The sequence below is a fragment of the Cricetulus griseus genome (assembly GCF_003668045.3).
Source record: "Cricetulus griseus strain 17A/GY chromosome 1 unlocalized genomic scaffold, alternate assembly CriGri-PICRH-1.0 chr1_1, whole genome shotgun sequence".
Taxonomy (NCBI): domain Eukaryota; kingdom Metazoa; phylum Chordata; class Mammalia; order Rodentia; family Cricetidae; genus Cricetulus; species Cricetulus griseus.
Window position 1 is genome coordinate 89,331,716 of NW_023276807.1, and position 144,179 is coordinate 89,475,894.

At 41.7% G+C, this 144,179-nt stretch overlaps 1 protein-coding gene across 4 annotated transcripts; it reads right to left on the minus strand.

Annotated features, from left to right (window-relative positions):
- Positions 1 to 22,714: 22,714 nt before the first annotated feature.
- Egfr (epidermal growth factor receptor) lies at positions 22,715 to 78,885 on the minus strand. 4 transcript variants are annotated; one of them, XM_035453304.1, is made up of 28 exons: positions 78,790 to 78,885; positions 77,985 to 78,168; positions 74,572 to 74,706; positions 71,095 to 71,163; positions 70,185 to 70,303; positions 69,036 to 69,177; positions 66,838 to 66,954; positions 66,195 to 66,321; positions 66,022 to 66,095; positions 64,966 to 65,056; positions 62,190 to 62,389; positions 60,298 to 60,430; positions 57,730 to 57,820; positions 55,515 to 55,672; positions 51,819 to 51,854; positions 48,604 to 48,745; positions 47,329 to 47,451; positions 45,583 to 45,681; positions 41,818 to 42,003; positions 32,390 to 32,545; positions 31,415 to 31,490; positions 29,971 to 30,117; positions 28,021 to 28,118; positions 27,130 to 27,297; positions 26,761 to 26,808; positions 26,721 to 26,723; positions 25,788 to 25,893; positions 22,715 to 25,174 (listed from the first exon to the last, which is right to left on the minus strand). In XM_035453304.1, exons 1-28 carry the CDS (start codon positions 78,868 to 78,870, stop codon positions 24,813 to 24,815), a joined length of 3,471 nt encoding a protein of 1,156 aa, XP_035309195.1. In that variant the 5' UTR covers positions 78,871 to 78,885; the 3' UTR covers positions 22,715 to 24,812. The 4 variants fall into 4 exon arrangements, with proteins under 4 accessions (XP_035309195.1, XP_035309196.1, XP_035309197.1 ...); XM_035453305.1 differs by lacking the exon at positions 26,721 to 26,723 and adding an exon at positions 51,658 to 51,663 and having other exon boundaries at positions 25,788 to 25,890; XM_035453306.1 differs by lacking the exon at positions 74,572 to 74,706.
- Positions 78,886 to 144,179: the final 65,294 nt, after the last annotated feature.

A 144,179-nucleotide genomic window follows, 5' to 3' on the forward strand; every position in this document is an offset into this window, starting at 1 on the left:
CCAAACACCAAACAACCCAATTAAAAAGTGGGGTACAGAACTAAATAGACAATTCTCAATAGAAGAATCTAAAATGGCTGAAAGACACATGAGAAAGTGTTCAACATCCTTAGCCATCAGGGAAATGCAAATCAAAACAACTTTGAGATACCATCTTACTCCTGTCAGAATGGCTAAAATCAAAAATACCAATGACAATTTATGCTGGAGAGTATTCAGAGAAAGAGGAACACTCTTCTACTGCTGGTGGGAGTGCCAACTTGTACAGCCACTGTGGAAATCAGTATGGTGACTCCTCAAGAAAATGGGAATCAGTCTACCAAAAGATCCAGCAATTCCACTCCTAGGCATATACCCAAAAGAAGCACATTCATATAACAAAGACATCTGTTCAACCATGTTCATAGCAGCATTATTTGTAATAGCCAGAAACTGGAAGCAGCCTAGATGCCCCACAACCGAAGAATGGATCGAGAAATTGTGGTACATTTACACAATGGAGTACTACTCAGCAGAAAAAACAATGGAATCTTGTAATTTGCAGGAAAATGGATGGAACTCAAAGAAACCATTCTGAGTGAGGTAACCCAATCACAAAAAGACAAGCATGATATGTACTCACTCATATGTGGACCTGCTTTATGATACATAGTAGTGACCATGCTTTATCAGAGCTCTTTTTAATGATGTTGCTCAGAATGGTTTCCTTCCAGATGATGACTGAGAAACTAATTAAAATGGTGCCTATATTCAATAGCATATATATGCTAATTGAAACTCGAATATGTGATGAATCCAAGGTGTTTCAGTGAGTGCTCACCTGTGCATGCAAATTTGATTTCATCTTTAGTAAGTAGTAAAGTTATATGCTTGCCAAAAAAACAATAAGTGACACACTGGAAGACAAATGTCACACAATTTCAATTTTATGTGTAACCTAGAAATGATGAACTTATGGAAACAGACAGCAGAATTGTGGCTATTAGGCTTCAATGGGGGTCTTTTAACAATGGGGAAACAATTAGTTTAAGGATATAAAACTGCAGTTAGACAAGAGGCATGGACTCTCTGAAGTCTTGAGGTCTATTGAGAGCATGATAAATATGGTTGATAACCATATGCTATATTTTAAAAGTTGTGAGACAGTATACTCTAAGTGTTCTCAAAACAAAAATGATGAATATGTGTGATATAACATGTTAATTGGTTTAATTTAGCCATGCCATTGTGAACATACTGTATTCCATATCATAATTGTGCATGACTTTATTTATGAACTAAATAAATGAATGGAAAAAAATCAAACCAAAAAAGTACTCAAAAAGATAAAAAAATGACAATGCTCTGGCATATGTCTCCACAAAAATGGAAAAAAAAAGAGAGAGACTAAATGCACAAACTTAGTGGTTATATCTGAGAGGATTGGAAGTAGTTTAGATAGAAAAGATGCACGGAATTGGTGATGTCCTTATTTGCAAATTGGGTGAGGGGTTAAAAAAGTGAGGGAGAAGTAAGATGTCAAGCCAACTCCTAGATAAACTTTTCAATTGTGTAGTGGTCTTACTGACTTTTAAAGGAAAATACATTAACTTAAGATACTTTACTAGTAATGAGGTATTCTTAGTTCTATATTATATAGGTAAGAAAATAACCAAATTAATGAGGCTACACATTATAGTGCCTTATTTCTCCTTGTTGTGCAATAATTTGTAACTATACACCGTAATATTCTGTTAGACAGAGTAAGTTGGGAAACTGAACAGGGATCAGAAACTGAGCTTCAGCTTGTGATAGATGGAAACATGTAAATGTCTTTCTTGAAGATAGCAGAATAAACAATTAAAGAGCTTGATATCCCTCCTGATGTAAAGGTGGCTTCTGCACCCCCAGGAAAATAGAATTCTAAGAGAGAAGAAGAGGGCATAAAATAGTAAAACCATTTATACCTCAGTAGCTATGTGGGACTTGCTCTACAAAATATGGGACTTAGATGTCTTTCATTTGTAGATGATAGCTTTGAATCTCCAAATATGTATGTTGTAACATGAATAAGAAAAAACCCAGAGACAGATATTGGGTTTTAAGCTGAAGATCAGAGAAGCAAAGCAGCCAGCCACTAGCTCTTACCTCTACCAAGCTGAAATAGCAATCCTGTCTCCACGAGGGAATATGCAGTCTACACTGCTCTCCACTAAGCCTCAGACTGCAATCCTCTGAGTTCATGTCTCTTCCTGCCTCATATTCCTGTCTGTCCAGCCATATCACTCTAGTCTCCACCTCCCTAGTGCTGGGATTAAAGGTTTAGACTGGATCAATTTCATACAGCTTAGTGTGGCCTTGAACTAACAGAGGTCCATCTGCTTCTGTCTCCCAAGTCCTGGGATTAAAGGTGTGTACCACTATCACCTAACTCTGTGGCTGTGGCCAGCTTTGCATTTTGATCTCCAATGGCTTTATCAGATCATAAGCAATACATCACCATACTATGTGTCATCTCAAATACCCAAAGAAGTAAGGAAATAAGTAAGGTCGATGGGGATGGGTTTCAAAGGAAAGGAGATAGAATGCAGAGGTATAGAGGGTTAAAGAGGAATTGTGGAATAGGAAACGTTAATGTTAATTTGGTTTTTTGGGTGGGTGGGCAGATTAAAGGTGGGAGGGATGAATAATACTAAATTCCTTTAAGAAAATTCATAATTCCAGGCAGTGGTGGTGCACTTCTTTAATTCTGGCACTTGGGAGGCAGAGGCAAGTGGAGTTTGTGAGTTTGAGACCAGCTTGGTCTACAGAAGTAGTTCCAAGACAGCTAGGGCTGTTACATAGAGAAACCCCGTCTTGAAAAACAAATCTCCTTTCTAATCCTATAGATGAAATCACTCATCTGGGCCCAGATGCTCTGTACCAGGTTTCCACTCTCCTCTCCTTGGGTTAAACTATTTGTCTCTGATACCTCTCTAGGGTTTTGTTCTACTCTGGGAAGAGCTTGAAGTTAAACTAGAATTTCAACATCCCTGGCATCCCCGGGCAGTCCAGAGACACAGTCCACCCCACCTGCAACTTTAGCCCAGTTGCAGATACTGCTCCCTTCTGAAACCTCTTGAGCTAACTTTCCATCAGTCCATTACTTTCTTTTTTTATTGTTTCCATTTTTTTAGTTTTTTATTTTTTATATATTTGAATTACAAACAAGATTGAATTACATGACAATCCCAAATCCCTTCTTCCTCCCCTCCTCCCCTACCACCCACCCAACTAAAATCCTACCTAGCATATGCCCTTTCTTCTAATCTATACCTGACTCAACCTTTCTGCTTCCTTATGATCTCTGCATCCTTCCTTTTCTTCCCTTCTCATTCTCGTAGCTCCCTCCCCCCTCTTCCCATGTTCTCAATTTGCTCAGGGGATGGTGACCCTTTCCCCTTCTCCAGGGGACCATGTTTGTCTCTTTTAGGGTCCTCCTTGTTTACTAGTTTCTCTGGCAATGTGGATTGTAGGATGGTATTCCCTTACTCTATGTCTATAATCTATGAGTGAGTACATATCATGTTTGTCTTTTTGCGATTGGGTTACATCACTCAAAATGATTTCTTCTAGTTCTATCCATTTTCCTGCAAATTTCAAGATTCCATTTTTTTTTCTGCTGAGTAGTACTCCATTGTGTAAATGTACCACAATTTCTCTATCCATTCTTCGGTTGTGGGACATCTAGGCTGCTTCCAGTTTCTGGCTATTACAAATAGTGCTGCTATGAACATCATTGAACAGATGTCTTTGTTGTATGAATGTGCTTCTTTTGGGTATATGCCTAGGAGTGGAATTGCTGGATCTTGTGGTAGACTGATTCCCATTTTCTTGAGGAGTCGCCATACTGATTTCCAAAGTGGCTGTACCAGTTGGCACCCCCACCAGCAGTGGAGTTCCTCTTTCTCCACATCCTCTCCAGCATAAACTGTTACTGGTGTTTTTTATTTTAGCCATTCTGACAGGAGTAAGATGGTATCTCAGAGTTGTTTTGATTTGCATTTCCCTGATGGCTAAGTATGTTGAATACTTTCTTATGTGTCTCTTAGCCATTTTTGATTCTCTATTGAGAATTGTCTATTTAGTTCTGTAACCCACACACCTATGAACACCTGATTTTTGACAAACAATCCAAATATATACACTGCAACCAAGAGAACATCTTCAAAAAATGGTGCTGGCATAATTGGATGCAAACATGTAGAAGACGACAGATAGACCCAAGCCTTTCGCCCTGCAGAAAACTTAAGTCAAAATGGATCAAAGACTTCAACATAAACCCAGCCATACTGAACCTATTAGAAGACAAAGTGGGAAATACCCTTGAATTAATTGGTACAGGAGACCGATTCCTGAACATAACACCAGTAGCACAGGCACTGAGATCAACAATTAATAAATGGGACCTCCTGAAACTGAGAAGCTTCTGTAAGGCAAACGACACAGTCAGCAAGACAAAATGTCAGCCCACAGACTGGGAAAATATATTCACCAACCCCACATCTGAAAGAGGGCTGATCTCCAAAATATATAAAGAACTCAAGAAGCTAGTCTCCAAAACACCAAACAATCTAATTAAAAAATGGGGTACAGTCCATTACTTTCAGCCCTATTGTTTTCCAGGCTCTTACTAGAATGGCTGGCTGGTCACCAATGCTTACAACATTCAACTGATTTACTAATGCAAAGTTCTGAAGTCTTCCACCTTCCTCAAAACAACAACAACAAACACCAACATCATCAGATTCTTCAGAGCAACACCCTACTCTCTGGCACCTTCTTTTGTATTAGTTCCCTTTCTGTTGCTATGTTAAAATACCACAACCAAGGCAGCTTATCGATGAAACAGTTTATTTTGGCTTACCCTTCCAGAGGGATAAGAGGATATGAGGGTGGGGGAGGCATGACAGCAGGCACCTGGAGAAGGAAGCTATGTAATCACATCTCAACTACAGACAGGAGTAGAGAACAAAAACTGGAAGTACCATGAGTCTATGACCTCTCAAAGCCCACCCCTGATGAGGTACTTCCTCAGCAACTGAGGTGAGGTTTAAGACTATAACACCATTCTAAATAGTGCCATCAACTGATAACCATGTGTTCAAATACCCTACGCTCCAACCATCATGGTGGAGGCTGTGGTAAGAATACACAGAAATACTTTTCTTTTCTTGAAACAAAAGCAGTAGTGTAATGCTGTCCCAACAGTGAAGAAGTGTAGGCATTCCCAGGTACTAGGGCATTGTAGGAACCTTTTTCTGGCCATGAGTGACAAGGAACAATGTCTATGTGGGTGATTTCTTCCCATTTTGGCAGTTAATGGCGTTGTGAGAACTCCTCTTTAAAAGTTTGTCTAGTGTGAGAGACCTGCCAAGATTTCTTGGCTCCTCTCACACCACCCACGCTAACTCCTGCCAGGAAACAGCAGAGATACCTATAAAGGCTGTCCAGGGATCACTGGGACTTCCTATCAGCTAAGCCACAAGCCTGGTCCTCAGGTTTCAGCCTCTGTGGGTGGTGGCAGGGGTGGCTTTTTGTTTTGTTGTTTTCTGCAGCATCCCTGAAGTCAGCTCTGGAAAACTGAAAACAGTGGTGCATTCAGAATGTTTCACTGGATTTATTTTCTCACAGACAACTGGAACCTTGGGAGCCAAAGGAGATTGTGGAGGGGATGTGAGCAGATGGCCATTGAGGATAGCTGACCGGGTGGGCTGGAATGAAGGCCAGGAACTGCCACCTGGGGATTGTTCTTGGGATGTCCACATGATGCGTGAGCAGACACACAGGGAGCCCTGTTTTGAAAATCATTAAGTTGAAAATGAAAAGAGATAAAGACATAAACACAGAAGGGTATTTGTCTTTGGTGAAAAGGGCAGCTTTTAAAATTTATTTCATTTTTTTATTATGTGTATGAGTATGCACATGTAAGTTCAAGGTCAGAGGCGTCAGTTGGGAGTGGAATTACAGGCAGTTGGGAGCTGTCCCACATACTCTTCTATCTAATGTTCTCTGTAAGAGCGGAGTGCACTCTTGTCAGCAGAGCTCTCTCTCCAGCTCAAGTAGGACTTTGAAAAACAAGATGGATGGAGCCTCGAAAAAAATTGATGTGATATTTTAAAAGCTAGTTCTTCTTCACTATAGACACTAGGAATAATATTTACAATGTATATAATGCATGCGATTATAAAATTAGATGTGACAATATTAAATTTATAATGAACTATTATAAGTCAGATAAAAGACATGGGCAGCCCCTATAGGAAAAGGCCAATAAAGTAACTAAAATGGGGTGGTGGTGAAAGTGTATATTCTATTTTTTACAATTGTTGTGTTGTATATAAAATAGCCAGTTTTATATAAAAAATGAAAGGTGTTTATTTTCACTAATGTATAAACCAAGGCAAAGCAAAGAAGCTCCATTGAACTAGCACTATTTTAAAATTTGGTAACAACAATTGGCAAGGAGTTGAAGAAATGCTGCCCCTATATTCTTCTGGCAATCTGACAAAAGCTTGTTAAGTTATTACACTCCCACAACATTTTCCAAAGCCAGCCCTCATCATAGAATCCCTGGGGTAACAAGAGATTCTAATTGTAATGTTGTTCATAGTATTGGAAGTATGGGAACAAACTATCAGCAAGGAAACTGTTGCTTTAGAGTAAGTTATGCACACTATGGAGCATTATGCAATGTTTAGAAAGCATTATCTAGGGTTTTGTGCTTTTTTGTTGTTGTGGTTTATTGAGACAGGTTTCTCCATGTAGTCCTGGCTGTCCCGGAACTCACTTTGTAGACCAAGCTGGTCTTGAACTCACAGAGATCCACTTGCCTCTGCTGGGATTAAAGGTGTGCATGACCCCATGCCTGGTCAGGTTTTGTGCTTTAATAGAGTTTTCCAAGATGTTTTGCTGAGGGAGAAGAGTAAAATAATTATAAACAGAGTAACTATTTTGGTTACTAAACAACTGTTTTTGTTACTAAACTTTCTGTAATGCTTTACTTTTAAAAACCAAGATGTATTAATGTATAATTATATTGCATGGATCTAGATATTAAGTAAGGACTTTACATAAATACTTTGACACTTAAGAAAAAAAACTAGAAGTGGGGAGAAATAAGAGTCATTGCAATGTGGAGGGGATGGGGTGAGTGAGTGAGTGAGTGAGGCACTCCTGACACACGGTACTCACCTGAGACACACAGTAGAACCTCTCTTGGAAAGAGTACCCAGTGGGGTGCTGTTGGTCCTTTCAATCTGCAGAGACACGTCTCTTTGGTCATTGACAAGTTAATTTCATAATGAAAGAGAAAATCACTCTAAGTGCTATCTCATCCTGGATCTAAGTGGAAGGACTGGCTGCTGAGGAAACAGGAATGGGACAGCAGGGGTATACTGGAGTTTGTATGTCCTCGGCTCTTTCCCTTAGCCTTTATTAACACTGACTATGTACCGATTACTGCTCTAGGCACCAGAAACATGATGACTAATGTGGTATAATCCTTGATTCTAAGGTGCCTTTCATTACAGGGGAAAATCCATATAAATAAAATTTCAATATTAATGCACACATGGGCATAAGAGTACAGTTATGGAAACTTTGTAAAGGGCCAGTATTCACTACACCCTATCAGACTGAGGGAGCCTTCAAAGTAAAGAGGAAGGTGGGACATGGTTAGCTTTGTTCCAGTGAAATCTCTAGACTCTACCATAATTCTGAGTCATCACAGGTACTCAGTAATATGTGTGGAGAGAAATAATAATGGACTAATGGATGAAAGCCTCCCAGGAACAAGATGGAACAGAGTTTTATCTTGGCTGAATTCTGAGGGAATATTGTAGAAAATGAAACAAAACAAAACAAAACAAAACAGAATGGACATTTAAAAGCTATATTTGGGGAACAAAGAATTGCCATTTGTGGATTGGCACAAAACTTAATAAGTCACCCCCTGAACAACCTCCCCACAGGTTTGCTCTGGAGATAAAGGTAATGCAGAAATAAGATGATCTGGGGCAGCAGAGTGAAGGGCTTGTAAGCAGTTTTGCCATAGGACCTAAAGGAGTGCAACCTGCAAAGTACAGGCTTTAGTTCATACCTCTGCATCAGCACAGAGACTGGGGTGGGCTTCTGTGAACCTGTTTCTACATCTTACACCAAGGATGGGTAGAATTCTGTCTTGAAAAGAATGATTCGTGTGGCATATTTCACATGTCATTTCCTTCATTGTCTATCAGACTAAGTGGCATGGACCTGCCCAACTCTTGTATGGCAAGAAGGGCAAGGTAGGTTGGAGCTCTAGAAGTATCTACTGGCAGTACATATCTTTTGCTTAAAATATACCCTTTTCCTTAAGGATATTAAAAACACCTTTGTTAGATACAGAAAAATGGAAAGGAAAGCACAGAGATGCCCCATGTACCCGTTTCCTTACACAGGCATAGACTTCTTGACTATCAACATTTCCATCAGAGACATGAATCTTTTGTCAAGTGCCTGAGCAGCATAGACACATAATCATCACCCAGGTCCCTGAGCTGACACCAGGGTTCATTCCTCAGACTGTAGGTCTCTGTGTTTGGACAAAGCTATAATGGTGGGCATTCATGATTGCATGAAGCATAGCTATACTGCACTCACAATTCTTTGTGCTCTAGCTACATATCCATTCCTCCCACTGACATGATAATGACATGATAATGGGTTGAGGATGGTTTCAGGACATGATATTTGCAATACATTTAGGGAAAGGTCCTCAAAATTCTTCTGCTCAATTCACTTTTAAAAACAAATTGCAGGGGCTAGAGAGTTGCCTCAGTGGTTAAGAGCACTTGTTGCTCTTGCAGAGGACCCAGGCTTTGTTTTCAGCACCTGAATGTCAGCTCACAATTATCCGTAACTCCAGATACACGTCATCTGATGCCTTCTGGATGGGCATCAGTGGCCTACATGGTACACATACATACACATTAGGTAAAACACTTTCACATAAAAATAAATTAAAAATTCCAAATCTCAATAATGGTGGTGGTCTGTAGCAAGTACACTTAAATTTTATTTCCTAACTTTTAAAGTGTGGTGCTCAGAAACTTTGAGTCCCAATAGCTAAGACTGAGATTAGTATTCTATTCAAAGAAACAAGATCTAAACAGAAATTCTATGCTATGTTTGGCTGTCATAAATAATAGAGTATACATGCTCTTTTAAAACATCCCTTAATTTCTTGCACATAAATTTTAAAAAAATGCCCATCTACATAGACTGAATATTTGTGTCTTTCCAAAATACATGTGATGAAGTAATAACATCTCAAGCAACAATAAGTGAGAACAAAACTTTTGTGATTTAGGTAAGGTCATGATGGGATTAGTGTCTTTGTAACAGGAGACAACAGAGAACATCTGTTCTCGCTCTCTTTTTCTAAGTCTGCACACACACAAAAGCTCTTGCCTACAGAGGAAGGGAATGTTCACCACTCACCTTAATTTTGGATGTTCGCCCCAGCACTGTGAGAAAAATATCTGCTGTGAGAACTATCTAGTTGTTAAGGCAGCCCAGGCTGACTATGACATTCTCACGTTCCAGGGTCTTGGTCATCTTATGTCTACATGTATATTTTTGCTCATCTCAAGAACTTGGGCATTATGCTTTCTACCCTCCTGATCCTTTTCCATAGGATTCTTCTCCAGTGGTGTATTAGTGTTAGAGACACTGCCCCTTAGAGCTTCATTCTTAGGAGAGAGATCAGAAGAGAAGATTAAACAAGAAATCCTTGCACATGTAGTTTTGATGAATGAAGGGGAAAGGACATTCAAGTGACATATATTAAATGTTGTCCAATCACAATTGCAAAAAATAGTACATGTTACAAAAATTGAACCAACTAGACATATACAAAATAAAGGGTAAAGTCATCTTGTCACCTCATTATAGCACATTTTACTCTTATTAGAGTTCTTACCTATTAATGATTGATTAACATCAATAGTTTCAGATGGTCCCCAGATTGTGTGTGCATGCATACATGTTGGCAAGTATATATACAGGTAGGAATAAGCTTTTTACATGATTAAAAAAATTAAGATAAGACAGAGTAAACTTTTATTTTTCAAAGTATAAGTTCTGTAGATGATCTTATCAAACCAGGGGAGATCTCTGATGGGAAGTGGGGAAAGATGTTGAGATTCAGAGATTTCTCCACTGCAGCCTTCCCACTTGACAAATAGAACTGCTTGGAAGAACTTGGCAGGAACATCAATGAGTATAAGCATCTAGGGGGCCACTATGAAAGGACTCACAAGTCTGAACAGTTCTCCTTTGCCCCTCTAAACACAGATTCACCTACAGCTGGTAAGAGTCAGAGGGATCTGAGGACTTCACCTGTCACCTACACAATGAATGTGACCACACCCAGGTCTGACATCAGCACTGCAAATGTGTCAACTGAAACCATATAGTGGATAATGATGTAAATCAAGCAAAGCTATAACACCAGTTGCATAAATCCCAAAGGAGTAACAGAAGAAACACAAAAACAAGATAAGTAACTCCTCCAAAAAATATGAATCCTACTGTGATGGCATCTAGTGAGAATGAATTAGGTGAAATCCCAGAGAAATTAAAAAAAAAAAAAAAACAGGCAATGAAACCAAAGAAGTGTGTTGAAAGAAAGCAAAGTACATCCAAAGTACATACACAAAGGGATGAAATAAGGAAAGTGGTGCAAGAGATAAAAGAGGACTTCAGTAAAGAGACAGAAGTGCTCAATGTAAACAAATCTAAAATACAAAAAGTGAACATAATGGGTCAAGTAAATAAGCTCTGTGGGAAGTCTCATCAATAAGGAACTCAAGGAGATGATAGACTATCTGAGCTTGTAGGTGGAGGAAATGGAACAATTAAGCAAGTACAAAGATAAAATAATAAGGAAGTGCAAGTGGAAATTATAAGAAATAAGCACCACACTGAGAAATCAAATCTATGGATAACAAGCATAGAAGAAGGAGAAGAATTTATTTCTAAAGGCAAAGAAAGCATTTTTTTTTCAAACAAACATAGGAGAAAAAATTTCAGAGGATGAAAAGAAATGTCACTTAGATACATGAGGCATTCAGGACACCAAACAGACAAGACTAGAAAATCAAGACACTACATCATATTATATTTAAGGCAGTGAATATAGAGGGCATATAAAGTCAACTAAAAGCAGAAAGAAAGAACGAGATAGATAGATAGATAGATAGATAGATAGATAGATAGATTATGCTTTTATAAAGGCAGGCCCATCAAAACAACAGTGGATTATTCAACTGAAACTTCAACCAGGAGGCTGGACAGACATGCTTCAGTTTCTGAAAGGCAACAATTGCAAACTCAGACTACTATACCCAGCAAAACTGAAAATTTCTCATGATAACAACAAGCTAAAGAAATTTATGATTCCTTAGCTAAACCAGCTCTAAACCAGCTAAAGCAGCGCTGTAGATAGTACTTGAAGGAATCTTTTAGGGTGAAGAGAAAAATAAATCCATTTATGAGGCCACACAAAACCATAAACTATACTAGAATGATAGGTAAACAAAAAACGAAGAGGAAAAAACCAGATAGTACAAAATCAACAATGTGGCAGGAATCAATATATACCTTCCAATAATTACTCTGAATACTAAGGATCTCAGTTCTCCAGTGAAAAGGCACAGGCTAGTATACTGGATAAAAGAGCAGCAGCTATCTATTTGTTGCCTCCAAGAAACGTGCTTCACCACAAAAGATAAATACTATTCATGATGAAATGATAGAAAACATATTTTTAAAAAATGAATGTTGGAAGCAAGCAGGAGTTACTGTCCTAATATATGACAAAATAGACTTCAAACCCAAACTACAGAGAAAAGATAAAAGGGTCATTATGCTGATTAAGGGAACAATGTCAGAAAAGGACATCACCAGTCTAAACATACGTTCCTAACACAGGTGCATTGAATTTTATTTTTGAAAATACTACTAGATGTAAAGCCATAAATTAATGCCAGCATAATTGCAGTAGGAGATTTAAATATCCCACCAACAAAAGAAATAAAAAGAGAAATATGCAAATTAAATGATATCACAGATCAAATAGATTTAACACAAATCTATAGGGCGTAATCCATCCAAATACACATTCTTCTCAGCACCTCACTGAATTTTCTTCAAAGTGTGTGGCAAAAAGACATTATCATTTTGTTTTGGGTGGCATTTTGATTGCTAGTAAGGTTGAACATACATCATCAGCATATTTTCCACTATAAATCGAAACTTTTAGTTGGTGATGTTTGAACTTTTTTTATAGGCTCATTGGAATTCTTCACATTTTAGGATATTAGTTGTTCATATCTCAAAGTTTTTCTCCTCATTCATATTTTAACTTTTCTACTGTGTTTAGTCATTTTTGTTTTTTAGAAACTACATAATTAGAAGGGCATGTTGTTAATCTTTTTTTTTTTAATGACTTAGGCGTTTGCTGTTAGCCGTTTAGAGCAAGTTTCTATCTTAAGATTAAAAACAAGACCATGAATATTTTACCCAATACTTCCTTTTGCTTTTTTTTTAGATATTAAGTCTATCTAGAATTTGTTTTTGAATAACCTATGAAGTAGATTTCTACACTTTAAATGTGTAGAAAATTTATCCAAAGCCACTTTTAGACAATCTCTAATATCTGAAAATTTTTGTTATATGCTACATTTCCACATACATGTGTCAATTTCACAATTTGTATTTCTCTATTCATTATTTTTGACTACATTTGCATTATATAACTTTAATTATTAGTTGTATGATGTATTTTTATAGCATTGCTATTTGTATTCAATTGTTTTCCAAATATTGTTGGCTATTCTGGTAAATTTTCTGTTTTTGATTCCAAGTTCTAAAACTCATGTTTCCCAAAATAACTATTGAAATTTCCTCTTAAATAGCATTGGTATTTAAATAGCAAATATTTAGGGATAATTGGCATCTTTATAACATTCTTTCACTTATGAATGCAATATATCTTTTCAAGTTTCTTTTATGCCTGATCAAAGTTTTATAGCTTTTTATATTGTATTCTTGAAGTTTATGTGTATATTTTAAATTTTTTATCTTAATTTTATTTTTGGGTATGAGTTCTTTGCCTGAATGTATGTCCACAGCATATATGTGTATGGTGCACACAGAAGCCAGAAGAGGGCTTTGCATCTCCTTGAACTGGGGCTACAGGTGGGTATGAACTGCCTTATATATGCTAGAAATAAAATCCAGTTCCCTGTGGAGGAGCAAAAGTGCTCTTAACCACTGAGCCATCTCTCCAGACTCTGCACATTTTTGTTTATCCTATCAACTTGGTCTTTTAATTCTTATTTTATTTTTTTAAAAAGATTTATCTGTATGTATAAGGATAACTATGTAGAATACATTAGAAATTATATTTGTTTAGGAAAATGTCATTAGTGGGTTCTCCTTAGGGTCCATGACCTTTCTATACCAGGCATGACTTACCTCCTATTGAGTGGGACTTAAATCCAACTACATGGCTGTGGATAGTTTACCATCCTGACCATTATTGCGGTTTGTAGGTGTGACAACCACAATTACTGTGAAAGCTATTCCTCAGGGAGAAGCCTTCCAGGTCATTTCTAGCTCAACTCTTACAAGTCTAGTGTCTGAAGTATGTGGTATCTTCAGTAACAAGGCCTTTCTGTCAAGTTCTGGGAGGCATTACAGGCTTACACCTCATGTAAGAAACCCCTTTTGCAGCACATGGAGGCCATTATAAGAGACCATTGGTCAAAACGCAGAGAACAACTAACCATGGCATGCCCAACTCCAAATGATTCATCCACAACATAATTCTTACACTTAAGTCTTAAGGGAAAATTGCAAAAGCAGAGGTGGAAAGATTTCAAGAGCCAGAGGACCACCAGCACATTTGCTATGAGGCAGTGCCTCCAAGATATGACAGGGAAGCTGCATCCATGAAATATCAACAATATGTTTGCTACAAGACCTGCATAAATGATATCACCTACTAACAGGCCATGGGGATGAAAACATTTCTCAAGTCCCCACTTGTAGAAGGCAATTAATGGCTTCTGAGAGAGAGAGAACTAGTTTCTACAGTGTAGATCAAAGTTTCTGCCCTGCCCTGTCCTGCAACTGTTCATTCTTAAATAAACACACAGAGGCTTATATTGATTATAAACTGTTTGGCCTATTATTCAGTCTTATTACTAACAAACTCTTACAACTTAAATTAACTGATAATCTTTATCTATGTTTAGCCACATGGCTTGCTACCTTTTCTTGGTAAGGCATCCTCATCTTGCTTCCTCTGCATCTGGATGGCAACTGTTTCTTTGCCTTTCCTCTTCCCAGAATTCTCCTGGTTTGGTAGCCACACCTATACTTCCTGCCTGGCTACTGGCAAATCAGCATTTTATTAAATCAATAAGAGTGACAAATCTTTACAGTGAACAAGAACATTATCCACATCACTTCAGGCCAAGCCCCCAACAGGTTATCATTGCTAAGTGGTTATCTATTGACACACACACACACACACACACACACACACACACACACGTAACAAAAATCACTGAAGAAGGAGAGGTCATGAATTTGAGAGGAAGTGAGTAAAGGCATGTGAAGAGTTGAAGAGGGAAGAAGGAATGGTTGTAAATGACGTAAATCCAATAGTTATATGTTAAATTCTCAAAATAATAAAAATGAAGTAAAAAGGAAGGTATTTATTTTTATGTCTTTCATTATATGTATGTGTGTGGCTAAGTGCACGCAAGTGCAAGTACATGTGGAGGCTAGAGGCCGCAGATCGCCGTAGACCTAGAGCCATAGGTGATTAGGAGTAACCCAGTGGAGGTGCTGGGAACCAAAGTTAGGTCCTTTCCATCTGTGCTTTTAACTGGCAAGTCACCTCTTCAGTTTCTAATTACTATTTGCAATGGAATTCTTTCCCACTATATTGTTTAGAATTATCATTATCTAAATAATGTTTGGCTCTTCTTTTTTTTTTTTGTTTTCTTTTTCTTTCTTTTTTGTTTTTCGTGACAGGGTTGCTCTGTGTAGCTTTGGAGCCTATCCTGGCACTCGCTCTGGAGACCAGGTTGGCCTCGAACTCACTGAGATCTGCCTGCATCTGCCTCCCAAGTGCTGGGATTAAAGGCGTGTGCCACCAACACCCGGCATATCTAAATAACGTAGGGAAAGCTGTTGATTACATTTGCATGTGCTAGCCCTAGTGATTTTCTTACATTTTTGTTTTAGCAAGTTCTTTTGGGGTGAGCAATCTTTTCCTGTGAAGGGCCCAGATGGGAAATAGTTTGGACTTTTGGAGTCATAGGACCTCTTTTTCAGTTACTGAACTTTGCTATTGTAGTTTAAAAAGCAGCATAGTCAATAAAACTATTTATACAACTAGGCCGCTGTCTGGATTCTGCCATAGATATAGTTTTTGCTCACTATATTCTAAAGGTGCAAATACGTTATGTTTTTGTGTGTTTTTCTTGTTGCCATAGTTTAGCTTATCTATCATGTGGTGTAAAGTGCCTGTTAGACTTAGTGTCTAGGGTGCTGTGATTGGGAGGGAGGACCCAGTGGGGGCAGAGTACATCTTTTTAGGATGATTATGCTCCCCTTCTTTCTCCCTCTTACTCCTTTTTCTTACCCCATTTTCATTCCATCTTCCTCCTTTTACTCTCCTTCCCTCCCCCTTCTCCTTTATCCTTCCACACTTATCTTCTTTTACCCTCCAGGCTAGGAACTGAGCTGAGCACTTTAGCTCCGCCCTCCAGCTCTGCCCCCATTGTACTACCTCATCACAGGCCCACAGCAATCAGGCCAGCTTCTCATGGTCCAAAATGTCTAAAACCACAAGCCAAAATAGTACTGTTCTTTCTCCAAGTAATTTACCTTGGGCACTTTTATTTTTTAAATGGAGACAGAAAGCTAAGCTACTTGTTTTCAGAACAGTGAATATCTGAACAGTTTCAAGTAGTAGAAGGTAATGGATCCTGTCTGATTCCTATACAAGGTATCAGATTCTTTGGCAGACATATTTATCTACTTAAAGATGCTGTTGCCCATTCCTAAGTTATCGAGTCATTGAGTGTGATTGTGTTTTATGGACTGATTTGTGAGCATCTGCCAGTACTTCCCTTATCAACTGCCTTCTGTAAATAAGCAAAATGCCTGTGTTCAGCTACCCTAAGTTTCTGGAATAAATGATTCAACTTCCTGTATCTCATTTAGAAAACATCTTATTCTCAAATGGATCTTTTTTTTTATCATCTTTCTTCCTTTATCTCTCTTCCTTTCTTTCCTTCTTTTTTCTTTCTTTGTGCTAAATTTTTGTACCATTCTTTATGTAGATTGAATTGGGAAAAAAAATCCTCATCTTTTTCTATGTTAGAAAACTCTTCAATAATATTATTTGAAACTTTACCAGATCACCGAAAAGATATTTGGAGGGTTTAGTAGGCAAGCTCTCTTTCTGTGAAAATATAAGGACTGGAGTTCAAATCATTAGCACCCATGTAAAAAGCCAGGTATGATCACATGCTTGTTGCTCAGTGCTGTGGAATGATGGAGACAAAAGAATTGTTGTGTTCAGTAATCCAGTTTTAGTAAGAGACATTATCTCAAGGAAATAAAACAGATAGTAATAGAGCAGGAGATCCAGTGGTGCCCTTTGGTCTCTTCACTCACATATGTGTATACTACACACATACACACACACACACACACACACACACACACACACACACACACACACCAAAATACTTTCAAATAGTAGTGAAAATTTCTATCTAGTAGATATTTCCAGTGGGCCATTAAAGTCCCACCTACTTTCCCAATTTCCCTCATTTTGTTCTTGACTGTTAGAGCCCATCTTGGGCTCTTACATTTCTTACATTTGCTCATGTGGGAGCTGTTCAGCTGAGTGAGAATATAAGGGCATAGGAAGCTCTGTCACAGTTGAAATTATTCTTGTTGGCCCTTCATTCCTCTCCTTGGATTCAGTGAAGGGTTTACACAGTGAAAGTAGACCAGGGAGGGGGTTCTGGGAACATGGAAACCTTTAAGATAGTGACCTCCACCAAAGTAAAAGCAGCAGTTAAGGAGTGGCCTCATCCAGCCTTGGAGAAGCAGAAGGATGGCTATTCTTTCCTCAGAGACTACCTCCACTTAGACCTTACTGCCTCACTGCTCCAGGAAAGCTGTTGAGTGTGTTCTGGAGACTTTATAATCAGTGACAGGCACCTTGGGCTGTACCACATTCAGTCCAAGTAATTGGGACCTTTTTGTTCTCTACATGGCCTCTCCCACCCATCAGCTGCATCCTTCTCTCTGATTGGGATGCTGGAATAAAGAGCCAACCATGTGGCACCTGCACTTACTATGTGCTTCTCTCTCCAAGTTCTTCTGGTGTTCATTTTTGCAAGGGACAGAAAGGCTTTGGTGATTAGGTGGGGGCGAGGACATCGTGAAACCCTGATCATGAGGAGCACCAATGGCAAATCAGCCAGGCAAGCTGTTCCTCTCCCCTATACTTTCCTATTTGGGAATCTTTTCTTGCAAAGAGACTTAAAGGTAAGGGATTATTGCCCCAAAGGCCAACTCTCTTTAGGCTGAAACCTTGTCTACACTTTGGCTGCAGGGAGATTTTGGTAACAGAGATTTTGGCCAGAGAGAAATCCCAGGCCCTAGAATATTCCTACTCTTAGATTGATTGTTTGCTGTAAGCTGTTCTCTTTGGAGGTGCTGAACTCAACTGAAGGCTTTGATTCTAACACAAACAAATGTTCTCTGGAGGCTTCCAGAGCTTTCTTTCCCAGGGACCCACATGCGGAGGATGGGGATACAGCCAATCAGTAGGTCAGGAAGCAGGGAGAGTGGGAAACTCCCACATTGGATGCTAGGCCCCCCGAGCAAAGTCTGGGAAGCTCCTCATTTGTTTATTGTACATGGATCTAGCGGTCCTGAGACTGCCTTCTTCATTGACAAAACCCACACTTGTAAATGACCGATAGTGCCTTGAATGAAAAATACAGAGATAAATCAGTGGCTTCCCTGTAAATGATTCAGAGCCAGCCCTGTTGGAGGGCTGTTGGAGCCTGCAGAGCCCAGCTTCCTGTGTAAAAGAAACAAGGTAGAGCATTGTGTGGCAACAGCTGGTGGAGGGAAAGCTGTGGAATGAAGAGCTTGGCTTATTCTCTGGAATCAACCTACTGGAGAGCCAAGAACTTAAAGCTGCATAGACCACTCATTAGGCTGGACTCATTGACTTTGCAACCCTCCCCAGCCAGCTGATGAGTGAGCCTCCCCTTCATGCCCACTGTGCTTGGCAACCTAGGTCCTCAGTGCTGCTCACTCCTTGGGTTTCTGTAAGTTGTTCTCTCCCATGGCACAATGTGCTTCACCAGTAGGATGCCTTTCCTTTGTTTTTGTGGTATGTCTGCCTGTCTATCAAGAATATGAAAATCTGGAAAGGATCACATGGTATCTGAAGAGTGGAAGCAGAAAGCAGAATCTAGGAAACAGAGTCCAGTTAATGCAAGGGAAGTCTCTGAAGTGGCTTGTAGGTTTTTTTCTACAAGCAAGTACAGTAAGGGTGGGTATAATGGAGAGGGTGTTTAGGAGTATGGGGGGGGGATAAGGAAATTTCTTTTCTATTTTGCTAGGATTCTAAATCCTCTCTGAAAATAAGATTTATTAACTTTTAAAAAGTTTTTAGTTGGGTGGGGAATACAGCTCATTGGTCCACACAGCACCACAAAATCAGCAAGTTAAATTAAAATAAATTTGAAAACAAGAAAAATTGAGAAAGAATGTCTATCGTCAGGTATGAATAATAACAGAAGCCAACACTGCACTGTTAAGAAAGTATGCAAAATTATTATGTTCTTAGGAGTAGCAAACAATGAAGAACACACACCTAATTTTTTAATGCTGAAGATACAATCAACACGTGCTAATGAACAGTATGTAAAAGAGATCCTGCTTTGCATTTGTACAGATGCTGCTTTCATCATTGCAAAGTTAAATTGTACCATATAAGAAGCTGTAAGGCGATTGCTTGGATGAAACTGACATGAAACTATTGCTGTCTGGTGTTAATCAGTCATGCCATCACTTTTAGAAGCAGTCATGATGTCCTGGGTTGTCTTATTTCTGGGCCATTGTGTTATATAGCAACCATACTTTGTATCCAAATCAAGAGAATGGGGAATTAAAATTTCAAAATAAAAAATGTATCTAGGAAATACAAACAAATTCTTTCTTAAACTTTTTGCTGTTGTTGCGGGTAATGACTCCTGGCAATTTTGTTGGTAATTCAGGCAAGACAGGCTTAGGCCACAGAGGATCACTATGTATATGTACATGGTAGAAAAGTCTGGATTAGCTGCTTGTGTGTGTGTGTGTGTGTGTGTGTGTGTGTGTGTGTGTGTGTGTGTGTGTGCATGCGTGCATGTACTTGTGTTTGTTTGTGTTTCTTAATGCAAAATTCCTGTTCTTGAGGCTTTATTCCTACAAAAGCCACCAGAGTATTTGCCAATTGTCTTGAAGTTTGCCTTTTGCAGTAAAAATAGTAGGTCAAGATTTTCATTTTGGGAAATAGAGGTTAGTGGGTTGCCAATGATGTTGGAGGCATAAGCAGCATAGTACCTTTACTTTAATACCTCCATTTCTTAGCAGAGTTTGCTTAGGCAATACAAAAATGGTGGTGGTGGTGTCTGTGTTACATACACTTCCTTTGCTTCTTGCCCATTGGCTAGACATTCAACCCTCTAATGCCTGCACAGCTGCCATGGGAATCCTGACTAGGTTCCTGGCATGGTACCCCAACTCCCAGAAAGATGCCTGACAAGCAGGCTTAGGGTTCTCCAGGTCTGAACATCATTTGCATCTGCAGAGTCACCTGATAGTCCAGGGCTAATCCCTGAGCTTGTGAATTTTAACCTTCTCTATACAGTAGAAGGTACTTAGGACATTTTTAAAAAGTAAGAATTCCCAGATTTTACCCCACGGAGATTCATATTGAATTATTCTTGGGTATGGCTGGATTTCAACAGTTTTAAAACCAACCTTGGCGATTTTATGCTGCATGCATGGCTGACAAAGTCTTCTCTAGAGTGACCATGTTTGCACTTGACAGACTTCAGGGATATATCGATTAACCCAAACAGCATGAATATTATTATGGCTTTCCAGACATTTCTAGTACATAGTAGTAAGTCAATGACATTTGTAAATATAAAAACAAAAAAACTGGCATTAATGCCATATTAGCATCTGTAAACCAACCAAGTGTTGTGTTATCGAATCTATTACATTTACAAGGTCATATTGGTAGATGACCTGAGAATGACAGGTGTTTAAATTCTTCTAGTAGTGATGAGCAGGCAGTAAGTTCTATGTTAACAGTGACCCAGAATGCACAGCTCCTGCTCAGACCAGCACGAAGCATGTGTGCCGCCCATCTTTTCTGACTGTAAGGATGCCATAATGACCCTCCTCCCAGGACTTGCCTAACTTAGCTCCGCAATGAGGCTGTACACTCACCTCAGAGAAAAGAGACGTCACCCCCCCCACCTCTGCTGAACCATTTTTAAGCAAAGATTTCAATTTCAAATTTTGATTCCATTGCAGTTTTCTAAAGCATACAGTTCTTTTTTTTTAGTTAAAAAATGAATTTCCTAAAAAAATATACTTTACAAAGTTCAGTGCTACATAAAGAGGACAATATACTGAAAAAAGTTACAAAAATACATTTACATTTACAAATTCCATCTAAACGTGGCTTTAACAGTACAAAGATGTTTGTCTCTGGAATGGCAGGTGTGGCTGGGAAAAGGAGGAAGGGTTTCTGCTCAGTTAAGGTTTTACAGCCCCCAAGCAAGGAAATGTAAACAGATCATTATGCGATAATACAAATACATGATTATCAAAAGAAAGTAGAGATTAAGCAAATTTTAACATCTGCTTCCTAAGTGGGAACAGCTCATTCAATGTGGGGGGTGGAAGGAGGTCGGTTTTATGACTTGCTTCTCAGATAACACAAAATGTCCCAGTACTTTAGCAAGATGTCCCAGAACTTTAGCAAGGCTCAGATTTTTAGATATTTACCATTTTCAGGATAAAGGTTGTGCTGGGGAAAAAAGGGGTGGGATAGGTGGGCATAGATTTTGGAAAGGCCACACTTGTGGCCAAGGAGCAGGTATAGTGGTGACTGCAGATTTTGCCTTCCATGTGTCAGGGAGTCTCTTCCTCTACCCAGTCTCTTCCTCAACAGTGACTGTGGACAGGGTAGACAGTGGCAGGCCTGTACAAGTGATGAATATGGAGCAGATGGGGACTTCATCCCAGATTGTCTATTAGAATCAAATCTGGAGTGCATCTCTGTGACTGGATTAGACTATAGGATCTGGGGAAATCTTTCTAAGCTCTCCAGGGAAGTCTCACTGGCAGTCAAGGTACCAGCTTTGTCTTAGACAGTTGTAATCAGAGGACCAAAAGGAGTGACTGCAGATTAGCAGTGAGTGCCAAGGGTCCCTTTCTCAAGTCTTTTCATTTGTTTTTCTCTCCAACAGTGGCTCTTGAAACTTTAGTATTTATTGGGATATCTGGGGGTACTCTGGAAAGTCTGTGGGCTTAAGAAGAATCAGGCTGAAACTCTACTGGCTGGAAATGTCTCATGGTAGCCTAGCCCAAGACACAGTCCTTTAGTGCGTATGCAGTTCAAAGCTCTTTCATGTCCACAGTTTGGGGATGGGGTGGGATTCTAAAGCACAAAACAAAGCCTGTTCAACAAATGCTTAAACTGTGTATTTGTTAGGTAGGAGGCGATTTGGTGCCTCCCCAGGTCTTTTATCTATAAAATTCATGGCAGCAGGACTCAGAGAATATTTAGGATTTAAGAGATGATCATTTCCCATCATGAGGTAAAAAGTAATTTTCATAGGGTATAATGATAGGGGCTCCTTGTAGGGCATACGTATAATGTTTATGTCCATTGTAAGTGTTAGCCCCCCCCTACGTTTATATTATATTATATTTATTTTCCCCTAAATTGCCCAAGAGCCAGGGTGGGGCCAGGGCATAGGAAAAGTTCATCTGAGATTAGATTGAGAGACAATTAGTGGAAAGATGTCCTTCGAGGTATCTGGTTCTGGCTATCTAGTGGAAAAGTGAAGCTGAGGACTGCCAGGGATGTAAGGAATGGTGGTTCCAGGATGGTGCTTCCCCTCTCTATGCTTATTTTATACCAGTGGCTACTAAGGTCCCTTTAAAACATGGTTCTCAACCTTCCTGATGCTGTGACCCTTAGTACAGTTCTTCATGTTGTGATGACGCCCCCACCATAAAATCATTTTCATTGCTACCTCATATCTGTAGTTTTGCTACTGTTATGAATTGCAATGTAAATATCTGTGTTTTCTGATGGTCTTAGGTAACCCCTGTGAAAGGGTCATTTGATCCTCAAAAAGGTCGTGACCCACAGGTTGAGAACCACCGCTCTAAAGGGCTGCGTTGCAGCTCTCCCGCCCCATGTATCTCTGCACACAGTGAGGACAGGCTGGCACCCTGACAACAACTAAACTTTATGCAGAATATTTAAATAAGAAGAAAAGCAAGTTTGAATAATTTTTGCTACTTTATTTTGTTATAAGAAAAGTGTTTCAAAGTACAAAAATACTAAGGTTTCATTGCTACAATTTGACTGGCTTTCTACAGCTTTCCCTCACCAATCACCTGCCCTGATAAGTAAGTAACAGGGTCATTTTGAACAAAACACCTGCCTAAATGCTTCCTCTGCTTTCTTGGTGGATAATTAACCAATGTGGCATTTCCTGGCAATGGCATGGGATTTCAATCTCTAGCAATGTTGCTTAATTTCTAACTATTTATTTTCCTAGATGACAGCCTGACATTGCCAGGAGTGGACAACAGTTAGGAAACTCAGAGGAGGCTGCAAGCTTCATTCCCAGGCTTGAGGGGCAGCACTGACTTGGCCTCGCACCTGACTTACTACGGAGCTCTCCCGTCATTGCTCTCTTCATTGAATTCTCTAAGGAAACATACTTTCCATTTCCCTTGGGGTTTAAGACTTTTTTTTTTTTATCTCAGTGGATAATGGGCATTATTATCTCTTGTGTGAAATTTCTAGATCTCCTCATACAGAATGTGTCCTCCTTGCTCTGTGCTCTTGGCGCCTGGCTGATATGAGTTGTCTGGCCTTCATCAATTTGCTTTATGGTTAGTGTTTACAAGTCCATTTCTATCTATCCCTTGATAAATGGGAAGGGACAGATACCGAGAGTATTAAAATATTGTTTACCAAAGACAGCTATTAACTAACTGGGCTGCAAGGATGAGAAAAGTAAGAACAAACATTGAGACTGTGAGTAGCTGGATGCACCAATAGCAGTTGGGTGCATTCCTTAGGGATGAATTTCTTCCCAAAAGCATCCATGGAAGCCTTGCTGTCACTGTCAAACTCATATTGCATGCTTGCCACTGGAGTTCCACTCGATTCTTAATGTTCTTCTTGGAAGCTTCCATGACCTTACCATGGGCTGTCACTTATTATATAGTAGCCTTGATAATGTTTCTCAGGGGGCAAGAAAAATTCAGTGGCAGCTTACCAGAGAGAAAAACACATCTCCAGTAAACACTTACTTACAAAAACGAAAAAAAACAAACAAACAAACACTATTCTCCATGTGTGGTTTATGCTAATTTTAGGGTGCAGAGGGGTGCAGGCAAAGTGGATGTGAAGAGCAGCATCATTTTTGTGGTCTCATGACATGTGCTTCAGCAGACATGATGCTGAGACTAAAATTTTGGGTTATATTCCTCTATGAACTTTTGCATCATCACACATCTTAATTAAAAGCTTTTGGTTAGAACACTGATGGTTCAAATGTGGAATCATGATTGTTCTTTGATAATACTGGTTTTTTTGTTGGCTTCATGAAATCACGATGGGAAAGCATATTACAACTCAAAACAATGAAACGGAAAACATACGAGGAAGTCTAACAGTCAGAAAACACTGGTAAACTAGTGTGGCTTAAGTACCAGGGACATATTTATACAAAAGTAAGTCTGAGGGAAAATTCTACCCCTTCATCCTTCTTCTTCCAGCCCCAGTAAGTAACAAAGTGGCTTATCCTATTGTACCTGCCATGATTTAATGCTGTACAAGTGTGGCCTGCTCAGGGCATGCAGGACATCTTGTGAATTCAGTTGTCTTGCCACAGAAGTGTCTTGAAGCAGAGCTGGTGGAATCAATTGTCTGGTCACAGTTGGCCCCTGGCAACTCTGTGTAATACATACCACAAGCAAGCTTCTTCCTTCTTGGAAGAGCCCATGAATCAAATCATATAAAGAAAATAAAAACCCAAAGGTCCCTATGTGGCAAATCTCCATATGTATGTGTTTCCCATGCACCTCACCATGAGGTAAACTTCTGTTTCGATGGGCAACAGTCTTGACCGGTGCCTTTTTTAGAATCTTCACAGTTTGAAGATCAAAAGATGTACCTTCACCTTCCCAAAGTGTATCATGGGAGGGACCCACTTCTTGGCTCAAAGACAAAGCCCATTGTAGTTACAGTTTAAAATCAGTCTGAAGGTTTGGCATTGGGCACAAGATGGGCATAGCTGTCAGGAGTGGAGGCACTGCCATAATTTGGTCCTGGGCTTCTGAAAAGTCTGGAAATTTTATAGCTGGTATGATGCCCTTCCATGTCAGGCTCCAATAAACTCACTGCTTGTAGGTGCTACCCTTAGGTATTCTGCATTTTCAGCTGTGGGACCCTTATAGATGCCATTTGGCTTGGCTTCCTGGGGAAAGAAGTCCTGCTGGTAATCAGGGTTGTCCAGGTTCATATGGTGGCTGCCTTTTGGAGCCCAGAGGGCAGGGCTGTCAAACGCACTGCTGACACAGGTAGGCTGGGCAGTGTTGAGATACTCAGGGTTGCTCACTGCGTTGCTATGGGGATTTTGATAATGCAGATCTCTGCCAGCAGCTGGATGCAGGGGCTGATTGTGATAAACAGGGTTCTGCACAGAGCCTGCTGGCCTTTTGGGGACAGACTGGTTTATATATTCTGAAATGAAAAAGAAAGCATGTAAGTTAGTAAAGCTTCATCCTAAGATTCCCAAAGCAGAATTTCATGGCTCTGAAATAGCTGAGAACTCTGCAGACATCTTCAGGGAGACAACTAACATCAGAGGGCAAGGAAGTTCTGGGAATACTATGGAGACTGCATAATAAACCGTGATACTTTCTGTCTACTCAAAGCAATGAACATGTGTGGCTTTTTGCAAATTTAAAGAATGATATGTAGTGTGTGTGTGTGTGTGTGTGTGTGTGTGTGTGTGTGTGTGTGTGTGAGAGAGAGAGAGAGAGAGAGAGAGAGAGAGAGAGAGAGAGAGAGAATCATATATCCATCTTTTATATGTAGATAGATACACAGAATAAACATACATACATGGACACTTTTGCTACATGCTTCCAACCCAAAACATCTGCAGAAAACCCAGTTGCAACTTGCATTTGACACAGGCCTCCCAGCATGCTCAGTTGCCTCTGTTTCTTGTTTTCCCCTTCACCACATATACAGATTTTCCAGTCTCCACCTCTGGATGACTTGGAAAGGAACAAGTAACTTGTGTTTGAGAGCAGATACCAAGGCAATGTTTCCTGAGCAAGCTACTCACCAGGCACAGGGAGAAACGTGTCATCCATACTGTCCTCCATTAAGGCACCAGTGGGGTCGGAGCTGTACCGCTGCAAGAAGCCATCTTCCTTGATACGACAGCTCTGCTGGAGAGAGAATTCAGTAAGGTTAGTCCAGTTAGAACTACTCAAACTTTGCTATAGATTAGCTTCACCTGTGGTCTCATTAAAAAGCATTTTCAAGCCAGATATGATGGCACATGCTTGTGAATTCAGAGCTCTAGAGGCTGAGACATGAGGGCTGTGAGTTTAAGGCCTGCTGGGCTACATAGTCAGACTCCATCACAAAACCAAAGTAGACTCAGTGGAGTCTGAGTCTGGGAAAGCAGATTTCCTAGAAGCTCCAAAGTGACACCTGCTCCAGTGGGCAAGAGGCAGACAATGTCTTGGTCAGTACCTCTAACAGAATGTCCTGAAGGGATGGAGATGCCTTGTAATCTGTGTTCTATCATAAGGCAGTCACACGCAACACACATGTGGCTACTGAACACTTGGAATGTGTGATGAGTTGAATTTTATATTTTGCTTCAATGTTATTTAAAATTTGATTAGTGGTGTCATGGCTTCAGAGCAGCATAGCGCAAGCACATAGGGCAGACACATAGCTCAGGCACAGTCTGAAGCAATGCACTTGGTCACATTCAGTTTGACTGGAAGGGTGGTGCTCACAACTGTGGCACACCCACAGATTCTGCTAGTAGGTCTCCTGGAGATCTGAACATCTTCATTCCTAACAGCTGCCAGGTGATGCTGATGCTGTCTGCCTATGAACCATACTTCCTGTGGTCATGTGATAAGTGATCGCTAATTGCTGGTCTTAGGATTCCAGTCAAAGAAGCCATGGTGTGGAAAAGGATGTTCAGGAAGGAAAGTCAGTACAATGTGGGGATAAATGGGCACTTGCCATGTGTAACCAGCTTATTCGATTCTAGCTTATACCACATTCATACATACCCCATTTCTATTGATGCAAGCCACAGTGGAATTGTTGCTGGTTGCACTCTGGAAAAAAAATAAAAGCAGTGTTGTTCAGGGTACACCGGTATATTCTCATCTATTTACAGTGGATGTAGGAAGTACGTCTCACAGAGTTGAAATATTTCAAGGTGTTTAAAGCTTTGGATGGAAGCAAATTTTTTTGGGGGAGAAGAATTTTTGTCTGGAATTATAGAGAAACCAGGCAACTAAATAACTAAATAACTGTCAATCATGATGCTAGGTTCCATTTTGTTAAAATTTACTCCTTTTTCTCCAAATATAATCTAGAAAATGGAAACTAAATCAATTTAAATCAGATGACAGAGATGAGAGGGGAGCACATACCAGAGAACTCAAGAGAGGAGTCCGAGATGTGGACGGGCTGTTGAAGAAGCCTTGCTGTGGGATGAGGTATTCGTCAGCATCAACTACGTCTTCCATGTCCTCTTCATCCATCAGGGCTCGGTAAAAATTGGAGTCTGTAGGGCTCGGCAAATGCATTCTTTCATCTCCCTGGTATAGAGATTTTGAAACCATTAGAAAGGGCAATGGAGCTGCTCTTCTGCTTCCTGGCTACAGGAATAAGGGTCTTTATCAACAGGTGCTTGCAGGCTTGTCAGTTTAGTTATAGTGAGATCTCTGGGGTTCTCAGACACTTTGCAATGTAATAAAAAACATACATATCCTGATTCCAACAACCTGCCTCTGAAAAACTGCTGAGGAGAGAGGAGGGAAAAAGCAATGGGAACATTTCCCATCCCCTACACAATGTTATACATTGTGTTTTGCTTATATTATTTTACTGAAGCTTAAAATCCACAAAGTCAAATGATCTTGGTTTTGTTATTTCAGAATTAGAAGAGGAAACAGGCTGATTGGTTGTACAAGGTGGCACAGGGATGAATACAGAGTCAGGGACAGAAGCCATATAGGTTGACAGTGAAGTATTGCTTCTCTGTTTAGCAAAGCCGGGGCTCTATTAGGGGCAAAATGTAAGAAGACTGACAAGTGAATCCAAGGAACACATTGGGTTCAGGTAGGACTGCTCAAATGGAGCATGGTGACTTGGAGTTGAGTGGAACCCACCACTTATCCCTATGTAGTTCAGAATCATTGTGTTGTAACTGAAGTAGCTCCAATACACAAAAGGGTTTATTAACAAGAAAATGCCCCACAGTGGCATTTGGAGGCATTGGAGGGATTTTGACAATGGAAATGCAAACTGTGGCCTGGTACCTGGATAACAAGGTAACGCTGGGGGTCCCGGGCCATTTTGGAGAATTCAACAATCAACTCTCGGAACTTTGGGCGGCTATCTGCATCTATCATCCAGCCTGAGAAAGAAATGAAGAACAGCAGAGCAATTAGCACCCTGGAAGAAATGATGAAGAGGGCATTGCTTAAAGCACTTATGCTGTGATCTTTCTAGGCAAATGAATGGTGAAGTATATAATCTTTGGGACTGACTTTTCAACCTTGGCACATAAGCTGACACTGGTTGGTTCTCAAAGTCCATGAGAAATTGTTGTTGCATTAGGGGTAGAACCCAGGGACTTGTCATCCATCCCCAGACCTATGGCAATATTTTTAAGTCAAAGTAACAATAACATGCTGATATTTCTACATTTGTCTCCCTTAGTCATCATTCTTACATTATGATCTTCAGTGAGCACAGAGCATCGCTATGCAGTCACGGCTACTGAACTACTCTGGTTTTGGCATGCCTTTGGGCGTTCACTGTCCCTACTCCATAGCCTCCCAGACTGGACACCAGACTAAATTTAGAGAAATATCAAGACTTTCTACAATTAGTTACCATTCATACATATGAGAAGGCTCGATCCATTTCCTGCTATTTATTTTGCCGTGCCGGGGACTGAACCTAGGGCTGAATAAAGCTACTACTTTCTGTGTGAAGCTCTATGTAATAGCCACACTGGTGCATTGGATTACACAATGATCTAAATATAGATCCAGTGATGGGGATGAAAAACTGTGGACTAGAAATCCCTGTGCCTCTTGGGGATTCACTTTATTTTTTTCAACTGGATGTCAAACTATTTTAGGCCAAATTGCTATGTGACCTTAGACAAATCATGTAACCTTTTTGGACCTCAGCTTCCTCAACCCAAACCAAAGCAGTGAAAACAGATCAACTCTCTGGTCTAAAGTTCAGAGATACATTTTGTTTATATTAACCCGGTTGTGCTGTTTAGATTTTGTCAATTTGAAATAAGCTAGAGTCATTTAGGAAGAGGAAACTTCAAGTGAGGAAATGCCTCCATTAGATTGGCCTGTCAGCAAGTCTATGGGGGCATTTTCTTGATTAATGAATGATGTGGGAGGGTCCAGTCTACTGTGCATGGTGCCACCCCTAGGCTGGTAGTTTTTAGTTGTGTAAGAAAGCAGGCTGAGTGAACCAGGGAGAGCAAGCCAGTGAGTAGCATTCCTCCACAGTCTCTGCTTCAGTACCTACCTCCAGGTTCCTGATTTGAGCTCTTGCCCTGGCTTTCCTTGACAATGGACAGTAGGCTGCAGGCCAAATTGCTTTGGGTCAGTGTTTTATCACAACAGTGGAAAGCAGCAGAGGTAATGACTCTGTCATATTCCTGTGATACACTTTTATGACAATGTTATCATATGTGTAATATTATTTTCAGAGCTGAACACACTTGCAGGGTGTGTGGAATAATAGCACTGATCCAAATGCACACTCCTATTGGGATTAAAATGATTAACTGCTATACTTCAGGAGAGCTCACGTAAATCCACTGTTTGAAAGGTTTAAGCCAGAGTCAAAATGTTGATTCTATCAAATTCCCATGGTTACTCATTGTTAGGCATTTAAAAATATTAAGTCTCTCTGGTAACAGGTCTCAAAATGTAAGGCAACTTTGTAAGGTCATTGAGCAACCCAGGGAGTAGAATATTTTGGAATAATGGCTTATGAAAGACTTTAGTTTATTTGCTTGCAAATATGGGAAAATATGAGGTCAGAATGAGTCAATCAAGTGATTCCTAAAGAATGTTTGCAGGAGGTGTTTATGATGTTTCTGGAATTGTGTGCCTGCCTGAAAGACTGATGGTGTTTCTTCAGGGAAATGAAAGCCTTGGATACTGGTTAAGAGTAGTTATGTCCTTCCAGGCCCATCTACAAGAGTGTGGATGGTCACCCCATTCACTCACACTTGACCATGATCATGTAGACATCGATGGTGCAGATAGGTGGCTGTGGAAGGCGTTCTCCTTTTTCTAGGATGGAAGAGATCTCACTGGCAGGGATTCCATCATAAGGCTTGGACCCAAAGGTCATCAGTTCCCACACAGTGACTCCTGAGTAGACAAAGCAGGCAAAGAAAGTTACTGCTTCATGATATTTAGTCATTCGTGTTGCTAAGTCTTTAAAAACTCATGTTTCTATAGCCCTGAGCCATTGGTTTGAATACTGATGCCTTTGGTTTGCCTATCAAGTAGGATAATAGCATCTGTTTCATTAACTTGATTTCAAGGATCTAGTAAGATCTCATATGTAAAATGTTTAGCCTAATGTGAGGCATACAGTTGCTGACTAATAAGTGAAATACTTCTGTAATAACTTTAAAGATAAGGATAACTGTGGAGTATGAGTTTGCCACAGAACAAGGTCCATCCACTTACCAAGCTGCCCTGAGTGCCTTTATACTCACAGTAGTAGAAATAAGCACTGTATGCATACAGTTGTAAACTGCAAAGCATTTTATATATAATGTCCTGTAGCTAATACAATCTGATAGATCTGCTTCTGTGGTAGATGTTCAGGGCAGCCTGAATTTGTGCTTTTTGGTGATGACCACCCATGTCTGGTTCAGAATAAACTCTCCCTTATTCCCTTCAAGGTGAGAGTTGTATTTCATAATGACAGGGTTTTCCAACCTTTCCATGAATTGTTGTGGGGCAAATTCAAGGATCAAGTGCCTGACGGAGCAACCAAGGGCATTACTGGTGAGGCCACAAGTAAAAGGGAGGACATGCAAGGCAGGCTTGCCAAGAGTGGTCACCCTGTGCAGACGAAGCATAGTCCTGTGCATGGCTTTGCTCTATTTAGAAGAATTGGGCCCTGGTGAGGTAGTTGTTTCTTTTGTACAAACAATAATTGTTTTCCTGTTCTTATCTACTTCCTACAGTTATCCTTATGGTTTACCCTTGTCAAGCTACTCTCTTTGGCACAGAGATAATAAATCAAGTACCACTTGAAATAATAGTCTTGCCCATTTCATGAGAAAACATCATTTCTCTATCAGAAATACTTCATTTGTTGTCTTCCTTTGGTTCCCTTTAAGTTCAAAGCAAGAGCTTACATTTGTTTGACTTCTACAGGCATAGGCTTAACCCACATTCTGGTCCTCTTCCCCCTATGACCTTCCTTGCGACCTGAGTTCATAGATGTCTCTAGTGATCCTTGGTGTGGTAGTTAAACATCATTTCCTTTGCTATATTCTCTTAGTACAGTAGATAGACAGCAACTCCATTATTAATGCTCACTGTCTTAGAAGGTAACACTTGCATGTCAGAGCATATAATGTCATTTAACAAATAATAAGAACCAGCTTAGCTTTAGTACAAATTCATTAGTGTCAGAGTTTTGACTTACCATAGCTCCAGACATCACTTTGGTGTGTATAAATCCGGTGTAAAATTGATTCCAAAGCCATCCACTTGATAGGCACCTTGGAACAATGTGAGTAAAGCAGCAAGAAAATGATTAGCTTACAGCTGAAAAAAATCTAGTCACTCTTGGTATAATTGCAAATGACTAATGTGAAAACCCAGGTGACCTCTCTGCCAGGCTGTTCCCTCTCAGTAGGTGGTTTTTAAATATATCAGAGAACAGGTGGGTTCCAGACCCATTTCATGAAAGCTGTAGCTGAGAGCATTTGGGGCATTGGACAATTAAGATGAATTAAGGCTGTGTTATTTCCTTGAAGCACTAGCTCCCAGAGTTTGAGTATGTTTTCAGTAACCAAGTTCACGTGGTTGACAGTGCTATTGGAGCAATGTTGTCAGCAGGGTAAGAGGGCTGTAGCTAGAGAGGGCTGGTGGTCATCTGGGGGGTCTGGTAGGGCTGTGCACCCCCTCCCCCATTGCTGTGGCAAGCCCTTGAAGTAACTAAAAACAATACATAGGGAAGATAGCCAGCCCTCTTACTGCCAGTCCCTAGCATGAGTCACATGGACTCACCGGAACTCCCAGAACAACGCAGCTTATTGAATATGAGTCTCAAGAGAGGGTACTACTAAATTAGCTGTGATATTTCCCAGCTGGTCTTTTGAAGGGTGTTTTCCTCCTGGAGGGGGGAGTTGAACTCAACAGTTGTTAATACGTCACCTAGAGATGGGAGGTTGCTCTCTTTGACCTCTGGGGGTGGGGGTGGGGTCTCCCTCTTCACTACCTCTCCTACCAAACTCCATTTACAAAGTAGAGGATGACCCTGACTAGACCCCATGTCATAGTGGCAGCTGCTGGGACCTCACTCGTAATGTTTGGCAAATGCTGTCCACAGCTGACAAGTAGGGGGATGGGTCTGGTTGTCAGAGAAATGCTTCCCCATCTACTATTAGGTCCTTACTTTGCCTCCCTCTGCATGGTATTCTTTCTCCTCAGCACCAAGCAGTTTGGCCAGCCCAAAGTCTGTGATCTTGACATGCTGTGGTGTCTTCACCAGTACATTCCTGGCTGCCAAGTCACGATGCACCAAGCGCCGATCTTCCAGATAGTTCATGCCCTGAAACACAGAGTGCCCTTTGATGAGGGAGTGAACTATCCAGAGGATCTCTAGTGTCATGGGAAGGTGATGTTTGTGCCCCTGAAATCAAGGTGAAGTCCATAAGAATCCCTGGGCTGCTCCACACTAGGGAATATATTGTGAGCCTTCATTCTTTGCAACTTGCTGTTGGTTAACATTAGTGATTATCTTGAATGAATGACAAGTGAAGGGAGCTATAACCACATGTGATCAGGAACTTTTCTCCAGCCAGATACTCAAGGTACAAGCAGAAGAGGCCAGAGGTAGAGTAAGATCCAACTGTTGGGTACAGACCTAAGGTGTCTGCATCCACTATAGCTTGCTACCTGGAGACCTTTGGAGGCCTCATGAATTAGCTCTTTCCTTAATTTAAGAGTGCTAATGCAAATCTCACTAGACTATGGCAAAACAGGGCTCCTTTGTGGAATTCAGGCATAATTTTGTCATTTTCCTTGGGCTGCCTTCTGGGAATCACTGCCAACAGAGAGAACTTTGCCCAGCTTTACTTTCTAGTCATTTTTTTCTTCTAAAAGGACAGGGGTGTTGAATATGTTTTACCAGACACCATCCTTTACCACCTCCTTGGCTGCTCAATATTCTGCTGCAATTAAAATTACCAATATAATAGCAACAAAGAAATAATGCTTGAGATGTAGCTAGCAGGTTGATGCACAACTAATTCTCAGAAACACCCCATTGGAACCACTGTCTTTGCTCAAACCTTCTGGTGTCCCTGTCACAGGCAGTTTTCCTTCCTGCTGGCTGATGGGCATCACTTTTGGCCTCTACTCCTTCTCTGGGGTGGGCTCAGCTGAGCTGGGCTCCCCTGGAGTTTACCTTGATGTGGTCTTCTGATACTAGCTTACCAGCAAGGCCTTTTCTATGCAGAGGCAGGCTGTCAGGAGGGGCGGGCTAGGAGTCAAGTGTGCTGAAGTCTTGTATATTTTGTTCCACACTCTCTTCTCTATTCCCAAATACACCTCTCTCTGCTGGCCAGGATAGTAGGCCCCATCTCCCACTTCCTATCAGACTGATGCTGTATAAACTCTCCTGCACAGAGCTGATCTAGAGCGGCACCTGCTGAGGATGCCCTGAAAATAAGTGAGCCTTTAACTGATTCCTCTAGTCAGTGTGTTCGTGAAGGTAGGCGCACCTCTGCTCCAGTACATCATCAGGGTATACCTATCATCTCCTAAAATTCCAGGCAAACTCTCTGCTTGTTTTTGCACAGATTCTCACATAAAAGATTACTGTTGACTTAGCGTATCAGAATGAAATCATGCTCTTTTTGAGGGCAGAACCAGCCATCTTAAGAAAGTAGATGCTATCAAAACACTTAGCTTTGAGTTCTAGTTTGGAAACCCTTGATGTCCTTTTTCTTTGGAAAATACAATCACTGTTCATGTCTCTTGTGAACAAGAACTATCCCCCACTCTATCGTATTATTTAGGAAGTTCTTACTTGTTTTAGATGCTGGTCAGTTTATGTGTTTCTGTTTTGAAGATTTGCAAGTGCAAAGAAATAGGAATGAGGAGTCCTCGTGTCTACCCAAGAGGAAACTGGAAGAGTCTTTTCTGGATTAACTCTTCCAAGTTAGGAATCAGTGGGAGGGATGGGGCTGAAAGGACAGGAAGGGGCAGAAGCCAGAGAAACATTTCCAAACACACAACTCACTTTATCTGCCCCTTTCTCTTGTTTGATTGTGCTTCAGAGACTGTCTCCTTCCTCAGCTCTAGCCACAGCTCTGATTTATGGAACTGTAACTGCCTTTGGTGCCCCTGTGTCTTATAAGAGTAAGGACTCGATATACTAAATATGATGAACTTTTCCCCACTAGAAAAGGAGTGATAACACTTGGCCTTCTGCTGGGTAAAATGTCCTCTCTTTCCCCTCTTGCCTTCCCTGTGCCTTTCTCTTCTCACCTCTCCTCCGTCCTTACCCTCTCTTACCTTTGCTGTCTTCTATTCTTTTCTATCATGTCTCCCACTCCTTCTTCACACCAGAAACTACTGTGGGGATGTTGCACAGGCTTAAAGTGATGAGTCACATACTAGTCTCTATGCCGAGGACCAGTCATCTGTTCTCTTCCTCCGCCTCTGTCTAAAGCTTCTTGTCTTTTGTCCATTTATTAAACTCACAAGGAGAACTTGAGAGGGTATTTCAAAGTCCACACAACTACCCGTATTGACTTTTATTTTGCTGCTTTAAATGATTAATAGAAACCCAGATATGGTGCTGCATTCCTTAGTCAGCACTTCATGGGTAGTGCCAGGAGGATCAGGGGTTCAAGGGTACCCTTGAATCCAAGGTCAGTCTGGGCAGTATGAGACTCTGAAACAACAGTAAAATGCTTAACTTGTATTTGGTTCATGGGACACATTTTGAGCACGTGTTAATGAATGACAACAGCAGTGCCAAGTACTGAGGATGCACCAGCTACCACCATAGTACAGCAGCCTCTCTGTTTAAGTACCTACAGGGCCACTGGCTAGAGATCTAGAGCACCCTGCTTCTCAGACAAGTTCCCAGTCTCCAGACACCATGGAGATTGGTTCTAATTTCCCCTGCTGTGGCCCTTGAATGAAACTTGCTGGTTGGGCCAAAGCTGCTCGTACTATCAAAATCAAAACAACAAAAATCTAATACTTGGTGGTGTGTCAAGAACTCCCTGTCATTGTGTGAGTGATAAAGTCATGGAGCCCTGCTGGCTCATCACACCCACAGGCTCAGGGCTTTAAAGGAGCATCATGGCTTAACTGTAAACACAGATTTCCTCAGAAGAGTCTTGGAAAAGCCAGAGGAGAGTGCCCACACACTCTGAGATACACAGCTCAGCAAGGGTCTTAAGTCAAGTAAACTGGGGACAGAGAGATTAGATCCATTGGAACATAGAGACAAGTCCATCCACTTTGCTCTGGCCCACACTTTCCAGGCAGCTTGAGAGGCCATCTCCGAACCTAACAAGGTTATATTTTAACAGGTCACTGACGACAAGAGCTTATTGCTTATGAACTCTCAGAATCTAAATAGTAATATCAGCCCTGGCTCCTATGGGGCCTCCCGGGAGGACCATTTCCTGATTCTTTTTACTTAATTGATTTTAGCATACTTATTTTTGTTTAATTGCTACAGGACAGAGAGAATGGTTTTTAAAAGCTAAAGTTAAAAAAAAAAGAACTTGAAGAGCCACAGTGGAACTTCAGCTTATTAGGTTTGGCCTAGTTTTGTGCTTCATAGGGATATCAAAGGTCTCTGTGGCACATGGCCCTGCAGAACAATAAAGCACTGGGAGTAGACAGTGACATTTAAAGACCAATTTCCCAAGGGTTGTACATCCCACATGTCTTGGGCAAAGTTCAGAGAGGCTAGAGAAGGATCCATTTCTGTTCTGCCTTAGAAATCATGATAAGGATAATCCCAGGCTTAGTGGCCCCCACACTTTCCTGTGCAAGGAAGGAGCAGAGCTGGGAGACAGCTGGGCAGTGTTTCTGTGCTTTTAGCATCAAGTACAGGAAAGAATGTGAACACGTGAGCAAGTGTGCATGCTGCCAAAAGCTCCTTCTGTTACTTGCTGGATTTTGGTTAATATGCTTTTCACATTTATACTGTAAAGGGATCAGTTTATGTTGATGGCTTAAGTTTAATTATATTGTCTTATGATGAAGGATGAAAGACAAAATTTAACATAATTAAAATAAAGCAAATATTTGGTCCTTTTAGCATGGGTATTGTTGTATTGTGTCGTCATTTATGAGGTGTGTGTGTGTGTTTTGAAGGCAAATGGATCTTATAAGCCCTTCTTTCTGTGGGCAGGAGCAGTGGGTGCATTGAATCACTGTTCAGTTTGGTGTTGTCAGTCACGGAGATGGGAGGTCCACCCCCAATGCTAATGCACAATCCTGCCCTGAAGCCTGCAGAAGCCATGGTAGAGGGAGCAGATCTGAATGCTAAAGACCTGAGTCCAATGGGCACAGGAGTAGGAAGCTGCATATTTGATGGTATTCGGAGCAAGTCAGAGCCTCTCTTCTACCACCCGTGTCTACATAGACAGTAGCTCCGGGTTGAACTCGTATCCACTCTCCTTTTCATTCTTTCCTGTCCCCACTCCTCTACTATGATAGAGCCACATTGCTATAGCTTTCCTTATAGGAGTTTCAGCTTCCTAGGCTTCCATTAGTTACCCAAGATAAACTACACTCCAAAAATATTACTTCACAACTCCAGAAATAAACAATCTTGTATGAGTTAAGGGTGCGGACAGTAGTGGTGTTTGCCAAGCTGAATTGATATTTCATGACCTTATTTTTGTAATTTTGGGTTTAACAGTTGCTTTATATTCCAAGAAGAATATACACACTTAAGCAACTCATTCCAGTAAGTGGAAACTTGCAGTAAACTTTGGAGTGAAGAGCTTGAGAGACTCCCTAATTCTTTCTAACTTATTCTCCTGGGGCTCCACAGGTTCTATGTAGAGAAGAGAATCAACTTTTGTCATCAATGGTAAGGAGAGTATAATTTTCTTACAGTCTTTCAATTCTATATTGGTTTCTTCCCTAACTGCCTCCTCTTTCTCTCTCTTTTTCCCTCCCTCACATCCTCTCTTTTAAAGCTTCTTGGCAGTTTAGCTCAGACAATGAACTTGTATAACCACCAATATCTAGAAAACTTTTGAAGCTGCTCAATGCTTCTGTGGGTCAATGAAGAGTTTTTGTGAGTCAATAGATCAGACTTTGAAATGTTAGGACTTTAGCTTGTGCTCAGCCACTGAATGTCTCTGTGAAGTTTTCCTTCACTCTTGTAAAAGGAAAATTGTTTAACACTGAGATGTGTTACCACTAATGGCACTCATCACTCAGGAAAACACTATGATCCTCCCCTTCAGGGGTGTATGCTTCACTACTTGGTTAGTACAATATGACACAGTAAGGAATCCTTATGAATTCCTAAGCAGGAGTACCACAGGCCATGAGTGAACTGCCCTAAACATTGGAAGACTTCCAATCAGAATAATATAAACAAAGTACAGGAGCCCAACAGTGGCTTTAAATATCAGGCTGAAATTATGATTAATATAATATAGAGGAGAAACTAGGAAACAAGGAGGACCCTAAGAGAGACATACAGGGTTCTCCAGAGAAGGGCAAAGGGACAAGATCTCCTCAACAAACTGGGAGCAGGAGAGGAGGAGAGAGGGAGTTAGGAGAAAGAGAAGGGGAGAAGAGGAGGGGAGAGAAGGACATGAGGGAGCAGGAAGATTGAGTTGGGGGAAGAATAGAGGAGAGAAAAAAAGAGATACCCTAATAGAGTGAGCCATTATAGGTTTAAAGAGAGATCTGGCACTAGGGACATGTCCAGAGATCTACAAGAATGACCCGAACTAGCAATCTAGGCAATACTGGAGAGGTTACCTTAAATACCCTTCTCCTATAATGAGATTGATGACTACCTTATATGCCATCCTAGAGCCTTCATCCAGTAGACAATGAAAGTGGAAGCAAAGACCCGAGGCCAAGCATTGAGCTGAACTCCTGGAATCCAGTTACAGAGAGGGAGGAGTGATGAGTGAAGGGGTCGAGACCAGGCTGGAGAAACACACAGAAACAGCTGACCTGAACAAGGCAGAGTTCATGGACCCCAGACTGACAGCTGGGAAACCAGTATAGGACTGAACCAGGCCCCCTGAATGTGGGTGTCAGTAGGGGGACCTGGGCAGTTTATTGGTGGGGCCTCTGGCAAAGGAACCAGTATTTATCCCTTGTATATGAATGAGCTTTGGGAGCCCATTCCCTATGGAGGGATACTCTTTCAGCCTAGATACATGGGGGAGGGCCTAGGCCCTGCCCCAATGATGTGTCAGACTTTGATGATCCCCCATGGGAGGCCTCACCCTCCCTGGGGAGCAAAAGGAGGATGGGATGGGGGTTGGTGGGGGACATGGGAGGATGGGAGAGGAAACTGGTATTGATATGTAAAATAAGATTGTTTCTAGTTTAAATAAAAAATGAAAAAAAGAGAAAACTATCTTAAGAGCCAGTGGAACCTCAGAAACTTTGGCAGGTCATGCTTAAATGGTACCCATGCTATGTAGAATTGCTGTCTGTGATAGGCTCTGTCATGCTTTTAGAAGGTGGTTTAGAAGTCACTCAAACTTCCCATGTGAATGTGAAGGTTTGGAGAGAGGGAGGAATACTCAGAATCAGAGACAGGAAAATGTGGGCCAGAAGATGCTACTTTCAAATAAAGTCAAATTAATAGACATTTGGTGCAAACAACATGCCAGGTTATAGTTAGACTGATTTTAGCCACTGCTGCCCTTGTTTAGCCAGAGGGAAAAGAGAAAAAAAGAAGGAGCATTCAGTGAGCTGCAGATGTGCACTGGAACCCAGGGCAGGTGACAGACTGGCTGTTCTCTGTCCTACCATATAAAAAGATGGGTGGCAGAACACAGCAGCACTCAGCAGCTGAAGAAGACTGAGCAGCTTGCCCAGCTTACCCAACTCATGAATGCCAGAATCAAGGATTTATAGTTTACTGAAGTGGTAAGCCTCTTTTCGTTTGGGCAAAGCTCATAGAGACTCTGTTTGTCATGGTATCATTACAGTCTGATTGATCCATCTGCCAACATGGAGGATCTCTCTCTCTCTCTCTCCCTCCCTCCCTCTCTCTCTCTCTCTCTCTCTCTCTCTCTCTCTCTCTCTCTCTCTCTCTCTCTCTGTGTGTGTGTGTGTGTGTGTAATGGAATCCAGGGTCTTGCACATGTTAGGCAGGAATTCTATACTGAGCTATGCCCATCCTTAAGAAGACCACTTTTGTGGAGCTTGCAATGCTAAATCTCCAGGAACCTATGATGAACTGGGCATCAGTAGTCATGCAAGAGAAGCTGGCCCCAGGGAGAATAGAATTCTGGTAGCCCTACCCCATTCTGGAGATGCATCTGGGGAAAGTGGTCACAAACTCAAGAATAAACCACATCTTCCCAGTGATCAGCATGTCGAAATAAAGGAAGCAGAGTAAATAAAGAGGCTGCTTGACAAAAGAATGCATCATGTCTTGCCTCAGGGAATCTTGGAGGAAAATGTAAGACAGAGAATTCCAGGGTTCAGGAGTGAGGACTTGGGCAGGTCTTCAGAAACCACTCTACATCTAGTGAAAGCTGTTCTGGGTTAGGTGGAGCTCAGCTACTGAGGTAGAGATTGAATGGTGTCCCCCAAATTTCACCTCTTTCTAGAACTATAGAATGGATCTTTATTCGGAAACAGAATTTTGAAAATATAATTACTTAAAAATGTTGAGCTGCAACAACCTGGATTTAGGATGAGTCCTAAGTCCAATGATTGGCACCTGTTCTGTCCAGTGACTGCATCTATATGTGAAAATAAAGGGGCCGGTGGATGGAGGCGGAACGGCCACCAGCTTGGTCCCCTGGAGAAGGGGAAAGGGTCACGATCCCCTGAGCAAACTGAGAGCACCGGAAGAAGGGGAAGGGAGCTATGAGAATGAGAAGGGAAGAAAAGGAAGGATGCAGAGGTCATGAGGGAGCAGAAAGGTTGAGTCAGGGGAAGAATAGAAGAAACGATATATGATAGGTAGGGTTTTAGTTGGGGGGATGATAGGGGAAGACAGGAGGGAGAAGGGAACTGGGATTGGCATGCAAAACAATCTTGTTTCTAATTCAAATGAAAAAATCTAAAAAATATTGAAAAAAAAAGAAAAAAAGAAAATAAAGAGGCATCTGAACACAGATAGGAAAAAAGCCAGATGTAGACAGGAGCAGAGAGTGCGGTGAAGCTGACACAGGCTAAGGTGTGCTGGGGACACCAGAGGCTCAGAGAAGCAACTACCAGCCTCCCAAGAGTCTTTAAAGCCAGTGCCTCTCGGAAATCCTGAGGTTGGACTGCTGGCCTCCAAAAATATGAGGGGATAAGCTTTTGCTATGATACGACACCAAATCTGTAGGACTTTATCATGGTAATACAAAGAAACAACCACTCACAAGTAACAAGTGTTTGGCAGCAACAGGAATCCACAGCTACTCAGGCACATAGGACCCTACTATAGAACTATTCTCTAATAGTCATCACTTCTTTATTCTGCTCAGAGCACTATAGAGTGGGCAATGGCAGCAACCAAAGCCTATGATCATCCTAGCTGGAGAGGAATGGGTGGTCCAGACTTTCCATATTGTGTCTGAGATATCTCAGATGGCACAGGAATATAAAAGACATATTGCATTCTGGATCAATAGGGAGGGGCTTAATGTTTTTCCATCATGACTCAGAGTTTCATACCAAGGAGTAGGCCTCATCCTATGCCACAGCTTTCAGAAAGAGTAGGTCTTGTCATGTCACATGTTCATGAACCTATGTGTCCATAGATGGGTGAGGCACGTTCAGCACATACATTCCTATATACCAGGAGCAACTGCCGTCTTGAGCATGGACCGTAGACAATAAGAAATGGCCCAGATCTGGGAGCCTATGTGCCTCTGCTCTGTGGTCCCTTGCACATCCTTCAACAACTACTCAGCTGTCTGAAGAGGATGGGGGTGGTGACATATACTCAGAGACTAGACTTTACCACAAATTCCTTTAATTCAACCAAGTAAAAATGTGCTATTACTGCTAGAAAACAAACCAAACTTTCCAAGTTTGGTGCCAAAATGACACAGGGCTGAGGTTAAGATGGGAGAAATTTGTGATGAAAGTTTGAATCCTTTAGAGGCCCATGGAGAGTTAAATATTTGGTCTGTTTCTCTGTGCTCATCTTCAGTCCACAGGGGTGGAGGGGATGTGTGCTCCCTCAGCCACTCTCTGGCTTTGGAGTATGCCTGTGATGGGGAAGGCTGAAGTAGCCTTCCCACTGGTCTCTTCAGACATACATACCAGTTGCCTGCCCACCTGTCCACATTTCCAAACCATCTCCATTTTTGTTGTTGCTATTTAGAGATGGATTTCTTTGCAAAACAGCCATGGCTGTCCTGGAACTTGCTCTGTAGACCAGGCTGGACTAGAACTCACTGAGATCTGCATGCCTCTGCCTCCTAAGTTCTGGGATTAAAGGCACGTGCCACCACAGAAAGCCAGAGTACCTTTCTGTGTGCTGCTAATAATGATACTGTCACTCCTGGAAGACCAGGGCAGAGTACAGCAAGTCAAGGTGCTTTGTATTATATGGAAACATTGATCCAGCTTCCTTAAGCCTGCCACTGGCTCCTCATCTATCCCAGTAGGCAGAGCTCCCCTAGTGCTTACCTTTGCAATCTGCACACACCAGTTGAGTAGGTACTGGGAGCCAATGTTGTCCTTGTGCTCTCGTACATAGTCCAGGAGGCAGCCATAGGGCATCAGCTGTGTGATGAGCTGGACAGTGGAGGTCAGGCAGATGCCCAGGAGGCGGCATACATGAGGGTTGTCCACACTGGCCATCACGTAGGCTTCCTATAAGGCAAAGACAATGGATGTATTACAATTGCTCCCTGGCAGTGGCTGACAGGAGAGGCACATGGATCCCTTTCCAGATAAAAAGGGATGACTTTGTTTTCAGTTTCAAACTATGCACTCTGTACACACCAGTGTCAGGGACATGTATGTGATACCATGAAATGCCACTATACTGAGGGAGGCAGACTCTCTCTAGGTGTTGCATGTTGGAGGTCTGATTGACAAGGAAAGACCCAAATGGAATTTGCTGTTAACAAAAGCATTGAAGAAAAGGAATCTGAGTCACCCTGCTACGTCAGAGTTTAGCAAACGCTAGCAGCTTCCTTGAGATGACCCTCCACTCTACACCTTGAGGCTAATGATGCTGTTTGGGCTTTGTGGGGTCCAAGCTTGAATCCCAGTATGTCCTGGACAATGACTTGCTCATTTCATCAGCAGCCCTGGTCACAGGTATTGTAGAGACCCTATTTTGCAGAGGACATCCCCGAGCCAGAAGGCAGTCTAAAGGAAGTTCTCCTCTCTCAACACAGCAGACTTGACTCAGACTAAATGGTGGGAAAGCATTTGGGTCAGGAAATCTGCCCACCACACCCCTACAAAGATCAACTGGAGAAACGCTTTCAGTGTACCAGTTCCAGCCTCTGAAATGGATATTCATGCGTCCGAGATGCTCATATACACATCCACATATGCTTACTTACTTACACTCACATACATACTCACACACACATACCCCAACACACTCACTCACGTATGCTACAGTATATAAATCTGTTTTACATTCCCTTTCCATTGCCTGGCCTAAATTTAAACTGGAAAGAATATGGAAAAATTATTAGGCCGTGGGATTGCCAGAAAAGCACGAATCACATCTCTCCTCTGGGTCTGGGAAGCTGTACAATCATAACAGTCAGAAACCCTCTGGCTGTGCCTATTTTCTCAAGATGTGTTTGAGATTTGGGCACATATTGTATTCATTTTAGAGGGGGAGAAAAACATCTGCAAAGTGGAGAAGTTTGAGAAGCTCAACTGCCATAGGCTGACCATGACTGGGACAGAAACAGAGCAGGGGGCGTGGGTGTCAGGCCACACAGAGTCTGGAGCCCTGCCAGTTGGTCCTGCTAAAATGTGATAGACAAACAGAACTGGGCTGTCACTTCCTGCCCACACCCAGCACAATGGGAGTGTTGTGTAGTCGTGTGTGCACGTTAAAGTGAGCTTTGTTCTTCTGTTTACGTTGGAAGTCGGGAAGGTGCATTGTGACCGCAGCAAATATGCCTGGTATCCCACAACAGTCTCTGAACCAGCTGCAAGCAGGCAGCACTCACAGGGGAGATCCTGATGGCTTCTGTCCCAGTCTCACTGCAGGGTGGTGGGTCTGTCCCTGAGGCTTCGGTGACCCTGAAAAGCCATTGTTTGTCTCTATTGCTGATATGAAATTTTGATCCTTCCTTGCTGTCTCACTCATCTCTGAATTATTTGTGTTATGAACGAGGGCAAAGGGTTCCATGAGATGCTACATTCCTTGAGAAGCATAAGTCTGAAGTTAAAAATGAATGGTAGCGGGTCTTCGAGATGGTTCAGCATGTAATCGTGCTAGCTGTGGAACCCTGATGCCCCAAGTATGGTTCCTGGAGGCCATGGCCTGTGTAGAGACACAAGGAGAGAACCAACTACACAAGTCATCCTCTGATCTCTGCACACGTGCCGTGAAACATACATCTCAGGGCATTCCCATATCATGTTCACATGTATATGAGCTCATGAGTGTGCATGCGTGTGCTCATGCATATACATACTCACATACACACAACTGTTTTTAAGAAAAGGGAAAGGGTAGGGAACTCCTGACATTTAGAAATCTTTACCATTTGATTATATTATTAAAAACCCTATGGCACGGGAGCTAGAACCAACAGAGTGTGGAGTAACTGGAACCATTTCTAAGTGCATGTCAGTCTTTAAAAAGTACATTTACTGTGGGCTGTTGCTGTGGAAATGCTGACTGATGTTATGCTTAGAGCCCTGTTGAAATTGGCCTTCGAACTGCAGGCCTTGCTTCTTTCAGCAGAAACCAGTTTCTCAGTGCCCTCTCCCTCACTGTGCCATCCAGCAACAGCACGTGGGCCTGCACAGAAGACATTCTGAGTGTCTGGCAGATGCAACCTCATGACAAGCAACCCAGAAGGCCTCAAGGTCATCATGTACTAGCTGCCACAGCCACAACAGCTGGCACACAAGGAGAAGATCTAGAGTGACAAAAACGAAGATGCAAAGGTAAGGGCAGAAGCACATGAGAGAGGGGTCAAGGAGCAGGAGTGGAGCAGGGGCCTGCAGATGAGGGGTGCACTTGACTTTTATGCCTGCACCACATTCACCTCCAAGTCCCCCCACGCTCAAGAAGATCTTCTGTCTCCTTTGTGGACCATAGCTGTCATTCAGAATATTTCCAAAGTGTAAACAGTCCGTATATTCTTACCTATAAACACTGCTCAAATCCAAATTATTGGTGTAGTTTATTAGTACATCCATAATGAATTAAAGCACTAGCTAAGGAACCAAGGTTGACTAAATGATTTTCTTTTTAACAAGTGTAAGTGATAGACTGTAAGTAAAAAGCCTTTTCAAGTTGCTGTCTGCTTGTCCTCATGGTTATATGAATAAGACTTGGCACTGATCCATAAGCTTTAAAATGAAAGATGATTTTGCTTGACAGGTGTGCTGCCAGCATGCATGATTTTCTATGACACTGCATTCATGTATCATCTTTCACAGAAATGGGCAGCGTGGGTTTCCCTAAGCTTCCCTCTCCTCTTTTCAACCTTCTGTCTCAGGATAAGAGTCTTTTTCAACACCCTATTGGAAGCTCTAACAGTGCTGAAGTGGCCTCTGTCCAATTCCAAGATGGTTTCTTTTTGTTAGCCCCTTTACAGTTGGGTTCAACCCTATCATGAGCTAAGAAGGATAGGAGAAGTGGGGGGAAATTTGGTAGAATTCAAAGCAAGAAGATGCTCTCATCGAACGTCCTAAAGTCTCCAGAAAGTGACGGTCAGCAACAAGGGAGACAATGTTTAAATTAGTTGGAAGAGGGCTCAGAAGGTGGAGCAACAGTCTAGTAGGCTTCCCATTGTTGATCTCTGGCATCTTTATAAAAAGTCGTTGCAAAGACAAGCTGACTCAGCAAAGGAAAGTGAATGCTCCTTTCAGATATGCTCACTTCAGATCTCAGCCATAGGAATCTGAGAAGTCTATGCCTCCATTTCCTCATCTGTAAAACCTGTGTTGTGGGTGCATCCTGCAGTTACTATGGTAACACATGCTAAGACATTAGCATCAAGACTGGCCCTGGGAGAAGTATGGTAATTCCGAGCTTTCATTATTAGGGGTGTAGGGGTAAGGTGAGGCTTAGAGAGAACTGTATTTTCTGTATCAGGAGGATGAGAAGAGATGAAACCTGAATGTTTATGATGTGGTGATTAAAACCATTTAAAATCTAGCATTGTGGTGGCAGGAAGCAGAACAGACACTTTCTGAGATCCAGAAAGTGTGGGCAGCTTGACATAAAAAGGAACTCACATCAAGGATTTCCTTGTTGGCTTTTGGAGATGTGGCTTCTCTTAACTCCTTGATGGCTACAGGAATTTTCACTTTCTCCCCTTCTGGAATCCAGAGACCCTGAGATGAAGAAGACGGCTGATGTTAACCAGAAATCATTATGCCAGGCAACATGTTATCTTGTGAGCTACCTGAGTTTTTATTAATGACTCCAATCCTCAAGGGCTCCTGCATTGCAAACTCAACAGTGCTGGGATTCATAATATCTTAGAGACTCTTAGCTACCCGACCCTAAGAATTTGAATAATTTTTTAGATTAAAACTAACAAATACTACTTCATATTAGAGAAGTCTTTCTTTACAGCAAATGGAGACCATCACAGAAAACCATAACTGGACACAAGGCAGAAATCAATCGGGAATATATAAAGGGAGGCATCAGGAAGATTGTTAAAAGTCAGAATACCAGATAATCTGATGTGAAATATTTTCTAGAAATGGCTACATAAAAAAGACGGGAATATAGAAATATTAATGGATATGCTAAGCATGAAAATTTCATGGGATCCCATGCCCAGAAAAAGAACGATAGACTTCTGAGAGAAGGAGAATTAGCTTCTCCCAGATATGAGCCCTGTTATTGGTTGTCCAATGCAGAGAGACCAGCCCTGAAGCCATATACACACAAACAACAAAAATGTACTTAGCTGGTTGTATTTATACATGTGTGTATACACATATATATGCATATTTAACAATAATAATGGAAAAGGAACTATCAACTTGAGAGTAAGAGTCAGGGAGAAAGAAGAGGAAGGGTACCTTGGAGGGGCAGAGGAAGAAATGGGAGGGGAGAAAGTGATGTTATTATATTCCAGTTATTTAAAACAAACATTCATATAAAACTTCCAAAGGCTTTAATGGCTCACATCTGTAATCCCAGCATTTGACACCATCGCAAGATGATTGAATTTAAGCTCTACCTGGGATACATAGTAAGAGCCTGTCTGAAAAAAATAAGGACAGAGCAAAAGGAAATCTCTGCATGAGATGGTTTGAATGAGGAATGCCCTCCGTGGTCTTGAATATTTGAATAGTTGGTTCCCTGCTGATGCCACTGTTTGTGGAATTGTGAGTATGGCAAGCACACCACTGCAGGTGTAACATGAGGTTAAAATTCTAACACCATTTCCAGTTTGTTCTCAGTGCTTTGTGCTTGCATTTGGAAGATGTGAGTGTTCATCTCCTTGCTTCTGCCACCAGGCCTGCAGCCTGCGGCCATGCTTCCCTGCCGTTATGGACTTTAACCCTCTGGAACTGCAAGCTAAACTCTTCTGTAAGTTGCCTTGGTCATGGTGTTTTATCATAGCAATAGAGAAGCTAAACAGCTAGTTATAAAGACAGTGTGGACCGTTCAGAATTCTAACTGGCATGAGACATTGTGAACCTAGAAAAAGCAGATTGAGATATTTGTTATATGGCCTATTCTGACAGTTTGAAAAATGCAGCCACTAAGTCTCTATCCATTCCACTCCCTATCTGTGCCTCTATAGTGGGCAATGACATCTATGAACATGCTTTTGATCTCACAGTGCTAACAAAATAAATTCCTTTCAATAACCTGCAATTCCTACATCTTCAGCAAAACAGACGAATGTTGATAAAATCACCAAACTGCTGAGGAATCTGATTTACCCACACAGGGCTGAAGAGCATGGCAAACACTAGTTCCCAGGGCTAGCGCAGACCTGTCTCCAAGGATGTTACCTTATACACTGTGCCAAATGCTCCGGAACCCAAAACTTTGATCTTTTTGAATTCTGTTTCCTTTAAGATCCTCAAGAGGGCTTGGTTGGGAGCTTCTCCGCTGGGTGTGAGAGGTTCCACAAGCTGCAAAGGAGAAGGGAGCAGAGCTGAGCTGCTAGCTTTATACTATAATATGTGACATGCCTTCAGAGCAAGAGTGGTCAGCAGCTAACAGTATGTGGCCATGCCTTAATACAAATCACTTAACACACACGTTCAGAAGGAGACATGTACACCTTTTCCTCAGATATTAGTAACGTACAGGAGAAACCCAGGTCCTCTGATATAGGTGTTTAACAAAACAGGTATGTTTGAGGACTGTATGTTCCATATCTGTTTCTATGTCAATCAGTTTTAATTGAAATATAGTAGCAAGAAAAATGTTAAACCATAACTGTTTGAGTCATGTCTGGAGCTCATAACAGCACTATGCTTATGAAGGACAATGGCTTCTAATGTAGTGCTGGACACAGGTGTTGGCTAATGACTTAACACCCATTCCATAGACAAGTCACACAGAAGTAGCCGCTTGTGTGGATAGTGGCATTCCCCCCCAAACAACATCTCAGTCGTAGGATCGACATAAGATTTCAATGTCTCTCTTCTTGATTACTTTCCTATATACACATACAGGAGCTACCCTTTAGGCAGGCCTTCACTCGGCTTTGAATTTTGAAAGACAATGCCTAAAACATGCATGTTTTGTTGAATGGATATACCAAAATATAACTAATTGGGTATAGTTGGACATTTTTCAGGCTCTTCCTTCACAACAAATAATTCATAATGACAAGTATGTATCTCCTATGGTTTGGGCAAGTGTCTTTAAAAAAAATCATGTGTTAAAAATGGGCTACAATGCCATTAGGAAGTAGTGGGGTCTTCATGAATGGGGTCTGCAGGGATACAGAAGGGACAGAGGGGCACTAGTTCCCTCTCCCTGGAATATGGTGATTTAATGTGCTCCACCATGCATTCCCACCCCAGGCCCATTTCGAACCTGAATTTCTTAAAATCATGAGCCAAATTAACCTCTTCTTTTTATATGGATTATTGTGAGCTCTTGTTACAATGATTGAAAGCTAAAACAAGTCTAATACATAAAATTCCACACTGTAAGTTCTCAGAGGAAGCTCTTTTCTCCTTTGCAGCAGTCAAGGGTCATGAAGGTCATAGAGGTCATGGGGGACATGAGGATGTTACTGATCCCAAGGCAGCCAGGCCTCCCTTGCTCACCTCTCTCTCCTGAAGCAGGCGGCGGAGTGTACGTTTTCGGACAATGTGGCGCCTTCGCATGAACAGGCCAATCCCCAGGGCCACCACCACTATGAAGAGGAGACCACCCACGATCCCAGTGGCAATGGAAGGGATCCTAGGCCTGGAATGAGGTTGAGAGACAAGAGAAGGTAAGATTGGTATTTCACAGATGTCCTGCACCTTTTGATACATAGATAACATTACAAATTATCTCAGAAACTGGGATGCTCTGTGGCTTCCAGAGGAGAAAGGAGTGGGGGTTAAATTCCAAGACAAGGTTTCCAACATTCTTAGTTTCTTTGCCCCAAGTCAGCTCCCCTTTTTGCATTAAAAAGAATTGAGGTCTCCACAGGACCAGGTGTTGGTGGCACATGCCTTTAAAACCATCACTCAAGACAGAGGCAGGAAGATTTCTGTGAGTTTGAGGTGTGCTTGGTCTGCATGGAGAATTCCAGGACAGCCAGGGCTATCTACATCGTGAGGCCCTTTTGCAAAAAAACAAAACAAAACAAAAAATTGAGGCCTCATCTGAACTTCTCTCATTATGATAATTGTTTTTATAATCTATTAATGAAGAAAATATATTGCCTATTATATAAAGCATATAAAATAGAACTGAAAAAATCCAGACATCAATACCACTTTTTAATATTTATTTTGTGAGAATTTCATACATAAATACTGTATTTGCATCATCACTAATCCTTCCATTTCTCCAACTCCCTCTATATCCCTCCATTCCCTCTCAAATTCATTAGGAAGTAGTGGGGTCTTCATGAATGGGGTCTGCAGGGATACAGAAGGGACAGAGGGGCACTAGTTCCCTCTCCCTGGAATATGGTGATTTAATGTGCTCTCTTCTTTAATCATACACACACACACACACACACACACACACACACACACACACACACACACACAGTACAACCAAGAATCCATTTAGTATTTCTCATATGTTCATGTGTATTTGTGTTTAGGATGACCACAGAAATTGGATGACCTATCAGGGGGCTTGTCTCTAGAGAAAACGGATTCCTCCTCTTTCAGCAGCCATTAGTTGCCTTTAGCTTTTTTTCTAGGGGTGGGCTTTATGAAATTCTACATCCATGTTGGCATGTCAGCAGGTACTGTCATTGTGTAGGTTTTGTTGAGACAGTTGTATTTTGAGAGTGCTGCTTTCTTTCATATACAGAAGACAGCAGATACCCTGGTCCTCTGGTTCTTACAATCTTTCCTCCTCCTTTCCATGATGTTTCCTGGACTTGAGGTGTAGGTTTGTGTTTTAGAAGTAAATACCACTTTTTATATGAATTTGTATCTTGTTCTTTCTAAGAGAGCATACATACAATTGGAAAAAACAGATATTTTCCCATGACCATGTTGGGAAATCTTCCAGACACTGAGATCTCTCAAAGGGCCCTCTACTTTCATTGCTATCCTCATGTGAATGAACTCAATGGAAGTAAAAACTGATATGATTTAGATATAAAAAGCATCATCCTTGCTGTAAGTGTTGCCCCAATGTATCCTCAAACTCCAGAATGCATTCACTTCTCTGCTTTACCAAGGTCAAGTCTAATTTCAGAAAGATGAAAAATCAGAAGTCCTGTCTACAAACTCACTAAGGACTATCTGAATTAATATTCCTAGCTCCGAACTAAGAAAAAAAATTTTAAGTAGTATTTAATGTCAACAATTCTTTTTTATTTAAACTAGAAAAAAATCTCATTTTACATATAAATCCCAGTTCCCCTCCCTCCCATCCTCCTATGCACCGCACAACCCCCCTCACCTATCCCACTCCCCATCTACTCTCCAGGGAGAGTGAGGCCTTATATGCGGGATCATCAAAGTCACTGAACTAAGAAATTTTAAGGATTATTTTCATTTCTTTTATGGTGGTGCTAGGCTGAAAGTTTATTATCCTTAAGAATCTACCTCTATTTGAGTTCCTGATACATTTATTTTTATTTCCAGGTAGAAATGTTAGCGAATAGCAAAGATTTGTTATCAGTGGTATTTACATATAGATAAGGTACCAAAGTCCTCAAAGACCTGTCTTAATTGAATCATTCGTACATCATGAGATAGAATACATTTCCTTCTCAGGGAGTACAAGTCATCTCTGAAGCTATAGACCAACACCCCCACAATTAATAAAATTAATGAGTTTTCACCAATAAAAGTTTAAGTTGGGATATACCAGGTTTAATTTGTTTCAGAGGATGTGTTAAATGAGAAGCCACAGTAGCAAAGGCAGGTAACCAGTTCAGAAGAAAAAAAAAACAGTTAATAAAGAAATGATTACAAAGAATGGTCATTGACTATTTTCAAGGCAGGGATTGTATGGCAAACCATATAAGAATGTCACGGAAGTTGCCTAGGAAGGCAGGGGCAGCTCTGCTAATACAGTAACCTTGGAAGCTCGGAGAGAAGATGGGATTCAGAAGGGTCTCATGACTGAGACAAAGATTATTTTATTTTATTGTTTCATTTGATGGCAGAAGGGGCCAACCACTATAGAAAGAAGTTATGGAAGAGATGGTAAGGGAAGGGATATTTGTAGTCACGTCCACAACTGAGAGATAAGCTTGACCATCAAACAGGTATTTTGTAGCCACTCTCGATTCTTTACTGGATACTGTTGGCTGATGATATCACTTTTGTACAATAGGTCTGAACAGAAATACATAATTCCACTATTCTCAGGACACCATCCCTGTCAAAAGTGGCAACAGATCAGAAACAAAATGTTGAAGGAAGTTCATTGTCTTTGCTGGACAATGTTTCAAGAAGGAAGAAAAGGGAAAATGCCCACAGTTAGACCTTTGTCATTTGACAAAAAAAGTTATTCACACCATGTTTGTGGCACAACCACCTGGGCTACTTAGAAGAAAAGAGGAGACCTTTAGAAGAGACAAGACTTAAGTGAAGCTGCTATATCTGCAAAGCTAGAAACAGATATGTAGAATGGGTTGGTCCACAGTGTCAACTTCTTAGGGAGCTGTCCCTAGCATGGTCCATCATATATGCCCTTCACTGATCAACCAAATGGACACAGGGGTAGAGGCATAACCAGAGACCTGTGACTGGCCCAGTGGATTTGAAAGAAACTGAAAGGCTAGTGGGAAATTAGAAATGGCTTCTGGTTGTAGATCCAAAAGGTCTACCAGATTCAAAGTCATGGTACATACCTTGATCCACATCCTTGAAGACCTGGCCCAATACATCTGTAGGGAAAAAAAAGACACATATCTTTTTCATTTTACTTCATTGGCATTCAATCATTTTCCACATTGTCATAAAGCAATTGTGATAAATTACTCTTTTATAGCTGTAATCACAGTGATCTCAAAATTGGGCAGTTACTAACACATTTTAATACATTAATTCAATTGTATATAATAATTAATAAATTTGTTCATTTAGGCAGAAAATATTCTTGAGTGCTTCATTAAAGCAGCCAGGTCATTAACGTAACACCATAAATAGTTGCCATACAGCTGGCACCAGATGATGTCTGGATGGACAGGGAACAATACGACAAAGACTGGAGACTGCACCCTAAACATTCTGTTTGTATTACTCAAGACAAGAAATGGTTCTAATGGCTCTACCTTCTGCATTTCTTGGATTCTGAGGGATTTTCCCTCTGACTTCTCTTTGCTGTAAGATAAAGTTGTGTGCAATGCCTTTGGCCCTGCATTCATAAACCAAACTTGCTGGCATTCCATCTATAAGCAGTGGGCTACACCAGGGGGTCTGGTTGTTTCATTCTAGATACACAAAAGATAGTCAAAGAAAGATAGGAAGCCTTCTCTCGTGTCAGTTAGACTCTCCTTCAAATAGGATGTCTGGTGGTCTGTTTATTGTTGAATTTAAAACACCAGGAACCCATGCCTGCTGAGGGGATTGACAGTTTGGACAAGCTGCTTGATTTCATGCAGCCCTTGAAAGCTACACTGGACAATTGCCATTGATTGTCAACAGGAAGCTGTGATCAGTGAGCTCAGAGGGAAAGATAAACCATTTCCCATGTAACAGGATGACCAATGGGGACAGTGACAGCACAGATGCTGCAGAAGGGAAGGAATGGGGCATCACAAGATTAAGGAACCAGTGGGGAAGCTGACAATGCACTCTCTTGTCTTTTGCCTCTTGGTGGAAAGTCAAAGAGGTCATATCATCTACTTCTGTCATAGTCTGTCTCCCACTCCTTTCCTTCTTTCATTGAAAGAAGTTTATAATTACAATTACAGCCAATGCATTGGGAAGTGCAACTAAAACGAGCAAATTTTTGTGGAACCCTGGTTAATTTATCTGGGTAAAAATATCTAGAAATTACTCCTTTTTTGTTTAATATGAAATAAGGCTCAATTTAAAGATATATGTCCCTGAAAATGCTAAGGTGGCCACAGCTGTGGCTCTTGGAGTCATGTAGGGTCCTTAAGTATAACCTAGCTCTTAACACAAGTGGTTCTTAAATTGTGAGGATTGCTGAGTTCCATAAACTATTTCCTTCTCCATGAAAACAGGAAAAGCACTAGCCATTATCCTCTCTTTGAAAATTAGAGTGGCAGTGTGCTAGGTAATGTACTCACAAATATTTACCTAGAGAAAGTTATCCTCATTTTCACTTGTCCTCATCAACACTTTATCATAATTTTTAAGTAAATCCATTTCAATCAATCAAACTTCTGTATAGTTAATTATTTTGAGATAAAATACAGGTCATAAGTGCAAAACTGTTTAAAAATATATGAATTAAAAAATTCATCTGACATAGAATTAGGAAAAAATAGAAAAAAAATCTGACCAACTGACGAATACAAAATTTTAATGTACATTATGAACAAATTTCATCTTTCTGTATTTGAAAACTATCGGTTATTCAAGATGCATACTGACAATTGCTCCTGCTTGGTGATTTCTGGGGTTCCCTTGGGGCCAATAGTACACATTCACAGAGACAAGAATACACATACATTTATTTCCAAAGCAGAGAAAAGGGAGATGTTCATTTATTGTATTCTGCTAATGCAGCAATGTTTTAGAGAATCTGCTTCAAAATTGCTTGTGCAAAAAAAAAATGGGCTAAGTTCAAAAGGAGCAAAGTGTAATTCTTAAGGCTCTGAAGATGTTATAAACTGTACAATATAATCAGCGTGGTGATACACATACAGGGTAAATTGCACAATGTTAAATTAGTACCAAAGAAACGGTAAATTCCAAAACCCACACCTGATTTTTAGAACTACAATTTTAAAAGTGCAGATGACTCTCCCTAGCAAGATAAATAGAATTTCAGACAAAGGCTATCCCTAACGCTGAAACTCATCACCATCAGATGTCAAATGTTGGCTTCCATTATTATTGTTTTTGATATTCTGGAAACTCTGGACCCTTTATACAATCTGAGACTTTTGGACAGGAAATTAAAATAAAATATTAAAAGGTAGTATGCTTGTTTTCCTAGAAAACTAATTGTCCTAACATTCACAATCCTAATTGCCAGTGTAACCACCACCACCACCACCACCACCACCACCACCAATGTCCTCACTGTCCCCACCACCACTCTCTGTATCACCACCATCTTACCACTATTACCGCTATCCACATCACTACCACCACTTTCCATATCACCACCACTACCACATCATCACCATCATCCACATCATCAGCACCATTTACATCACCATCATCACCACTCTCCACATCACCGCCATCACCACTATCCTTACCACCACTCTCACCATTAACGTTCATTGTTCATTAGTGCTCACCCTGCCGTAGTCACTATTTTAAGTATATTGCAGATATTAACTCATGATTACAAAATCCTGTAATCTATGCTGAATTATTTATCATTGCATTTTACAGAAGAATATAGTTAGATACATAACACCTCATAGCCATATAGTTGGTATTGGAGAGATCCGGAAAAAGAATGAGAAATAGATCTGAGTAAGGGTGAATACTTTAAGAAATACAATGAGATATGTAATACACATATGAATACTCTGATTCTGTTCTGGTTACTGAGTGCAATCTGATCCAAATGTTAATTTATAGTATTCCAGTAAATCAAATGAATAGAATCAGAACAATTCTATTCTAGCAGATTTTTTCAATTATTCTAGCAGATTTTTTAAAAGGTGCTTTGGAGCAACATCTCAGGAAGAGATACTCTGTGTGTGTGTGTGTGTGTGTGTGTGTGTGTGTGTGTGTGTGTGTGTGTGTGTGTGTGTGTTGTGTGTGTATGGTGTGAAGTCTAGAAGTCAACATCAGATATTCTTCAAACACAATTGTTCCTTTTAAACTTTTTTTTTGACTCAGGATCTCTCACTGAACTGAAGTCCACCAACATTTTGGCTAGAATAGATAGCCAGAGAGCCCATGGGGATCTTTTTGCCTTTGCCTTTCCAGTACTGGGGTTACAGGTGTGTACTGTGATTACTCCTGGCTTTTTCTATGTGGGTGCTGGGATCAAACTAAGGTTCACATGACTGAATGAAAAGCTTGTTACTGATTGAGCCATATCCCCAAACCCTTCCCCACCCTGCCCCACCACACCATCCCCATTCAAACCTTGTGTATACAGAGGGCAAAAAGATGACAACTTGGCAGTTGTACCCATCACTCTCTCCTATTGGCACATGTAGTGCCAAGGAACCAAGACTACCTGAGACAAACATCCTGAGAGGCAGAGTGATATTCTTACCAGTCTAAGATGTACCCATCAGAACATCACTCTGCCACTACAACCACACAGTTGAAGCTTATTATGGACCTGGCTAAAATACAAACCAATATAACCTACTGTCTAAAATTTTATAGACATTTCCAGACATTTCACACACTATTATAGGTGATTGTGCTACACTTACCCGTAGGTACAGTTTGGATGGCAGAGGTGGCAGACATTATTGGCATCTGCATACTTCCAAACCAGGGTGTTGTTCTCCCCCATGATTCCAGCTGGGCAAGTCTTGACACAGTGTGGGCCGTCAATGTAGTGGGCACATTTGATGCAGTTGTCTGGTCCCTGAACCAAGGTACAGAAAAACTTATAGATCTTTTCTTTCTTTTTTAAAATGGAAATAACTTTCTATTCATAATATTTACTGTGAGAAATCAAAAGCCATTACTACTACTACTGTTATTATTATTATTATTATTATTATTATTATATGTGCATGCATGTCTGTGTACTACTTGTATGCCTGGTGCTCATAGATGACAGAAGAGGGCATCAAATCTCTTGAAACTGGAGTTACAGGTGGCTGTGAGCTGCCATGTTGGTGCTGAGAATCAAACCTGGGTCCCCTAGAAGAGCTGTCAGTGCACTTAACCACTGAGCCATCAGTCTGGCCCCAGTTCAGAAGTTCTTAAAATATATGACAAGTTCTGTGATATGCCCACTATGCCCATGATAAGATGTGTTTTCCTGACATTCCTGAAACAGATTTATTTTCTTTTAATATGTTTTAAATTAATTAGTTAATTATGTATTTATGTATGTGTGTGGATGAAACTGTGGAGGTGAGCAGACAGCTTGTGAGAGTTAGCACTTTCCTTCCACCATGTGAGTCTCAGAGATGGAGCTAAAGTCACCAAGTTTGGCAGCAAGTCCCTTTACCATCTTGCTGGCCCTCAGATATACTTTCTGCTAACTATACAAATCAATTTGATTTGTATGCTGTAATCTGCTAAGAAAGGATAGTTGTTAGTTTGTTTCCTACTCTCAGCCACTCTAGTACAGCAAAAGTTGTATAAAGTACATAAAGATATTCATAGAAAAAGCAAATGCATTTATTTTACCCAAACATAAACTACATTCTTCACTGTATTTTAGCATTATTTTAAGATATTGTAGGCATAGTACTTGTCAAAGTCATCTTGATTGGTCTAGATGTATTTTATATCCTTATCTTTCTTGCATGTCACATTTGAAGTGAAAAGAAAGTACTGAGGGAGGCCAGACATTGACTTGCTGAGGCACATGAAGGAAAAACCCTCTTTTGTATTTCTCCAGGGAAAAGAAGGTGGCACATGGCCGTGCTGGCTGCAGAATGGACTGTGAATGTGTAGCGTTAGACCCTGTCTGTAAAACTTGGAATGTCCTTGTAAAACCCTGAGAAATGAAGGCAGGGGACTGCCTGGGCTGTATGCTTCACACTTCACAAGAGGACTGAAATAAAGCTGTTAGGAAAGGCTTTTTTCCCTTGGCTCGGGGAACCGTTCAGCTTTGTCTGCACAGAGGCTGAACACACTCAAAGCCAGAGCAGCTGGAACCCAAAGCAAAAGCAGCAACTATTTCACTGTAGCAATGAAAATTCAATCCAATGTCATGTAAGCCTGCAGACCAAGGGCTTACTTTGTAACCAGTCATGCTGACAGTCTAGATTTCCTAACTCAGTTCTGTTACACTCTGCTTGATTGATGGACAACCTCTGAAACATGTTTCGATGAGATATAGATTTTGCTTCTGGAACTCACACTGAAACAGAGCCCCAACAGAGCCTAGTATCAGGTATGAACAGCATATTCATGTCAGAGAAATGTGAATTCTCACTCACACACCTTAGGAGTTTGCTAGAGTGTGTGTAAATAGCCAAAAATTTTTTAAAAATTGCTGGGATTTCTTTTAAAATAGTGTAACTTTAATTTATTTAACAATACTTTGGTGGTGTTAGTTTAAAATGAGGAGATTATGGCAGATGACAGAAGCTTGGAAAGCTGCCTGGCAGTGTTCAAGGCTAACACAGGATGGCCTGTGGTACAGTGGTGGGGGGATGGTGGCCATGGTGAAATGGTTGTGGGATACTGGACAAAGCAGGTGTGAGGCACCTTTAGCTACTTTATGGATCAGATCCTGAGCACCTCTTCCGTGGAAAAGGGTTTGCATAGCCATCTTTCCTATTAGGGTTGGCTTGGATCCTGCGCATCTTTTCCCTGGAAAGGGTTTGCAGAGCCACCTTTCCTACTGTGGGTGGCTTGGATTATTGCTGTTCCTTCTGTGGCTGCTGCTGCTGCTACGGCTGCTGCTTCTGTGAAGGCTTTCCCACAAAGCAGGGTAGACGACAGAGTAGAGTTCCTTACCCGGCCTGTGCAGGTGATGTTCATGTCCTGGGGCAGACATTCTGGATGGCACTGGATGCACTCGGAATTCTCCACAAACTCCCTTGGCTCCCTGGTAGAAGAACACAGTGAACTGAGCATGCCATACCCTGAGTGGCTGTAACTATTTCAAGTAACACAAATGACCTATGCCAGAAATACAAAAGCACCTTAAGGGCAAAGGGTCAGAATTCTGGGACTGACCTGAAATATAATATGCTGAGGTCACCAACAGAGCCTTAGGTCACCTCACAGACAGCTTCATTTATAATCAGAGTACTTTGCTGACATTTTCCTACAGGCTTAGTTTTTGAATGTCAGGCAAGAAAGCCAAATATGAAAAACATCTTTGCGAGCCATCCCTTCCCTCTAAGACCAAACTCATGGATATTTAAGCTGGAAAGAAATGGTTACTAAGACTAAGGAACAGGAAAGGGACATTCAAGTTTGTTCATTTCCAGAGCCTCTGAAAAACACCTTCCTGTGTGCTGCCTCTCTTGGTATTGCAACATTAGATACACTAATCCAACCACAGACTCCTCCCAGGCAGCCTTTCCTTTGACTGCTTTTAGGGAGTTCAAGCTGAGCTGGCAGCATGTAGATAGAAGCAGCAGGGACAGAAAGAGGGATGCAAGGGGCTGCGGAGCAGCAGGAATAGCAAGCAGTCATCAGGCTGAGCTGCAGAAGTAGCACTTGGCCGGCTGCTTGGCGGGTAAAAAGGAGGAGGCTGGGCAGCTTGAGAGGGGCCGAAGATGGTGTGAAGAGGATGGTGAACTGAGTTTGAAGGATACACTACTGAAAAGAGCAGGAAAAAAGAAACAGCAGGTCCTGGTTGCTGAAAGAATTCCAAAGTACTGCCAAGATTCTAGAGCCAAGGGGTCTCAGACATCCAGAGCTCAAGAATTTTTAACAGTTATCACCTCAAAGGATACTGACGTCCTTCTTGAAGCTGCACCAACTGCTACTATGGGCTAGAGAATCCCAGTGTGCTAGGCCTAAGCACATACTATAACACTTAAGGGTCCCACACCACAGACTACATAAGGACTCTAAAATATTTGTGAAGCTCAGGGTCTTACTAATCAAGTAATGAACAAGGCTTGTAACAGTTAAGGGTGTCATGTGCACCTGTCCCTGCCTGCCTGTTTGCCACTATGCAGTGCTGTCAAACTGTGAAGTGTACAAAGAAAGACAATGACTAGCATTGGATTGTTTTCCCCTTGTCATTTCACTGTTCCTATGTTAACAGAACAAAGGGACCACAGCTTACTGACTAGTCGTGAAAAAACCCACAGTGTCGATTTTCTGAGCTTTGTCTTTGTGTTACCTCCTGTGGAAGGGCCCAGGTTTGAAGAGTGATGCGGAGCTGCAGGCCATCAGGCATCTCACACTAAGAGCCCAGGGCCTCTGGGTATGATGAGGAGATTAGAAAGCTGAAACTATGAATGCCTGTTTATAGCTGGAGGTTTTTTTTTTTTTTTTTTTTTTTGGTTTTTCGAAACAGTGTTTCTCTGTGTAGCTTTGGAGCCTATCCTGCTATCCTGGCACTTGCTCTGGAGACCAGGCTAGCCTCGAATTCACAGAGATCTGCCTGCCTCTGCCTCCCAAGTGCTGGGATTAAAGGCGTGCACCACCAATGCCTGGCTTTGTGTGTGTGTGTGTGTGTGTGTGTGTGTGTGTGTGTGTGTGTGTGTGTGTGTGCTGGTGCTTCTTAAATGATGTTCAAACAGCAGTTTGAACAGCTGTTTGCCCTAAGCCCATGAAGAAATTCTTACCCAATCAAAATTGTCTTTCCATCCAGCTCTGGAATATTTCTGGGTAGAAACTGTGGTCCACACCCTGTTAGTGAAACAGGATGGAAGCTTCCCCAGCACTGCCTGAAACTCACAAGTCTCCTCTCCACCATAGTTTTCCTTATTACCTTAAATTTAAAAAAATTGCCCCTTCTATCCTTCAATTTAATTTTCCAAGTACTTTATTTTAGTCATTACCAGTATTCATGTAAAACTTTACCCTAATATTGAAATTCTCATTGCATACAAACATTGTCCGATTAATTGATTACTATTAAATTAAGCAAATATATGAATTACTTTTTTGTCCCTAGTTGTATTAAAAATAATTTGCACCACTCAATGATCAGTCTGTGTGAGGGGTACATAAAACTAAAATTGATCAGGAAATATTCTGTGTTGATATATCTTAATACAACGGAAACAGTGGACTGGAGAGAAAAGGCCAAATGTCCACACTTTCTTGGTTATATTAACCACTGTGTCTGTTCTATCTTGAGAAATTACTGTACAATGAAAATTTAAAGTATTTTCAGGAAAAGAGATATGGCAGATTATCAGGTACATTGAAGAATAATGAAAAACTTACTTTCTAATGTGATGAACACGTTTCCAAAACAATGAACATAGAATAAACAAAGATAATATCAAGAACAAGAGAGAAAGAAAAGAATTAACTTGAATAAGTACAAAGCTGTAAAAACAGTGTGGTAGCTTATTTCTTAGCTAGACAAAGGCTGAAAGAACAGTGTCTCACCCCTCCAGGACGTTACACTTCTCCACACACTCTCTGCCTCTGCTGACATTCTGGCAGGAGACACAGTCCCTGGGCGAAGGGCCCCAGCAGCCTTCCGGGGAGCATAGAGAATTACACACATGGCCTGTGGCCTCTGAGAAGACACAGTGAGTCACAGGTCACTTATAGAATAGTAACAGGAGGAGTCAGAAGAGGTGACACATTTCTGAGTGGCTGTGTGCTCTTCACAGACACCCTGGGGTTCTGAAGAGAGTAGGGTACCATGGCCTTTGTTCTCTGTGGTGTTCAGAGCAGCTTGACCCTGACTCTGGGGAGGTTTTGATGATAGATGCCACAGCTGACAGAAATGGCAGGCAAGGTTGTAGCTGCTTGCTGTGTATTGGGTACCATGCCAAGAGCTTCACATACAGGAAGGATTTGGTGTCACTGAGGAACACCATGGTACTGGAACCATCACCACGTGTGAATGAGGAAGCCAAAGTCAAAGGTGATTAAAATAAACCGGGCAAGTTCTCAAAGCCCAGCTGGGCCAGAGGATCTCTGCTACTCAGCATTACCTTTGCCAGTGTTTAGAGTCTTGCCACGAATCTAGGAGCATTTGTCAGCTTCAAAAGCTTATTTAACTTAGTGTTTTAAACTAGAGCTGGGAATATACCTGTGAAATGTCATACATTCTTTGATGTGTATCTGTGGACACCTGTGTGCAAGTGTATTTGGCTACAGTGGTCAAAGACTGAAGTAATACAGAGCTCTTTGGTTAAAATTTAACATAACGGAGAGCACATTTTGTTCTTTAAATTACAGATGTTTAGGATTGTGGATCTCAGCGCATATATTACATGACTCATTGATATGAGCACATATCTAACAAGAAACAACTGAAGAGGGGAAGGGTTTACTTTGGCTAACAGTTTAAGAAGGAAATACTGTCCATCATAGTGGCAGAAGCACGAGGCCAAGTGTTCAAACACACAAGCCTTATGGGAACATACTCAAGCCACATCATCCCCCCACTTCTCACCCTTGCTCCCAGATCACAGAAGATTATGAACATATTATAATGCAAAATGTGTTCATTACATCTTCTTAAGTCTTTAAAAAACTACATTATCATTTCATTTTATGTAGGGGATGTGTATGCCACCGTGTGTGTGTGTGTGTGTGTGTGTGTGTGTGTGTGTGTGTGTGCGAAAAATATCCCACTTTGGCCTGCTCTATTCCAAGACTGCCGCTTCTCCCCCCGGCAGACATCCTATTCTGACGACATCTCTGAAATCCTGGAGTTTCCACTGTAATTTAAGCTTAATCTTTATGGGTTCGAATGGGTGGCCTCTCCAGGCCTCCTTTAAGGGACTTCAATCCTGCCACATACTGGCTGGCTTGACTGGTTTCTTGTAGCTTTGGCACAAGCTTCCTTGGCCCCTTCAGTCTTGAATCTTTCATGTGTACAAAGCCAGTACCATGTGCATGACGCTGCCTATTTCAGTGGCTAAAGATGTAGCCTGGCCTCTGGAATCAGGAAATCTCTTCAGCAGGATTCTCCATTTCGACTCTCTTCTTTCAAAAGGATGACTATCCCTTTGGCTGGTGGGGCATGCCCTCAGGGCCCTTTTTCTTATTGTCCCAGTGTAGAGTACAGGACTTCTCTTTAAGGGTTCATCTCTTTGCAGTTTTGATTGTATTCTCAGCATCTGACTTACTTGCAACTTTAAATTCTGCCCTTTCCCCTACTGAACTACACATTTTTCATATCCCATGTCCACTTTTCCCTCCAGCACACTGTAGACCTGGATAAGAACAGTGAGCAGGAGCCACGGACCTCTTTGGCATTCTTTCTACAACAAATTACTTGAGGAACCGTCTGCACAGGTGAGACAGGACCAGCTACTTACTGCAGTCATTCGGGGCTCTGTTGTTCATGATTTTGGTTTTCTGATTAGAAGTCCCAAAGAGTTTTTTCCAGTTTATTGTATTTGCGTAGCACAAATTTCGGTTTCCAGAAATGACCACATCTCCATCACTTATTTCCTTGAGGGAACGCAATCCCAATGATGTTATGTTTAGGCCAACGACCGCAAGAGAAAATTGACCACTAAATGGGGGAGAAGAAAAATTGCATTGTACATGATAGTGAAAACAACATGCCACCCTCAAATTTTGTTTTTCTGGGCCACTTAGGTTTCCTGAAAACCATGTTACAATTATTACTAATAATTCTGTGAAAAATATGAATCACAACTTTTAAAAAATGCAAGTGCTTTTTAAGTTTCTTCAAGGAAAAGCCGGTTTCTCATCCATTTATTATCTTTAACATTGGGTAAACTGGAGGACTGAGTCATTGGCCTCATGTCATTTCATTTACTGTATTTAGAGTTTTCCTAGAAATCAGGAACACCTAAATGTTCTTTAAGTAAGTTTGTTTGTCTGTCCATCTATCCAGTGTTATCCGGTCATGTTTATTGAGTGAATATCTGTCATACCACTGCACTATATGGTACCATGGTACTACAAATACTATATAAGTTAAATATGTGTCTTTTATAGAGGCAGAGGTTTTTGTTTATTTTTGAATCCCTACCTTAATTCTCCTACCTCCTCTCCTCCAAATCCCCTTTCCCCATCCGCTCTTTCTCGTTTGTTTCTCTTCAGAAAAGGGCAGGCCTCCCATGGATATCAGCCAGCCATGGTATATCAAGTTATAGTGAGACTAGGCAACTCCCCTCATATTAAGGCTAGATGAAGTGATCCGATCCCATAGGAGGAAAGGGTCCCTAAAGCAGGCAACAGAGTCAGAGACAGCCCCTGCTCCCAATGCTAGGAGTCCGACAAGAAGACCAAGCTACACAGCTGTAACATACATGCCTAAGTCAGTACCCTGCAGGATCCCTGGCTGTTGGTTCAGTATCTGTGAGCCTCTATGAGCCCAGGTTAGCTGATTGCAGGCAGAGTTTTTTGAGGTCAGAAAAATGAATGCAGTTTATAGAGCATTGTTGGTCAAGCATGGACACTTAAGTAGCTCCATGGATGAATGGCATAGAAGGATGACTTTCTCCAAGCCCTGATGTCTCATATCTGAGACCTGGAGAGCAGAGCCAAGTGAGATTCTCCAAGGTATGTTCCCATTGAATGACTGGATTAAAGTTAGCAAGACAAAAGGCAATGAATCCCAAAGCCCTAGGAAGAGGACTTCAGGATATCTGCAGGTAGGGAGGGCTGGAAGACATGCCCTGGGGATGGAGGGTGAAGTCAGAGCACAGGTTTATGCCCCTACTGGAGGAGCTTGGGTTGTCACAGTCACATAGAAGCAGTGTGCATTCGTAGGAAGATTCTTTGACACCCACCTCAGAAATGGGTCGGTTGAGACAGGACAAAGGCAAGAGAATGAAAGTTAAGAGATTAAAAGCCAAAGGTTTAAAGCATTATTTTGTAGCCCCCTCTTCCTGTTTATGCTTCTTTCCATTTTCCCCACAGCCTATTTCCAGAGAAGTGACAGTCCTAGGTAGGAGATCCACAACCACCATTTCCTGGGAATTCCCCCCAGCATGAACTCGGAGAAGCCAAGGAGTCAGGGTCTGGCTGGGATTTTTTTTTGCAGGTCAAGCCCCAGCTTTTTGTGAGTCACACCAGGACCTAGTGGTCATCCAGTGGTTTAAACCCTTAAAACGAAGCAGAAGGCTGCAATGCAGTCACTTGAAATCCTGAGCCAAAGCTCATCCCTGGCCTATGCAAAGACATCTCTGAGAGTTAGTATCACAAGTGTCTGACTAACAGAGTTTATGGAAGCAATGTATATTGTGTATATGTGATTATGGTGCTTTGACGTATTAAACAGTTCATGGTATGTGAAGTTAATGGTGGTAAATTCCAGAAAAGGCCATCATAATCAGAAAGTTTTCAAGGCAGTTTGAGCTACAGATTTCCAAATTTCTCTTCCTCACCACAAATCTTAGGATTTCTCTGTTAAAGATCTCCCTCCCTTCCTCCATTTTCCCCTACCTTCTTCCCTCCCTCCCACCGTCCCTCCCTCCCTCCCTTCCTCCCTCCATCAACCTTTTTGTTTCTTTCTCTGTCTGTCTGTCTGTCTGTCTGTCTGTCTGTCTGTCTGTCTGTCTGTTTCTCTGTGCGTGTATGCATGTGTATATCTTTTTCTCTCTGTGCACACATTTCCTTGTTGTGGCTGGAAAAATGTTCGTTATAGGTCCCCAAAGCATGTAGTGTTAAAACATTGCTTAGGTCCCCTTGTGTGATATGTTATATATCTTCATCTGTATCATTAGCAAATATTAGCCAAGAATAAATAAGGAGACAGTCTATAAAACACCTGGTCACATTTTCCCAGAATGTCAAGACAGTGAAAATGGGCAAAGACATAGGAGTGAGGGAAGTTTGAAGGGGACTGAGAAGATATTAGAAGTCAATGCAATGTGGGATTCTTGAGAGGACAGAGAAAGAACAAACATATTCCTGGACAATCTGGTGAACTCAGAATAAAGTACATGGTTGAGTGAACATCTATCTTAATCCGAATATCCACTCACGTAGGTTGTTCACACTGGGGGAAGCTGAGTGAAAGAGCATCTTTGTACTATTTCTGTAACCCTCCTTTCAGGCCAATTTCAAAATAAAGAGCAAGAATAATCTATCAGCCTTTGGTTATGGCTGACTTACTGTTGCTTTGTTCTGCCACGTATTATTTCTAGGTTCTCAAAAGCATGGAGGTCAGTCCAGTTTTCAGGCCAAGCTTGAATCAGCAAAAACCCTAGAGGGAGGAAGAAAGGCTTATACACACAGTGCTAGAAATGTCTTTGTTTTGTAGGAAACATATTCTAGGACTCATGGTGTATGGACAGCGGCAGTGGATTCTCCCAGCCTCGCTGTGACTAAGGATGACTAAGGATGTCCAAGGACGACAGTCCAGGAGATATTTAAAAAAACATTGAAATCCTGCTCCCTCCATGGAACTTTGAATCCCTGATTGCACCTCTTGCAACCCTCAGGCCAATGCCCACCTTACAGGCTGACCATGTACTCTTATATCTATGGAGGATATCAGATCACACACCAGGTTCCTTCTCTGACTGTTTTCATGTTGCTGGTTATTTAGGGTCTCGTCTTAAATACTTTCTTCACTTAGCGCTGATCTCCGCATCAGTCCAGTTTTCCAGATCAAATTATTCCTTTTCTTTCTTTTGGTTTTTTTGAGACAGGGTTTCTCTGTGTAGCTTTGGAGCCTATCCTGGCACTTGCTCTGGAGACCAGGCTGGCCTCGAACTCACAGAGAACCGCCTGTCTCTGCCTTCCCAGTGCTGGGATTAAAGGCGTGCACTGCACGCCCGCCAAATTATCCCTTTTCAAAGATGAAGAAAATGGACTGCAGGTGGCAGTCATGGATCCAAGACTCCCCAGGGGACAATCGTTTGAAATCTGGTTTATGAAATCTGAGACTCTGCACCTCCCCTCCTCCTTCTCTCTGGGGTTTGTGGTCTGTGAGGGTGACTGCCTGTCTGAGCTGTGTCCACATGAAGCCCAGCATGGTCGCAGCCTTGGCTTAAGTGATTTCAACTTGCACAAAGGGACACTAGAGTTTCATAAAGTCTCAAAGAGCTAATCATAATGGTAGAACTTCAGACACCATATTCTTATGTTAGGGAAGAAGGGGGGATGTTTGATGGTTTCTATAAAATTTAATTTCCCGCATATGCTCACAGATACACCAGCACGAACCTGTTATTTCCTTTACGGTTTTTAGAATATCTAGTTCCCGAGGGTCTAGAGGAGGAGTACGTGTGAAGCTATCCCTGAAACAAACAGCAACATGATTATTGATCATTTCCCATGATTTTTTAAAAAAAGTAGATTTTGGTGTTCTCTGTCCAGATCACTGAGCTGTTACTTACCCTTTAAAGGCCACTGGCAGGATGTGAAGGTCCCCACTGATGGAAGTGCAGTATTTGAAGTGTTTGATGTTTGTAGCATTTATGGAGAGTGTGTCTTTAAATTCACCAATGCCTATGCCATTACAAACTGTTAAGAGAAATATTTGTTCCATTTACCTTTGCTGAATTAAGGCACACCTACCCAGGCAGAAGCGTGAACCCCTGCACCAAGAATTGTTAACTCATCCCTCTATGAGGGTCCCTCCAGGTGGCAGGACCCTGCTCGGCTTTGGTGTTCTGGTCACAGGAGTGGGGCTTGGGGCTAAGCTTGTCACAGACCTCTGTTGGCTTTGAATTCTCCCTGTTGTTTTCTGCCGGTACTGAATCTAGCCACTCATAAAGGCATTGGCTCCTCCTCTTTCCGTCCGGGACAGTTCACCTACCTGGGCTGCAGGTGGCGCCTCTGTACCTGGTTCAGGAGAACGCCCCCTCCCCACCTCCTCCACCTTGTAATTGGCTTTGCAAGTAACTTGGCTTCTATTTTACAGACAAAAACGCACACTTTTTAAATTAAGAGAGTAAGGTGTGTTTGTTTGGAGATGGACATAAGAATTAGCATAAAGGTCGAGAAAAAGACTCTTGTCTCTACCTGTAGGCCCCTTACCTTTGCGACAGGGCCCATCACACTTTTTACACTTTCGGACACCATCTTCTTCCACTTCGTAGTAGTCTGGACCACAGGCCCGGACACAGGAGCCATGATCTGTCACCACATAGTTTCCTGAGGAAGAGGCAATGAAAAGAAGGTGTTGAAGGCCACGGCAGGTGCTCCTAACCTTCCACAAACTTCCTCATGTCTGCCGAACAGATCCCTAATAGTTTGGTTGACTTTACTTTTGAGGGGAGAGAGACACGTTTTCACTAGAAAAGGAATCAAGCCTGCGTGCAATGATTTTTCTGACAGTCGTGTGGAGGAGCATAGACATTTGATCACAGGCGTGAAACAGCAGTGGGGGGGGGGGACACACTCGCTGACTGAAAACCTTTGAGCATCAGTTTCCTTGCTCAGATCTGTGTTTAGAACTTACAGGTAAACCTTGACATTGTGTGAGACTCCCGTTAATGCTTAGCAAACAGATCATGTCCCACTGAGGTGACTACAGTTTCCTCTGTTTCTGACACTCTGCTCTTTCCCACCTGCCATGTGGTTCTTGTTGGAGCAGTGAGGGGACCAGTTTGCTCCGCTTCCCAGTCAGGCACCCTAATCTATGCTCTCTACTATCTCATTTAATGTTTATAATTATAGTATGTGTTAGAAACTCTACGCACTCATTTAGAGTTTCCCAAATAGATCCTTAGAAATGTGATCATGTGCTCTTCTCATCTTAGGTTTTGAGTGTTTTCTGTGGCTTTTAAGGCTCTATTTACTGAGTTCTTACACAGAAGGTCCATCTGTGGCATGACTATGGCGAGTTTTCTTTCATTTAGTTTTCATTTACTTTGCAGTGACTTATTATTCTGTTTGTGTTCTTTTTCTTTCTCTCTCGTTTTTTTCTAAATAGACTTTCATCATCTAAATCTAGGTAGGCAAAAATCTCAACCTCATAGTTAGTTTCTCTTTCACTTTTTTTTTTTTTTTTGGTCTCAGTTTTCTTTGGAGAGGGTTTGGTTTTTTGTTTGTTTGTTTGTTTTGTTTTTGTTATTTTTGAGACAGGGTTTCTCTGTGTAGTCCTGACTGTCTTGGAACTTGCTCTGTAGACCAGGCTGGCCTCGAACGCAGACATCCATCTGCCTCTGCCTCCCAGTGCTGGGATTAAAGGCACATCTGTCCCTGCCCAGCATCAGGATTGGATCTTAAGGCTCTTTATTCATTGCTTTACTTCTCTGTTTGACACTGATCTGTGTTGGCATTTCCCTAGAGGTCCCAGGAGAGTATAATCATACAAAAAAACAAAGCCTGAACCCAAAGGAGTAAATCAAAGCAAAACTAAAACTGCAATTCTCCAAGATCCCAACCAGAGTTTTTTTTCTATTCAAGATGGTGGATATGTTATTTTTTTCTAATTTAGGTCTGTTAAATACCAGCAGAGTACAGAGTCAAACAATGATTAGTCCAGAAGGTTGTGATTTTGTGTTAGTCAGTGCCAGGACACCTCAAGTTACTATAGTTGTCCTCAGACTTGGGGTGAAACAACAGGCATCTTTTGTTACAAAGTCTGGTCACCAACTGTAGGATCAGTGCAGATGAAGCCACCCTTGGAGGCCAGGTGCCCTAGCTGCTGCAGGTTGCCTCTGCCTCTGTCGCTCAGCACTGAGCTGGCTCCTCACTTTTTGAAAAAAATTAATTAAAATTTTTCCTTTATTTTACATACCAACCAAAGTGTCCTCTCCCTCCTCTCCTCCTATTGCCTCCCATCTACCCCCTTTCCCCATCCACCCACTCCTCTTCTGTCTCCATCCAGAAAGAGGCAGGTGTCTCATGGGCTTGAACAAAGCATGGGGCATCAAGTCAAGGTAGGACTGAGATCCTCCCTCTGCATAAAGGCTGGACTAGGTAATCCAGCATGGAGTACAGGTTCCCATAGGGCAGCTAAGCCCCAGGGAAATGATCTCACTGCTAGGAGCCTTACAAACAGACCAAAGTATACAACAGTCACATACCCACAGAGGGTCTAGGTCAGTCCCATGCAGGCTCCCTAGCTGTTGGTCCAGAGTCCTTGTGTCCTCACCTTTGTATCTAGCTGGGCATGTGCTAACCTACCTGACAACAAGGCAAGCACAAGGGGCCCCAAACTACCCAAGACTCCAGCATAAGACAAAAGAGGACATGGATGACAGGAAAGTCAACAGTGGACAACTCACGTGGGCATTTCTTCACACAGGTGGCGCCAAAGCTGTACTTTCCCTCAGGGTTGACATCCATCTGATATGTGGTGGGGTTGTACAGCATCAGTGGTGGGCAGGTGTCTTTGCATGTGGCTTCATCCCGGAACTTATGACAGACCTGTCATAGGAGGGACAACATGCCTGCTCAAGATATTGCATCCAAATGAAAGAAGCACAGGGCCAGGCAGCCTGCAGGTCAGGCCAATGGCAGCTCTCAGTGCTCAGGAGTTCAGTGAGAGGGAAAAGAATCCAGTCAGCTTTTCAGGGTAGTCAGAAACATTGCCCTCTTGTAAGTAACAAGTACTATTTTTAAGTATACTGACTGCTGCAGTTGCTATAACGTAGGGTTTTTGATTAGAAAAAATACATCTCTATTGATTACAGGTGACAAAGAAAGGTAACCACGGCCAGGTAAATATGGTGTGACATCATTTTTAAACCCAGTTTATACTGGGTTTCTCTTATAAAGAGTGCTTTGGAAGACATTTTAGAATTTATCGTCAAAGGGCTGGCATCTTAACAGGAAGCTTCCATTCAGAAAGGGCGAGATCAAAGGTCTTAGCTCTTACTAAAAACTACATGGACGGTCATTCTCCTGTGCTGCTCTTAGGTCCAGCCCAGACTGTCCAAGTGTTAACATCCGGGGCTAGCTCTGGTTTGGGATTTAAGAATCTTCTGTTTGCAGAAACCATACGATATTCTAGACTCTAGCTTAGGATGGACTTCCTCTTCTGGAGCCCAACAGGGCCTTGCTCAGCTTTGTGCTAACCCCAGGAATCACATTCACTAGCCCGTGCATTCACAAGCTCTTTCACCAGAGCTTCGGTAGTGTCAGGGGAAAAAAGACACCATGGGATGGCATAGGGTAGGGGAGCAGCCAAGAGGCATTGAAAGATGGTGGGCAAAGTGGAATGGAGGGGACAATTCCAATGTCATACTGTGCAAGGTCTGTGTAACTGGACACATCTCAAGGGGTCTTACAGAAGCAGCTCTAGACATTTGTCATAATGCTGTTGCTGCTGTTGGCCAAGACAATACTTATTTACACTGTGCCCCACAGGAAGGCCCCATCACAGTCAGTGTGTAAAGCTCTGAGGCCTGCCTCCCCAGTGCCTACAGTCTTACCAGACAGTCACTCTCTCGGGGTCCTGTACAACCAGCGGCACACTGGTTGTGGCAGCAGTCACTGGGGGACCTGCCACGGCAACGCCGGGAACATTGCTGGGCACAGATGATTTTGGTCACTGAAAAAGAAAGATCACCAATGAGCTGCATCTAGGTGGCAGCTTATCTTCCAGGGGCCTGGAGGAACACTTGCATGCAGTAGAAAGAAACAGATGGGAAGATGGATGGATTTCCTGACTGTGGAACAGGCTTTTAGGCATTCACATTCAGCCAAACTGAGTATCATCACAACCTTCCCCTCAGTATATCTCTTATCATTTATTTCAAATCACTTAGGAGACGTGATTAAAGCAAGTCTGTCTGATCAGATCTTTTGAATGAGTAGATAGTAGCTAGAGAATTCTTGGTGGTACAGAAAGCACACAAGCCAGAAGAGCACCTGACTGGACATGGTGTTTAAAAGAATGGATAGTTATGTCACAAAGGCAATGAACTGTGGTCAGTTTTGAGGCTGATACATTCCTGGGTTCTTTAATTAACTCCAGCAACCATGCTGGAGTTAATTAAACTTTTTAAAAAGTAGGATTCACACATATGCTCCCTGGAGAAACCCTTGGTACTAAGAAAGGGGGAGTAGGAGCAGAAACAGGGCATCCTACATAACTTAGGCACTTGGGTAGCTGGCTTTTAGGCATTTTATGATGGTCTGAAGTATCCCAAATAGTTAGCCTTTGATGGCTGTGTGCAGTTGGGTTGGCAAGACCAACACTCATGAAATAGTTAACACTGGGTCCATTGCCAAGTTCCTGTACTCGTCCTGTTACCAAAGTGTAGGAGAGGTGGGCCACACACTGTGTGGACTCCACTCACAAGGGCATGTTTCTCAGGCCCCAGAGCTGTGCTGACTTACATTTCTGGCAGTTCTCTTCTCCTCCTCCCCAGCAACTTCCGTTCGGACAGCTCGGATCGCATTTTTGGCCTGAAATAAAAATCTATTAGTTAAATGCATACTTCAATAAAAGTGAACAAATGACATGAAACCAATGATGCCTCTCCCAAGGCCCTAGAGAATGTTCTAGAAACAAGGAACAGTTTGGAAACTTCGTATTCATAGTTGGCTTGGATGCTTTGTAGGGTAAACTAAAAGACTCTCGTGCAAGAAAGGAAAACTGTGAGCCATGGACTGCTTTTGTTTGCACTTTAGCTTTGGAAACTGAGAGAGAGAATACCTACTGACTTGTCACAGGCACACAAATGACAAATCTAAATGAGTCCAGGGTCCGAGAATTGCCACCTGCTTTGGTTTCTCTTGACAGATTGACTCTGCGTAAATTCATTCAACTTGCTATATCCAATCTTGACTGACTTGGGGGTAGAGTGGGGCAGGCAATCATCACTGAGTTTAGGGATGTTAAATCATGGCTGGTAAAAGCACCCTTCTCCTCCAAGTCATGGAGTAGCACAGAAAATGCCACAGGAAGTCAACATTCTTATTCTGTGAATCACTTGGCCAATTACCTAAAACTTCAGTTAATAGTTGGCACGCTACTGTCTGGAAATCTTTGTAATTAATAAGTTTTTGTGTTTTTGTATTTGGCCCATATCAAATTGCAGCTACAAAGATTTTTTTTAATATCTTGAGTTCTGTTCTGCAATTAATCACACTGAAAAATGTGGAGATCAAAGTGTTAGCGAACAAGTTTGTTGAAAAGTTCTACAGAACAGATTTGTCCTTCTTTCCTTTGCTTTTTGTGGTTCAGCATACTTAACATTTCCATTAGGCTTTTAAAGACCACTCTGTCTAGTTTTAAAACCTTCTTTGGGGCAATCAGATATCATATAATGTAACTTTGTTTCACATGGAAGCTTATTTGGTGGTGTTTAAATTTGGCTTTTCAACTTAACATTCATCCTTACTTTCCTTTCTAGTACTTAAATGTATATTAATATTTTATTACATATGCTTAATACATATTTGGAATTCATATTGAACCATGGAGTAACTGCTGAATTTATTTATTTTCTTTCATGTAAAGCTATTTTCTTATAGCCTCAAATTCTAAGCTTCATCAACAATAATATACACTGGTCACAGTGGGCCATTCTTCTGAATCTCAGACATCTCACCTATGTTACAGTGAAATTCACCTCATAATACTGTGTTTGTCATTGTTAAAGATGGAATGCAAACTTCTCAAAAGGCTTGTGTGTTTGCAAACCACTGGTCAGTGGAGGAGAGGAGAAGATAGGAGACACCAGAGACAGATTTCCTATCTTCTAGTATGGATAACTCTCATGTCCTTACTTGATTTTTAAAAACTCTGCTATGGCTTTGACACTTTGGCCATTTGTCTCTTAGTCTTTGTTATTACAGAACAATTTATCAAATGAATTCTTACTTGAAATTCCACTTATTTATGCAATTTTGTTTCAGTTAGGCTTATTCTCAAGACTAGTGTTATAGTTTGGATATACAAGGACTCCTAGAGGCTCATGTGTTAACAGCTTTATGTCACAGAAAGATGGCAGAAACTTGAAGAGGTAGAACTATTGATCACCCTCGCAAGATGTGCCCATGGTTGCAATAGTGGCATGAACATTATGAGGGGAAACTAACCATTCTCTAGTTGCACTTAACATCTATCCTGCAGAAAGAAACATGTGCCTCTACCGTAAATCTGGTCAATAACTCAAGGCTGGGAGCTCCTAAGCCTTAGGGGAGAGCTTACTACTATTATTTTGCTAAACAGATATAGCATCAAAGTGCTTTCAAAACACTTAAATCTGGACCATAGATTAGAGAGCAGTCCTCATAAGAGAAGCTTTCTCGTGTAGTAAAAGATAATTACTACAAAGACTTGTGCTGGTCAAAGTGCAGAGAATAAGTGTCTGTGGAGTGCTCAGCTGTACACAGGATGTCTGTATCACAGTCCTCACTCCTAAGGCTCTAAGATCATCACAGAAAAGAGGGCAGAAAGATTATAAGGGCCAGAGAGTTCAGGGAAAACTGCTGTGAAGCAGCATCTTCTGGACATAACAGGGCTGCTGTACTCACGACCTCACAGCAGCTGTGGCTGCCTGCCCAAGACCTGCAGAAGACCAAGCCAATCCACATTCCAGCACGGGTGGGGGAAGGGACCATGAGAGCCTACCCCTGGCTGCTGGAGGAGGGAGAGCCATTTGTTCAGGGGTGTGGCCCCTGTTTGGTTAAGCGTGCTGCAGTGGATATCCCACAGCCATGCACGTATGTGCAGCACTAATTGTACTCAGTGGGTTATTAAAAAGATATGAAAGTGGGAGGAAGGCATTAGAGCAGAGGAGTTGGAAGGACGGTAAGGATGTCAAATATGATGACAATTCATTGTATACATGTATGCAATTGTCAAGTAAGAAAAACACTGTATGAAAACAGAGGTGGAAGTATTGGAAGCCCAGTCGTTGAAGGCAGTGTCTTTGACGGGACAGGAGGATCCTGATCCCTTCTCTCTTTTATCTTTTACTTATGGTGCCACAAGGTGAGCATGGATGGTGGTTATGGCTGCACAACAATATGGACATATAATGACTAAGATGACAGATTTCCTAAGTTTTAACTCCAACTATTTTAATTAATAAATCAATAAAAATAAAGCAACTAAGCAAAAAATAAGAGTTTTAGTTGGATTCATGTAGACGATGCTGGAGGTCCAAACCAAATTAGTATGAAGCATAGTTGCAGGAACAGAAGAATAGGAAACGGGCCCCGTGCCTTATCCTGCACCATGAAAAGATCAGCACTATTGGGAAGAACAGACTTGGTGGAGTTTGGTAAGTGGAAACATGCCATTTCAGAGCTTCCTACACAGTTTTAGTGAAGGTCACAGATTGAGTCCCCAAGCTTAGTTCTGGTCCTTTGCTTGCAAGGCCTTCAGTTGCAAGGGGCTGCCAGAGGAGTGAGGCATGGATGAGCTGAGAACATATAGGAAAACATGGACAAATCTCCTCTCTGTGGTTTTGTGTTAGTGTTTACCCTGGTCAGCTGATGAACAGAACCCACAGGATCAGAAAGCACATGTGACTTATCAACACCCATGAAGTAGAAGGGCACATGCCCTGTACCATGACTGCCATTGCAACCTGTGTCCCTGAGGAAGGTCTCTCTGCTCAGTGGTCTCGCAAAGGCTCTGTCACCTTAGGAGTGATGGGTGTTGCCTTGGATGATGAAAATTTTCTTATATTACTGCTTGAATAAAACATCTCTAATGGAAAGATCATTTGTTTTCTTATTATTTTTTGTTGTGTTTTGATTAATCTGATCTAAAGTTAACGTTCTCTCTCCCACCCCAACACTGTCCACTTCAACCACTCAGAGGATTTGAAGCAAGCAGAAGGTGAATGGCACACTTACAGCTGCTTGGTTGGTTCTGTAAGTCCATTGACATGTTGCTCAGAAAGTCATTGTGGACGATGTCCTTCCACTGGATAGTCTCCATGTTGCAGAGGATGGGGTTGTTGCTAAATCGCACAGCACCAATCAGGATTTCTGCAAGAATGGAACCATAGTAACCAAACTCTTTGGCTCCTATTAACTTAGAAAATACATGCACTAATTTCTTTATATTTATAATGGTCTACTTAAAGTTTCCAGTATGGTAATCTGAAGTCCCCGAGATTGTCCCTACAGAAGATCTGCTGGGGCTATATGAAGATACACTTTATGATAATGACAGGAAAAACCTAGGAGTTTTTAAGGGTTAGGTTGTGGATTTTAGAAATACAATGGGGAGAAAGAAAAAGACCCATTCAATATCTACAGCATGAAGGAAAGGCATAGGGTCACTGGGGTTATATCAGACAGACTGGAATGATTGGATGATATGGAGGAGCAGTCAGGGCAGAAGGACAAGGTAGAAATCATAAGCATTTGGACTCAGAAGACCAGGAATGTCACAAGGCGATTGTCAAGAGGCGAACTCTCAGGTGCCACTGGAGGATTTCTACTGAAGAAGGAAAGAGTGTGAGTGTGATATGAAATAATAACTTTATGTATGAAGAAGACTCAAATAAACACCAGTGTTGTAAAGTCACATAAGGCTATACAGTCTTTTGAAAGTGGAAATGAGAGGACTTTGCAAAGTCAGGGTTGAGAAAAAGTCTCACTTGTAAAAAGGGAGAGGGCTACATTAATAACATTAGACACAAACATGGATGGAATGATTTATGTATAGATAATCCATTGATGCCCTGGTCTGCAAAGATGAACCTGACTTGTGGGCTTCTCTCTGAGAACTGAAATGCACAGAGAGACAGGTATATCGCAGCTATGTCCAGAGGAGACAGGACTGAGAATTGGGTTAGTTGATGTGTAGGTATTACCTCACCAAGACCCAAAGACTATCATTGAGATATGGGGAAAAGCCTGGAGAGATGACATACGCTGCCCTACTAGGGGACCTGGGTTTGATTCCTAGCACCTATATTGGGTGGTTCACAATTGCCTGTAACTTCAGTGCCAGTTCATCCAATGTTTCTGGCCTCCATGGGCACCCACACTCACATGCACACCCCACTTCCACACATATGTATATAATTAAAGTGGAAATAAAAAGCATAAATGTGGGGAAACTCAACTATAGACACAAAAGTGGCTGCCCGACTGCACCCGCAGGGAATGGAAGCACCTGTCTGTACAGTGTGCTGACATGGAAAAGGAGGATTTCTCTGGGAAATCTTGCAGAGACTGCTGGCTGACAAGCAGAGATGATTTGCATGTGTTCAGGGGCAGCATTTAGAGGAAAGGGAAGTTGGAGGTGCTGAAGGCTTCCAGCAGACAGAGACACAAAGCACAACTGTAGATCTGGGGCAGGTGACAGTTTTCTTAACAGATGCCAGGGGATAAAAGAACTTCAGAAGGAAGGTGGGCAAGTCAGAAAGAGCCAAGATGTGGAGCTCTACCTGGAAAATAGAGATGACAGCAGTATGATAGAAACAAGAGGAGACAGAAGTATAGGGTCAAACTTAGCAAAAGAAGACAGGCACATCAAGGTTGCAGTGACAACCAAGAGAAGAGACAAGGAGGCACAGGGAGGTGGGAGAGCCAACAATAGGTAACTGATAATTGGCCGGGGGCAGGATTCACTAGTCTCCTCCTTCTAACTGAATAGAGAAAGGCAATGAGTAGAAAGTCAAATCTTTTGTTTTTATTTCAACATTTGGGAAATGCTCAGTTGTGGCAGTAGTCCTATATTAAATAACTGGGACCAATAAAACTATAACCTTGCTTTAATTAGAAAATAGGGGTAGTTCAGTTAGAGCATGCACACACAGACACACATATAGACAACAACAGCAAAGTAGGAACTCAATAGCTGAGGCATGCTTTGTCTGTAGTAATACAGTTGATTTTTGTCAACACAGAGGGAACACATTAACAAATATGTGTACTACATTTTGGACGTGAGGGCACTGAGATACAGAGAAAAACACAGGTGAAGGAATATCTGCAAAGTCGTTTGACTGACGGGTGATGGAGTTGGGGCTGGAACACAGACAGCCTGGCTCCAGGATCTAGACTCACACCCGCTGGCTTCCTCACATGTATGAGGCAAGATAGGCAGAACAAGGCATGCCGAAAGTACCAAACAGGCCATTTCATGCAATGTGTGTACAGGAGAGATGAATGCTAGCAAAAATTCAGAAACATGCGTGGGTGCTCAGAGCAGTTAAAGTGGTGGGTGGGAATTCTGGAGGCAGTTTATGGGATGGTGAACCAGGGAGCTGAGGAAGGAAGTGTCTGGCTGGCTGTGTGGCCACATCCTAGCTCAACACACCAATAGGGTCCCATTCTCTCTACTTTTTCTTCCACCGCATCCCCTTCCCAGTCCAAATGGCTTCCCCATCAGAACTGCAGGGCACACAGGGATGAAAGAACCAGGCATGGGGTACAGGAAGAGTTATCTTAATGCCATGCCTTTATCTGTAAAATGACAGAGTACAACACCTGCTTTTATGGAAGGCTGTGGCATTAAGTGGAGTTACTGACTTGAGAAACAGTCCAGGAAATGGAGGAAGAATTGTTGTTTCTCATCATTTCAGCCACCCTTTCCATTTTCCTCTTCAACTCCAAAATCTTCCTTCCTCTTCCCAACTTACACCTGAGTTTCCATGTAACAATATTAACCTTGAAACCTATTCCTCAAACAGGACAGATTTTAAATACATTAGATCCCTTTCCCATGAGTGGTTTTGGGGTCCAACTGCTGTTGGTCCACTTTGGGAGAAACATCAAGTGACCAAATTCACAAGCATTTGGTGAAGCACACTAATTGTTCTGTTATTTTTCATTGCTGTTGTTAATGTTTTGCTATACCTAATCAATGAACTGAATGATGAGAGCCATATAGATTCAGGAAAGGCATGGCATGTATGGTTTTGGACACCTAATGTTTCAGACATCCAGTTTTGCCTAGGAATGCTTCCCTGCAATATGAGGGAGTGACTGCATGTCCTTTCTGCCTCTGGCCCAAGTTTATTTCCTATTAACACAAACTCTCACTCACCGAGGTTGACCGGAGAACTTGGTCATTTATTTCCATCTCTGGATGTTATTCCTCATCCATGGAAGAACTGGTTTCTACCTGGCTGAAATCTCTTTCCATCTCATTACCTATCATCTTTGTAACTGCCACCCACTGAATCCTGCAAACAGCACTCAGTACATGTGTTTCACAAACATGTCTTCTCTGAGTTAGGATTAACTGAAATGACAGATTTGCCACATGCCATCAGAATCCCTCTTGGCCTTGATGTCCCACCTCTTACCCTGTAGGTTCCGCATGGGCAGTTCTCTAAGCCCGGTTCTGTTTGTCCCATAGTTGGACAGGACAGCTAAGGCATAGGTGTTTTCATACAGAGTGTTCCCCCTGATGATCTGCAGGTTCTCCAGAGGGATCTTCTCCACAGTGTTGAGGGCAATGAGCACATAGCCAGCAACCTCCTGGATGGTCTGAGAGGGAAAACAAAGCCTATTAAAGTGGGCCCAGGAGCCCCATTTAACTTCACAATGACACATTCATGTGGCAGATAAATCTAAGACACATAGACAATCACATGTGGGTAAAGGTTGTGGCAGGATTTGCAATGATTTCTTTCACGTTTCATTTGAAGGTTACATTAAAGAACAGCTGATTGATATGTTGTGATTCCCACTTTAACTCAAATAAATGGAAGTGAAAATAACTATTTTGAATTCATCTCTCATGATTTCTTGTGGAAGGAAGAAGTGAGGGAGAAGGGGAAGAAAAAATGAAAAAGAAATAAAGGCAAAGTAAACCCAGCTGAAGTCCAAGTGTTTGCATAGCAGATTTTGAAGCCTTCAGAGTTGGCTCCTAATGGCTCACTAGGAATATTTAGGACTGTGGAACATCAGAAGGGTTTCTCTCCCATTTTCCCCCACAAGCAACTTGACTTTAGCTGGAAGAGTGGACTTCTCATAACACTCTCCTATAGTCCCTTGGATTTGTGGCTTCCATAAGATGAAGTATCCATGCCTCAAGTCAGATTCTACTGAGTGTTCATATTTCATTTGATAGTGTTTGAATAGGACAACCACATTAAACGAACTAACCTTTAAGAAGGAAAGGTCATAACCCCTTTGCACGTAGGTAATTTCCAAGTTCCCAAGGACCACTTCACAGTTGTTGAACATCCTCTGCAGGCTCAGAAAGTGGTCTTCAAAAGTGCCGAGTTGAGTGAGCCTGTTACTTGTGCCTTGGCAAACTAGAATAAAAGGGAAAGAGGTCTGTCAGAAGATGCCGAGTAAGGTAGCAAACCACAACAAAACAATACTCATCAGCTTTCTGAGCCACAGTGACTAACAATCATCTTTGATCAAAGCCACCACAATGCTGATGTGGTAAGAGATGTTTAAGTTTACACAGCTGTAATTCATCGTGAGACAGAACTCATCCCTGTGATGCAGGCAATCATGTGATATTAAGGACACAGAGAAAACAAAGCATTAAAAGTGGAAGGCGGGGGAGATGTAAATTGTATAGAGGATTGTATTAGTTACTTATTTTGTTTCTGTGGCAAATCACCAGACAAAATCCACTTAGTGAGGGAAGGGTTTATTTCAGCTTACAGTTCTAGGGAAGACAGTCAACTATGGCAGAAAAGGAATGGCAACCAAAATGTGGAACATCTGGTCACATTGCATTCACAGTCAGGAAGAAGAGAGAGGTAAGTACCTCTCAGCTCTCTTTCTCCATTTTAATTAGTTTGAGGACCCCAACCATGGAATGGTTCTGGCCACCTTTAGGGTAGAAATTCCCAAATCAATTAACCTCATCTAGAAAACTGTTCACAGATATGCCCAGATGTCTATTTCTATAGTGATTCTAAATCTTGTCATGTTGACAATCAAGTTTAACTGCAGAAGTCTCTAAAATAGAAAGATAGCAATTAAATTTCTGTGGATGACACAATTGCAAAATGAGTTAATAACAATGCAATGAACATTTTACTTCACAAAAATATGTGTGCTACATTGTTGTGTACACAAAGGGTCTCCAAAACCACAAGACACAATCGGCAATGTTTTCTAACCCCAATTCTATATACCTAAAAATCAATGAAAACAATGGAATTTTAAAAGTCAGCTGTTAGAAATTAAAAATACTCCTCAGAATCATTCAAGGACAAATCAAAGTTCTGATTATAGAATACCCAGAATTCTTTTTTAAACTGAAAAATAACGCTTTAAAGCCATAGGCTAGTAAGAACCCAACATGTCCTTCTGTCTTTTTTCACATTGTGTTATTCCAACTAACACAGGTATCCATGTTTGTCTTGCATCCCCGCCAATATACAGCCTGTCAAGACACAGACTTAATCCGAGAAAACATGCGAAATTAGGGGCCAAAGTTATACCACAGAAATGCACTCAGTAGTCTGCATTTAGAAGCAGAGGAAAGGATAGTAATAAAATGGTATTCACAACTTGGCTTTTGGGGAGACATGTTTAGGCAAGCAAAACAAAACAAAGAGGCTTGGAGCTTTTGAAGCAGGGAGCTTGTTAAAGGATATACTTTGAACCAAAATTATCCTAAGAGTGAAGAAATATGGCCTCTGGGTTTAGACATTACATTTGGAACTGGCCAGATCCTTCTGTGTTGGCAAAGTTTCTCCCTTGACAGTCACAGTAACGAGGGGACAGAGCACAAAATAAGGCCAATGTCAACACAGTGTTACTTTCTTCAGGTACCTTTACAGTATGTATTACTGTTTTATAGGCTTCTTTGTTCCCTCCCCTTGGGTTGTTCTAAGAGCATCATCTGTCTGGCCTGGCATGATGGAGCCACAGTAAGCAACCGGCACATGTTCAGACACCACATAATCAACCCAAGGCATTTACAGACACTATGAAGCAATCTTCTCATCCTCTTTAACTCTATGGGAATCTCCCTAGCCCTCTTCCATTTTCTCTAATTCAGCAGAAGTAAGGGCTGTCACATAGAAACTGTGAAAGTTGACAGGTTTGGCTCCCTATCTCCCACCTGTAAAGACAGGGTAACTTCATAATTCTTCCAAATATGACTTTGACTTGACCCAATATGTCTGGTCTGCTTTTATCTAAGAGAATGAGCTGCTCTGATGTTTGCCTCCACTAGGAACAACTGTTTAAGTCTTCTGTGCATACAGATGCTTAGGATGCCGCTATAAATGTATCTTTAGGGGTTTGGCAATAATAGGTCACCTTCCCAAAGTAACATTGTTGATTGGCAGCTACCTTTCCAATTAATAGGCAGTAGCTTTTGATTTTAATTCTTACTGATCAATCATGGCCCCAGTCACCACAGGTGACTTGTTCTCCATATCAGAATTGTATGCAGAACCCTCTATAGATGGGACCCATTCAGAAGGCATTCTTCAGCACATTTAATTATATTCAGAAATACATTTAATTATATTTAATAAAAAAATAAATAACCAAACACTTCAGCTTGCCAGTTTCTTTAAGTTGACATTAAGATTTTTCTTCGTTATTAAGCTAATTAGAAAGTTTTGTCAAACAAAAGTCAAAATATGGCCATTTGAGATTAGTGAGTTACAGAAAAAGAAAGAAAATGTATTTGTCTTTCAGTCATCTATTCAAAATGCTAAACAAGCAATTGAAGTATTTATGAATATTATCAGGAGCTTCATTATCTGTAGTTAGGATAAGTTACTTTCATATTAAGATAAAAAGATATGTTTGGGAGACACTAGCACTATTACTCATTATTTGTATGAATTATTAATTCACAAAACACAACTGAACAACTTGTGTAAACAAATAATTCCACTTTGGAAAAACCAATTCTTAGGAAAAATCTAAATTTTGAAACATTTTTTTTGTTATTGTTGTTCGAGACAGGGTTTCTCTGTGGCTTTGGAGGCTGTCCTGGAACTAAAAAATTTGAAACTTTCATGCACAAAGTTTATTACTTTTAAAATATGGTACATAAGATTGCAAAGAAACCTAAATGCTCCTTGTCACACCCAAAACTGTGTTGAGAATAAAGAAGAAGTTGATATTCTATGTGATTTGATAAAGTCAAGTCTATGTTGATATATAAAGGGTCAACTGCTTTTTTCAAAAGAAATAATTAATGATTCTGTTTATTCTGAGGCCTACCCTCTATGTACCAAAGAGAAGACAACATATAAATAGAATTTAGGTTGAAGATAAAAATAAATTGATATAGGGGCAGGAAGTCTATCTCAGTAGAAAGACACATGTCTCTGGTTCAATGACAAACAGAGAGAGAGAGAGAGAGAGAGAGAGAGAGAGAGAGAGAGAGAGAGAGAGAGAGAAGCCATGTAAGTCTTTGATCTAGGTGTCCTAATTGAAATGTACTATTTTGGCTCCATCTTTAGACCAAATTCTCTTTAAAAGAATTACTTTTTGAGAAGTGGTCTCACCATGTAGCACTGGTTAGCCCAAAACTCGTTATGTAGACCAGGTTGGCCTCAAATTTAAAGAAACCCATCTACCTCTGCCTAATGAGTGCATCTTAAATTTTCAACCTATGATGAAAAGCAAATGGGAAGTCAATGACACAAATAAAATTCCCTAACAACTACAGGTTTACCAATATTTTGGAGTTCGATAACTGAACTCCAGTATTCCAAGCACTCTACCACTGAGCCTCTCCAAGCTCTAGCAAGAAGGATCTCTGTGTTTGTTTTATTAAACCAGATGAAAGTACTTGTGTCACCTCCTCCTCGATGTATGTCCTTGAACTGTTCCCTTGAATCCTCTAAGTCTCAGAGAAGAAAAAAAGTGGTAAAAATAATATTGTCCTCCCATTATTGCTTTGAAGATGGAGAGAAAAGTAAGAGCCTTCAGTTCTATTTCACTGAAAGGATTATAGTCCTGTCACTAATGATAATGTGAGTGAAGTGTGATATCAACTGCATCTAGGCAGATGGCAGGTCCTTGACTACTGTACACCAACCACCCTGTGCAGCCACAGCATACCCTCCTGCCCTGTGCAGCCACTGCACACAGCCCTGCCCTGTGCAGCCACTGCACACAGCCCTGCCCTGTGCAGCCACTGCACACAGCCCTGCCCTGTGCAGCCACAGCACACCCTCCTGCCCTGTGCAGCCACTGCACACAGCCCTGCCCTGTGCAGCCACTGCACACAGCCCTGCCCTGTGCAGCCACTGCACACAGCCCTGCCCTGTACAGACACTGCACACAGCCCTGCCCTGTGCAGCCACTGCACACAGCCCTGCCCTGTGCAGCCACTGCACCCTACCCTTCACTGGAGCTTCAGGTCTGTACAGTCACAATTCAGATGTCAGATACTGAGCACAGCTACTTTGTAGAATATTTATCAGATCGAAGTATCAAAAGGAAAGCCAATGGAATAACTTGTGCTTTAAGAATTCCATAAAGCACACAGTTTTGGATTGGATATTTAAGCTATTTATTCAGAGAACTTTCGTATTATGCTTGGACTGTCTATGTGAAAACTAGACAATCAGAAGCTTTTCAAGCTCCATAAAGAATCTAGGAATTTGGCTTCCCTCTTGCAAACCCAGGCAAGTGCCACTAATCAAGAACAAAGATTGTGGGACAGCACAGGAAGATTTGGTGGACTTGGTGGAGCCCCGGTTGGGGGCCCTACCCTGCCTGGGGAGTGGTGGGTGGATGGGGTGGGGGGTAGGTTGGAGGTGGGGGAGAAGGAATGGGGGTAAGGGGAGGGAGAGGGAGAGGGAGAGGGGAATTACATGTGAAACAAGCCTGTTCCCTAACTTGAATTAATAATAATAAAAAGAGAGAAATAAATAAATAAATAAATAAAATAAATAAAAGATTGTGGGACGTGGGTCCTCAAAGCACTTAGCTTCCAGACCCACTGCATTAGAAGAATTTATAAATGTATGTAAAAACAGAAGGAATTACAATATTAGCATCCTCATGTCACCACTTTACCATACTCTATCACATTTCTACTCAGATCCATCTGGTCCTTGTATATATTTTAAAGTAAGGGGGAGATGTCAGTCAATTTCACCTTGACTCACAGCTGTATACTTGGCACAGTTTATTGTGTTTACAGCTGTTTTTGAAGAATCCTGCATTAACTAGAAGATGAATACAGCAAGTGCACACACTGAGACGATCTAAACTTCTGCCATGATAGGAAATGTCACTGTCTTCCTGAACCTTCCTTCCCAGGAAGGCTTGGCTCACACCAGACACAATCAGACTCAGGATTTTCACTGCAGTGTGGTCTTGCCTACACTGGAGCTTCATAACGATGGGACTCATGAAATGCTGCCCTTTAAGTTGGGTTCATTTCACAGCCCAGAATTTTGGGGATTAATCTTTGCTTTTCTGACAGATTCCAGGCAAGCCTATTAAGAGAAATTATTTGTGCACTTTCTTAAGGCACAGAGGGCTGGTTTGATGCCTGGTTATTCTCTTAAGGAAACTTCCACTTAACTGAAACTAAGAAAAATCTGCCTCCCTCATGCAATGGTCCTGGGTTTACAGTATAGGCTCTGGCACGTCTATGCTAATATTGCATATACAACTCTTCTTGTCCACTGTACTAATTACCATACAACATAAGACAAGCTTCTCCAGAGTTTCTCCAAGTTCACTCGCATACTTTTAGAAGGGCCCATGTAAATTCATACTTGTTTTTAACTTACTGTTATTCTCAGCTACACAGTAGGGGCTGCCAAAGTTATGAGGTACTTGGAAATGTCTCCCCATCACCTCTGAAATTGTCTCTGCTTCTTTCTTTGCCCTATTTCCTACAGTACATCTTACTTTAAAGCAGAGATCACATCACACAAAGCCTGAGTCCAAGCCAATGGAATGTTTCCTGGTGTAATTACAATAAGTGCAAGCTTCTTTCTGTGTCCACGGGCTTTGTAATTCTGCCTCATTAGCCACTTTCCTACTGGCTCTTTGGTTCAAGCACTCACCTTTAATTTCTCCCAAACTCACATAGCTCTTGCTGATCAGGTTGCCCTAAGCCCAGCGCTGGACATCTTGGTCTTCTTTTTAGCACTGACATGGTGATTCAGCAAGCATCCTTCAGAAGACCCAGTTCTAACTCACTGCTACTTCCTGACATGCCATGCAAGCTTCTTTTCTTCCTATATTTAAAATACTTAAAACGATTGCTTATGCATTTATTATATAAACCACATAATCAAAGCCAGAAAAATAAAACTGCAATTGCATGGACTGTGGACATTTTCTTATCCTTACTTTGAAAAATAAAATAGTGATGTTTTCTACAGCATTTACACTGCAGTAGGTTTGATGAGAACTAAGTAATTTTGGGATTACAATATATAGATGGGAGGATGTTCAAAGGTTATATATAAATACCACTTTTAATAAGGTAACTGCATCCAGGGAGGTCCTGGAACTTATCATCCCCAGGTACTACGGGATGAAAAAATATACAGGGACACTCTTTGCACTGACAGGAATGCTGTGCAAATGCGGGTTGGTATTATATTTCTACTTTTGTTGTCAAAACAATGACTGACCATGTGACCAAAGTCTCAGATAACACACATGGGTTTTTATGATTTTCATTTCCTTATGTCGGATGAGGGAGGGGCCAGAGGATAAAGGATTCATTTGTAAAGTGACAATCATTGGACTTTTCCAGTCCATTGATGTAAAATCTTCCTAGCCCAGACAACACATTTCACTAACCTAAAAGCTAGGGAACCATTCTCATAGTGTCATTACTGAGAAGTTTAAGGCAATTGCAGATGAAATTGTATTTAAATAAATAATGGTTTAAGGAATTGTCTTAGAGAACTGCCTGAGATGCCATCCCGTTAGGGTGGGAATACTGTACTCGGTGATAACATCTCTTTACATGAGAACAGTCAAAGAGGACCCAAACTGCAGTTTTCCTTATGTGCAAGTAAATTTTAATGTTGTTTCTTAGGGAAAACAATAGAAAATTTCTCTATAAGGACAATATTATCAGGCTAGTTTATGAAAGTTGAAATTAGTGGAAAATAAAAAAATCTTTGATTTGAGCCATAAAGAAATAATTAGAAAATAGGAGCATTGGTATTTACTGTGTGCCAGATCAGAGGTTTTATGCAATGGGAAAGTCTCATGATTATCAAAATTCATCTTGACTTTACAAAGTGATCTTCCTCAGAGGTTCTCTTAGCTGTTTTCTCCTTTACTACAACTGGGAAATAGTTTCTAGTTTGTAGGCATGTAGACATTTGTGTCAGGCTGCATCTATATTGCAGCTTAGAGATAAGGAGGATGCAATTCTCAGGGAGCAGAGTTCTCTTATGCTTTTGATAATTTGCTTACTGCGTTATAATAAATGTGTGGAGCTAACCATAGCAAGTTGTTGCATGATCACACAGTTGCAAATCCAATTATGGTAACAAGCAAAGCACATTAGAATAACATTTCTTATATTCTGAACTGGGAAAGCTAACATCAAAACTAGTTGACTTCTATACCCATGGTGCTCCTCCATTGCCTCTAAATAATTCTAAAACAAAGTTAGGATTTCTAAAACCACACCAATTAGAGTTAGAATCCCTTTGTTCATTTTGTCCCACTTTCTTGGGAGGTAGGTGAAATTTCTGAGTTCCAGGAAGAGACAGTTTTATGAGGGACAGAAAAATATATTTCTGATGACATCATCAAATACCTTTCTATTAGCAAGACTACCTTAGTATCAACCCCAGCCCGTTAGCTCCTCTTAATATGCTAGCCAGGTAAAATGAGACCAGTTTTACCTATTTGACAGGGCGATTGTGAGTGTGGCAAGATTGTGAACAGGGGTTAGAGAGGTGGCTCAGTGGTCAAGAGCAAATGCTGTTCTTCTAGAGGACTCTAGATTGCTTCCCAGCAGCAGCATGGGAAGGCTTACAACTGTCTGCAATTTCAGCTCCTGGGAACTTGATGCTCTCTTCCGGCAATGTTAGGTACTGCAGTTGTGTGCACAAGCCTCCACAGAGATACATACACACATACATGCATGTATATTTTAGTTGAATTTTAACCTTTAAAAAGAATGTGAATGAAAAAGTGCTTTACAAATCATATCCCTCTCTAAATGTGTGCAATGTGCCTCACTGAGGCTTCACCATAACTACAACAGTTCTGCTTACACATCTTCAGTGATGCCAGCAAACTACTTTGCCCTACTGTTTCTTTAATTGACGATCAAAAATCACAGCATAACCCATTCCACTATTCACAAGAAGTTGAATGGTAAGTCAGAAATAAATTAGTCTTGTGATTGAACTATTAATGAATTCTGTAAGAACCTACTGTGGACCTGGCAACACATTACTCTCACAGCGAGTTTCCCCAGTTACTTACATGGATGGAAAATAAATGCTCTCAACACAGACTCATATAGTAAGGAAAGTAGATACACAGCAAAATAGAATTGAAAAAGGTTGGAGCACTCCTGCTGAATATTGAGAGCATTGAGTAATGCATGATGGAGAAAGCGGCCCTGGTTTAGAGTCTGTCTACGTGGACGTGTAAACAGTAGTCAATGTTGTGTTGTTGTGCTCAGCATCTTGGAGACTGTGTGAGTAAGTTCTCCTCTCTGGACTGAGTCTAGTTGTCTAATCCCACGCCTGCTCACTCACTCAGGATTAGGGCTGTTTCTTCACATTGAGGAATACTTCTACAGTGAATACTACTTCCCTTCCTGAAGCCTGCCTCCCAAACTTCCACTTCCACCTTTTGCCTCCATGGCATTTCAATGAATCTGGCCTATTTCTTCAGAGATTGCTGTTCTCGGAGTATTTCCACTCACCAAGACTGGCAACATGGAGTCACAAACATCAGTAGTATCTGCATTGCCACCATCTGAGGGGCCTTGAAGACAAGACCTCAAGGAAAATCTAGAAACAGTATGAATTAGCTCCCTGCATTGGTTTCCTGCCACCATGGGAAGCTAGAACACTTGAAGGAATGGTGAGTTTGGGTGTGTAAGTGCTAATGGACATAAATGATTATCACAGAGCTTAATCTCTGATAAGGACCAGTGTGAGAAAGGTGGGAAACACACAATCTCCATATACTGGGGATAAAAATGATTGCATGAAAATTGACTTTGAAACCTGACTTGACCTTTGAAATCCAAAACCTGGCTTCAGGGGAAATAGCTCTTTACTGAATCTTAAGATGCCCTTTGCTACTAGTTACCAGTCACCCATGACTTCTCTTCACGCTGTACAGTAGAGGGCTGGCCATCAGACAACATTTTGGAAGCATGAAAGGCTAGTGGTAGGCTGGGATTCACTCTCACTATCCAATGAGGCCATGCATGGCCTTGGTGTACTAGTCTGTCCACCTCTGTTTCCTTAAGAGTTTCTGTCAGGGGAGCTGAGCGTTCCCCCCAGGGTGTTGGGTGTCTTCCTTGGCATGTCTTCACCATCCATGTCATTCCCAGCAAGGCAATGTGAAAGCAAAGGGAGGCAGGTCTTCAAAGATCTCCTTACTCCAAGCACAGTCCCCACCCCTCTCACATAAATCCTCTTTCATATCTTGCTCAGGTCTGGTGACTCACTTCTTGATGACAAAGGCTGAGCAATGTTTCCCACATTGGGCTGTTCACTTGCAGGTTGAAGTATTCTTCTAGAATTCATGTGGATGCCATATATGGCCAGCAAGTGTTATGACATGTGGGGCCAGCAGCCTGGAACAACACTGGAGCCAATTAGCAACGTTTACCTTGCTTCATTGTCTTTTCTGCAGGCTCAAGAGGTTGTTCTTTCTTCTGTTCATTCATTCCCACATTCACTGAGTTACAGGAAGGACAGTTTTATGAGGGACAGAAGAATATGTTTCCAATGACATCACCAAATACCTTTCTATTTGCAAGACTGCCACAGAATCATCATATGTCATCTCCAGCCAGTTAATGCCACTCAAGTGTCCTAACCGGCTAACATGAGACCAGTTTTACCTATTTCCCAGGGAAATTGGGAGTAATAATAAGATTGTCAACAGAGAGCTCAGGGGTTAAAAGCACTCGTTGCTATTCCAGAGGACAGCTGTTCAGTCTCCTGTGCTCACATGGGAAGGAGCCTGTAGTTCCAGCTCCAGGTTGTCCATCCTTCTGTCTATTCTTTGCTTCATTCAGAGAACTTCAACATGTTTAATAAAGTTGTTCAATGATAGTTGCCAAGAATGAATCAGAAATACTGACTCAAAGAATCCAATAATCCTTTAAGGAAATGACATGAAATGTGAAATAGCCATAGGACATCCCATAATATGGAGTCATGATAAATGATCATAATGAGGCAGAAAAAGGAGAAATCACTCAACTCTAGTTGCCAGAAAAGAATGTCCCAACATTCCTTGGTAAGCAAATGAAAATGCAATGTTTCATATCCTATTAAAGGAATAAATTGGCTGTAAGTGCCAGTGTTGAATCCAATGACCTTACCATACCCAGTGCCACAATTTGCCATACTCAAAAAGGGGAGGCTTCAAAAAAGGAGGTAGGCTTCAATTTGTATATTTTTTTCTTTGCATTCCTCTCCTCTGGATCATTGCACACATTCTAATTTGATGATGTAGCTTATCTTTTCTGGATTATGGCTATCTATATGAATCATAAGTCTTAAGAAAAATCTTGGACAAGGTATTCAATTTTCAAGGAAATAAAATAATTCTGATCCAGAAAATGGGATTGGAAGTTACTTTTGGGCAAATATTTCTCTGTGGAGATATTCTGGGCTCTGTGAGCTGTGCATGTCCAGTCCTCACCACAAGATACTTTACCTGTTCTTTTCTATTTTTATTTACTCATATTTTTCAAAAATCAGATTTTAATGCACCCTTGTATACAAAGGCCATTTTTGTACATATATATATATATATATATATATATATTTGTATAAATGTGTGTACATTTATACACACATATATGTTATTCTACAATAAGCTCCAAAAAAACCAATCTAACAAACAAGTATATAGTTTTGCTCACCAGAGAAAGTAGATGGAAAACCTAATGACAACCAAAATCCTAAAAAGAATAGCAACCACTAAGACACAAGCAGAAGGGTGGTATGTGGGTGTGGCTTTTTTTTTTTTTATCTGAAAACAAGCAGTCTCCCTGCAGCTGTTCCCTCTTAACCTTGGCAGCTCTTGGCTATTCCACGATAGTCTCTCTCTAGTCAAGTTTGGTGGGGGAAATCTTCCAGAATGCTGCTCTTGCAGAATCTCAAGAAAGCCCGAAAAGGAGTCATAGGGGAGGCCTCAGAGGATTTGAACTGTTCTATAACCTATCAAAGGGAGGTTTCTTCTCCCAAGGACCAGACACTGGGTTATTGGGACCTAAAGGAGTAGTTAAAGGGAACGATGCTGATGTGTAGAAGAAAAGCAACTTCTTCAAGAGTGGCTGGGGTTAGAAATGGGATGGGGATGAAAGTGTGTATGTAGAGCTGTGGCCAAGATCCAAGATGAGCCACAGTCTTGCTTCTCATTGTCCCTTTCAGGCTGGGACTGTCCATTGTACCATTGATGCTTCAAAAAAGAAGAAAGTAATCTTTAAACAGATAACTGGCCTGATCTCAGGGAGCAGAGTGGGCAGCTTGCTGTATACAAGTTACAGAAACAATGCAGGTCTCAGAGCTACTTAAAATAGATAGGGTGGTGTGTCCACATCAAAAATTGTTTAAAAGGCAAAAATGAGTGAGAAGAGGGGGAGAGATCCAAGCCCCTCGATATTTGACTACAGAATGATTTTAACCAGACTTTACTGGCATTTATCAGTGGTCACCAAATTTGGAGTGACATGTCAGGACTAAAATCCTGGTTCCACCTTTCCCAGGCATCTTCTTAACCCTTCTGAGCCTTTTCCTTTCATCTATTAAATGGGAACAAAATTTCTATGACTCTGGGAAGATTTGGTGAGTTGAGAGAGTCCCCAGCAAAGTACGTGATACATGGAAAACCCTTACTAGATACCCCTGTGCCTTGAATCTGAATTGAATCTGGATTGGGGCCCACTAGCATGAATTGCTTCCTTCCGTTCAAGCACTCTCGGAGGAGGCTGACCTTTCTACCCTCCTGCTCACACTGCTGGTGTGTGGCCTGCCCAAAAGCTATGAGGTCGAGCCACTGAGGGAGGGAGAGTTAATGCTCACCGTAGCTACCTGCCCACCTGAATCACAGGGATGTGACTATGGCCCAGCAGGAAGGTGACTGGGCCCAAATCTGACCAGGGGGACTGTGCCGGGTCTCTTGGCAGCAAGGAAGCCAAACCTACTATGAAAAATTCTTTCACAAGGAGTCCCCTCTTGCCTCTTGGAATGTTTTCTCCTGTTGTTATTTTTCATTCAGCAAAGGTCCTTTCCTGACCCTTTGCAGTGGTTTTATAAGTTGATTATATAAAGGCTAGGCTCACGACCAAAAATAAGCTGATTTGGATTTGTGTGCTGTGTTTGCACATGTTTTTATTCAGCTCTTCCCTGAAAACGAGCAACCTTTTCACTCACTCGAGGTTAAGTTAAATGTCCCTTTGTTTCATTCTTAAATGGGCAAGAGGCTACAGTAGGGTGTAGAGGGAAGCTGTGAGGGTGGCCCTCCTGGTGAGGAGGCCTGAGCTGCTTTCTTTTATAGATCTGAAACCCAAAGCCCATTTTCAGGATTAACACACCAGAAAAAAAAAAAAAACTGACTCAAATATCACTAATAACTACCAAATCTTGTTAGGAGGAGCCCAAGTCAAGTTCTGTCATAGAACAATTTGAACTTAGGCTCAGGACATTATTGCAATGGGCTGGCTGATCTGTTGCTTTTAGGCTGTGGTCACTTTTCCATGGGGAATGCTATCAATTAGAAGTATGTGTCCTTAGGCATCACCATTTGTTATTAAATGACCAAGTGTCTGGACAAATTGTGAGGACTTTTGCCGACAGAATTTGCTTTCTACTGTGTTCATCAGTCTTGTAGAGGGAGTCTGTGGCGTTATGTATGAAGTTCTAGAACAGGACCCAGCATACTTTCTCTGAAAAGGGCCACACAAAGTGCACCTTTGCAGATGAGGTGGTTACTAACTATCCCTCAGTTCTGCTGGAATAGCATTACAACACTTGCAAGCAATGATAAAAGGGTGCATAGCTGGCTGTGTTCTACTGAAACTTCACTTACAAAAGCAGGCAGCAGGATGGATACAAAGTCCTGATGTGTTTTCCCAGCCTGCTTTAAAAGAAGGCCTAACAGGAAGCCAGAAGTATACAGTTAGACACCCCTGTTCCCATACAGGGTAAAGATGATCCTGGTGGCAGTGACAGATTTTTTCTTTAAGGGTATGCTATAAGGACTTTTCTTGGGACTAAGTTTTTTCTTATTTCATTATCATCTAAACAGAGTAACCACCATAAGACACAAGGTACTGAAAACTGATACCCAGGTAGGATAAAGCTGTGTGTTGGTGTGAGGTCTGTGCTGGGCACCATTGCAGCCTTAGATTTCACCCTACCCTAAGCACATCTAGTAATCCTGTCTTCTAATAGCAAAATGGGTGAGTGTCTCTTGTATCACCATCTCTATGATATAGTTATTCCTTACATTGATTTGAAACTTGTTCTATTGTTAACTACCCTTGGCACAGCAAAAGTGCAACTCAAGCTTCTTATGCCCACCTTCTGACCCTGCATGTATTTTAGAGGATGCATCTCACCACTGTTCTCACCCCAGTGCCTTCCTATAGAGTCTCCTCCTTGCCAGGCCTCCCAGGAAACCCATGTGTGTGGCTTCCTTGCTCACGACCTTTGCAAGGCCTGTGTCTAGCTGCTGTCAATTGCTGCTGTGTGGTTATAGCTCCTCTGTGAGGAGTTGCTCATATTCAGTGGGAAACATTGTTATTTCACAAAATATCCTGTTACTTTAAGGAGATAATGTGTCAAAGGGATTGGTGACATGATGGATGGCTGAGCCAGGACGAGCACAGTTAGCTCAAGGCCAGTTTGAATAAGTGAGTGAGACATTGGGCCTATAGCTCAGTGGCAGACATGTGATTAGCATGCAAGGCCCTGACTTTCATCCTCAGCACTGACAAGAAAGAGGGAGGGCTGGTAGTCAGTTCCCAAGCTTAGATTGGGAAGCATTTTCCCTTGCTCTATCTCCCATAGGCTTTAGATTGCTATTACATCCTAAGAACCTATAAAACTCATCAGACAAAAAAATGCTTAATTTTCAATAATCACTGCTTTATTAACTCTGTAATGTACTATCACTTTGTTATTAACTATGGAGTGCATGAATACTTACAGACTTGTCCCAGACAAATCCTGCCTTCAACTTTTATGCTTTTGATTTACTCACAGATAGCTTTCACAAATTTCTTCATCACATGGTCTTAAATGTTCTTCCCATAACTTTGAACTAGGCTGAATTTATCTATTGGTAAGACACTACTTGAATTTTCTTTCCCTTAAGGACAGTTGCAGGCCCATTGCAAGGAGACATCTCAGGTGTTCTTGAACCCAGGAAGCACCAGGGAGCTACAAGGAAGACCCCAGGAAGTTCCACAATGAAAGTAGCTTCACCCAGGGGTTGTGACAAGTCTAGAGACTCTGGCAATTAAGTGGGGGTGGGGGGAAAAGTGTCATATGGAATGAGGTACTGAACCCTAGTTCTTGGAGCAAAACCACTACAAATGAAAGCAGCTCACCACTTGGTATGTCTGAATACCAAACTGAGACTCAATGATTCACTCCAGGAGAGAGGAAACCACTCCATTTGTTCTTGTGCCAACCCTTGCTTCCCTAGCTATCTTATTAAACTTGACAGCACACGTTGATGGAGATAAAGCCAGTGCTGGAATCATGGACTCTGGCATGTGCCTGCAAGGCCAGTGCAGGACGGTGGTTTCCAGTGGCTGTTCAGTGGCAGGAAGGCAGAGGGCTTGTGGGATGGACATATTTCAATAAGCCCTAAAGCAAGTTTTGTTTTTCTTTTTAAGCTGACTGCCTGGAGACTGAAGCCAGATACCGGAGAAGTGAACGACTCTAAGTGTGTACTTTATGTCTTAACTCAATTCGTCCTGAAGTTGTTTACTCTGGCACACTGTCAAGCCTTTACAGCGGAGGAGAGCTGGTGGAGGAAGGGGTCACTCCCAAGGGTGCCATGAGTCCCTTCCAATGAACTATTTCTATGCTGCTGAAAAACCACTCAATGATGATTTTCTCTCCTAGAAGCCAAGAAAGTTTTCTACACAAGCATATCTTTGTAATCTGAGTTAACTTTTACAATAATTTGTGCTTCTAGTTTAAAAAAATACAGATGTTGTGTGGGTAGAGGCAAGGATGAGGGTGGGAATGAGAGGATAAAGACGTGAGGCTCTGGGTGCCTCTCACTTAGAAAATGTGGTAATGCTTTCTTCCATGGAAAAAGCACATCAAATTAGTAGGAAATGCAGACAGTTTGTGGTACCACTGCAAAAGTTGAAGGCTGTTTGGTTTGGGGATGTTAGACAAGATGCCCTCTCCTCCTCTTCCCCTCCCAAGGAGTCCTAACCCTTTGTGAGGAGGCTATCTGGAATTGCAGCCTTATGTTTGAGAACATCAGAAAAGTTAGGTAGCTGAACTCAAGTCACTCATTGTGCACTATCTTGCTTTGTAAAAGAGACCAGAAATCAAAGTGCCATGGAAACATTAGGATCCAAACATCTCCTTAGTAGCTAAATCATTTTTTCCAGGGAATGCCTTTACCCAGTGGAAGCACACTTGTACATTCTCTGTAAGCCATTTGTCATTTAACATTGATTTGTGGTCATTTGTCTGTGTATAGGTTTTACTGCATGTCTATTTTACAAGTCTTTAGTAAATTTTATATTCCAAATCACACCGTTTTCATGGAGTGAATACCTGAATTGACTCCTAACAAAAGGAATAACTTTACAAAATGCTTTATTGTCTAGGTTGCAAATAATCTTGATTTTAACATTCATGTCTACCTATGAGTTAAGCTATTGAAAATATCGACCTAATAAGGAAACGACCAGCATGGTGAGAGCAGCTGAGCCCAGAGCCGGCTCAGGAAACACTGTGCAGTAATTCAGCAAATGTTTTCTGGGCACCTCACCAGTGTATGAGCACAGAGACTGGCCATGTGATAGGGTGTGGTGTGCTATAATGTACAGATTCCAACTTCACAGAGTGTTATATGCAAAATAAGCCAGGTATGGTTGTGTATGTCTATAATATTAGCACCCATGAGGTAGGTGGGAGGATAAGGGGGGGATCAAGGACTTCAAGGTCAGGGTAGGGTAAGAGAAAATGTACCAAACACCAAGACAAGTGGTTAGCTCAAGCAAGATATAACTATTGTCAATGCTATTTTTGTATTAGTATATGAAAAGCAGTGTATAAGGTCTAAGGATGCGGTGGTAGATAGGCCTGCTTCTGAACTTACAGAGCTTCCTGTCCTGGGCAGCAGATACAAACACTCACCAAGTCTTTGTTGATTTGATTCTGAACTGCAGCTAGGGTCATGTTGGACCGCTCCAAGAAAGGACAGAGCTTGACCTAGTCTGAGAGTTCTGAATGGATTCCTCTAGGAAGAGACCATTCAGCTGAGAATTAAGGACCAGGGGAACCTGGCCACATGTGGGAAGGGATGGGGGTAGGAGGCTTTCCCAGTGGGAGCAGAGCAGGAGTAAGATGGGCCAGGGGTGTAAGTAGCCATACGGCAAGAAGGTGTGATGGAGGCCAAGCCCAGGGAACAAGGGGAGTGGGAGGCAGTTTCTAGCTGGAGGGCTTGTGAGAAAGCCACTGGCAGCTTTCAAATAAGGATTAATGTGTTAGATTTGTGTCTTAAAAACATCTGCTGCTTACATCCAAAAAATACTCACACATCCATTTTATGGCAACACTATTTATAATAGCCAAACACACAGAACCAGCCTGCATGCTCACCAACACACAAATGGGAAAAGAAAATCCAGTGTGGTGTGTTTAGTAGACAGGCTTGTTGGTGCATGCCTTTAAACTCATCACTAGGAGTCAGAGGCAGGCAAATTATGAGTTCAAGGCCAGCCTAGTCTACAGAGTGTGTTTCAGGATAGCCAGGGATATGAAGAGAGAGTCTGTCTCAAAACAAAAACAAAAAATAAGAACTGCATATATGCATAATGAAGTTTTTAAAACAGCTATAAAGAAGAATGGAGTTCTATTATTTACAGGAATTTGGAAGGGAACTGGATATCATTAAAATAAGTTACTCTCAGAAGAAAATCATGTGTTTTTCATGAGCAAAATATAGATTTTTATACATACATACATACATATTCTACATTATTTATACATTTATGTACATGTATATAAACATAATAGAAGAGCTATTATGTACAGGGAAGAACAGAAGCAATGGGAGAAAGGATGAAAGAAGGCAAAAGGTGTGGTGATATATTGTTTATGATTTATTAAAACTTTCCTGAGGAATCAGAAAGCAAAGTCAGCCACAAGTCATAGAAGCCAGACATATACCTTCAATCCCAGCAGCCAGAGGCTAAGAGGTGGTGGTATACACCTTTAATCCTAGGACTCAGGGTTAAGAGGTAGATGAAACTCTTTGAGTTCAAGGATTCATGAGATTGAATCAGTCTAAGAGAGAATTACAGCTCATCCCTTTAATCCCCAAATCAGGGAAGTATAAAAGACAAAAGCAAGGTCTCAGAGAGGCATTCATTCTCCAGGCACACTGAGGAGAGGCAGCAGTTAGAAAATTGGTGAAGCGCTGGTTCGTGAATCAGCCCTTCCAGTCTGAGCTAGAGGTGAGAGCTAGTGGCTGGCTGATAATCAGCTTGAAGTTTGAACCCCAGTATCAGTCTATGGTTTTTTTATTTTTTGTTACAAAAGGTAATGAATATGCAAATTATAATAATACATATTTGAAAACATCACAATGACACTCATTATTTTTCATGGAAACAAAATAAATGGGTTAATTAAAAATGCCTGCTGTTTGGGGGATCCTAGACAGCATCAGAGGTGGACATTTCTGTCAAAGAATAGAGGTGCTCTGAGCTGTACTACAGGTTACAATCAAAAGGATATCATGAATGCCACCATTATGGTAGAGCTAACATTTGCCTTGATTGGGCTGGCAAGATGGCTCAGAAGGTGGAAATGCTGGTGGTGTGTACACTCCGGACAACCTGCATAATTGGATAACCCAAATCATGGTGGAAGAGAAATTATTGCTTGAAGTTGTCCTATGACCTACACAGTATACATGCTCCCCCACAATAATAATAATTACACAAAAATTTGATAAATTTCAATTCTATGAATCTGGAAAATTTAGCACTGAGATAAACAAGTTTGCAGTCTTGGCCAATACTTCATGTAGTATCTAGGTTTGTATTAAAATAATTCACTCAGCTACTTAGAATAATTCAATTTCATGGTAAATATTGGTAGAGATTTTTAAAATACTGATATCATTAATATTTGTAGAAATAAAGCTTTTAAATTTGAAGTAGCATGAAATAACGTGATATTTATGCCAGCAGTATGGGAGAAACATCATTATCATTAGGTCTGAACATTTAAAGACCATCACTGGTCTAGAACCAAGCTTTTCCTTATCATATAAACTTAACATTTTTGGATACTCATGCTGTACTACTGAGCCACACTCCTAACTAGTTTTTTTTTTTTTTTTTTTTTTTGGTACTTTCTCTAACTAGACTTTAAAGTTACACACATTGACTCCCTCTCTCTCTCTCTCTCACTCTCTCTCTCACTCTCTCTTTCTCTAACACACACACACACACATAGAGACATGTACACACACATGCATAGACATACGTGCATGCATGTATAAAGACAAATATATATATGACTGCATACACACAATTTTCATTCTAAAGTTGTCTCTGCACTGGAATTGAATAGGTAGGCATATTAGTGATATGTTAAAGCTGTAAGCCTCCTTTTATGAAGTTTCATGAGAAACGAATGATGAAGATTTCTAGCTGTTGTCAACAACCATATGTGCATATAGGTAGACTGGAAGGCATCTTGCCAGGAAAGTCATTTCCAGTTCCCACAGATGCTACACCAAACAGGTAGTAGATCATGAACATCATGAAAAGCAGACATCTTTTCTAGTGTAAACAGTCTGGAGTAGAGTTCTGAAGTATTTCTAGTTAAGTTTCTTTATTCTTCTTCGTAAACAAAGTGATTAAGCCAATTCCTATAAGTAAACATTGAAAAGGCGCTTTACTTGATTGAACAAATTCCTATGCCTTCTGGAGTAACTCTTTTATTCCTTGGCTTTGATCATAATGCCAACACAAGTTCATGAATTATTCTGAAATGTCCTAGGTCACATCAGCATATTTTCCCCAATATTTAGCCGTATATGCTCTTTTTTTCCCAATCATGAAACTTAAGACATACCATGATAAAATGGAGAAAATTCAGTGGATCAGTTCATTGTCTTCTACGGCAGTGGTTCTCAACCTTCCCAATACTGTGATCCTTTAATACAGTTCCTCATGTTGTGGTGACCCCCAACCTTAAAGTTATTTTCCTAACTAATTTTGTTACTGTAATGAGTAGTGATGTAAATATCTTACATGCAGATTATCTGATATGTGACCCCTGTGAGGGGTCGGTTGACCCCCAAAGGGGTCTAACCCACAGATTGAGAACAACTATACTATAGCAGTCCTATATTCAAAGGTGGAAGGAGATCATTACCTAGCCTTATCAGGCTTTGCTAATCATAGATTAGCCTTGTCATCATTTGAAAATAGTCTACCATGAGGATTGCTTTAATGAGATTTTGCATTAACAGCTATACTATTGACCACTTCATCAGTTCATACATTGGCAGCCATTTACTGAATGTAATTCCCACACACTGAGTGAATTCAAGTAAATGCAGGAACGATAAAACAACCCAGCGACTCTTACACAGTGTGATAGATGCCATGATCTTGCATTCATGTGACCTGGACTTGAAACTACAGTGACTGCTCAAACCACAACCTTTTTCAAGAGGACAGAGAACTCTCACTCAGGCTAGGGGCTGAGAGAAGCTTTCCAAAGGATTCTGAGGCTTGAGTTGTACTGTGTAGAATGATGCAGTGCTGGGCAGATGATCAGAGCCAGGGGATGGGGGAGAAGAGGAAACAAAGAAAACTTAGAAAGGAGAGGCATGAGAGAGACCCAAATGCAGCCTCTAGGTGAGGGAAACTCCTGGGCCAGTTACAAAAGCATTTATCAGAAATGAGACAGCACTGATCAGCAGAAAGAGATTGGGTCTATCTCAGAGCCTCTGCCACAGAGGAGGGGGTCTGAGATTGGGGTCTATCTCCGAACCTTTGCTGCAGGGTAGGGGGTTCTGCATTTGTCTGGCAGAAGAGCAATTGTGTGTGTGTGGGGGGGTGTTATTTATTTTTTTCTCAACTTCAGCAACCCAGTGTAGACACATCCTATCCTAGGTGTGGACTGAGTATGGCTGTTTTTGTTTCAGAGAAGCCAGGAGGCACAGATGACCTGAAACTTTGAGGAAGTGAGGTGCCAGAGATTTGGGATGAAAGCTCACATTATCCACAGGGAGGTTGCTAAGGACAAGGGAGCCACCAGAAAGGATGGATAGCTGGATATAAGGGAGTGCTAGGGAGACATGACATAGTAAAGCTGGGCTCTGGCTGCAGTCAGGGCTCAGAAGGCTCTAAGAGAAGGCTACTGTGAGTTCTGTGAGTTCTCTCCCATCACAAAGATGCCCTTAGTCAATTGCTATTTCTTTCTGACCTGGATGGCCATCACCACACAGATGTTAAAAGTGTTTGTGCTGCTGGATTAATGGCTAGTGAAAGCTGATGCTTCCATGCTTTTCTTCCCTGGGAAGAGGTTCTGTATTAACTTCAGCTTGGCTGAAGTTACCCAGGAAAAGTTTGTAATCCAAAACAGAGCAATTCTTCCACGGCATGCTGCGTTTCTAGAAGGTGTTTTTTAATAGTCACCTTCTAAATAGGTGCCAGAGAAGAGGACAGGAGTCACAGTGGCTGGTCCTGGTTGGGAGAAGGATGGAGAGGCAGGCAGGCAGAAGATACATGGCTTCATGGTAATGAGACCAAAGACCATGACAGAACACAGCCTCTTAGTCTGTCTCACTAACTCATGGTGAAGATGTCTGAGACATTTCTAACAACCAAACAGGCATCCAAGAGGGGAAACACATGGTGTCATGGAAACATGTGTCATCTGTCTGAAGAGCAGGGATGTCCTTTTTGCTTCTCCTCATTGGCCTCTGAAAGCACAGAAGCAATGGGGGTGGGGTGCTCCTTTGAGTCTGAAGAATAGTTTACTTTCTCTTCACTTTCAGAGTTTTATCTTCAATTTTATTCATGCTGTAAACATCCAAGCTTTCAGAAGTTTGCATGATACGGAATTTCCAAGGGGGACAACATGAAGAACTTTTGTTTTTACATTAGAGATTTCATTACCCTGAACCATCTGAGCCATTTCCCTGTGTTGTAACACTTGGATTTAGTTCATGGAATATTCCAGACTCTCACAAGAAGATTCACTTATCGCTTTTTTTTTCTGGCCTGTAAACCAGTCCAACAGAGTTCCTGCTTGTAACAAGCAGGCAATTCACTCAACCAGAAACCGGGTTATCTCAGCTCCTCAGCATGACACCTGGTAAGTTTCTATCCCTCAAGCCGCCCAGCTTATTCTCATCATGTTTTTTTTTTTTTTGAAAAATAGTTTACTTACTTTTGAAAATTTCATTCATGTGTATTTTGATCACATCCACCCCTCACTTCCCTGACCAAACTTTCCCTGGTATGCCAGTCAACACATATCCCTCCCATTTTCTCATTTCCTGTCCTAACACACTGAGTCCCATTACACTAGTGTGGGGTCACTCACTGGCAAATGTGTAACTTACGAGATTTCACATTCCCAAGACAAATGATTGTTCCTCCCCTCAAAGCTGTCAACTGCCAATAGCTTCTCATCTCCGGGTAGGACTCCATGGACTCCACACCTATCATTCTAAAATGTTGACAGGCTGATCTTATGCAGGTCTTGTGCAGGTAACCATAGCCACCGAGTTCATGAGTGCAATAGCCATGTCGCATGCAGAAGATGGCATTTCCCAGTGTTCTTCTGTATCCTCTCCCTCTTATATTCTCTCTGCCCTCTCCTTGAGCCTTGGAGTGGGACACAAGTTGATGATGTAGATGTCCCATTTAGTGCTGGGCATTCACAGTCACTCACTCTCAGTATATTAACCACCTATGGCAAAATGCTTCTCACACCAAGGCTCAGTGTGGCACAGGTCTTGGGTCAGGCCTGGCCTCCTCTCTCTGACATTTCTGTTTACAAGTAGTATAGCAATGCTTTTTTTTAAGTCTGTAGTGAATGAACCTTAGTGGGACACAGATAGACAAGAAGTACAAAATTAGGCTCGCCTAAGATGATGTGTTCTTGTCCCCAGAGGATATTGTAAGGGGAAACAGTGAGAAGGCAGATGGTGGTCGTGTATCTAAGCAGACCTGAGAGAGAATGGTCCTTAGAGGACATCCCTTTAGAAGACTTCCAGCCTTAGGGTCTTCCATCCTGAAGGCATAAAGCTGTCACTCTCCCTTTTCCTTGCCTTGGTCTTTTGTCTTTTCCTGACATTCAATTCTTTGCCTGTACTTAGGGAACAAACTTGGCCATTCCCTAAACAACCTAGTCCTTCATTACATGTAAGTACCATGGCCAGTAGAAAAAAAATACAACAACAGTAACAATCATAGCAGTAGTAATAAGAAGACAGCCGATGAACACTCTTTTTGTTTTGTTTTTCAAGACAGGATTTCTCTGTGGCTTTTGGAGGCTGTCCTGCCTGGTCTCGAACTCACAGAGATCTGCCTGCCTCTGCCTCCCGAGTGCTGAGATTAAAGGCGTGCACCACCAATGCCTACAATGAACTACAATGAACACTCTTTACTGTAAATGTTTTCAGGTTTATCAGTCACATCCCAAGGACATCTAATGAGTTCATCATTGCCAGCATATAAAAAAGCCACACATACATGCCAGGCTCTATATTTATTGCTGGAAATATGATGAGTTCTTGCCTTCAAGGAGTTTATTGTCCAGGAATGAAGATAGGCTTGAAATACTGCAGGAAATTTCTTCTCACAGGACCGCTCAGTTCATTAACCCCAGAAGGGGGAACACATGGATGCCTTTGCAAATGGGTCATCCACTGCCACATAAACATCCTCATTGTAATACATTTTTTTTCTCTACAAAAGTACATAACCTTTGAAGGAAACAATGGAAGTAATTATTTGTCAACTCAAGAGGAAGAAAGTAACTCCATTGTCATTAATAAAATTGCTCAGTATCCGTGTAGTAGGTTAAGTTATTCTTATGGAATACAAGAAAGTAGAGACTGGTCACAAGCAGTTTGGGGTCATCAATGCATAAACCAACAAACATGGGGTACGTTGCAGGGGAGAGTGTCCTCTGTGGCTTGGGGAACATGCTGCCAGGGATTGCAGGAAGTCATCCTGCCAGCAGTCAGGAAGGACATAAAAGCACAGCAATGTGACAGAAAAACCAAGGCCAACCTAGGTGTGTAGCCTTGTGTCCCACAGTTGCAGGAGGAAGGCTTGTCAAGCTCTGAAGGGCACATGAATTAGTGAGGATTTTGTTAAAATGTAGATTCTGAAGGGCCCTTGGTTTCTGTAGTTTCCTGGGTCATTCTAGGTGATGTTGATATAAGAGGGTCTGGAGGAGGGGTGAGAAAGTGGGGCAGCATGCCTTTGGCAACTAAGTCACTTCCTCAAATAGGAGAAAGCCTCTCACAGGCACTGACAAAGACAGATCAAAGAGATAGGAGAGCTGGGACAGGTCAGGTCAGGACCTACAGACAAAGTAGATACAGACAGTCATCTCAGAGGGAAACCAAGGTCAAGGTAAGATTAAAAGATAAGGGTCTAGCTCCAGAGGGTCAAGGTGATTAAATTCCATGGACACTTTCTCAATGCCTCAGTGGAGTAGGTAGAACAAAAAATGTCACATTCTGAACAAATTCATGTACTAAGTAGGGAATTCAGTTCAATCTAATTGTTGGGGACATGTATCTTCAGGACCAATAGTTCATCCAAAAGTAGAATTGGAATCAGGTACTTATGTCACATCCCATTGTCTCAAACAAGAGATGTCACCTAATTCTGAGTCTACAATCTCACTTTGTCACATCTCATGGAGAAGGGATTTCATTTTTTTACCATTGTTCAAATTCTTTATGGAGGAAAGTGTTCAGATGTTGTGAGAGAATTATTTCAATGGGACACAATTAGCTGGACGTGACTTTAGGGCTGCAGTGTGACTGTGTTACAGTGAGTACCTAGCATGTGTGAGATGCTGGATTCCATCTCCAACACCAGAAACAGAACACACACACACACACACACACACACACACACACACACACACACACACACACACACAGAGAGAGAGAGAGAGAGAGAGAGAGAGAGAGAGAGAGAGAGAGAGAGAGAGAGATGCAAAAATATTGCACAGTTTGAGCATTCTTATTAGATCTTATTAATACCATTCCTCCTGACGATTCTAGCTATGAGCAGTGTGGAGTAGAAATCTCAAACTTATTAGGACATCCATATTGACAGCCACTCTTTTCTTCTTAAACGTTGAAGGTAAAAGAAAGGGTGTGTTAAGAATAAAAGCAGTTTTAAAATGTATTGCTTCAGTTAATCTCTCCCTTCCTAACTTGACTCTTTTAAGTAAGGTAAACATACTTCTTCTTTGCCTGATGCTGCGAAAACATTTCCATGAAGATTTGGGGTAACTGTTCAAACAGCTGGTCATATTTTAATCTGCCACTCATCCCTATGCCTGCAAATTCCTTGTCCTCACCTGGCCTGGGGGCTTTCCTGAGGGCAGCAGATATAGGCCTATTTCACCTGGGCAGCTCTATCCTAAGGCTCTGAGGATAGACTGAATTGTCCTATGACAGTGGGTGGCCATTTCTTAGAGTCCCCTCAGCTAGCACCTGGTAGAACCTCCTCAAATGCCTAAGGCATTTGAGTTCATGTTCCTATTGGCTTTTACAATGGTATCTCAAGTCATCTGCTTAGCCTGCCCTGTTCCAGTTTTGTAGCTTCAACCCTGAAAGAACAACTGCCTGCTAGAATTTTATGGAGAGAAAGAAAGGACACATTCTAACATTAACTTGGGCAAGAAACTTTAAAACCATTCATTCTGAAATAAAAGTATAATAATAAAGCCACTATAAGAGGCTCTGACTATGTGGGAATTTATAGGCACAGTTGGCCAAATGGTAGCAGTCAGTCTTGTGCAATCTCTTCGTTCCCTATGTTCAAGGCTGAGCTCTACACAGATCATCTCTCAAAGTAACCTCTGTCTCCCCTGCATCAGAATCAAGGTTCTCATTACGCTAAGTTTAAAAGTTATCTGTCTATAAAATATAGTCAGGAAACTCTGGAACTCTCCAATGTCCACTTAGTGAGGTTTTCTGAAGACCAGTCACATCACCCACAGTCATGACCCACAAACACACACATGCAAACCTCACACAACATTTTCTATGCTCTATTAAGTGCTTCCTGCAAAATGCCACAGTAAGCATGCAGATACAGTGCACAGCATGCTTCCAGAAATAAGCCTTTTGTGGCTGTCTCATTTTACAGACATCAGTGGAATAGGTCAGGACAACTCTCCCTGGGGAGTTTGCCTGTCATCCAAATGAATTTCCTCCAGGTGCCTGTTGCTTTGCTAATGACAAATGTTCCCTTAGTGATGGCAGCCAAGGCCAGAAGTCACTCATTTTGACAAGTGCCCTTGTTTGTTTTGTTTTCGTTGATCAGCTAGACTATAAGGTGCCTGCTGGATGTGGGTGTTACACAGTAGGAATTTTGCCACAGAAAATGAGACTACTTCCTTCTGGATGGTGTTGTATCTTTCCCTGGGCACTATAGATGTTATCCTTCCACACATTAGTTCAAGCAAACACTCCTTATCCCAAGAGGCAGCAAGGGAACTTTTACCCACTTTCCCATCTCATCTCAGCTGACAAATCATTTCAATAAAAGAATACACAAGCGCCCCTTCAAAAATGAGAAACAGTTAAGTCATTTATTTGTCTGGAATATTTGGGCTTTGTTGTGAACAACTTGGGAATTCTCATCCCTTTATACAACAGGTTGGAAATTATTTTTGTTATTTCTTACAAGTGGATTGATGTGTTGTTATTAAAGGCAAGAAGTACTGTGCAAAGATTGCTAGAACTATCAGAGAATTCTGAGTTCTAGTTACTCCTAAACAATAAGCTTACCCTCGAGATTGTCTGAAGAGTCAGCTTCCAGGAAAGAGGGCATGGGCTAGGTGATTTCCAAGCACTCTTTAAGTGTCACTCTCTGATGTAACAAAGGGCCCTGGCAAAGCCATGAAAATGCACATCACCCAGGGAGAAGAAGATGCGAAAGTGACTTTTTATCTCATTGTTCTTGACTGACTGTAGCTCATGGCGATACAGACACCCATCCCCAACCCCAACTTTCCTAGAGGGCATGAGCCTCTATGTAGAAATAAGACCCTGTGTTTTTCACTCCATCATGTGATTTAAAAAAATGAGAAACAGGTTTATAGGTATTAAATAATTCACTGGGCAAGGACAGAATGGTATTTAAAATCTTCCTTGTCTGATTCTAGGGCTGATACATGGCTTACAGCTCCACCTTGACACTCTGGAATCACAAGTAGTTTTGAAAATGTAATGTGAAAGAAAAACTTTGGTTATTAGAATTTCAGGAAGCACACCCATCAGAACAGTTAAATAAAAGACATCAGCAGGTATTGGGAAAGCTTTAGTGAAACAGAATCTACCAAATATCTCTTGTAGAATGTAATTTCTCATGATGGCTTTAGAAAAGTTTTTGGTGGCATCAACCAACAGTTCTAAAGTTATCCCATGACCCAGAAATGCACTCCTTAGAATCCAGTGGAAGCAAAAACCAAAGAGTACCAAGAACACATATGACAGATGATGGACATAGATGCATAGCCACCCCCCAAAACTGGGAAACAACAGCCAAATCTACTGGAGGTGGAATGGATAAACAGAGCACAACACTCTTACAGTGGAGTGTTCAACATATGAATGAAAGCAATACTACCAGATGGAACCATAGGGAAGCATTTCCATGTTATGAGAGAAAGAAACCAGAAGCAGAGGAAAATGCACTGGATAGTTGTTTCCATTTATATAAATTCTGAAGCAGGAAAATAGACTTCCATGAACGTCAGGTGAGGGGTTACCCTAAACCTAAGAGAGTACAAAGCATGCTGGGGTTCTAATGGTGGCCTTGTCTCCCTGTCTGAGCACAGTCTACTATGAACGGAGCTTATTGGTTTATAGCAGTCATCAAACTGCCCAGGCTTGCAGCTTGCCTGTATGCAGATGGGGGCCCAGCTATGTCTGTGCATGGGAAGGTACTAAGACTCCGGATACAGTGATTTGCCTTAGAACACTTACCAGCCACCCACAAATGACCTGCAGAAGGCCAATGTTGTCCCTCCCCACCCTACTCCCACCCCGCAGAGAGCTTAGAGGAGTGGGTTGAAGAAATTAGGATCTCAATGGTTTGCAACAGAGCAGACACAAGCAAGGCAGGGAAGCCTGAATCCCACTAGAGTTTAGAGTTAGAGAACTCAGAAAATGTATGTCTTTCTGAAATGTATGCTGCTTATCTTCCTTTTCCCAGGAGAATTCTGCTTTCTTTAATATAATTGAATTCCATTTCCTGGTCATGAACAGATAAGGTTATAACAAGAAGCTTGAACCACCATTGCAAATTGAATACACGAGTAACTAATGCTTAGTAAGATTTTTTTGTTTTTGCTGTGGACAGTTATGAAGTGTGGCTGTTGGTGTGCCTCTTCCTACACATGGTCTGATGCCACTTAAAATGTAAAGCTTGAACAATCTGACTCCTGGAGAATTATAAAGCTTACAGACCCATGTCTCCATTCCCAAGGGCAAACCAGTCAGACGGCTCAGCAGAAAGTCCTGACAGGTTGTTATATGAAGGGAATCAGTTAGGAGACAGAAGGGACTATGGGAAGTGGGGAATGTTATGGGGAAAATTCTATATATATAAGGACTGGATCCTCAGAGCAGCAACCTGAGTATGTCCAGTGAAACAGGGAATGGAAATGTGAGGCTGATACACCAATAGCCCCTGCATCTCGAAAAGATTTCCAAAAAACCCTTGTTCTTTGGACTATGAGTCACTCTGTCCTGTGAATTGATTGCCAATCCTATTTTTAAAAGATAAAATAGCTCAAATACTAGGTGTTGATAAACATAAATTATTAAATTCAGTAAGGAGACAACAAATATTTGTTAAACAGAAATCATAAAAATACTAATCATCAACTGAATATTTACTTTGTGTGGCTAATATGCTTGGTGTAGTTACAATAATACTGACTGGTAAGATAAAATGTACACAATCCATATTTCCAAAACTAACAGTGGGATGGAACAGATTGGATCATCAAGTATCTGGGATACTTTTATTATACTTCACTCAAGACAAGATTTGGTGTTGTTTTAACTTAAGATATTATGTTAAATTAAATAAAAATTCATGTGAACTTCCCCATAATGCAAATAAATTGGTCCAGTGTTTCAATTACACTTCCTTCTTCAAATTCTTATAGAGGCTACAATATATTTAGAATTGTCTGTAATGATAGAGAAATAATAAAACACAAACACATGGACTAACACTTTGTCTACTAAAAAGGGTATTGCAGTAGATAAGAATGTATCTCCAATCAAAGTAAATGACTCCTTGTTACAAAAAAACCCAGATTTTTAAGTTTTAAAGAAAATAACTAATTATACAATATAAAGTATACATTAATAAAGTTATATAAAGTAACAGTTATTAATCAAGTTATATAAAGTAAATAAATTAATAGTTAAGGATGTAAGTGTAAAATGTAAAGATCAAAGACATAAAATTAATTAGACATCTTTTAAAATATGAAGTGGCATGGGAATCATGTCTTTCTACATCTTTCTGGTATTGAAAACTGACACCATCTTTCTTTGAAAGTTGAGAAGGCTCTGTTAGTGAGGACAGAAACAGAAAAAAACACATTTAGCATCTGTCTGGAAGAGCATCTCTTGGTATGGCTACACATTAGTCACCTCGGAGAACATTTATATCAGAATGTTGAGCAGTATATGCTCCACACTGTCAGAGGACCCAGCGTTAGTGCCATCGTGTGTGTAGCCTGCTTCCTAGAGGTCTGTGGCATCTGAAAGGGACCAGAAGCCTCATTTAAGATACTTTTTTTTTAATTCCAAAGGAGTCCTGTAGCTCGAATAATAAAAACCCAGAGACAGATATTGGGGTTAAAGCTGAAGATCAGAAAAGCAAAACAGCCAACCACTAGAGAGTTCTTACCTCTACCAAGGCTCAGACCAAAAAAGGATGATCCTGTCCTCAGTATGATTACAGTGTGACTCCTCCTGTCTTATATTCCTCTCTAGTGATGGCAGTAAATGCATGCAACACCACTGCCTAGTCTCTATAGCTAACTAGTGTGGACACTGAGATTAAAGGTGTGTACCACCACTTCCTGGCCTGTATGACTGAATAGTGTGGCTAGCTTTGCACTCTGATCTTCAGGCAAGCTTTATTTGTTAGATCATAAACAAAATGTCACCACCGATAACATAGTCACAGAAAGACAAACATGGTATGTACTCACTCATATATGGATATTAGACATAGAGCAAAGGATTACCAGCCTACAATCCACACCACCAGAGAAGCTAGGAAACAAGGAGGACCCTAAGAGAGACATGCATGGTCCCCCAGGCAAGGGGAAAGGGACAAGATCTCCTGAGCAAATTGGGAGCATGGGGGGAAGGGAGAGGGAGTTAGGAGAAAGAGAAGGGGAGAAGAGGAGGGGAGAGCAAGACATGAGAGACAGGAAGATTGAGTCAGGGGAAGAATAGAGGAGAACAAGAAAAGAGATACCTTAATAAAGGGAGCCATCTAAGAGAAATCTGGCACCTAAGGGAAATCTAAGGGAAATGTCCAGAGATCTACAAGGATGGCCCTAACTAAGAATCTAAGCAATAGTGGAGAGAAGCTACCTAAAATGCCCTTCCCCTATAATGAGATTGATGACTAACTTATATGTCATCCTAGAGCCTCCATCCAGTAGCTGATGGAAGCAGAAGCAGACACAGACAGCTAAACACTGAGCTGAAGACAGTTGTAGACAGGGAGGAGTTATGAGCAAAGGGGTCAAGACCAGGTTGGGGAAACTCACAGAAACAGCTGACCTGAACAAGGGGGAGCTCATGGACCCCAGACTGATAACTGGGAAACCAGCATATGATCGACCCAGACCTCCTAAACCTGGGTGTCAGTTAGGAGGCCTGTGCAGTCTATGGGGCCTCTGGTAGTGGATCAGCGTTTATCCCTAGTATACGAATGGACTTTGGGAGCCCATTCCATATAGAGGGATACTTTCTCAGCCTAGACACACAGGGCTAGACCTAGGCCATGCTCCAAATGATGTGAGAGATTCCCCCATGGAAGGCCTCACCCTCCCTGGGGAGCAGAAAGGGGATGGGATGGGGGTTAGTGGGGAACAGGGGAAGAGGGGAGGGAGAGGGAACTGGGATTGACATGTAAAACAAGATTGCTTCTAATTTAAAGAAAAAAAAAATCACCACAGAGACCAAACACTGCCCTGTTGCTTATTAAATCACCTTGGGGTCTTTGTCAAAATTAAATATCCATGAATGTTTTTAATTGAACTGAAGTTCACTTACAGGCCAAGATAAGGAACAACAGTTGGATTGCTAAATGATGTTCTTGAGTCAAGTAGTGTACCCAGCTGAAACTTCTAATGGCTGTTTCCCTATTGTCCTATCAAGTAGTCACCCTGAAAAGCACTGGAAATGTGAAGAGAAGACTATCTACTAGTTTACAAGGCAAACACATATAGTTCATCTACAGAAAATAATGCACTGTTAGAGGAAAAATGATACTAAAATCACTCTTCCCTCAATGTCGGGGCCTGCAGGAAGAGTTCTCAGATGTTTCCCATTTTAGACTCACTTTAGTGTGAGATGACTCAACTTGGAAATGGTTCCTGGGATTACTAAGGGCACATGCATGATCAGATTCTACTACATACTGGTCACTTTGCACCTTCTCATTTAGCCACCACAAGAGTGACACAAGCACAGCTGTGCTATTAGCATTGTGTCATTATTAGATAATAAGTTTAGGGAATGGATTACTCTAATTCATTGAACTTTCTGTTTAACTAAGGGACTTTCTGTTTATCTGAGGGCTAAGTTTCAAAGTCTCTTTCTAACTTGACTTTCAAAAATCTTTCTATACTGCATAGGAATCACTGCTTTGCTGCCACCATAGCCCTCTCATTGACAACTGTGTCAGGATCTAAGTGTCACCTACTCTTCACTCTCCAAAGTATACCACAGGGTCACTCCACATGTATAAGGATTTTTTTTTTTTCTCCTTTGACAACTATCTGGGCCATCATGACAAAACTGATTCCTGTTCATTGTTTTTATTATTTTGGATTTTTGAAACAGGAGCTCACAATGTAGACCAGGCTGTCCTTGACCTTCCAGAGATCCTCCTCCTTCCTCTGCCTCCCAAGTACTAGCATCAAAGGCATGTGCCATCACACCTGTCTTGATTCCTCTTTAGAAGGCGTTTGGGGCTGTGGTTAGCCCAACTCCAAGGCTGTATGCTGTACTAGATGCACACAGCAGATAGGGATTCCAGCACCAACTCTGCCTGCCATTAATGACTTGGGTCCCTTAACAAAAGTCACAGAGTTTTACAGTATACATAAAGACTATGAAGTTACCACATTTAGCTGGTATTTATTCCCATTACTTATTTTTGGAGCTGCTAGGAAAAGCTATTTTCACATGAGGGTGACAAGATAAATCCCGCAGACTTGGGTCTCTGGTTTGTGCCGGTTATAGTCCTTTTTCCAGGCTTCCCTGCCCATCACATAGGTCTGCCTGACTCTGAGGCTATGTCTGGACAATGACAGGACTCCTGGTAAGAAAGTGTCAACTCCCAACTGACCTGTGTTTGCCTCTAAGTTACAGGTTAGAACCATAGACCAAGCCCCACCCAGTATCACCCACCCCTACTCCACATGACTGGGTCACCCAGTTGTTCAGCTCTCATCATGGCCAAGACGTCCGTGACCTGCCTGAAGCCTGTCTTGGATTACTCATGCAGACCATAAGGGACTGCTGAACATGGAAAGATCTCCATAAGGAAAAAACACCTGGCTGCAGTTGTCATAATGCTATGACTAAACCATCCTTAAAGTGGTGTTGACATCCAGGTGAGTCACTGGGGATCCTAGAAGGCCTCAAAGACTAGCTGTATTCTGCTGGTTTCACCCTACTTTGTAAGGGAAGCTTCCAGCCTCCAGCAGGAGAGCTGCTGTTGTCCTACTGCCCAGAGACCCTGTGCTCTTCAGCCAGGACATCTCAGATGAACCTGAAAAGCCCAGGTGTCTTCATCCATCTCACCCTGAGATCCAGTTCTGTCTTTATTCAGTGTGAGCCTGAGATCTCAATTCCATCACTCAGCCTCTTTCAGATCCGTGTCCCTGTCCCAATTCCCGCCCTCAGGTGACTCCCAACTAAATGAGGTAATGTGAAAAATGCTTGGCACAGAAGAACATGCCATGAGGGTATTCATCTCATCTCCTTCCTGTTTTCAAATATCTCCTCTTCTTGGCATCACTCAGGTCCTCCTAAATATGGTATTTACCTGTCCTTTATCTAGTGGGTTGCCAACATAAAAGGATAAGTCTTTCTAAAAAAGTTCCCTAACAAAGCATCCAAGGTACTTCTCAAGTTAATACTTGCCTGTGTTTGATCCTATCTTCCCTAAGCCACTTAACTAAGCTCACCCCCTCCAGAGATAAAAGCAGCTCACATTTCCCATCAAGAATTCATTTCTATAGGATTATATCCAGTCGAGACAGTCAATATTTTTAAGTCATATTTTGTGTGAGTTAAAGCCTACTAACATAGTCATCATTGCAAACAGGCAGGGAGCATAGTGGGTTCTGCTTAGGAAACTGGACTCCGCAGCTAATAAATAAAAGGTGTGAAGTTACAAACAAAAATAATAGGACTAGCAAGCCAGATGAAACCTGCCTACTTAGGCAGCTGCTCCAAAACTGATTACTGTGGATTCCAAATCAAATCCTGGTTGATTGAGTCCCAAACCACAAAATGTCTAAAGAATGAAGCAAAAAACCCTTTCGTTTCTCATGCTGTTAGATGTGACTGGATTGGAGCTAAAGGATTCAGCCCCATCAGCCAAGAGAGAGCAGGCACACTGGATACCCCTACCCAGCTGGCAAGACTGCTCAGGAAGAGTGCAGTCAGCTGTCTGCTAGCATTCAGCAACTCCAAATCCAATTTCTATGGTTTCTGAATCAGTTCCTGGGATATAAATGGAAGAGGGAAAAAGCAACAATGATGCTTCCAAGAATAAAAGCAGTCGCAGGTCTGGAAACCCCCCAAAACTCCACTCACTGGAGGAAGCTTTTCAGAAGGCTCTTGTATCCCCTTTGCCTCTGCATAGCATCAATGGAAAATGAAATCACTCCCATCCTGGCTTCATAATGCTTCTCCAGCTACTTCACACCTGGGCCCAAGATCTGCCAAGGGCCAGCTGGTCATGTGCAGTCTAGTGGATGGACGCCAGTGAGAAGCAGAAGAAAGGGGGCAGGCAGAAACCAGTCTGAAGTAAAGCATACAAACAGTACTGGCAATTCTACTTCTGGACAGGAAAGGTGATGCAGGAAAACTCTGTAACTACAGGACAGGGTGGGGGCTTCATCTTTGATCTCTTTTGTCAGGGGTGGCCTTGAACAGCCTGGGTTTGGGATACATGCTAAGACAATGATAAATAATTTCATATTAGAGTGACATTTAAGATGTGAAATAAATGTTTGTAAATCATTGAGGTTGGTGCAAATCAAAGTGTTGGGTTGTTCCCAACCTCCACTCCCTTTCCATGGTGGAACTACCCCACACTGGAGGACATGGTCTTGGAAGATAGAGCAGCCTTGGGTACAGCAGTTCAAAAGAACACTTCTGGTTTGTTGTTTGCTCAGATTCATAGACATAACTATGTCCGCAGGGATCCATACTCTCTTTGGCTCCATTCCTATTTATACATCCAGGCAAGAAGAGATCATGGATGTTATTTCTAGAATTTTATACCACATAGTATATTAATGAATTTCATAAAAAGAAGCAAAGAAGAAAACTTGAAAGTGTTTTTTTTTTTTTTTTTCTGGAAACTCTTTGAAAATTCTCCTAAGAATTTAAAGATTCTTTCTGTTCTATACCACAATAGTCTCTTATAAATTTTTACTTCTACAATAAATGCTTGTTTGTTTTTGGCATTTTTTTACTCCAAGCCCTAAAGCACTTTTAGATTTGGTTATCTGAGTAATCATGCTCAATGGGAAAGGTCCTTTGGCACTGCATAACTGATTTGCCCCACCCACCAGACAGGCTAGCTTGCCTTGCAAAGAAGTTCATCTGAGAGCTCTGTTGGTGCTCTTTGGAACAAAGGAGGATGGTTTTATAGGTTTGTTTTTGTTTGCTAAAATGCTCCACAGGGCAGACTTCCATCACCAGGAAAGAAACACAATCTAAGACCCTCAAATTGTCAGAATTTGTGCTGGGAAACAAAAGTTCACACCTAAGCGGTGAGGGAGTATCGCTTTAAGGGCTTACATGAAATCAAGTCTCCCTGCAAAGGTAAAATTCTGACTAATACTGACTCACATGGGAAAGACAGGAGGGCATTGAATCACTACTTCCCAACCTGCCCTGTCTTGCTTTCAGGGCAGTCTCTGACACAGGAGTTGCTTCCAGCCAGCAGCTAGTATTGCTTCTTAGTAGAAGGCCCTTGATTTTTAATGCATTTATTTTAAGGATCAGGAGGCTATATCCCAAGAGCAAGATCTGATTAAAGACAGTTAACTGGGGACATAAGCCAGCTGATAGTTTTTTCATATCATATGCATGATATGAAAGCATGCATATCAAGTTTAACTACAGAGAGACTAGATACTTGGAGAAACTATGAGTACATGCAGGTATGTTTTGTTTGGATTACATCAGTATGTTTTGGGTGGAAAGATACTTAAATGACTTTGCAGGTCTCATAATTTAAGTCTTTTATGCACATTAATATGTTCCCTTTCTAAGTTCCAAGACACTGGAATTCATGGCCAAATAAGGCAGCCTGTTCATCCATTTAGACCTTTGCTGTCTAGCCTATTAAATGCTAGTAAATGTTATTTCTATTACCTCTTTTTAAGCCAGTGTTTATCATGTTATTCCATTTTATTATTATGTATATGCTTCCATCTGCATTTCTGCTTTCAATACTAAAATACAAGCTTCAAGTTCTTGTCAGTTTCTTTCTCTATGGCCCAGGTAGTCTATCTGTGGCTTCCCCTCTCCTCTCGTGCCTTATCTTACAATCCACAGTTATTTCACGCTGTTATATAAATCCCACGCATGCTGTCTTTTTCAGCATAACTACACATTATCGGCTTCTCAAAATGTAACACTTAAGACTCACACTTAGCAAGAGCTTTCACTTCCAAAAGTTATCTACAGAGACTGCCGAACTATATAAACACCCATAATTAGGATTGCTCATTCCAGCCTTCCATAGGAATAAATCAAATACCTGACAACAGAGGAAATGACAGGCACACTAGGAGCCATCTACACACCAAAACACAGGCTAGCTACTGAAAGATTCAGGTAGGAAGGACTTTGCGTTTCAACAAGAAAACAGCAGAATTTGTAATGGGGAGTTAGAGCAAACACTAAGGAAACTCCCATGACTGAATTCTGAACATCAGTTATCACTTACAAGTTAGGTTGTTTTTGCTGACATTTTCATTAGACAAATGTTCTTCTGCTATTTGATAGGGGAAAAAATGGAGATTCTGTACCAGTTTTGACTTGTGGGATGTAAGGTTATATAGGTTTTTACACTGTGTCATATTTTTCCATATTTTAAGCTTCTAAGAATGAGCATGTACTTTGAATTGACAAAGTAAGCAAAATAGAAGTGGTCTCACTTGTATAAAGCAGATGACGACAACTCCCTGTTTTGGACCTGCCCATCCTTCTGTGAATATACGAGACACTAGAGGAGTGTTCTGAGTACCGTATGGGCCTGCTTAAGTGTGTGTGTGTGGGGTAGCTAAGTATGTCCTTCTTAGCTGTTAGCCTGCCCTTCCCAGGTCTCCCAAGCCTACACATGACAGAATGCCTATAGGTGGCCACTTTTTCCTTAACACTAATGGCTTTTCAGGTGTCTTGTGTAAAAGCTAAGACAAGAGCAGGAGTGGAGATTTTTGTTTTCAGAAAGACAGTCACTGTGTAACTAAGACTCACATTTAGTTCCAATTTAACTGTTTAATACCAAGAACTTTAAGAGAATGGAACTTCTTTTCATTTCATCTTTTAAGGATAAACACTCAAGAAGGCATACAGATATCTCTAAGAAATCTAATGGGCATCAGGGAAAAAAGATGATTTTCTGCATCATGGAGTGTTCATTAGTGGGTCTTTGTTTATTGACACTTTTATATAAAGTACAGCATCAGTTACATAGGACCCCATCATTTTTCTTCATTCACAAACCATTTATTTTACAGGTATATCCATCTTTTTCCTAGTTTGTACCAGGTAACAGGGGAAAAAGAAGCAGATAATGCAGAGTGACTGGACACTGTTTATGTGATGCTTCTGCTAAAAGCTGTCTTGCAATCACAACTGCAAATATTGTTTAACCAGCATGAATTTGGCAGTCAAATGTTCACTAAGCAGAGGGAATCACTCCAGGACTCCATATGGCACAGTCTGGTGCTTTGTGGTTGGGATATCTCAAACTCCTGCAAGATCTAAGTTCTACTCGTTCATCAAATCCTGGTACCTTCTCATTGTATTCTAATGTCATTTTACTGCCAGTGGTTCACACACAATTCATTAATCATGGAACTGAAATAAGAAGCTGTTCATTGGCTTTACTGCACAGGTGCTGTAGAAAACAAAGCATAAAAATGGGTGTGTGTCCGGGGGTGGGCCTAGACCCTATCCCAAAGGATATGATAGACTCTGATGACACCCTATGGAAGGCCTCACCCTCCCTGGGGAGCAGAAAGGATATGTGATAGGTAGGGTTTTAGTTGGGGGGGGGTGATAGGGGAGGAGGGGAAGGAGTGGGAACTGGGAGTGACATGTAAAACAATCTTGTTTCTAATTCAAATAAAAAATGGTTAAAAATGAAAAAAATGGGTGTGTGTCACTGAATAGCTGAGCTTCATAGGATTTTTTTTTTCACTGCAGGAATGATTATTTTGTGGTCAGTTTGCTTATCATGCAGCTTGCAATGGAAATAGGTAAATATATGTTACCAGTGTCAGAAAGGATTCATGGGGAGGAAGAATGAGCAATGGGTAGGGAATAAAAGTATTACTAGTGACAACATGGACTGTTTGTGTAAACTATGATGTTTGAGTTTCAGTAACCACTTGCTACACCTTATGAGCACATATTTCTGCATATATTCACATATTAAACATTGTTATGAAAACACATTCAGGGACATTTCAGTCAAAATTTGAAGATAATTTCATGTTAAAAGGGTAATGTCTTGTTTGAGATCTCTAACAAGCGCAGTAAAACCCAATTTAAAAAAAAACAAACCTGAATTTAGAGGCAGCTATCTCTTTAAAAAGCAAAATGCACTTTTTCTAACATTTAGGTAGCATATGACAAGCTACCACAATACGATAGGATATAACAGCATTCCAGATCTTGGGTAAAATGATTTTGAATAAAGAACATATTTCAGATTAGCTCATTCATCATATCCAGCCTCTTGGAAGGAATGATTCTTTTGGTGCCAGGGAGATGGCTCATTGGGTGAAAGTATTTGCCATATAGCCCAAAGACCTGAAGTCCATCACCAGAACATCCTGGGAACCCATGTAAAAATTCCGACATGATGCCACACATCTGTAATCACAGCCTTCCCTTGGTGAGATGGAATAAAACTGGAGAATCAGGAGGAAACCCACAGGCCAGCTATCTGTGAGTGTGCGCACAGTGGAAACAAGAGAGACTGTTTCAACAAGGTGAGAAGTTCAAAACCAGCTCCTGAAAGTTGCTCTCTGATGGATACACATGTACCATGGCAAAAGCATGCATGCACACGTGCACACACACACACACACACACACACACACACACACACACACACACACACACACACCACACAAACTAAGTAAGTACTAAAGAAGAAACAGAAATGATTGGCTTTTAGTTACTTTAAATCTTGACACAGAAGATTAAGTTTCTTTTAATTCTGTGGTGGCAGACACACACGGCGCCTTCCCGGATGTATGGAAATGATAGAATCTGTATAATTGATGCCCAAGGAAACTGGTCAATCTCACTGTAAGGAGCAAAGCTCTTTATGAAGTGCCATGGAGGGAAAGGATAGGTGTAGGTCACTAGAGGCACTCGCAGGACCTCCCAGAAAACAGAACAAATTCATGGTATTGGTGAATCCTGACCCACATGATTTTGTGACTTTAGCTAGGGGGTAGCACTGGGGTGTATGTTATCTCAAATATTATCTGAGCATTCTCTAACATTTATGTTTCTGTGTTATAAGCTGCTAAATATAGCCATGCAGCAAACATATCTGTCATGGCTGGGACACATACATGACAGAAACTGAGTGAGATTATATGACCTGGTAATGTTGTAGCTATCATTGCACACAATGACAAAATATTGTGCCCCGCTTTAAGTCATGCAAGACTGTGCTAGGTTTGTAAACATCTTAGTCAGAATTACTTGAGCACCAAGTGGTCAATTACTCACGCCTTTTGGCACAGCCACGGCTGTGAGTTTGCAGTGGCATATTTCATGCGCAGTCTCGATGCCCTTCCAGACCCACACATCTATCTTCTGGGCGCTTAGCACACTACCTCAAGCAGGGAGCATCTTTACAAAACTCTTGAATTTTGCTGTTTCCCCATAAGAATCCAGTAACACAAAGGTGTCAGCTCTTCTCATTTTATGCTCAGAACTTCTTCTCAGTGTCTAGTCTTCAATTATGGCTTGTCTACTGCATTGATTTTTTTTTTATCCAAATAGCCAAAAGTAGCAGCAGCTAAATCTTAGCAGGTGTGAGACTCAGGGTTCAACCCCAGCACCAACAAGCAGCAATGAAAACAGAGTATGTATTGGGAACAATGTTTATTGTAAGTACTTGTCAGACAACCTGGATCCATTAAAACCTGGAGGCTTTGCTTCTTTTTCTGCACAACCACTAATTAGAATGGCATTTTATAATCCACCCTGGATGCCATCAAATCCTAGCTGGCATGTCTAATCTGGGGCCCTCGGACCATATGCAGCCACATGCGGCTGGAGATAGGAAGGCATGCCACCCAACACAAAACTTCCTAAAACATTATGAGCTTTGGGTTCTTTTTTTTTCTTCTGTAACTTAATAAAGAGGTTCTTAAGCAGGAACTTGGTGATGATGACATCCTTTCGCAGTGTTAAAAGTTTGGCTGTAACTGCTAAGGCAACACCGAGATGGTCAAATTTACACTGATGGTCCCTGAGTTTCTCAACTATACCCCGGATTTGTTCACAGGTGTCAATCTGAGGCAGTTATGCATGAAGGGGTCAAGGAATAGCAATGTCCACTGTGAGGTCACAAAAACTTCTACAGCCTGGTTCTCTTTGATTATAAACGACTATTTATTCAGACAGAGGCAAAGGGAATCCTCTCTTAGCAGCAAAAAGCCACTTGAAAAATATATTCTAGTTGATAAACTCCTTAGAACAAGTGAGGAAAAGTAGCTGCAAATGAGCTCTGCAGTTTGAATGCAAATGCTCCAGGCAATCAAGCCACAGCCTTGGCTGTTTCTCTGTGTGTTCCTTTTTAGCTGTTTTTAGCCACAAGCCATACCAATTTGTAGTGTTTTTTATGAGGGAGCCACATTATTATTGACCATTTGATCCAGAGACATATGTGCTCAAAAATGAAATTATCGCTTAAAATAATGATAATTTAAAATAATACTTTAAGACAAATCATACTTCAAGTCAAATTATACTAAAAATTCTAAAATCAGAATCAAACACATTGAAATGTGAATTTTTTCTTGAATGAGATGTCACTGTAGTGTAAATTGTTCATATTTGTAGAAAAGGGGGAGGATAGCTATTTAGCTATTAATATTTCTGATATTTTTTTGCCGACACAAAAGGCCAGATAAGACCAGATTAAAAACAGATAAATGCAGGTTTATTGTGTGTGGCTCCTGAGCTAGAGAATGGGGTCAGAGAAGCTGTACATTCACACTGAGGCAGGGAGATGTTATAGACTTTAAGAGAGGGGTGATGATGTGCCAGCCAGGAGCTGGGGCTGTGTCCAAGTATGGTCAAAAGCTAGATCCCTGGGAAGGCACTTAGGTGCCATTCATCTGTTCATAGTTTTTCTCTGTGGGGGCCCATTTGGGGGAACAAGGGCAGACAGGGTTTCCTAGCTTCTGCAAGGGGGAGCAGGGATTCCAAGGGAATAATTACCATCACTGAGTTTACTGGTTTACTTTTTCATTTGAGTTAAACTGCCTTCTCAGTGTAGCTGACCTGCACTGTTTGAAATGAAGCCGAGGTGCAAACAATGACCAGCCATAGGTCACTTTTCCTGATTGGTGGCTCAAGCTCACCTCCCTGGACTGAAACAGGGAAAGAATTCAAAAAATCCATCATTAATTTGGACTTTTTTATTTGAGATCTCTGTAGCCCAGGCTATCCTAGAACACACTATGCTCACTATGTAGCTCATGTAGCTCAGGCTAGCCTCACGCTGACAGCAATGCTTTTATCTCAGCTGCCCCAGTGCTGGAATTACAAGGTGAGTCACCACATCTAGCTTAATGGCACGTTTTGATGAAGAAAGGCATTGCTCCCTCAGAGTTGATGGTGCCATTATTGCTTAGTAGGAGAGAGCAAGTGGTCCCACAGAGAGTCGAGGCAAGTGAGGTGCCTGACACTGACATTTCTTCATTAAGAATATTCATCACTGCTGACAAATTGTGGGATAGTTACTCAATACTATGTAGTAAGAGTCATATACACCATTGGGATTGTTAACGTAACCCAAAAGACAAGCCCTAATCTTTTTCAATTTATAGATGGAAAAAAAATGACGTCCACAGCAGTTCATTTGCCAAGGGCATATCACCAACATGTGATATGAATAGGATCAATCCAGCCTGTTTTAGAGTCCAATATAGATCCTGATAGTCATGTGTCCAGGCAATGGTAAGTAAGTTGGAGCTCTGTGAACTATGACCTCCACTCACTTAGGCAATTTATTTACTATGTGGCTTTGGGGGGTGTAACTGGCTTATTTTGTGCTCCACTTCCTTTGTGATAAACTACCTACCTGCCTTTCTGTAAACCAGGTTATTAAAGAAAATTCAAAGTCTATAGAGAAATGCCCACTTTTGACATAGTGAACATTTAACAAGTGCTTCCTATTGTTGCTAGCCACAGGTGGTCTGCTCTATTCAACATTACACAAGTGTTTTTCTGAATACATACACTCCCTGCTAGTGTGTGTTCTTTAAACTAGATCTTTAGTAAGGTCAAGTTTTTTTTCTTCTATTTTTAACATGAGCATAGATACTCTACCCTTTGTGTATGGAAAAATAAATATTAAACAATGCAATGCAAGTAATGAATTTTTGGTACAGAAAAAAATACTACGTTGTTTAGCCAGAAAATTACTATGCTGCTTAGCCAGATATTGCTTTGACTGGCTTAGCTCCCAGGAAAAGCAGAAATAGCTCCAGTCAAATGTTCCTGTCCAGTTCAGGACAGGAATTGAATGAGCGCTACTTTAAAGCAGTATTTTGGTTGCATTTTCTCCTGAGGGAAGACACTCAGACACATAGAGCTTGGGTGTAAACTGGCGAAGGGTTCCCGGTGGGTAGCAAACCCACCTTGCCAGGGATGAGGAAAGGCTTCTTGAAGTATCTTTCCAGGTTTATCTTGGGGAAACAAGGGACAGTCACAAGTGGGAGTGGGAAATGAGGCTACAGAAAGCAGCCCTCTGAATTGTGCAGAAAGGGCCAGAGGAGCAGCATCTTTGTGAAACTGACCTAGATAGGAAGGTTGGGGAAAAGAAGCTCTCCAGGGCCGAGTAGTGAGGCTATAATGTCAGTCGGGTGGGGTTGGTTGTCAGACTAGCATCTATGGCAGGCTTGAAGAAAATGTTCACGTGAGTAGCACAGCTACCCCCAACCCTGGGTGTTTCCCAAGCTTTCAGCTGCTTGGAAAGGGAATAAGATGAATCAAAGTCACTGAACATTGTTCAACCTTAGGGAAGCCTTTGTATGTAGGATGTTGGAGAATTGTTGACAGGCAAACTTGCTCCATTTTCATGCAGGGTAAGCCTATGCAGACAAATATCTACCTGATGGGAAGTGGGAAAAAATATAAGCAGTCATTATAATATGTTGCTTATGCATTTAAAGACAGGCTAGTTACTAGTGTATCAAGGAAGCCCAGTGAATGCAGAGTATACTATTTAATTGGTTCATTTTGAGGTGCCAATACAATGCACTAGCTAAAGCCAACAGTATACATGGATGTAATCTTTGAAGCAAGTCTTCTAATTCAACTGCACTTTGAAAGGAACAGGAATGCTGAAGTGTAAGCCAAATAAACCCTTTCCTGAAATTTGCTTTTTGTTCATGGTGTTTTGCCATAGCAATAGAAACCCTATCTAGCCGGGTGATGGTGGCACACACCTTTGAGTTTGAAGCCGACCTGGTCTACAGAGTGAGTTCCAGGACAGAGTCTAAAGTTACACAGACAAACCCTGTTTCAAAAACAAACAAACAAACAAACAAAACAAGAAAGAAAGAAAGAAATAAAGGAAAAAGAAAGAAAAGAAAGACAAAGAAAGCTGGAGGCTAGGGCTTTGGGGTCACAGGAATAGAATTTCTCTAGCATGCATGAGGTCCTGGGTTCTTCCCCTAGGACCTGGGGGTGCAGATAAAGAAGGGAAAATGGAGGTGGCTGAAAGGATTTCCTGGATTGACCCCATGTTAAACAAAGCGCGGTAGTAAGAGGTCTCATTTGCACTCAGATGGAAAGTTTTGTGTGATGCCATAGAACTCTGCTTTCTTCCCTATTTTCATCAAGGTTCAATAAATAAAGCAATAGAAACAATGTCATGAAGTGTGTGGAGACTGATGACAAATGGAGTCTGTGGTGACCTCAGAAGTTAGAATGAAGAAGTGTTGATAAAATGGTATTGATTTAAAAGGGGTAGATGACAGTTGCTTCCGTAGTTCACAACTGCACTCATACAGGTGTGGGTGTGGTGGATGGATGAGGGGTTGTAAGTATCCAATGACCCTGCTCTGATGGCCAGGCACATTTCCCAGAGACTCTTGGACAACCTTTTGGAACAGGAATATTGATCTTTTGGATGCTAGGAGAATAATGTTTAGTCTTGGGAAGGGAACAGCTAGTTGTCTTCAAACTAAGCAAGCAACCAAAGGCGGGATGGGGAGGGGCTGAGGAACTTACATGCTGTAAGAGTGTCAAAATAAAGGTAGCAGACAGAGAGACAGACATATTTACCTTTAGCAAACCACTATCTTGGAAAAACATCAGCTAGCATCATATCTGGTCATGGCAAGTTGCCTGCCACAGAAAGTATTCAAATGGACTTAAGGGCTTCCTGCCTCTTGCACCCCCCACTCCCACCCCACCCTCTGGGAACAATAATGATATTATTAAGGCTCTGATGTTATTGATGCCAAAATAGAGATGATTGGTCCAGTGTTAAGTACACTCCAGTGGCTGGCTTCCCTGAGCAGGAGGGCGGTGGTGCTGAGTCTCCAGGGATGGAGTGTGTAGATGACAGTGAAGCCTTGGAATAGGTCAGTCCTCACACATGGTACTCTAGAGAGAGCGGAAGTGGAGGTCCTCTTTCATGGCCATGCATAACCGCAGCTATGAACACAATTACTCTGCAGTAAACAGCTGTGGTGACTCTAAAACAATTTAGACAACAGAAGGAACGGCAGGAGAGAATTTCCTGCCAGGCTCTCTCTTCAGGGTCCTGATGCCCACCTCAAACACTGCACCCAATCCCAGAGGACCTGGCCCCAAAGATGTTTCCAAGATGTAACTAATGCAACTGTTTACAAAGAACAGCTGTCAGGGAGAGGTTGCTGTTGTGTGTATAATACAACTGTGACTGGAGCAACCTTATGACCATGAGCTCACGGTATCCTCCAGGAAGCTACTGCCTGAGTGAAATACTTGACATAATTAAAATTGGAAAATCTAGGTCAGCCAGCCCCCGGGCGGTGTAGGTGAGAGTGTTTGTGAGCTCCTAGCTCCTCCTGTCTCTGAACATAATCAACTGTCTTGAGAAGGGATGTGGTTGAGACATGAGGGCATTGGCAGCCTCTGCTGAGGAGATTGCTGTGGGGAGATCCTCGAGAGGCTCTTGAATGCTAGTCTCCATTTGGATTGGTTACCGAACCTGTAATGATGCTTCTAAGCCCAGGGTCTCAGGGAACTGGATGAAAGAAAGGTAGATTGTGAGCTGGACACTGTGCATGTGTGTGTAGTGCCAGCTCCTCCAGAGGCTGAGACAGGACGGTGATTCCACTAGCTCAGGACCCTCATGAACACTACAACAATAGCCTGTCTTGGGGATGGCAAGATGGCTGAAGATAAATGCGCTTACTATCAAGAGTGAGGACAGCCTAGTCTACAGAGAGAGAGTTCTAGGACAGCTAGGATGGTTACACAGAGAATCCCTGTCTCGAAAAGCAACAACAACAGCAACAACAACAACAACCCAAAAATAAGAACAAAAAACTGAAAACCAAACAGCAACAGCCACAAAAACAGAATGAGGACTTGAGGTTAGTCCCCAAGATTCACATGGTAGAAGAAGAAAGCCAATTCTTGAAAGTCCTCTTTACCACCTCCTAGGCACCGTGACATACTGCACACACATATGTCCACAGACACACGTACTATAGAAATATATAGAATGTAAATTTTAAACATTTAAAGGATTTTGTCTCAAGAAAAGGAAGGAGAGACTGCAGGAGCAGGAAGAACAGGTGATGTAACATGACACCCTGCTTTTGTGGGGATCAGACCCTGGGAGTAGGCATGCAGACTAGACTTCAGGAGGATGCTGCCTATCTCTGTGAGGACTTGTCCGTGCAGCTTGCAGCCTGGTGAGAAGAGACTGCCCTTAGAAGAAAGGCACAGCTGTTCATAGCTCATCCCTTGACAAGAACAGAGGTGGCAGTGGTGGAACCCCACTGTCCTGACCATAGATCTAAAACCATCAAAGTGCCCAGTGCTCCTTCCAACCATTCTGTGAATTCCTGCTGGCATCTGGGACTGAACATGCTACTTAGCTACGTCGGGAGATTATTTTATCACTTACAGAGCACAGCCCTCACCATCATGGCTCACTAGCACATTGACTTTCAACTTCCAGAGCCCAATGGTAACTTTCAGTTCGTAAAAGAATGTCCCGTTAAGAACACTGGCTGTGCTGTGGCGGGAAACAAAATAAGTCAGATGTGACTGCTTGCCTCAATACTGGCACCTGTTGCATAATCAGAAATTTCTGTGTAATCTAATGAGACAAGGGGAAAAATGAAGCTCAGTAGTGTTGTGGGAATGGGGTCATGATTCATCTAATTCCAGAGAACAGGCTAGCAAAGCTATGCAGAGAACACTGGTTCCCTGGGTTGACAGCAGGCAGGAGAAAGGATTCACAAGTGTGGCAGAATGGATTTTCTTTTTCTCTTCGAGTCATGCAAACAGAGTTTATTAAGAGTCACCAGAACAAGGCCTGTCCTCTCTGTCATCTCTTAGATTCTCTTTTTGACCACAGTGAGGCTGCCAGGGGCTTTTGTTTTATCTGTCACTTAGGAAATCTGAAGATTTGTGGGAGCAAGGATTCAAACTGTTTAGTAAACGGGCTGGCAGGTAACACTCACATGCTTTAATAATGCACCTATTGTCTCAGCTACTTTCTGCCTCTTTATAAGAAGTAAAAGCTCTGAATCCTTGAATCTCCAAAGGTGCTACATGAAGGATGGGTTTGCTTGTGCTTGTTTGCTTTTAATGATTAGTAATAATTTAATTAGTTTATTTTTACATTGTTGGATGATCATCTCCTTTGAAATAAAATTAGGATGGTAGATCCCAAGTAGAAACAAAAACAGATAAAACAAACAATAATATCCTTATAGCATTTATATATTCAGAATTTTTCTATGCATACATGAGAGATGGGTAGACTTATCCATAAAAATTGGATTCCAGTAAACATCACTTCTGACACCTGACTTTGTCAGTTGATCAGTATGTCTTAATGCTTTATTTTCTCTTTATTTTCTGTGGTGTTGGGGATTGAACACAGAGCCCTGTCCATAGTAGGCAAGCATCTTACCCCTGAGTTACATCTCCAGTCTAAATTTTATTTTAATAAATGTTTGCCTATAAAATAACCTTTCCTAGATGATGCAGATATTGCATTTTACAGTGTTATCATCATTATATTGGTATGGTCATACATTGATATGGCCAAACAGCTATTCATTGTTGCAAGGTCATATATGATAGAAACGTGAAGTGAGCTCTTTCCCCAATACTGCCTGCTGAAAGCTAAAGATTAGTTAGTCAAGGAAGCATGAGCAATGTAGGTATTGGGCAAAAAAATCAATGAGTGCATATTTTTGCTTCTATTAAGGCTATGAACATCCTCATTTTCCTTGCCTTAGGCTATGCAATCAAGTGGGAGAGATTCTTATCCTATCAGCAATGGCATCACCACACAAAAAGTGACTGTAAAAGAAATACGTGTGTGTGTGTGTGTGTGTGTGTGTGTGTGTGCATGCCACACACATCAGTTATTTATTGTTGGAAGGCATGGTTAATTTACTTAATGCATTTAAAAAAAGTTTTCCAACTTTTTCTGGGATAAGCACTCATTTTATAAGTATGAAACGCACAGAATGAATGTCAAGTTTGTAAAGTGTGCCAAAGGATCAAGAGTACCAAAGAGCAGGAGGCAAAAAAGGAAAAAAAAAACGGTTTACATGCTTTGGTGAACATGAAAAACCATTTCTTTAGTCACCAATCAGTTCATTCTGCAAAAACTCACTGCTAGGCAAATCACAAAAGCCATCCCAGCCCCCAGGTGTAGGGCACATCAACTGATCAAAGTCTGATTGATGTCTACTATTCTCCATGTACTCTCCCCACGTACGTGGAGACAGATGTAGGGTTTATGGTTTCCAACTTTAGCTTACAAAATCAAATGCAAATTACCTGTGGGTATTTATAATAGGAAATAATAATCTAAAAGACTTTGTCAAGACACTGTGAGCCCCTCGGAAGGGGGCTTTCATTTCACAAGGCTTACACTAAATACCCTCTTGTCAATGTGGCGTGGTTTGCTTACCTGTTTTCCCTTTGATATGGAGTTGACTGTGTTGCCAGTTTTCTTTGTTTCATCATTTCCTATTGAAACAATGCTGGCAAAGAAAAGTTCTGGCAGTGGTCGGGAGGGGTTGTCACTTGATGTTATTCATGCAACAGGTACAAAGCTGGCCTCCCCTCCTCTCTATGAGAAAGACTGAGCCATTGGGCAGAAAGTATGGCATTGGTATTTCCAGACAGTGTGCCATAGGGAAGTGGTTGTCCATGAGTGGCTCTTAGATTTGGGAAGTGGTGTAGAAATACTGCTTTTTAAACAACTGTTTACAGCTTTCATGTTAAAATTCTAGAACCAGTGATTTAGGCTGAAGCATTACAATAGCTAAGAATGTAATCCACACAAGAGATCACCAATAGACAAATGGCAAAAGAAAATGTGGTACATACACAAGATGATTCAGCCACAAGAAAGAGTGAAACTTGTCATAACAAGGACGAACCTAGGGACATTGTTTCCATACTTAGGACAGACACAGAAAGACACAAACCTTATGATCTCACTTATTGGTGAAATAAAAAAAAAGTGATCTCATGGAGAATGGATGGCTAGACAGGAGTGGGGGAGGGAAATGGAGAAGGGGAGGAGACTAGGCAAGTCTGCATCACCTCCTGTATTCACTAATAACATAGTGTATGTTATAAAAGCAGCTACAAGAGAAGACCTTGTATGTTCCACCATAAAGAAGTGGCATATGTGTGTGGCGCTGGATGTGGTAATTACCCTGGTTTGATCATTACACAATGTACACATACATTGCACTCTATAAATTTGTACAGTTATTGTGTCAATTTAAAAAGAAAGGTGGAGGGGGAAGGGAGGCAGATAGAAAGGGAGAGGCAGAGAGGAAGAAAGCAGGAAGTGAGAGTTGTGTCTGCAGTAAGGCACAACTGCAGAGTTGTGTCTACAGTAAGGCACAATGCCCCTGGCTTAATTGTCCTAGCAAGTGACAGGAAGCCAGTAGACGTACATATGGAGGGTTTCTGAGGAGTGGAGGAAAAACATTTATAGCACTTTCATTTCATATCCAATGTAAGCAGAACCTCCAGGAAGAAGATGTGAAGAAAACCACCACCCTAGCTAGGGCTTTGCCATGTCTTAGGCAGCAAGGATCCTCACAAGCATCCTGGAGACCAGAAACCACAGGGGACAGACATGTTACTAGAGAAAGCTGCTTTGGAGAGGTTTCTGTTTCTCAGGAGTCAATAAATTTCCACTTCACAAGTGTGGAAAAGGAAGCTTAATGAAGAGCGGCCTGGCCTGGAAAACCTCATCACTCACTCACAGCACAGTGGGAAAATATTTTGATTTTCCCAGTCCTGGAGATGACAAAGCATCACATCTTCCGGAAGCTAAATAGCCGAGAATAGAACATACAGGTTTAAATAACAGGCAGCCTGATGCCTTTTGCTTGCTGTTACTTTTATGAGGAAGCAGAGAAAATAAATAGAGATTCCATAAACAGACTATGGGATATTCCCACCATATGTGTTAAGTCCCAGTCCACTGTTGTTGTGGATTCAACTGTGAACAAACACATTGATACACCTGGGCCTATGCCACAGGACCCTAGATTGCTATGGTAGAAACGAGACAATAACGACTTTGAGGTGTGTCAGTGAGAGTGGGAATATTTCACAGACAGACAGGACGACATGAGCAGGGAGAGTGAGAGGACCTGGGGATCCCGTGGTGTTTAGCAGGTCTCAAGCTTGCTTTTTCTCAGTGTTGAAGAACAGGGAGAAATGAGGATTTGCTTTTTTTCCTATTTAACTAGTGAATATTATTTTACCTTATTGTATTCAGTGCGCTCATGTGTAGATGTATCTGTGTGTGTCTTTCTGTGTGTGCCCACATTAATTCTTCCATTGTACAAATTAGGAAATAGGGGCTCTTGGTTCCACCCATACAGCTGCTCTGTGCCAGGAGATATGCATGTAACACAACTTGCCTTCTTGGAGGATGGGGCATAGCTCAGCATAAGCTAAACTGCTTCAGTGACTGAATTCTCTTTAGTGTGTCCACATGTAAGAGAATACCAATGGTTAGCAGCATTTTTGGATGTGTGCTATGTAGCCACTTTCCTTCAGTCTTCAGAACAGCACTAGCATTTGGTCTGCTTAGAGGAAAGGAGGTTGCATTTGAGAAAGGTCAAGTGACTTGAACTTGCAACTAAATAGCTGTGTAGGAAGAAAGGTAACATAACACAGTGGGGCAAAGGGTCTGCCATGTTTTGTAGGCCCTGAAGCTTTTGCAATGAGAGGCAAACATAGAGTGAGGTGATAATAGATTATCAGATCAAAATGCACTGTATAAATGCATGAAATTTTCAATGAATTAATAAAGAATTTTTAAAAATCTAGGCCCTATCCCAAAGGATACAATAGATACTGATGACACCCTGTGGAAGGTCTCACCATCCTGGGGGGAGCAGAAAGGATATGTGATAGATAGGGTCTTAGTTGGAGATGGGTGGTAGGGAAGGATGGGTGGGAGAAGGGAACTGGGATTGTCATGTAAAACAATCCTGTTTCTAATTCAAATAAAAAAGTTGGAAAAAAAAAAAAGGCAGACCCAGCCCACTTATGTTCTCTTTCCTGTTGTTCCCCTGGGGTAGACAGGACTTTTCTTGTCTCCTTCTCTTCTGTCCTCCCTCTGTCTCTTTCCCTTAGTTTCTTACCTCCCCCTCAATAAAACTTCCATTGTGAAAAAAAATCTAAATTCTGAGTTCATGGTCAGGAACCTAGCTGTGGGCACAAACAGAAAGGAGAGAGAATGTCACAGGGACAAGCCTCCTTAGCTGCTGAGGTCCATGCCTGCCTTCAAATCAACCCTCCACCCATGTCTCTTCCTCCCTTGGTTTCTCCCTCACTCCATCACCCTCTCTCATTAGGAAAAAACACAAATAAAGGACACAGAGATAAGTCTGCCATTCTGTACTATTTATTGAGCCATAGCTATAGCTAAACACGTATTTCAGTTTTCCCTTTTCTGCTTTCTTTGAGGAATCTAGTCAATTAATTGCTCTGGAATTTATTTCTTCATCTGCTGTTAAGCATGATGGGAGTCACAGAGCCAAATGCTTGCAAGGAGAGAAGAGGCACCATGGACACCGCCACACCGTCTTTCCTTCCAGAAGGGGATAATTACCAAGAGCATAAGACATTCCCAACATGTCTACACACCCAAAGGCCTGAGACATCTAGGGAGATCCTGCCATCCATTCTGGTGACTCAATCTGTACGTCAAAGACTGTCTCTCTCCTAGGAGAAAGTTGCAAAAGAACAAGAATAACAAGCTGGTGTCTTTCTTCCAGACCATCACAAGCTGATGGAAGCTAAAGCAGAGCTCATGGGCTCACCCTTGAAATTCTCCAAGTTACTTTGGACAGTTCACTTCAATCTTCCAAGACTGATGAATTCCCATTGATATGAATCATGGTTTTACATGGCTGAAAATGCTTCTTCTAGATTCTTTTGGGCTTTTCTCATTTTCCAAAAATAATTGCTTTGCTTGCCAAAGAGTAGGTCCTGTGAAATAAACTTCAGTGAAAAATGTAATCCCACAGCAATTAAGATGGACAGAAATACAACAAAAGCACTATGTATTTCTTTTCACCTTCTTTTTCTCTAAACAGATCCCAGATGGCCACAAGGATGCAAAGCCTGGAAGTATGGAAGTAGGTATCATAAGAATGATAAAAGAAAATTATTAGGGTGTTTTGAAGCAAATCACTGTCCCTGTTTGAAGTATACACTTGGTAGAAAGCCAACCCTTACACATTTTTACTCCTTCCTACTCTGTAACTTATGGTCTCCAGGGTAAGGGTTCTCTCCAAAGTAGTGTCCTCACTGTCCAAATAAGTGGCCCATGGAAGCTTCCTAATGACTGCATATCCTTCTGGGATGTGTTTTTCTCCCAAATGACTCTTCCACAGCTGTGGATGCACCTACATAGATAGTTGCCTGCAACCCACTGTTCAGGAAGAGCTGACAAAGCAAACCACAAGAGCTTGGCATCTGCACAAGGCAGCTGCCTCTTATGACTGACTGAGCTTTCTCCTGAGAATAAGGAGCTGGATGCTGGGTTAAGCCATTTTCATTTTTCTCCTCATCAGTCAGTGGAAACTTGTTTCCACAGATTCATTTCCAAATGAAGGAATGTTATCACCAGATGTCACCCCTTCAGGATAAACATATTCTTCATAATAGGGAACACTGGACTTCATGGAGCCACTCCTTGGCTCTGTAGAATAGCTTTTACTTTTTATATATTTAACATGAGTTGTGCTGCAGACTTTTGGTGGATATACTTCCTGTCTCACACACGGTTTTGCCATCATCTGCAATAGAACTGATATTTTTATAAAGCCAGCTGCTTCATGTCCATTGGCAGTCTTGCACCTCAATGGCCTGGACAACTCCCACAGCTACCACAGCCTTTAAGACCAGATGGGGGAAATATAGCACCCCTCTTCACCCCCACCCCCGCTCCCACCCCCAGAATGGTCAAGTCAGTACCACCTGGGAAAGACACGCTGATAACCACACTAATTTCTCCACTCCCCCACCCCCCCACACCCCCGCAAACCTATCTCCAATACTATCTATCAAAATTAGAACTGGGGAAAAACACAGCATTAAAAATTACTTTGGCTTGCTATTATTAATATTAATAGGTCACAGAGATGAATAGAGACGACTGTTCCCAAATAGTAAAATTTACATCATGAAAGTTGAGGAGGAGTAGAGCTGATGGGCAACACAGGAAGGTGAAAAGTGTCCCCTTTGGTTCCCATGAACTGGTACTCAAAATTTCAGAAGAGCAGCTGAATGAAGACATGAATTTGCTAGTGTGATCTTCTATGTGAACAATGGTATCTTGCCATGGAGCCAAGAAATTGGTCAGTCTGGTGATTCTGAACACAAGTGGAATTAGGAAGACAAGTACAACTCCAAAAGAAACCAGTCTCACATACACACAAATACTTTATAATTTCAAACATAGATAAAGGAATCAAACAAAGGGCATTGCAAAAATCTGAGACTGATCATTCTGGTAAAAGTACATTAAAATGCCTAATGCCAGCATGTGGGAGTTTACTTATAGGCATCACTGGAGCACTGAGCTTGTCTCCTCTGTTTTAGATACTGGTTGAGGAAACCAAGAGACAGACAGACTGGCATCAGGATCTCCCTTTATTAGTTTAGACTCCTTTTGGTTTTTAGAGTTTGTAGATCAAACCCAAGGGCTCAAGTATGCTACCACTGGACCACATCTCAGCTCCAAGATTGGACTCTTGATTAAAATAGAAAGAGACAAGTGAGAACATTGAGTGGGTTTTGGATAGGACACATTAAATTAACCCATCATGTGAACTCTATCTAGATGAATTCTCAGACTTTGGAACCTAATTCTTCCAGTTGGTTATTCTTTTTAAAATGCAGACACCAGAAGTCCTTCAAATCCCCAATCTCAAGCCTAATCTCCAAGCACACTAGTTTTCAGCAACATCATCAAAACCACCCTTATCATCTGCAAATTGCTGGAGATATTTTGCTGGTGTCTCCTCTTGGCGTGGCTAACGCCACAACACAGCTATAATTACACCAGAGCAGCAATGACGTCTGTTGCCACTGTGCTCAGTGACATTTGATATTACAAGCTTGTTTTGAACTGTTACAAAGGTGTATAAAGTAGTTCCCTTCCATACTAGAGTTTTGTGTGATGATAAAAAAAAATGTGCGTCTCCCAAACTCATCTGAACACTAATAAGGGGAAATGGTAGGAAATATGAAGCAGAGCATTTGTCTGGGTGGGTACAATTTATAAGCATTGGGCTTTCAGCTTTGATTTGATTTGCACATACCATGCACTATGAAGTAACAAGAAATTGGAGCCTGAGTGTGGCATATTTCAACTGCGGAGCTCCGAAGTGACACAAATCCCAAGGCCGTAATCGGGTTTCACTGGGATCCTCCTTGTCTCACCTTCCAGTGTTTTTCCTAGCACTGGCAGAACTCAACATGGATTGAACAGGCAGCACAAGTGAAAAAGAAAGGTTTGATGACTGATGTTTCATTCCTCAATAGTGTGCTATACAGGGCACATCTTCCTCTGCATTCTGGTTTTAGCACTGTAGGAAAGAGGGGCAGCACAGGGTAACACAAGGCATCATGCAATGCTCTCTGAAAACAAGTGTGGAACCAGGATTTTCTTAAGGAAATAGAATGGAGTAGGTCATGATGTTGAAGATTGCCAGGAAGTAAGGACCTTCTAAATTGATTTATCCAAAACCCAATTGCATGCAAGTATGTTTACACACACACACACACACACACACACACACACACACACACACTACTAAAGCAATGCATATCCTAAGAATATCCCCACTTTGTGTGCGTTCTCAGAGGCTGAGGCTCCAGCCTACAACATGAGTCCTCTGCAGGGCAGGCACCTTTATAACTCGGGCTTGCTACCACTCAGGGATAGACTTCAGAGCATAGTTGGGGATTTTGTTACCCAAATAATGGAATTTTTGATCAATTCTCCTTGGCTGTGTTCTGTAGCAGGCGACAAGAAAGAAGTATGGATGCTAATGGAGGCTGGAGGAGACACAGATAACTATCTGCCACCTCTAGCTCTTCCTTTACCTCACCTGTGGCTGCCACTAGTTCCTCAGCCCACACACCTTTCTCTGCATCAGGAACTACTATCATGAGGCCTTTCAAGATAGTCATTGTTTTTCCTATTCCTTAGTTCATAATAGACTGTTATGGGTGAAGTGTTTGTTTACATGGCTCATCTTCTAATTTGGCTGATGCTTTAAAACAGAAGGTTCACCTGGAGGGGTTGAAGGCATCTTCCTCCTCAACGTGCTGTTGTAGAAAGATTAATGGTGCTTAAATTAGAGATAGGACCTAAAGTATGGCCCCTTTCATTTACTAACTTGTGATCTTGGACCACACATCATTTTAGGGACAGAGTTGTTACTTAAGTCAGTTGAAATGATACTCAAAATATAAACTGTGTCTTGCACTGGGAAAAAAATCATGTATACTTAAAAAAAAAACAAAAAACCTCACATTAAAAAAATTCCCAACTACAGACTTTTCTGTTTTTCAAAGTTAAAAGAACTTTCTGCATGTGTATTTAACCACTCATTAACCTTGTGATATAAGCCATGATAATTACTTTTTTACACAAAAGTATTTTTTTTAAGATATACTTAGGGTCTGGATCGATGGCTCAGCAACTACTCTTGCAGTATGGCCCAAGTTCCAATCTCATAGCCATGTTCAGTGAGATACAACCACCTGTAAACCCAGCTCCAGGGGATCCAATACACACACACACACACACACACACACACACACACACACACACACACAGACAGACATACACACACACTCATAGAAAGGCACACACAGAGAATTAAAAATAAAATAAGTCTTTTAAAAAGCTATATTTACAAAATTCTATTAGTTTCAAAAGACTCTCTCAACATGCAAGGCTTGCCACAGCTCGATTGCATCCTGAGTCCCTGGGTGAGGTTCTAGCCTCCAGTTCAGGTTTATCACGAGGGTTTTAAGAAATTAGATAATCTTTCAAGTTCCAGGAGTGGTGGTTTTCTCAAACCATGTGCTTTCTATTACCTTAAGTGCTTTTGTGTTATTTTGCCTCTTATTGAGCTCCTATACCTGAATCTTAAGTAAAATTGAAAATTCAAGAAGAGCTGTACGTTGAACACTAAAGAAAGACTGGCTGTGAGGGCAGAAAGAACAGGTGCCTAAGAAGGACTTCTAGGTTGTATGACCTGAGTTGGCCAGCACCTCCCTAGGCTACCACTTCTGTGTCTTAGAAGTATCTAAAATTTCTTTTACTGACATGACAACCACAACTGAAAGTGTCAGTAAAATCCCAGGAGTGATAACAGGGGGTGAGCGTCACTCCAGAGGCAGCCAGGCTCACAGGGAACAGAAGCCTTGAGACCTCAGGAAGCAGAGGGAAGTCATCTTGCTGCTGATAAACACAGGGCCCAGTATATCAGAGAAAGGTGAGGTGGGTGCTTAGCTTTTAGATCACAGTTCAAGTAAAATACATAGAAAGATGTTTGTGAGACACCTGTGTCTCTCTAAAGTAACTAGCTGAAGATGACACAGGAAAAGTGTGGTGGATTTTTAAAGAGTGAGAATGGTATTATGATTACATAAAGAAAAAAGTCAGTGTGGAGAGATGCATGATAAGAAGTATATAGGATAAAATGATATGGTGTCTTCCATCTGCTTAGCTTTCTAGCAGTTTAGAAATGCAAGAGCAGATTGCTGAAAGAGAAAAAAATGTGGTGATTTTCAGCCTAGATGCATATGACAGCATCTGTGAATAACTGAAAATTATAGCAAAATTTATTTAAAATTTGTTTAATCAGCCCCTCCCCTTCTGGGTATGCCCTGTAAGTCCTGCTTAAGCATGCACAAGAGGTCTGTACAAACAGGGCCACGTAAAGTGCTCAGTGCACCAGCTAAAAATCTCAAACTGTCTAAGACCCTGTTGGTGACAGCTGTGTGGAAGTTTCGGCAGATGTTATATATAAAGGAAGCCGATTTATATGTATTGCAATCAGGAAAGTCTCAAATAAAGTGAAATTGTTTGAAAAATAAAAGTGTCTAACAACGTGTATCAGATGAACTCAAATTTGAATGAAATATATTTAAAGCTGAATCTATTTTTACACAGAACAAAAACCAGGAAGGTTTTGATGTCTACTTCACCCTTCCATCAAGGGCAGGAACCAAGTGGTCTGGGAGAGATTACGTGGTTTTTTTTTTTTTTGTGGGGGGGCAGTGTTTCTCTGTGTACAGCCTTGGCTGTTTTGGAACTCACTTTGTAGACCAGGCTGGCCTCGAACTCACAGAGCTCTTCTTGCCTCTGCCTCTCAAGTGCTGGTATTAAAGACATGCACTACCACGACCTGAAGAGTTCCTTGTTTTTTACACTCTTTTCCCCCCTCCCTTGTCAAACTTTTAACAAAGAAGATATTTTTGTATCCTGTAATTAAAATACGGCCAAGTAAATAAATAGAGACAGAAAATGCTAGCAGGAAAACACTGAGCCCAGGAAGGCAAGTCAGACAATTCCCAGAGCAGAGTGGCTTCATAGCCAAAGGGATTAGAGAGAAAAAGAGATGGATAACATTTTGGTTTCATCATAAAGGCCTTTCATTAAAAAATGAAGAAAAAATAGAAGCCATTGTCAGCAATGGTTCTGATAACATGCCTGAATTCCATTAGCAGGAAGAGGAGGCACCCCCCACCCTAATCACAGGCAAAGTCAAGATGACTGCAAAGGTCGCATGGCCACTGGAACACCCCTGTAATTTGTATTGTAATGAACTATTACCTCAGCACAATCATGTGCCAGGCATTTAATTTACAAGTGCAGATGCCTTGCAGTTGACTTTAAAATTACTCTGAAATTACCCTCATGTAATCTGAACAACTCCAAGTGTGGCCAGGGCTTCATTAGAAGGGAGCTGCTCATGCTGGCCTGGGGATTGCAGACTGTGGCACATTTCTGCAGACTGCGCTGTGTGCATCTGTGTTCTGAAGCTTCCCGGTGGTAGCTTCTGAACACTCCTGTCCGTCTTTCCCTGACTGGATTGCAGACTCTTCCTGGTGTCTTCTGGACAAAGGGGCCCTCCCCAAGTCTACCCTACCTTTAGTGAGTCTCAAGTTAAAGTGGAACACGGACTGGAAAATAAAATTATTTCCCCCCTTCCATTTCTTTGGGAGCTCTGTTTCCACTAAGGAAAGAAAGCAAAAAGAAGGAAGGACAGGCTTTCAGGGCTGAGGAAGATTCCCTGCACTATGACTCAGGTCTGCCTTGAATGTGCTGGGGAGGCTGCCCTTAACTGGGTATGAGGTGCTTGTTCATCCGGATAAACCAAATTGGGAGGTTTTCAGCCTGTCACACCACCACAAAGGGCATGTTAGAAAAGTACGGGGTCTCGTTTTTCCATCAAAGTTGGAGCTTATTTTTGCTTCTAGGAATCACAAATCCTTGGTGCCAATAAAACATTTTACAACACATTTTAAATGTTTTGCATGCGGGCCAAGCTTTGGCGAGGGAAGGCTCCTGCTTTTGCTGGAGCACAGTGCCATAAGGTGAGAACACAGATTTCTGTGAACCATCCTCCAACATTGTGACCACGGTGGATAACAGCGTCACCAGGGATGTGCAGGTGCTGAGCACCTTTGTTGATGCTGGCCGGGTCTCTGAGAAATGCCGAGTTAAATAAAGAGGCTGAAAGCACATGCTCAATATTGAAAACCTTTTGAAACACTGAATATGAATGTTGAGCCTTGCTCACAAGGTGGTTCTGGGCCCAGGACACCCGCTATGGGGGTGTGAGAGTGGGATGGGTTGTTGTTGTTGTTGTTATGGGTTGTTGTTGTTGTTGTTGGCGGCGGCGGCGGTGGTGGTAGTAGTAGTAGTGTAGTAGTGGTTTCCGTATACACAAGGGCAGTGACGGCTGGTTGGGGGTGGGGTGGAGATAGGTGGTGTTCCCAGGTCTCAGTTGCTCAGTGAAATAGTAAAAAGCCTAAGTAAACTCTGGCCATCAGATAATGGGCCATTATAACTCTGGATGACTTCCTGAATGATCTAAAACATGGCTTTCTCATTTCCTGCCTGCAAGACAGAGAACTATTCTGACAGCGCTGTGTGCAAAGGGACACGGAGAGGCGGGAGCAGGGCTCAAGCACCAATGCCTGGTTGCAGAGACACCAAAGAGAGCAAGTCCGTGGAGGCCAGTTCCGCGTTTGCGCAGTCAGCAGCCAGCTGGATCTACCTGAGGCTCAGTACCCTAGGGAGAGCAGGGCAGAGAAATCCAGGCACCGGTGCGAGCTAGAAGAGGAAAGGGCGAGCCAGTACGCTGCCGCTCCCATTAAAATAGAGAACTCTGCTATGTTTGGTGTTAATCCAAGACCCTGCCAGGAAGGAGCTGGCTCACAGAGAAGCCACAGCTTCATTTTTTCCCATACTCAAGTGGTATGTCTTTTAAGGGCGCTTTTCCTCTAAGCCAGCAAAATTACCTCTCCCTCCTTCTTCCTCCCTCCCCTCCCCTCCCCTCCCCATCCTTTCCCGTCCCCTTCCTTCCCATTATCTCCCCCAACCCTTCTTTTGGGTTACCACAGACCTAGAGTGCAACCATAACCTTGTTAAATCTCAGTCAGTGTGTCTGTGAGAATGCTCTGGTTTGGAGGTTCCAGCCCACAAGGTCTGGAACTCTGAGCTTAATGTCTCTCAGCAATAAAATGAAGACCAGCGTGGGAAACAGGAGGCAATGTAAAAGATAGATAATTCATTTGAAAAAGTCGATTTCTGGGCCTGGTACACCTTAAGTACCTGACACATAGCTACTGCGATTCTGATATAGCTTCTTAGACTATTTCTGAGACATCAGGGAGAAAATTATTATCTGCTTGGGGAAGTGATGCTCCCATCTACAGACTAAAGCAGTGACAAACCACATAGCTAGAGGTGAGCATACTGCATATGACCTCAATTTCTGCTTCTGCCGTCGCATTGGGGGTCATTAGGTCCTACTGCCTAGTTTTTAAAGACAATGTCAGAATTAGCTTTTATAATTAATAAAAGTATTAACTAAATTAATTAATTAAAATACTAAGTCAATGGCCAGCATATAGCCACAAAAGTCCTCTCTCCTCTGCCTTGGTTTTTAGCAACCTGTTTAGCAGAATTTCACCATGAACTTTTGATTTTATCAGAGAGCGCAGACCACTTTCATCCCAGATGTCTTCAGATTCTTGTCTGTTTATGTCAGCAAAATTTTTCAGAAAGAAGAAACACGATTTATAAGGCAACAATTGTGTCGCTCATTGTTCTTCCTATTATAGTTGTTCGTGATAAACTTTTAGAGATAGAAACCATCTTCATTTAACAGGTAAGAAAACAACAAATCTGATGAAGTGGAATAAATGGGTGGTGGTGGGGGCATGGAGCCCTTAGAAGACCTGGCATTTGAGGTAGGCCAGATACAGGTCCAAAGCCTACAAGCTTTCCTTAATTCATGCTGGATCCCTTGGAAGACAGATGTGTGCAAAGACAAGAACAACACAGAGTTTTTTGGAAAATCAAAGGAACTTACATGACTGCAACAGGTCTGGCCATCTAGAAAAGGGTGCAGCTGAAAGGGACTCCTGCGACATGGAGACCTATACTACTGATGACTCAGCCATTAACTATAATCTAATATGTCGCTTTCACAGTTTTAAACATGAAATGTCTGTGAAGCTGTTTCTACTCTAGGCAGGATGACGGCTGCCGTGGGGTACTCTCCATTTCTGAAGGTTATGATTCCCTTTCTGCTACCTGAGGCACTTAGGACATGGAGAAGTAGAAGCCAAACTCTTCCTAGATTCCAATGGATCATCTTCTTAGTTAATTTTTTTGTTCATCGAGTGTTCACTTTATGCCTGACTGCTGAACACAGTGTGGCTACACTCCTGTGGCATTTAGAGAAATGGCTCATCTGGAGAACCTGAATGGAAGGTAACTCGTGAACACCAGAAGCCAGGATGGGCACCCTGGAAGGACAAAATTCAGTGTATCAAATTCCCAGCCCAGAGCAGCCTTTATCTGAGGACAGCTCTTACAACATCCTCAGTGGTGTGCAACTTAAATGTCTGTCAAGGCCCTCGTACTAAATTAGGCTTTCTGCTCTATTCTGTTGTGCTATTGGGAGGTAGGACCTTGTGGAAGGATGTTAGTTTGTTAGTGGTATTCTCCCCACCCCTTCTTCCTGTTCTGTGTTTTTGCTTTGTGGACACCACATACATGGCTTCCACCATTTGTATGTCCTCACCACAGGTCCAAAAGCAACAGGGCCAACTGAGTTGGGACAGAAATGTGTGAAATTGAGAACCAAGACATTCCTTTCCTTCCAGGTGTTGATTTTCTTAGGTAAAAGTCCTCACTGACAGAAAGCTGACACAGGAGCTTTCTTAATTTTCTCACAGGTAAAAGTCCAAGTCTGTCTTCACCTGTACATGTGACTGCTTCCCAATAACTTTGCCAACCTCCTCAGCACAGGCTCGAAGCCTAACACTACTGAGCCACAGAATCTGGCCCAGTTGTTTCTTATCTCTGGATTATTTCAATGTGATCTGATGCAAATTGGTAAGATAACACCCCCATGATTAGGTAATATAGAGAAGTTAAAGCCTTACTGATAGCAGGGAAGCCAGCATACGACTGTTCCAGACCCCCTAAAGAGGATGTCAGTTTGGAGGTCTGGGAAATCTATGGGGCCTCTGGTAGTGAATCAGTATTTATCCCTAGTACATGAATGGATTTTGGGAGCCCATTACACATAGAAGGGGGTGGGTCTAGGCCCTACTCCAAATGACATGACAGACTTTAAAGATCCCCCATGAAAGGCCTCACTCTCCCTAAGAAGCAGAAAGGGGATGGGTTGGGGGTTGGTAGGGGGCAGGGGAGAAGGGGAGGGTAGGGAATTGGGATTGACATGTAAATGAAGCTTGTTTCTAATTTAAATAAAAAAGAAAATGTAACTAAAGACCCACATAAGTTAGTTTTTGAATTAATGGTAAGTTTATCCTGGTTATGGTTGACTTGATCAGCTGGGAAGTCATGGTTGACCAAGGTCTCCTAGAAGGAGACACTTCCTATTGGAGAGAAACCTCTAAAAGCCAGCTCTCATTCCTACAACCTCAAGAAACTAGATTCTTCTAACTGCCAGAATGAGCTAAGGGAAGACTCAAACGTTCCAGATGAGTGTGTACTCTGCCCACAGCCTTGTGAGACCCCAAAAGACACTGAGAACTGAGACTCCTCTCTGGCTGTTCTTCAGACAAACTTTGTTGCCTTTATACCAATGACCCTTGTATGTTTTTTCTTACTACACATTCAGCCAGTACACAATTTCCCAGATGGGTCCAGGTTGCTGATGCTGGGCATTTGCAGCAGTCCCTCTGGACTGTGGGAGGCCTCAGTGGAGTGAGTCAGAAAGAATATCTAAAGGAAACCTTTTCCCAGACTTCAAGGCTGGCTTGTTCAGGAAGATAGTGCAGACATCAACTCAGGCTGTCTTAATGGTGTTGGTGATATCACCAGGGCTGATACCATCAAAACCAGTCTCTGAGGAGTACATAAACTTTTATGGGTTATGAAGTCAATTATTTTAATAATACATGCACAAGGCTTAACTCTGGTACATGCTATTTGGAAATAGGGTCTTTGAAGATACAGTCGAGTTACAATGGGGTCCCATTAGATAAGGGAAGGCCCAGTGACTGGAGTTCTTACAAGAAGAGAGGAGTGTGGACACAGATGGTCAGGAGAACACTGTGTGAGGACACAGAAACAGACAAATAAGAAAATACCCTGTGAGACAGAGGTGGACAGTTTGTTGTACCTACAGGACAAGGAAAGCAAGTGTTGCTGGCAGCACCAAATGCTGGAAAAGCATGACCCTCCCTTTTGGGTTTTAGAGAAAACATGGCTCAGATAACACGTGGACTTTAGATTTCTGGATCTAAGATCTTGAGAGAATACGTTTCTGTAGTGTGAGGCCATCAAGTCTGTGATGCATGTTTACAGCAGCTGTAGAGAATGATGTATTATAACTGCCCAGAATTCTGCATGAGTGCAAGGTCTGGGGCAGGAGCTGATGTGACACCTAGAACACAGGGGCAAGTGGTCTGTTGAATATGTAGATTAAAGCCTGGCAGCCTGGACAACCATCCTTCAAAGAAGCAGAGAAAGCAAATCTTTGTCTGAGTTCTTAGGTAATACATTAGGGGTTGCACTGTTTTGCTTTGTGGGTGGTTCTTCAGCTAAGCAAGTTCTTAGATGCCACCAGCTGAGTTTAGCTTGAAAATAAACTGTTCCTGGCAAACAGTAGATGGGAGACAAAGACAGAAAGAAAACAAAGATGCTTGTAAAGAAATGTGAGGTAGTGTAGAGTATAAACAGAAGCAAGGAAATGGAAGTATTAAGACTGTTTTCTGCAGATATTTTATGTTCAGTAACTACCTTCCTGCTCATCGAGACACCAAGAAAGATCTAAGTTTCTTCAGACATATCATATTGTACATTTTCTACTACTGGCGTTTCCCTTTTGTAATTTTGCGAATTTGGGGGTTAACCTTGTATCCTCCACAGCCTCAGTTTCATACTCTGGATGTATGAAAGGACCACACTAAACTGGGATTTCAAACTGAATCTCGACTCAGCATTGTGTTGTGAAATCAATTCCATGAGTTGAGACAAGCACAATGTAAAGAAAGAAAAATAAGTTTAATAGAATGAAATAACAGACAATAGAAAATATTAGAATAATTCCACGGAGGTAATATTATGTGTTGAAACTACGTATAGTCATGAACATATGTTAAAATATCAAAAATCATTTGTCAGGAAGTACTATGCAACCTGCCAAAGGAGAAAATCTATCAGCAGTCCTATCCAGCAGTAAAGCCTGAGATCCACAACAATGACCAGACTGGTGAGATATGCCCAATGGTGCAATGATGACACCTGTGTCTTAGGAGTAACCAATAATTGTCCAATTGGTCATAATGTACACTCGATTTGAGGGAACTCATGCCTAATCTTGTAAATCTAAACAAGAATCTGTATCTAGAGGGGTAGCAGGCCCTCGAGGGGAATCTATCACCATCATGTGACTAAAAGGAAAGTCTCCGACTTCCTTTCAAATACTTATCTTTATGTCCATAGGGAAGTGCAATTTTTAGCTGTCACCACAGAAGCATTTTTAAAAAGTAGGCAGGGGCTATCAGAATGACCTACAACCTGTCAAAATGCAGAATAAAGGGCAATGAGGGTACCTGACTCCAAATGGGACATCTGTAACACAATAAGGCTCAGGGAGCTTCCTGGAGGTGGGGGCAGAAGATTTTAAGAGCATGAGTACCAGTTTTTCTTGGGCAGTGAAGGAAAGCTTTACTCATGAACTCTCAACAATATGCTTGCCCTCATAATACCAACAAGACCACAGCAATCACATGACAGCATGGAAGAGAAAATGTCACAGATGAAGACCTAAAGGCTCTCAAGGGAGAGAGAATCAGTTGTTTGTTCTTTTATGGACCAGACCAGTCCTAAGTAGTCAGCCCTATATGTAAATGATGGTAATACTAATTGAACTCAGTAGACTGTAGTTGTGTTGTGTGTGTGTGTGTGTGTGTGTGTGTGTGTGTGTGTGTGTGTGTGTGTGTGTATTTAATTATAGGAGAAGAGGTAGTGAACTTGAAAGAGGATAGTGGAGGGACATGGGAAGAGTTGGAGTGAGAGGAAAGAGTGGGAATGAAGCAAATTTAGTGAAGTCATGTATGAAATTCTCAAATGATTTATTTTTTATAAAACATTTCTTTTTTTTTTGGTTTTTCAAGACAGGGTTTTTCTGTAGCTTTGGAGGCTATCCTGGAACTAGCTCTTGTAGACCAGGCTGGTCTTGAACTCAGAGATCCGCCTACCTCTGCCTCCAAAGTGCTGGGATTAAACGGCTTATAAATTAGAAAAGAAAACTGCTTCAAAATGTCCTCACAACCCACCCTCCTCCTATCAGGTGTTGGGAGCTAAATGGAAGTGGCCATTTCTAGCCCAGGGGAGTGGGTATTTCCAAGATTAACCTTTGCCAGGGGAGTAAGGATGGGAGTCTTGCTATATCAGTGGCCACAGCACACTTGAGAAGACACACCCTCCTCTCTATAATTGAAGGTAGTTGGGGATGGGCCAGCTCCCAGGTCTCAGGCTCTTGTTCTCCCACATTGCACTTTGGACCTGGCCTTTACCAGAAGTGGGCAACGTACCCTGAGGTGGGGAAAGCTGGATCTAGTCTAGACAAGATTCCTTCATGCCAAAGACATGAATGGACAGGCCAGCCAAAGATGCTCATCTCACTGATCGGCAGACCATTCTTCTGGCATTGGGGTGCATGAAGAAGTAAACAGCACATAATCCATCTTCTAAGGGGTGGGTCTTGTGTGCAGATGACATCAATAGATAGCTTCCTTGGCTGCAATAGTCCGCAATCAATACTCACTCTGTTAATCATTTCTACTCCCTGTGCACATAGAGTTCTGCCAAGAACACATTTCAAATACTTTCCATTCACAGTAAATTTTGTGTGTGTGTGTGTGTGTGTGTGTGTGTGTGTGTGTGTGTGTGTGTGTGCAAGGAAACATTTTTCTGTGGAAATGTGGCAATCAGGCTTAAACATCTAGGATCTACGAACATCTAAAATCTACAAATGTGCTTGTCTATACATTTTGCTGAATGTGTGTGTGCACAGTGCCTATAGGAAACTCCTTGTTTCTGAGGGCAGGACACTCAACCTTCCTGATGAATAATTGATGTCACTAGGTCACGCCTGTGTCCTGGGTGAACAGAGAAGAATGGTCAATAGTTCTTATAATATCCACATTGTGGTGAATGAGACTTATCTGAGTTTATTTTATTTTTAATTGACAAATAAAATTGTTATATTTATGGTATACAACATGATACTTTGATATTTGCATACACTGTTGAATCGCTAGCCTAAGATAATCAACATATGCATTGCCTCACATATTTTTTTCTTTATTTTGGAGTAGTAAAAAACGTTTATTTACTCCATTAGCTATTCTGAGTCTGCACCACACTGTCA

Bases quoted from the DNA above. Each gene is read 5' to 3' on its own strand.
- Egfr (XM_035453304.1), bottom strand. From the start codon at position 78,870: ATGTTCAACAACTGTGAAGTGGTCCTTGGGAACTTGGAAATTACCTAC. The intron at 69,178-70,184 runs GTAAGACTGTAG...CTCCTATGACAG, and splicing joins CCCGAGAGAGTGACTGTCTG to GTCTGTCATAAGTTCCGGGA. The intron at 66,096-66,194 runs GTAAGTAACAGC...TGTTTGTTTCAG, and splicing joins CTGCCAGTGGCCTTTAAAGG to GGATAGCTTCACACGTACTC.